The following is a 138,736-nucleotide window of genomic DNA, read 5'->3' as shown; positions in this document are numbered from 1 at the left end:
TGTTCGCTCATAAAATAGTATTGATAGGATGACTTATGCCACAAAATGAAGCTTTATGATACCAACTGTGGAAGTAAACCTTCAATCTCTTGATGAAGAAGCACATTTCATATAGTTTCCGTTCATTTTAATGAACACAATCACACAAATACATTCACAATCACACAGAGACTTTGGTTAGTGTATCAAACACATAATACTGTACATGCACAATTTGCATAGCTGGTGTTCGCTTTGCTTTTAACTCTGCATGATTTGCCACAAATTATTATTTGAAAAGGCAAAGGATTGTGTTTGCATTGTGCATCGCTCTTCTTGGCCTAAACTGGTGTAGTTTCTATGATCTAGTATCTATTACAGGCTACTGACAGGTTGCTCCAGTTGGTCTTCTTTACTCTGCGGGCAGGTATTTGTCCAGGTGGACCTTGATGGTGTCGATGGATTGGCTCAGGGATTCGCCGACGTAGGGGCGGATGTAATGTCCGTACAGACCCAGCAATGATGTACGGGCCCTGTCCACCAAGGGACCCGCCTCCTGGCCCAGACCACTGCACAAATCAGGGAAGACAGATTATTGAAAGAAATCTCCATAATAAAAAGATTCATCCATTGCCTAGAAAAACCTTACATTTTATGTGTAAGTGTATTCTCAATAGAAATTGTGATTTCACAGAAAATGTGTAGTTGATGTGTTCAATAATACAGGACATTTGCAGCAAGGATAGTTCCTCGGTGAACACTCACGTGGCAATCTTGACGATGGCTTGGATCTCAGGCTTGGTCTGCAGTTCCTCAACGTACGCTCTGGCAGCCTGTCCACGCTCACTGGTAGCGGCCCCCTCTACTACAGGAGCAGCAGCGACCTGCAGCTTGCCGAAAGCATTCAGCAGCCTCTTGTAGAACACAGATTTCATTGCATCATACTTTTCAACTAGATCCGCCGCTGGTGCGGGAACCTGACACAGGCTCATGGAGACTGGAATGAAATCAGAAAGGTAGGATTGTTAAGATAGTGTTGTAAAAAAAAACTAAAATACAGATGGGAATCAGTCAAAGAGCATCAAGAGATGTTAATTTGAAAAAACTATTGATGTGAATTATTACTTTGGGAGAATAGTCAAAGAACCAAAGAAAACCTACTTTGCATATCTTTACAATACACCAGCCAGCCATGCACCAGTTTCCATTACATTATTGCAACAAATGCATTAAAAACATGTTAGATTTGATCATTATTCGAAAAAGGGATTGAAGAAAAATAAAAGCATTTACATTTAAAATAAGTTGCTTCAAGTGGCTCTCTGTGTTTTGTATATTTTCTCACGTATAAAGCTGCAGTTAAAAATCAAATCCATAAACTGCAATTGTTCAGAATGCATTGGTATGTTGCCTTACCCTGCAGAGCGAGGATCAGTGCCAAGGCGTATTTTGTATTCATGTCTGCAACAAAAGAAAAGAAGAAAAAAAACTTCAATTTAAATTCTCTGTTGGGTGATTCAATATTCTTTTCCAGTTTTTGACATTTTAACCCACACGATAAACAAGAAGATGAAACTGCAAACACTGAATGCAAAAATCAAATAACTTGTTTTTGTGAAATCTATTCAGAAGTAGCTTCAGAAAAGAAGCAGCGAACGCTGCTGCAGTAAGAAGAGTGATTACCTGCGGTTGAGTTGGATGTAGGGATCCAAGAAGTGACAGTCTGCTCTGAAAGTGAGTTGTCTGTAACTGGGAGCTCACATCTGGACAGGATGATATAGGGGGGGACTGCAAACAAACGTCATCTGATGAGCATACACACACCTACACACACGTGCGTGCACATGCACACTCGCACGCATGCATGTTCACCTAAACAAAGTCCAGTGAACACGATATTCCCTTTAAATATTGTATGTTGAAATAAGACTTATGTAATGTTGCTCAAATGGCAGTTTATCTGTATTCATATGGCGATGCACTTGGAGCCCTACTGATAGTACTGTGCATAGCTGTGTGTTTGCAAAAAAGTCCTATAAGTGCATGCCTGTCAAAATCGTTACGTCACGCTATGGAAAACTAACTTTTAAAGCATCTCATGTGTTGTTACCTGCTGTATTAAAATATATTTTGAGTATATTAACTCATGCTGATAAACATTTATTTGACAGCAAATCAAAATAATTTTATTATGTCTGCTCAGAGATAGATCAGAGTCAAATGGTCAGCAGGTTAACCAACCGGGACATGTCTAGACACACTGCACTTTACCCAGAGCAAGCAATGCATGCTGGGATTTCTGCTTTCACCTCTCACCCTCATAACCTGAAACAGCATCCTTGCAGGGTTGTTGTTTTTTTACAATGATTTAAACGTTTTCCTTTTTCATCTGTGATTTTCTATTATTACTTTTTTCATCTGTCCTATACTTCTAGATTTTGGGAAAGAGTACCACTTCTGCAGCCTCTAAAAATAGAAAGAATGTATTTGTTCAATAGCTAAACTGAATGTAACTCATTCAGTATCACATTCAGTAAAGTGCATGTTTATACTAAGTAACTGTAGATTGATTCTTGTCATATTATACATCAAATCATATCATGTATGTTGATTCAGTTACCTTCTGATCACATACTTGTATTCATTGCTGCCATTAAACATTCCCCCTCTCTCTCTTTGCCTCCCTTGCAGGACATGCTGGACCCATACAGCAACAAATAATATCGATTCTTTCTGTATTTGACATAACCGGCAAAGCCATTAAGACATTATCAGTTCAGCATTGAATGGTAATAATTGCAGATATGCCATGTGGTAAGAATATTCATTTATTTGTCAGCTTTCCTTTAGTTGTGAGGGGGTAGAGCAGTAATATTAGTTGCCTACAGCGGCCTGTAATTGTCAATAGTTATCTGGATCTTCTCCCACACAGAGCTTTTGAGGTTAGAGGCCCATTCAACGTAGCCGTCAGTCACTGGTTGGATGAGGTCTTCATAGTAATCACCAATCATGCTCAGCACTGGTCTCCCCATATCTTGGACTTTAGCTTTGAATTCCCTATGAGATGCACAAGTTCACAAATTAGTAATAAATAACATGGACACACAAACACATCGATGTGCACACAAACAAAATATCTCAACAATTCTGATGACTGGCAATCATTTACAGAGAGATCCAACGAGCTTGCATTAATGATGATACTGATACTGATACCTGGTTTTCTCCGCTAGCCTCTGCAGGTATCCTGGAGAGTCAGGTTGTGTTGGGGCCGGGGTCTGGGCCAAAAGTGGGCCACATGCGGCGGAGGAGGATGTTTGTCAGTCAGGAATAGCAAAGACGCAACAAGCTCAAAAATGAAAGAACTGAGACTGAGGATGTAGAATAATTACTTTTAAAGCCATACCTTGCAATAGTAAGACGAGTCCGAAAACCAGCTCTTTCATATGCATCTGCCATGAGAAACACAACAATCACCAGTTTATTTGTCATATATTTTTATAATGGTAAAATAGCACATTATGTTAGAGAAATTTTTTTTTTTTTCAACTAAGTCCCTTTTTAATAATAAAATCATCACAATATCAAATGAAACCCCTGATTTCAAAGTACGATTTGTTCATTAACATCACCACAAATGCAAAGGATCAAAGGATATTTTTACCTTTTCCTCCAGCTCTTGTCTACAGAAGCTGAATCAAACTGAATCAAAGTGTTATTGAGTCATTTTATTTGTATTAGGTGACCGCAACAGAGTGAACATTGGTCCAGATCGGATGACTATTCATCATGTGGTTTTTCTGAGAGACAGCAAAGCAACAGGTCTTTGACTAAATGGTTACAAACAACACAAAGTAGGGTTCTTCTTTCTCCCTTATTGTCTCTTAGACTGTTGTGACATTCTAACAAATACTAAGAAAACACTCTACACAAGGTTTGGGGATTAGTTTTTCATTTCCTTGTTAAATGTTATCTGTATCACAATTTGAATGGTTGACCTGCAGATCTTGAACCCTTGATATCTTTGCAAGATCAACATTAGCTGAGTTCACTAACTGTCCGAGTGCCCTTCGGATCAGATATCTCAAACCATTTGGCGGGGGCTGATATGTATCCAGGCCAGTCAAAGTCTCTTTTCTGGTCGTAGAACTATGGTTTTTAGAATAGTGTAGGGCAAGGGGGAGGGAGAGGGGGGGTCAAACATTTTCAGCCAAGCGAACATTTCTCTGGGCAGAGTCCACCACAAAATCAATTGAATGTTCTTAGGCTTCAGGCTTGCTGCATGTTCTGAATGGGAATAATGCAACACTTGTGTTGAGATTAGAGTTTATAATGACGACTCACTAACCCGATCTCACAGCTGTCTAAACAGATGGGATCGAGATATTTCCTTGTTTTTAAATAGTGTGTTTGGTTTTACACATCTGCACTGTCCTATAGTAGTGTGTTTAAAATGTGTGTGTGTGTGTGTGTGTGTGTGTGTGTGTCCCTGACATGACTGCAGCCTGCCAGTATGCATCAGAAAAGTTCTATTTATTATAAAACATGTACATTTAATAAATACAAATACAAAATATGAATACAAAATATAGACAATTGTGTTTTGCTTAGAATACAATTGTGTTAAGGGTCAAAATATTGTGTGTAAAGTACGTGTGCATATACTGTATACATTTGAACATGACAGTACCCCTGCTTTGCTGTCAGGGAGGTTGAAAATGAGACAATACTTAACATATTTGATTTTAGTGTCAAGTTGCTTTTAGTTTAGCATCAGGAAGTCAATTTTACACCAAATCCAACAATTGAAGCACAAGCTTCTTTTAACATGTACGATGCACTCTCTAATTAGTTAAATAGCTCAAAAGGATGTACTAAATGACAAACTAATTGAAGTGAAAGTGATTTAAATCTTATTTCAGCGCACACAACTGATGCAATACAATCATAGTCTGTGACCTCTGCACACAAGCTGCCTCTGCCTCCGTCACTCTGTTCTCTTAACAGGAACAGATTTCAATGAACTGGGACAACTGGTGGATTATTAACCCAGCATCAACACTGACTTTAGCCCAAGAGTTGTGAAATGCCAGAAAAGCAGCCATGTTGGCACTTGCCCTTTGGTACCAGCTATTAACACAAATAAACTATTATCCACCAGATGCTGCAGGCTGTTTTTTTGTTAAGTGATCAGCTTTAGTGCTGATTAATATGATAGCGACCCTAGTGTAATATGGTACTTTAAATCCATTAAATTGTGATCAGTCAGTGGTTGGTTGTTTAATGAACTCATCAAGGTAAGCTTCATTTTTTGATGTTCGGGAATGATTGTGTTTTTAGTTTTATATCTTTTTTATTAATGTGTCCCAAGATCCATCCATTTACTATCCACTTATACTGCGCTGGGCTGTAGGGGCAGCAGGCTTAGGAGGCGTCCAGACGTCCCCTCTCCCCAGCAACGCTTTCCAGCTCTTTCTAGGGCCCCCTAGGTGTTCCCAGGCCAGACGAGATGTTTAATCTCAGTGGGTTCTAGATCTACCCTGGGGCCTGTTAACATTTGGACATGCCCAAGAATCCTCTAAAGGGAGACGTCTAGGAGGCTTCCAGATTGGATGCTGGAACCCCCTCAGCTGGCCCCTTTCGATGTGAAGGAACAGCTGCTCTACTCTGAGCTCCCTCCGGATGTCTGAGCTCCTCACCCTATCCCTAAGACTGAGCCCAGCCATCCTACGTAAGAAGCTCATTTTGGCCGTTTGTATCCTCAATCTCGTTCATTCGGTTGCTAACCAAAGGTGATGACCACAGGTGAGGGTTGGAAAATTGATGAACTTGTAAATTGAGAGCTTTGCCCTACAGCGTAGCTCCCTCTTCACCACAGAATTCAGGTAGAACGCCGGCATCACTGCTGTCGCTGCACCAAACCAACTGTCCATCTCACACTACACACAAGACCCCAAGATGCGCCTTGAAATTGTTCTTTTCTTTCCTTTCCTGCACCCTGAAGTAAACTTCCCCAGGGAGGCTGAGCAGTGTGATACCCTGATAGTTGGGGCGACTGTGGCTCAGTGGTAGAGCAGGGTCGTCATTCAACGTCGGAAAATCGAGGGTTCGATCCCCGGCTCCGCTAATCCGTGTCGATGTGTCCTTGGGCAAGATACTTAACCCCAAATTGCTCTCATAGCTCTGCCTACGGTGTGTGAATGGGTATGAATGTTAGTTAGAGTTCTGATGGGCAGGTGGCACCTTGCATGGTAGCCCCTGCTATCAGTGTATGAATGAGTGTGAGTGGGCGATGACATGTAGTGTTAAAGCGCTTTAAGTGGTCAGAAGACTAGGAAAGTGCTTTTCAAGTCCATTTACCATTGATCATTACTCTCCAGTCCCTCTTTATAAAAATGGTCACCACCACCCGGTCTGCACTCCACAGGCACTGTCCCCGACTTCCAGGTGACTCTGAAGGGGGTGTCATCCACCCAGCCCAACAATGTCCAGAGCCATCATTATTTCAGGGTGAATCTCTCCTACGCCTGATTTTTTTTTGTGTTTTGTGTGTGTGTGTTTGTATGTGCGTGCCTGAGCCTTTTCACATAAGAAAGTACATAAATGAGATTTCTTCACATTTCTTCACAGCATAGGTTAGTTTTTCAAAAAGGCCGTTATATCTAACAGGTCTGCTTTTAAGTACTTTTCTCAAGAGGGAAAAATTAAAAGGACTTGATCATGAATAGGTTTTTACTGTAATGAAACACAGATGCACCTCGCTTTAATATCACACTGATTGTGCAGACTTGTTTAAATGACTAACTGCAAGTTTGGAAACTGTTTATGTCTGAGTAGCAAAGGTCTTTTTTAATCTTAGAATATTTAACTTCTGACAGTTTTCATGCTGGCCTTAAATTTAGTTCCCCAATTACCAAGTAAAATCAGGTTTTGCTTGTTATGTATGTTGTAAATATGGATTTATAGATTAAGGTAAATGGGTGTTTAATGTAAACAATGCAAAGAATGGAACCGCTGCAGTGTTCGTCCCTGTAAGTGTACCTTTTCTAAAGAAGTTTAAGAAAATGTATCATCTTATAAGACAACTGACCTTTCTTGTAAAATAATTAAGTGAGATAATTTGAAAATAATCTCAACCCATCAATTAGTGTATTTATCACTTATTGTGAAATGTAACAGTATTTTAGAACTCTGTGAGGGAAAAAATGTTTGCAGGGAAATAAATTGCAATCATTTATGGAGCCATACTTATATACACCACAACTGTTCATTTTTTTTATTTGTTCAGATGTTCTAATCTTCCCTCCATTAACAAATACTGATGCAAACACGGGATGTATATTTAAAAAAGAAAAATTTAATAGCACTTTTTCCACTTTGTTTCTTCAAAAAGATTATCTTCAAATGATATAAAACATCTCTTTACAGAGAGGCAATGTAACTATTTCATCTGGTCAGCATAGCAATGTGTCCTTTGAAGGGGCGGAGGGCGGGTTGTAGGCCGGAGACGTAGACGTGTCTACTGGTTCATTTACGCCAATTTGGCCTTCAAATTATCAATCTGCGTCTGGAACCAGTCCCTGAGGAGGAGAAGTAAAAAAAAACACGTGTTACACAGATTCAAAGGTGTGCATGCTCATTGATATACGTGTGCCTACTTATTTCCCGTGTGCGTGTGCGCGTTTACCGTGAGTCCGTTGCGAACTTGCTGTTTTGTATGTCTTCAAAGGTCGTCTTGGCCTTCTCAGCCAGGTTCTTGCCCGCCTCAGCCATCTGCTCGCCAAAGTTACTGAACCTCTGCTCGATGGTCGGCTCCTCCACCTGATCCTGAGCCTCTGTAGGTGAGAGCGATGGACAGAGACGGACAAAGTTACACAACATGGAAGAAGAACAACAAAAAAGGAGCAGCGAAGATATAGTATTTCATTTTTTATTAACTTGATACGTACCTGTGTATGCGACAAAAGCCAGCATCAGCACGGCAACTGCAAGGTACAGTTTCATCTTTGCTGTGAATCTCTGAGGAGGAAGGAAAAAGACAGGTTGCGGTTTATTTGTGTCGCGCATAAACACGTTTACATGGCACAAGCATCAAAAGAGAGAAGCAATGTTAAGTCTATAAGTAGCGCCCCGTACGTCAGCACCACAGCGACTGGACAGTTCCCTTTACGTTCAGTCCCTTCTTGACAATTTAATGATTAACAACTAAAAGCTTAATATCCAGCAATCTTTGTGGTTGAATTAAGTGTCGCCATGACTAAGAAATAAGTCTCCCCAGGTTAAAGCAAAACGTTTGGATAAATAGGCTACATACAGAATCTACGCGTCAACGTCAGTGCCCTGCGGTTAAGAAAATGAAAAAGATATTTTTTTCAGTTCCAAGAGTGATGTAAATGAAATGTCAAACATACCTGGTGTCCGTTTCAGAGGAGGAAAAAAAAGATTGTGTTTGAGCGTCTAAATGTGTTCCTCTTTATAAACCCACTCGGTTCTAGGAGGGTGTCGTAACACCAGACTTCAGTCATCATGTCCACGTGGAGACCTTGTGGTATCACTGCCCCCTTGATTTGGCCAGCACCGATGGAATTGCATTGAAAGATATTGATTATGATAAAGAGCCACTGAGCAAATAAGTTACATGCTTAATTGTGCCTTATTTAATGCAATACAAGAGACAATACATAAACATAACAACAAGAGGACGACAAGAACAGTGAGATACAAGCCAGCAAACGTGTGTGTGTGTGTGTGTGTCTGTGTGTGTGTGTGTGTGTGCGCGCGCGTCCCTGAGCCTTTTGAAATTAAAGAAATGACCATTAGAAAGTACATAAATGAGAGGGGAAATTACATAAATTACAAAATAATAACGTCCGTAACGTGCCGCAAGGAGCTTTTTGACTACCTCAGCAAACTCGGGGAGGGATATGAGTCTCTGCCTACTTCACAAAGGACATGTTAGGGTTCAGGAGTCCCTCAGAGTGCTCTTTATATTGCTCCACAGTATCCTCAATCAGGGTCCGCAGTTCTCCTCCCCTGCTGAATACAGACTGAGCCAAGCTTTCTCGCTTTCTGAGTATTCCAACGGTTTGCGAGAACTTCCTTGAGGCCATCCGAAAGTCTATAGTCTCCCCAAACTCGCCCCACGCTCTGGTTTTTGCTATAGCAACCACGGCAGCTGCAGCCGCTCTGGCCACCCGGTACCGGTTTGCTGTTTTCAGAGACCCCTGGGCCAACCAATATGCCCCGAGATGTTTCAATGAAATACAGCCTCAACAGAAATTGCAAAGGCAAGGCCTCCGCATTTTTTTTGCATTTCTTCACATTTCTTCTCCGCATAGGTTAGTTTTTCAAAAAGGCCGTTATATCTAACAGGTCTGCTTTTAAGTACTTTTCTCAAGAGGGGAAAAAATCTCATTAAAAGGACTTGATCATGAATAGATTTTTACTATAATGAAACACAGATGCACCTCGCTTTAATATCACACTGATTGTGCAGACTTGTTTAAATGACTAACGGCAAGTCTGGAAACTGTTTATGTCTGAGTAGCAAAGGTCTTTTTTAATCTTAGAATATTTAACTTCTGACAGTTTTCATGCTGGCCTTAAATTTAGTTCCCCAATTACCAAGTAAAATCAGGTTTTGCTTGTTATGTATGTTGTAAATATGGATTTATAGATTAAGGTAAATGGGTGTTTAATGTAAACAATGCAAAGAATGGAACCGCAGCTTTCATGTATTTTTCTGCCTGTAATATTTTAGATAAATAAATAAATCAGTCAATCGCTGCAGTGTTCGTCCCTGTAAGTGTACCTTTTCTAAGGAAGTTTAAGAAAATGTTTCATCTTATAAGAAAACTGACCTTTCTTGTAAGAAAATTAAGTGAGATCATTTGAAAATAATCTCAACCCATCAATTAGTGTATTTATCACTTATTGTGAAATGTAACAGTATTTTAGAACTCTGTGAGTGATTTAAAAAACTGTTTGCAGGGAAATGAATTGCAATCATTTATGTAACATATGGGAGCCGTATACTTATATACACCACAACTCTTCATTTATTTAATTCATTCAGTACATTCAGATGTTCTTTTTTTCCTTCCATTAAGAAATACTGATGCAAACACAGGATGTATATTTAAATAAAAACATTTCTTCCACTTTCTTTCTTCAAAATGATTATCTTCAAATGATATAAAACATCTCTTTACAGAGAGGCAACGTAACTATTTCATCTGGTCAGCATAGCAATGTGTCCTTTGAAGGGGCGGAGGGCGGGTTGTAGGCCGGACACGTAGACGTGTCTACTGGTTCATTTACGCCAATTTGGCCTTCAAATTATCAATCTGCGTCTGGACCCAGTCCCTGAGGAGGAGAAGACAAAAAAAACACGTGTTACACAGATTCAAAGTGTGCATGCTGATTGATATATGTGTGCCTACTTATTTCCCGTGTGCATGTGCACACTTACCGTGAGTTTGTTGCAAATTTGCTGCTTTGTTTGTCTTCAAAGGTCGTCTTGGCCTTCTCAGCCAGGTTCTTGCCCACCTCAGCCACCTGCTCGGCAAAGCTACTGAGCCTCTGCTTGATCAGTCAACATGTCCACGTGGAGACCCTGAGGTATCACTGCCTTCATGATTTGGCCATTACCTATGTAATTGCAGTGAAAGATACTGATTATGATGAAGAGACACTGAGCAAATATGTTACATGCCTAATTGCATAATTTTGTAAGATTTTGGTACATGCAGCACACCGATGAGGTGAATCTCGATAAAGGTCATCATCCACCACAGTGTGCAGTATCTAATCATCGTTTACAAAGAAGAGGGCGTGACTAAAGAGATCCGATGTCTCAATTTACTATCAGACATGTGTCCCTGTTGCACATTTAGTGTAAAATAACGTCACGATATGCTCAGCATCAATGACGTCAATAGATAAGGTGTGATGTGATGCAGGAGGAGCATAGTTCAGCACTGATAGCATTATAACCACTAACCTGACATATTTGGAAGCTCCTTTGGACCTAAGCCAAGCACTCTGTGTGAAACAGCCTTATTGATGACGGCTAACTGAGATTTTTGATATCAAGGAACTGGACTGGACTTGACTGTCAAAATAAAAAATAAAAAAAGTCATGTTTGTCAGAATAATACGCATCATGTAGATTTCTGATGAAATTATAATTTTTCACTTCCATAGTTGCATACTTTATACCTTTGCGGCAGTGTGAGAAATATTCAGATGCTTTACTTATGTTTATGGAGGAAAGCCGCACTAGAAAAGTACTGCAATACAAATAAAAGTACTGCAAGTAATTATCACGCAGAAGTTTCAGTGTTATATTATTATAATATTCAATCTTTATTATTGATGATTCAACATGTAAGGCTAATATTATATTTGGTCGAGGTGGAGCTAATTTTAGCTGCTTTAAATACCTTAACTACTTTAATTTGATCAATAACAATGCATCAAGGCAAGACCAACAGGAGAAAACGTTGTTTTTCATGCACTGATCAATTTTGAGATTTAGTGCTATTTTGCTTCCATAACATCTCTTTAAGATCGAGGTGGAAAAAGAACATTCTAAAGGTGTTTATTTTTCTACACTTTGTCTATTTGCCTGTGTAGAGTTCTCCTGAATTCAACAAACATTAGCATTAGACAATGCCTCATTTGCATTTCAAAATAAAATCTTAGAAAATTTGTAATCCAAAAAAATGTTGTGTTGATGTAAGTCATAACTGGGGAAGTTTCATTTTAACCTATTCACCTGTAGTGTTATACAAAATATATGGAATTTTACAATATATCTTTAAATGCCGTTTAAAAGATATATTTCTTTTCCTCATACTCATACCAGTTTCATTCCTGTCTATATTCAGAAAGTTTACAGAGAGGTTTGTTCATATATCAGTCATAGCCTGATTTATACAACATGCAAAAAATAGTGTAAGTAATCAACTGGGGAGGTTCCATCGTTAAATATGTTAACCTATTCACCTGGGGTGTTTCCCTTTGATGATCACACTTTTGTAAAAATATCCCTTTAAAAAGTAGCTATGTCTTTCAAATAAATTGAGTTAAATGTTCAATATTTAACTTTGATATGTAATTGAATATAAGTACAATAACTTTTTATTTCCATCTTAGTAGCTGATTGAATAGTATCCGAAGACCTACTTTTTTAAAGGTATTTTGTTCATGGGGCAGAAGTCACTAGCTTTCACTCTCAAGCAGACTGCTTTCCTGGAATGTCCTGTTTTGTTTCGGTGTAATTTTCCATTTACTTCTCTATTAAGTACCCTATTGCCTCACTTGATGTCTCTTTTATCCAGACCTTCCCTTTAAAAGGGAAGTGAGTCAGACAAAACCCTATGTGGTCCATCTTGTAAGTTAGCATGCAACAGAACAACAGTAGAGTTGGTTGAACTGCAGTAACCCTGTGACCTGAGTAAGAACCAAGAAGTCTGTGTCTGATAGTTTGATATCTGTTTTCACACCAAGTGGTCTGCTGCAAAGGGCCGAATGCCTATTTGATGCGAACTTGATCTATAAGGTGCTATCGCTATGATGAATAGCCTACAATTGAGTTAAATGAGCCTTCACATGCCTCAACACCCACATATTACCTCTGAAAGACTAAATCGCCACCTCTTTTGTCATGAAGTGGCCAGTGGGTTTAAGTATGAGCCTGTGCTTGCGTGCATTTAAGCTCCTCTTGAATAATTGTAGGAGGCATAGGGCGTGAAAGTGCACGTCCTGCGTGCTCCCAATTGGCAATAACAAGCCTACAAAAAGGCTGTTTTTGTGTTTGGCCAAGGGCTCATGTGGTGACTGATTTTGTGTGCCAGCTCTGAAGGGGAGGGGAAGGATAAAGGGGTTGCATTAAGAGGGAAAATCTCTGTATGGGGTGTTTTTGGAGGGTTACTTGCAGTCATGGGCTAGCTAGCACCTGTTAGTTTGCTAGACGGTTTTTTTGAGTTGCTGGGCAGTACTCACAGCGCAGACACCCTATAGGAACAGACGGAGCAGAAGTGCTGATCTGGCAGGATGCTTGTGGTTTTCCTGTTTTTCCAACCATGACTGATCCGTGCAACAAAGGACAGTTTAAAGTAGGAGTTTCACTTGTCTGTTGTTCGTCAAATAAACACTGGTTCCTGAAAGAAGTGATGTCATCGGGGACAAACACCCACCATGGTGTTAGTCATTCTTTCATTTTACATGCAATGACCTTTAACCCAGATAGAAAAGGGTAAACATGTTTTCTTGTAACAGAATGAGGCTGCTTGTAGAGTAAAGAAGCTTAAATGAACAAATAATTGACTTTCAGAGACATATCAATGTCAATTAACTTTGCATATCTCTACAGAAACATCAAATTCCAAGCCACAAGTCTTTAAGATTATTGTTTTGGGCATTTGCCTTTATTTCTGTTAGCGTACAACGAGTTAAAAAGGAAGTGTGAGGACAAGGGGGGGGGGGTCATGTTCAATCCAAGTGTCCAGTCCGATTCGAACCATGGATGTTGATGTTGCAGTCCCATGCCAACTCAAAATCCCTAATATAGCATAATCCAAGCATTAATTATATTACATTGATTCTCTAATTGTCAGTTCATGTGATCTTTATGAATTAATATTTCATTGTTTTATCTTAATTCAGACACCTCAAAGTGGTTCTTAAGCAGTTACCATCTCCTTGATTTAAATTAATCTCAGAAAAATGTGTGTTCTGCTCTTGAAACTCACAGCATTTGTGTTTCTTTATGAAGCAAATTAGGTTTACTTTATCTTCCAAAACAGAAAACACAGCTGCAACTTTGTGCTGCATGGATTCAAACGGAGGGGTCAGGGGATAGGAGAGGAGATGAACAAGGGACAAATGGTGTCCTCTACTGGCCTCTGCTCTATACTTCAAAGGAAAAATCCTGCTGAGTTTGAGCATAAACTTTTCTTTGTTTTCATTTGAGGAGTGACTGATCTGAGTTTAGGACATTCATCACCATCTCTTCCCCTGAGGCGATCCAGATGTGTAGCAAGCTGAAAATCTCATGAGTTGGGTCCTTTGCAACCGCTATAGGGTCGTAAAGTTATGTTTCTTAATCACCGTATGACCTGTCAGAAAAATGAAAAGTACATTTAGAAAGACCCATACTGAAATTTTTTAATTGATCTTTTCTGGCCATTTTTGCCTTTCTTTAATAGCTGATGGTGAGAGACATGACATGCAACAAATGATCCCCTGCCAGAAACAAACATAGCAGTTCAATGATATGCATCTTAACCGTTAGGAGGATGCACATGCTTCCAAACATATGCTTGCATGTGGGCACACTCTCTACAAACAGCATCTGTGCAAATATGAATACCTCTTATTGACATGTCTGAGCAAAGATGTGTATACAAACGCACTGAGGCATGGCTTATAATGTAATATGGGCCTAGATAAAGGTAGAAATGATAGCGTCAACATAATGCGAATTCAATCGAGGGCACAGTGTGTTCCCAAATTCCTGCTTGGATCAAGAGAAAGGAATCTGGGAACAGATCTTTACAAGTCTGGACTAGCAAAAGTGCAGGCCGAGGGTTGTGGGGTTTGGCTGCGTGAGGAGTGCTAATGGAGAAAGGGGGAGGATTGGGGTGGAGTACAGAGAGCACGAATAGTAAAAAAATAAAAAGTAAGATTCATTACTTCTGTAGGAACGGAAAGACCCAATTCAGCAAGGGGTGTGGTCAAATAGGCCAATAACTTCCTATAAATGCAGTTGATTAGTCCTGTCGCCTTATGCAGCAATTGCTAATGTAATGGGTAAAGATGAAAAAGTTTATTAGAAGTTGCTCAGGATGATATTGTTATTATTTAGTCATTCCGTTTATCTAAGACATCTTTGTGAAGTCTCCAATTGTTAGTGTAACTGAACCTCTTCTTAAATAATAGATTACACTTGTGTTTGATCAGAGACATGAACAGTGGAAACGGAGCATGTTTTCTAAGTTCTTTATTCACTCAGCACTGTTCAGCACACAGACAGTGTGCTGAACAGTGAGCAGCATGGTGGGCATGTGACACACAAGGGACACTAAAGTCAGACTAAAGAACAGACAGGCAGCATTACAATAACTGATGCATCAAGTTTTACATTATTCTTCTGTGTGAAGCACAACAAGAAATGCAGAGAATACAGAAGGACACTTTAGTGGTTCACCTAAACCCCCCCCCCCCCCCCCCCCCCCCCTCCAATCTTTTGATCATAATCATTATTCAGTGCATTTATTGAAAAGAAAGACACTTGTGCTTGGTGCATTTAGGAATGATATACCATGCCTATGAGGACAGCAGTTATGTGTACAACCAAACGCAATGTAGGAAGCTCAATACAAAACGTTGGGTGGTGGGTTGACAGCTATAACGGTTAATTACCAGTAGAAAAGCAAAGCATATTACCAAAAATAGTTTCCTGTTCGTGTATTAAATGCTGTTACTGACTGGGATGCTTGTGTTCAGTGATCAAGGGAGGTGATAAGAGAAGAAAGGGTGACTATGCAGTCCAGAAGCCAAACAGACGTTTATCTGATGGCTGTTCTGTAAAAGACGCACCTCATCCCCCTCCTTCATCTCATCATCCCCTTATCCTGAACAATAGAGCACCCATATGATATCATCAGTAACTCTCAACTCCCACCTTTCCCCCAGGGTATTAAGAAATCAGAGTCTTTCTTTAAGAAGTGGCGGTCTCCTTGACCTTTTCCATGACGTTCTCAATCTGCTCACGGATCTGGGTGGCATAGGGGGAGATCATCTCGGTCAGTTCGTCGATCCTGCCTTCCAGGGAGGTGCGCAGGTCCTGGACGGTGGCCTCCAGCTGGGTCTTGATGCCCTCAGCCTGGCTCTCCAGCTGCTGGCCCAAGCCTTCAGCCTGGGTCTTCAGAATGGTGGAGATGTCGCTCAGCTTCTTGTTGGCGGTGTCACTGGCCTGCTGGACGAAGGGCTCAACATTCTCCTTCACGGTGTCGAAGTTCTGGGAGGTGCGGGACTGGATCTCACCCAGGTAGGTGGCCACGGAGCTTAGGGGGAAAAAGAAGGAGACATTTAGATTTCATGCAAAGAAAAAAAGTTTGATAAAGTGTAAAACCCTTCACCCCCACTTACTTGCGAATCGCCTCAGTGTCCTTGTTCAGGCGTTTCTTCAGCTTGTGGCTATAGGTGCTGATGCGGCCGCGAACATCATCGGTGTTCTGCTCCATCATGGTCTTGAGCTCACCCAGATACTCAGTGCTGCGCTCCTTGGCATCCAGCATGTCTTTCTGGAGTTTGTTGGCCAGAAGCTGCAGGTCCTGAGACAGCTGTCCAGTGGAGGTATCGGTGTAGGGGGTCAGCTTGGTATTGATGTCATCTCTGTATAATGCCAGCTCTGCCATGCTGTCGGTGATCAGAGTGCTGGAAGCAGAGGGACAAGATGGTCAGACATGAGGACAAATTAGGATTGTAACTACAGTTCAAGGTTGTGGGTTAGCAAGATTCAAGGTTTGGAAATGAGACCAAGAGAAAAGTAGGAAAGGGACAACATTGGAACATGTGGAGGTACTGAAACTAAGGATGTAGTGAACAAATCCCTGCCTATTGAAAACAAGATGGCAAGAGAATGATAGAGTGAACTTACTCTAGCTCCCTGGTGAGCTGAGAGGACTTGATCTCCTCCACAACTCCATCAGCCTTTTCGTTCAGGTCAGAGATGTACTGCCAGAAACGATCCACAGATTCCTCCCATCTTATTGTGGTGGCATCAGCCTGGCGCACAACACGGGCATTGCAGCCTGTCATGGGCACATTGGAAAGGTTGGATGAATATACAAATCTGATAAAAGAATTAGTGTTGTCAATCCTAGACCAAGTTAGTGCACTTACCAGTGATGACTGCGAGAGCAAGGATCAGAGCTACGGCCTTCATGGTTGTTGGATAGACAGATACTCCTGTGAATTAAAGAGGGGAAAGATAAGCAACACTGCAAAGGCATGAAGCAGAAATGCTACAGTTTAAGCACAAAATGTTTTTTTTCTTTTTTTCTTTAAGAAAAAGCTCACTGTTTTAAATAAATATAGTATGGTATAACTGAGCAGTATAACGATGTAAAACGAGAAATACTCCAATTCTAACATGGATAGAATAATCAGAAAGACGTTTCTATAAACGGGTATTAAATGAGAACACACTATCTTTGCACGCCGTGCGGTCCTGACACTCACCTGAGAGGTTGAGCTTTCTCAGTGCTCTGTGTACGGTGACCGCCGGTTTTTATACACTGGCAGGAGACTGTTGCGAGGGGGAGGGGGAGGGAGGGAGGGGGCAGGCGGAGGGGGGTGGATGCCCGCGAGCATCCACGTGGTGATGATGATTTGTCGGCACAGATTCCTGTTTTCCCTCCACGCAACCTTTCACCAACACCGCGTCCGAAGTTCTCACAGGTTTATATTGTGTGAGGGGTTGATTAAGCAATCTGGATGTCACAAGAATAACAAGGTGAAAGTTTCACGACCGTCATGAAAAATACGTCTTTTCTTTTCACAGCGTGCAAAGCCTGAACAACAGTGAACCTTACACGTGCTGCTGTTAGAGGTAGAAAGTAGAAAATTACAAGTTACAAGTTTTTTGCTGAGGCTAATTTACTTTTTTCATTATTCTCAGAGGTTGGAATCGTTTGCATCTTTTACTCAAGTAGTAGTCTCACTACAATGTGAAATATTGTAATATACTCCAATACAAGTAAAGGCTGGTGAGATGAAGTATACCAATCATATTTATATACTGTTTTGTTTAAGTTTTAATTATAGAAAAAAAGCATAAAAAATTGTGAACAATTAAATTTGTGCTTAAGTTCAATACTTGAGTAAATGTACTTCGTTAAATTCCACCATTGAAAGCGGAAATAAAAACATTCATCAGATCATTTAGTTACTTAGAAAGAGGAACTATGAAGCATGATGGCATGATTTAATATATTCTGCAACAGTTTATGAAGAATTATATATGTGGCGACATCTCAACAGTCTGTGCCAATAATTGTAATTAAACAAGTGAAATTGGTGCTTCTGATTATTTCCATTATTTTTATGCACCTTTACTTTTATTACATAATGGTATTGCTACTTTTGCTCAAGTACATATTTTAGTAATTCCTCCACCACTGGGTATTGCAGGTTTTGTGCAAAGACCTGCAGAAAAGTTTGCAGGTTTTTCTTTGAACCTTATCACCAAGTGTTCTCATGAATATAAATCCCCCTGGCGCCAGGATGCAAATAAGCCTTTCACACTTGCATTGCAATCTAAATGGTATGCCGTTGCTGACCATTGACACCCCACCTATCTACAACCCCCCCAAGTCAATCCCTCTCAGGTACAGTAAAACAACTCTACAAAAGAAGGATTACAGGTAATAAAGTACAGAGAACATGAACTATTTGTATTACGTGTGAACTGGACAATAGGCCAAAGAAGTAGATTATACAGGAACCATGGAGGAAAAAGATGACATTTGTTTATAGGTTACTATAAATATGCAGAGGACAAGAAATTCACAGGATTTTGTAATTGAAAAGGGGATGTTTGATAGAAGGTGGTTCCCTCAGCTTATTGAGCAACAAATGTTCAGTGGCAGAGCATAACTGTCATGAGTCATCAGTGTGTTTTGCTGCCATTAGTTATGATATTAAAAAAAAGTTTTGCTCTGATTAAATCAATGACTGTGTTTAATGACCCTTGCCCTTTAGGACTTGGGTTCTGTGTTGTCAACAACAATATTGTGTGGTGTGTGTCACTGCAGGAGGTGTGTCACACACAGAAAGATACTGTATGGTCAGCTAGATAACAAGTCCAGTCCAGTTAAACACACAAACAAATCAAGATCAATAATATAATTCCACCTTAAACATTGTCACGCAATGACTTTTTTTGTTTTGTTTTAAGAACATGTTTGATCTCTTGTGAAACATTCACCTACTCTTCTAAGATGCATTTCCAATAATAGACATAAACTACATATTTCGTGCTTGCATTCTGCAGATGCGATGGACCACAGTGACCAAACTACACATAGGTCACAGACCAGACACCACAAACCCAGAATGCCGTGCCTGGCTTTGCTGAACCTCCGGGATAAAGAGTCAGAGGCGTGGAAGTGAAACAGAGAGATTCAAGAAGAAGCATGAGGTAATACAGTAAGATATCTGCCACAGTCATCGAAACTACAGTGGCTTCTCCTTTTGTTCCACAATAACAGAGGCAACGATTGATGTCTACCAAGAACAAATGTGTGAGAGGGCATCTTCATATGAACAAAAGTAACCCCAGCCTGATGATGGTTTCTGTAAGCTGGTTTCAAGAATTAGGTTTTTTGTTAAGTCCGGATGATCTCACCCCTCCAAACAGGCAAACATCTGTAGAAATGAATCAGTGAGGTTACTGCAGTTAAGTCTGTGGGTTAGAAGTTGCTAAACTGGGCGTTCAAATTCAGAATTGAGTGTTTTTTCTGCAGCATATCCCCCGTTTATCTCAGACGTGTGCAGGCTGAGCCAATTGTCTGAGCAGGGCTGCTGTGTTTATAGCACCGTCTCGCTGTAATGAAGGGGTCACAGGTTTGATGCGTAGCAGCTCATGAATGTCCATCAACAAAAGTAACCCTGAGTCACATTGCTGCCTGCTGTCATTCCTTTTTTTAATGCTTAGAGTAAGAGGGTAAGCTGATGTTGTCCTTTTAGACTGAAGAATAAAAAGCCTCATATTCAAGCAGAGCAGAAACTTGGTTGGTTGGCAACATGTTTCTTAATGATCACAAATATTTAATTTGGTTGAGTATTAGTTTAAATCAGCGTGAATTACATCTAATTAAAGGATTAGCGTGACATTTTAGGAAATACGTTTGTTCGCTTTCATGCTGAGAGTTGGATAATAAGCCTAATACCACTCTTAGTTTCTTACTTTGAGAATGCGCATAGCACAACTCCTCAGTCTGCTTTAATCACCAAAAATGATCACCTGTCTTGCCATAGGAAGTAATCGTAAGTGACCTGCAGTCTACATGGATTTGTCTTTCATTTTTCCTATCCATTATCGCCTGTCTGATTGCACAATGCTGGAAAATACCAACTTGTAGTTGCTTTTCAGAATCGATAGGGTTTTTGTTTTTCTTTGTCATTAATTTACTTAAATAATTATGTAATAACTGGGTTCGTAAAGCCTAAATCAACATTTGTCTAGGTGCAAAGTGCAAACTCATATCAAGACAAAATAATTGTAATAGTATAGAACAAGAAACCCATTCGGTATTTGTATTAATAAATCAGGAAAGGTATTACAACTTTTAACATGCAGATTCAAAATATAACCTGAAACCTTCACATAATCAGACATAATAGGAAATCAGAGCTGTGTGTGTGTGTGTGTGTGTGTGTGTGTGTGTGTGTGTGTGTGTGTGTGTGCTTGGAGGGTTAATTGTGAGCATAGTCAGTGACAAATGGGGGCAGAACTGAGGAATGTTGTTTGCCACTGGGTAAGGCAGCGTGGGAGCGATCTGGCAGCAGGGATGGAGGCACAAAAGGAAAACTAAAAAGCAAGGTGAAAGCAGGACTTGTTTATGTGAAATTCCAGACTTGCAAAGGCAAACCTGAACATGCCTTATCCAAGACCCACAACTTAAATCGTACAGGGGCGGGGCAGCGGGGGGCAAGGTTTTGCAACATGAACTGAACAAACAAGAAAGGCTTTATTCCCTACTTATTTTTATGCGGAGCTAAAGTTTATTACTTTCTTACTACTGCCAAAAGTGAGGTATCTGCATTGAAAGTGGCTGGCCGTTATGTAGCCCTCACCTGCACATCAATATACTGTATATATAATGTAGTGACTCTATATGTTCACCAGGTGGCACTAATTCTTATCAAGAATTCTTGTTTCATCCATTCCAGTCCAAAAGTGTTTGTTTTTATGTTCATGTATGAAATGATGAACAAAATATACGTCTTTTAAAGCTGATTAAAATGATCAAACTATTTATTCAAGTACACGAGTAACCACGTTGGAGATATTGTTATTCTATTTCCTGTTACCCATTTAACCACATTGTAATTGCTGTTTTTCTTATGCTTTTGTTTATTTCATTTAATATGAAACATCTGGCATCCTCAGACCTCGCTAACACTCTTTAACATCTCAACAGGTTTTTGTAAATAACCAACAGACTCACAAGTTTTTGTTTTGCCTTTATTTTCATAATATAGAAAGAGAACACATGTGTCTGGTCACAGATAACTCTCAATATTTATAATTTATCTTTTCGTTTAATACTTTAAATATGTATAGTTTAAGACAATTTCAACTTTCAATACTAGTGAATAACATGTTCATATTATTAAAACATGAACATGGTCTTTGGATCTGAGAATTGTGTTCTTTAGATGCCCTTTTTTCTGTTTAACATGGGGTGGAGGTTGACTTGGGGTGGAGGTTGACTTAGTTGGCTTTGGTAAAGGACTCGTAGAGGGTGGTGAGCTGGGCCTGAAGGTCCTGGGCGTAGGGGTCCAGCCTTTCCCTCAGCTCATCAACGTAGGGGGAGGCCAGTTCTTTCACCTGCTGGGCTCTCTGAGTCAGCTCACTTTGGACCTTCTCCGTCGCGGGCGCCACACTCTCCTTGAAGTTCTGCAGGTGCTCGTCCACCTTCAGCTTCAGGTCATCGGTGTAAGGCCCCATCTGAGCCTGCAGATCCTTCACACTCTGCTCCAAGTTGGTCTTAAGCTCCTCACTCTTCTGCATCAGGGTGGTCCTCAGGGCGTCAATGTCCATGGATTCTGCGAAGGGGGCAAGCTCCTGTTTGAGCTGCTCCACTCTCTGCTGGACCTTGGCTTTCATGTCCTCGGTGTAGGGCTCCAGCTTTTCCCTGATACTGCTCAGCTCCTGGTCCACACGCTCTCTCAGCACATCGGCCTCTGTGGTAACTTTGGTGATCAGTTCCTGGGCTGCAGGGGGAAGCTGCTCCTGCAGGGTGACTGCATACCTGCTGGCCACATCGGCACTCTCTGTCAGACGGGCACTAGACAAGAGAGGGAAGAGTGAGATAAAGTTTTACCTTTACTTCATTTTATTGTGAGAAGGAAACGCATGTCTGTTAGCATGTCAACAATGTTCTCAATGGTCTTGTCCGACATACTTGACATCCTGTCCGAGCTGAGATTTCTTGATCATCTGGAGGGTTTCATCAGCTGTCTGGGTGGCCTTGGCAACATAGTCCCAGAAGGCATCAGTCAGCACATCCAGCTGTGGCTTGGGTGCATCAGCATAGAAAACATTGGCATGACAGCCTGTTGGATAGACACACAGACAGTTTGAAGAACAGCTCAAAATATTTCAGCTCGATTTGAATTGAAATCGTTTTTTCATGCTCCAAAAAAAGAATAATGGTAATTTGTTATCATACTCACCACCGAAAACGGCTAGGACGAGCACAGCAAGGACCTTCATGGCTCTTAGACCTTATAACAAGGAGACACAAAGCTGGTTAGCACAGCAACTTAGTCAGCAAGAAGTACTTCTGAAATAAAAAGCTCAGCTGCTACTCCGAGCCAATTCTTCATCCTCTTACCTGAGTTTGCGAGTGTATCTGCAAGTCCTCTTGGCAGTGCTTGTGCTCAACTGATGATGTTCTGCAGCTTATATAGCAGGTCAGATAGTAATGATCCCAAAGTCCAGGCGCTAGTGCCTCGCTGTCACCTTGACTCACTCTGCTGTCCTCACCGAAACTTTGTGCCAGAAAATCCATGAAGCACACAATCACCAGCCCAAACTCTTACATCAATGCAAGGGTTATAATATAAACATAATCAGTTTTCTACAGTGTAATAACATAAATGACAGCATGCCTGATTTTATTTTTTATTTGCTTTACTTAATGTATAAAACCTAAATGTACGTGTAATTCTTCAGTGTTAGAGTCTGACAAAATCCTTAAGTTTAACCAGAAATGAACTTTGTCCTCACAAGCCTGTCTGTTCGTATAGGCCTCTCTGTAATCACTTAGCTGCTTTTCGTATCCACAGATAACTCCCTGCCAAGACCTCTCGCCTTAATTTCTTTGATGTTCAGATTTGATTAGATACACAGTGAATGTTTTATTGTTTCTATTAGCTGTACATGCACCAGCTTACGTCACAGTAGCTCATGGTTCTAGCATGTGTCTATGTGTCAATTTGGCCAAAGGTTCACAGACTCATACACCTGAAGGACAAAGTAGCTGTTGATTCACACCAGACATATCATGGTCCACTTCTCTGACATTTTATTGTCGTTTACTATTCTATGGACAGGAAAATATCTTACACAGTTTCTGAGACTTGAAACTAGAACATTTTACTGAAAATATTTCATAATTTTTGCCCTGAGAGTCTGAAAGACTTTTAAACAAATGTGCTGAACTTGATGTGTATTTTTATCTCCTGCTTATTTGTGTATTCAAATTCAATTTCAAATAGAGTTCTAATATGTAGTTTGGTCAATTTGTTCCAAACTACTTATTCCAGTTATTCCTCTCAGTAATAATTTGTACAGGTTAACGGTTTGAAGGATGATGCAGTTTTCAAAATAGACTTGTACTATTTGATTCACTGCTGCCATGAAACAACCAAAACACTAAGCATGACCAATTAATATGTATATTACCATAACCGAACATATTCTGCCTACTCCTCTGCTTTGACTATGCATTTAGGTACACTAGAGCACTATACTGGGACCTCCAAAGATGGATTGCCATAATCAGTAGTTAGACAGACGGTGTTGTGAAGTTGAATTTGCACACTGAGATTTACAAAATTGAGTTACACTGAGAATCCTGTCAGAAAAGAAATAAACAATCATCAGTTAAAATTGAGGGTAGGTCACCATGAATCACTTGGTAGCGAATCGCTCCAAATATGGAAACACCACAAAAGTAGCTAATTTATACTATTTAAAATGATGTGACTACAAAGATTGCAGTGGGGGTAGCCAGTCATTTCAATAGTGTATAGTTTAAAAAAAGAAATTCTCTGGATGGTAACTTTTTCTTCAGCTCTACAGATCATATATATTTATGCCACCTTCTCAGACAGAGTGACAACCCTGTGTGCTCTTAAAATGTCCTTTCTGATCTCATCTTCCTGTTACTCTGAAAATAACTCTCACCATCCGCCATGAGTTCCAGTATGAAGGCCTGAAATTTAAACCTGTCTGTGAAATACAATCAGCTGGAATATATTGTACTGTACTATATTTGCTGATTACTGATTAAAAGTTGACATTATGTGTGATTAATTTGAGCCTTTTCACTGTAAAAACATTTTGGTGCCTTGTGCTATTTTATACACGTTGTTTAACCCTCATACAAAGTCCACTAGTGTAAGCAGGCCAATGTTATCTGGAGTTATCTGCAGGCTGTTTACACTGGACTGCATGGGTAGTTAATTGCTATTTACTAAATGCTTTCTAGAGAGGGGTCAGACTAACTCGGCAATAATTATTGTGGCGTAAGAGAGGTTTTATTGTTAAAACATTACCAAAAGCCACATAGCCAATTCATACTGTAACGGTTGTGTCGGTGTGTCTGCATTGTCGTTTCGGGGGTCATGTGATAGTAGCCCTGAGAAGCACCAGAAACAGGAAGAGAGCCATTGTGACAACATGGAAGGGACTCCTGGACTTTGGGCTCTTGACTACATGTGGCTTCAGTATATATACAAGGAAGTGCCAGTCTGAGGGAACCACAAACCTGCTTCACTCTGAGAGTCGAACAAGCCAAAAGCAGGTGAGAATCACATTACATTCCAAACTAAATTTGAAGGAACAAATACAATTGTTGCAACGTTTTTTTTAATGCTTCTTGAAAGTTAACTGGATCATACATTTTTTTCAGCAAGACGCAGTCATGAAGGTGTTTGTTGTACTAGTTGTTGCAGCGCTGTCTGGTAAGTTGCAAGCTTTTCTGTTTTTGACTTGTCTTTTCTGTCTCGTCAAAGCTACAATATGGCATTACTTCAGCAACTAAAAGCAGTCAAAATAAACTGAATGGCTGAAAATCTGCACTGTTCTCAAGCTGTGCTTGTGTCCATCCTTCAGGCTGTCACGCCAACCTCTTCTATGCTGATGCACCCAAACCACAGCTGGAAGTGCTAACTGATGCATTCTGGGATTACATTGCCAAGGCCACCCAAACAGCTGATGACACCCTCCACATGATCAGGAAATCACAGTTTGGACAGGAAGTCAAGTAAGTTGTGTGACACACAGGACCATGATGACTTGGCCTGTTAGTGAAATGTGTCACATGGTGATAAGATCAGTATGGTACTGCACAAACTCTGATGGTCTAACCATTACTTTGTCTGTTTTCTAGTGCCCGCCTGGCAGACAGTACTGACATAGCCAGCAAGTATGCATTCACCCTGCAGGAGCAGCTTCCCCCTGCAGCCCAGGACCTGATGACCAAGATCACAGCAGAGGCTGATGTGCTGAGAAATGTGCTGACCCAGGAGCTGAGCACTGTCAGGGAAAAACTGGAGCCCTACACTGAAGACATGAAGACCCAGATCCAGCAGAGAGTGGAGCAGCTCAAACAGGAGCTTGCCCCCTTTGCAGAGTCCATGGACTCTGAGACCCTGAGGACCACCCTGATGCAGAAGAGTGAGGAGCTTAAGACCAACTTGGAGCAGAGTGTGAAGGATCTGCAGGCTCAGCTGGGGCCTTACACCGATGACCTGAAGCTGAAGGTGGACCAGCACCTGCAGGACTTCCAGGATAGCGTGGCCCCCATGACTGAGAAGGTCCAGGTTGAGCTGAGTCAGAGAGCTAATGTGGTGAAACAGATGGTAGCCCCCTATGCTGAGGACCTGAGGGAAAAGCTGGACCCCTACGCTCAGGACCTCCAGGCACAGCTCATGTCCCTCTACGAGTCCTTTGCCAAAGCCAACTAAGTCCACCTCAACACCTGCTCCATCATTTATCAAGAGGCTGGCCTTGTTTGGTCTACCTCTGTTTAAAGCATGACATATCTGAATTGTACTGTAAACAAAATTAAACTCATTACTATTTATTACTAGGTGCGAAGCAAACCTCTGCACTCGTCAAATATGTAAATACTACGTTTTTATTGTGGGTTATGAACTTGGAGACTGTAATGTACTTTTTTGTAATTTCTGTAAATTGACACAAATAAATAGAAAAATCTGGAAAATGTACATTTGTATTTAATAGTCTTTCATAGAATATGTGAATCTGCAAGAAATCTAATCACAAGGAATGTTTTTTTCTACAACATCTGTTTAAGAGCACAGTGTTTTGACAAGCCATCCTGAAAGTACGCAGCACCCACAGAATATGATTATTACATAAAACATACAGAGGGACTAACACGTCTTAACATGTCCTCGCTCTTGTCCCAGTTTCGTCTCCTTCTTACTCCAGATGCAGGCTGTTGTTTTTAATCGGGTACTTGTCAACGCTTGCCATGAAACTGCACCTTGATGGTGTCATCACTAAAATCGAGAAATGTCTGTGAGAAGCGTGGCTGACCATTTGCATGTGAGAGAGGCCCAGACAAGTCAGTTGTGGATTCATCCCATTCGATTTCATATAAAACAAAAAGTGTTTTGCCCTAAAAATCAGATGCATTCTTATTTTATTCTATTTAAAATTACAGATTTGTTTTGATGGAACTTTGAAAACCACACAATTATTTATTTCATAAAAACCGAGAATTGCACAATCTCTTATTGTTGTAAATAGCCTCATCCTCCAACTATTGACAGTGCCAGCATCCAACGTGGAGGGTCAGAGTCCAATGACAATACCACTGCACTGGAAAAAAAACAATGTGTGACTCATTCTTGAGATATCTTGATATCTCTTTGTTATGACAGGGAATAAGATTGAACTTTTTTTCTAATTTACAAGTCCCTAGAATTCAATCTCCCCTTATTGTAATTGCAGCAACTTAAAGGGCTACTTTCAGTGGGACACTGCTTTTCAAACTACTGCAAAGCTCTGTGAGACGTTACAAATGCAAGTCTGATCTCACATTTTCATGCTCCATGCTGTTTTCACACCTAATTAGCATTTGTGTGGGAACCCAGAACAACTATCCACACTGCATTATCAGTCAAAACAGCCAAAAGTCATCGTTAAGGCCAACGGCCACTTTCTAATACAGGAAGCTAGACGCATGTCTGTTCCATTCAAACTAGACCTCACACCACTGAGAAGTGGGAGGTGCTCTGTGACGCACACAAGTTCCTCTGAACAAGACACATCTTGCTTTAATCACTGTGGTGACAAACAGAGGTTTACTGTTGTTTTGATATAGATAAGAGGTTGTTACTATGGTCCTGCTGGTTTGATAAGCAGATCGGATCTTGTCTCCAGATGGCTGTTTTGTGTCCATGGGACATTGTAAATGCACTTAGGCTGTGTTGTCTGCTCCACCTTGTTGTTCCCCATCAGCTGGTCTGATTTTAGAACAGGATTGTTATGTGGAGATGATCTTGGGGAGGTGCACACCTCAGATATTGTCTCGGGGAGGTTTTCTTTTCACTCATTGCCTAAAAATGTCCATTGTATGCTTTATACTCTACTACTACTTTATAATTCTACTACATTTCAAAGGGGAATACTTTTTTATTGTGTCGAATTTATTTAACAGCTTAAATTACTTTTCAGGTTTTACATACTAAATATATGATCAGTTTATAAAATGTGTTACATTGTTTTAGAATAATAATACTATAACTAACAATAACAATAATAATAATACAATTAATAATAGAGGGGGACTTTGCATAGTTTTACTTTAATGTTTGGTACTTTTTTGTTGCTACTATTTAACGTAAGATTTTAAATAGGGGACTGGTACTTGTAACGGATTACATTTACATGGTGGTATTGCTACTTTAACTTAAGTAAAGTATTTAAAACTAGTTCCACCACCTGATTGTAGACACTGAACTCCCATTTTGTGTGTTTGTGTGGGGGAAATGTAAGTTGCCTTTAGACAGATGCTTCTGCCAAATGATTGTTACAGTTCTGTTTTATGCAACGTATGGACGTCAGTGTCCTCTGTGCCAATAGAAGAGGCTAGACTGCCACCCAGTGGTGAAACTGTGACAGCACTTGAGTGCAAATAAGATATTTCAGATTTATTTGTTGTAATTTGTATTCTCTTCATTTGGTCTATAGGCATAATTTATCACTCGCTGTCAGGATTACGAATGGTAACATTTTAAATGTATTGAGTACCAATGACCAGCCCTAAATTTAAACAGATTTTTACCAAAAAAAATAACTTTTAAGTGGGAAAAATGTCTTTGAAGAAAGTCTTACGTAAATCACTCTTACGTTATATCACTTATTGAAATGATTTACCTTATATGTAGATATGACATTTGAAGGTCCATCATAATACAGTTACAACGTTCTAGGTCATGATGCAGGTTACTTCATGCATGCCAGCACAGCATCCGGTCAAGAAGGAGACTCAGCCTGGCTAGAGACCCACAAGGTGAGAAGCAATAGGGAGTGTCATGTCCAGTGTCTCCAGTTCTACTATTACCACAGTGGACACAAGTTAGACCACCTCAACATCTGGATCAGAGAGTTTCAAGATGAATGGGACCTTAACACTCCGCCTCATGGGACAGATCACTGGTAATCTCAAGCTGTATGATTATTTGATATCATCTGCTCTAAATGGTATTTAAGACTGAAATGTTTGAAAGCTATACCTCATACTGCACGTATTAATATTCAAGTAATGTAATTAAGTCATCCCAAAACCTTTCCTCCAGGTCCACCAACATCTTACTGGCAGCTCAAGCATGTTTCCCTGAATGCCACCAAGCACTTCCAGGTGGAGTTTGAGGTTCGTAAAGGAGCAGGAAACTCTTCAGGCGGCTTCTCAATCGACGACATCAATCTGTCCGAGATCGATTGTCCACAAGTTACCATGCAGATCAATGATTTTGAGAATACTAGTTTATATGGAACCACTCGATACAGTCCACGGCAGTACTCCAGTGCCTACAGGGTTGGGATTGTGCTGGCCACGCGATTTTTCGGACTGTTTGTGCAACTCTTGTCTGGTGAATATGATGACACGCTGGAGTGGCCTTGCCCACAAAGGCAGGTGACCTTTAAAATGCTGGATCAGAACCCCAACATCCAGCTGCAGATGTCCAAGCGAAGGAGTATCACCAGTGATCTAAGCACATCCAGTAATAATGGTAAGAAACAAAGAAATCACCACTTTAGCACACTATATGTTACTTTTTTAGACTTGCGACATACATACTGTACCTACACAACATTTGACCAACCCATCCTAAGCATTTGGAGTCGGGGAACAACTTGGGGTTCAGTGTCTCATTCGGGCACACTTGGGCATGCGGAGAGTAGGAGCCAGGGATTGAACTGCCAGACTTTGGGTTAAGAGACGACTCGTTCAAAATGCCACCCCATTTGCCCTTAATGATCTATATGCTTTCTATAAACAGGCAGCTATCAATGGGACAATCCTCGTAACATTGGAACTCCATACGTAGATGAGAATAATGAGACCATTTTTGCCGGACCTCTGCTTGGAAGACGTTTCTTTGCCTATTACGAAGATATGAAATCCAGAGACTTCATCAAGGGAGGAAGTGCAATTTTTGAGTTCAGCTTCCAAGGTAGGTTGATCAAACTGTTTTTACTGCTTAACTTGACTGTATAGCTGCTCTGCAATTCTACAACAAATTAGTTTGAAACATTTCTTTACACCTAAGAGGAAGTTTTGTTGTACATGTTTACTGAAACTTTCTTCTTTTGTTAGATATCTCTCCTCTCCTTAGTGGAAATTCTCTACCATGTCCTAAAGTGGAACCAGTGAAGATTAGACACCCTCCTAGATATCAGGATAATGGCCCATGCCCATCACGGTAGGACATTATGTGATCAATTAAGTACATTTTTAGCACTGAATACAACTATTTATGTGAAACAATAATTAAATAAAGAATTATGGTTTTAATATATCTTTTCTGATATGCATTTCATAGGATCTTACCGACCACCCGTCCACCTCCTAACACAACAGATGACAAAAGGTAATACGATTTATTTGTTAGCTGTAAAAACACTTGGCTCGAAAGTTACATATACAGGTCTGTATATTCATAAATATATAACTGGAAAAATATTTTGCAGCATTTTTGGCTTCTCTGCTGGTTTGGTGTGTTCTCCTGTGCTCACCCTCCTGCTAGCATTGATGATTTTGATACCTTGATGTACATCTCTGCGCACATCTCACCTCAGATATCATCAGTAAAGTGGCCACTGGCTGAGTAATTCAGCAGTTCTTAACTTTATTTTAGATTTGTTTATGTGGTTATATAGTCGACGAATACAAAAAAGGTGTAATAAGTAAATAACTATTGGTGGATACTGTATTTTGGGAATAGTTGTATTGTCACAATTATATCGTCATATGTTACAATTAAGTACATGTCTGTGGTGTGACTGTATATTTTGTTAATTGGATTATCTTATCTGCTTTAATCTTAAAAATGTACTCCTATTTCTTATGGTATTGCAGTCTTTTGACTGCTTTTATAACTGGCTAATGAAAAGGCAAGGATGCTGTGATCCCTTAAATGTTTGTAATAATACTGTAGATTTACAGTATGACGTGGAATTGTACAGCTATCCCTGTACAGTGGTTCTTGATTGACAAAAATAGCATATTTGATTAATAAAGAAAATGTATCCAACAACATGGTTTTGTTTGTGGTCAGACAATGCTTATTGGTATTTTGGAGTGGATTGTACCAGAAGTATATGCAGATACCCTGGATGGAAGGTAGTCTTCTTTGACACATAAAGGTGGGAAATAAGAAACAGGGTGGGTGTTAAATATTGTTTTTAAATGTGACTTACGTCGCAGGATATTTCTCACTCACTGAGTCAGTCCCAGGGATCACGGTTGACCAGCATTAAGGGAACACTACACCCAGCAGATATGGAGGGACATTAGCATTCATTTGGAGTGTCATTCTGATGAATATAAGTCAGATGTGCATTCAACTGTACTCTTAGCTCTGGATTTGGTCCCAACTAAATAAATCCAATAAACTTTTTAGCCACTAAATGCTCCATAATTTTCACCAACTGGTTGCTAACTTTGTTCGTCTGATGTAATGGTCCATGCAACCAGTAAAAGCAAGTCGATTTTTGCAAATGAGACCTTGCAAAAATCTACCGGTTGAATATGTGTCCCAGGTGTGTCTATAGTTAGACCCCCAAAATAATGAGCGTGTGCACCCAGTTCTTCTAGAAACAATCACAACACCCCCTCTTTTACAAAAAGTTATCACATTTATTTTAATCGTCATACATGATCACCATATATTATGTCTATCCACTTACTTGATTTTCACATCACATGGTCTCATGCATCACTGATGCCCTCTGATATACATCTCTCTAGCCTCTGGGTATATCCAATACACCATAAAGGAAAGACATTTGTGCTACAGAATGTAGGCATGGCTCGGCCAGTCCTGGCTCCTTCATAGTTGTCTGTCTGCCCCAGAAATCACAGTTGTGAGAGAGTCTCTGAATCAAATTTCTAAAACTTAGTCCAGGTTCCTGTGTGTCTCTGTGCCGGTCCAAGCTGTGGCCTGCAAGCTGGCTCCAGGCAGCCCCCACACCTCTAGCCAATGGTGACACCAAAGCCACACTGGAACTTGTTCTTGCGGTGGTTGAGGAAAGCCCCAAGGGCCAGTGTGAGAGGCAGAGGCAGCAGTTTCTTTTCAAGGGTCGCCCCAACCACCCAGTTACTGTCAACTGTGCCTAAGGAGGGACAACAATAATATTAAAAAAAATAATATTATTCATTTTGCATTTTTCTATGTGTATATGGGTATTCATACTGTATTTATTTACCTTTAAAGAGCAAGTTAGCTTTGGGAACGTCCAACTGGTAACCAATGGATGTTGTGGTGTCTTGCATCTTTGTGCTGGCTTCAAATTCAACTCCTATCTGCAACTGCATAAGAAGACAGAAGAAACTTTGAAAGGTACCCGCTGGAAATGCCGAAGTCAGACTTCTAGAGCCTCAAATTAGCTTCAGCTGAATTTGTTTTTGCACAGAACGAGGATTGTGGGTTTTGTCCTTATCGCTTATATTTGATTTGCTTTAGGAAAGGACCTCTTAGCGGCCAGTATAGACAGGAGGAACAACTGTGACCAAGAATTGTTTCAATGTACATATAGGGAAGTGAGGATTGTTTTAAGACAGACTCGTTTAAATGTGAACCTATCCTTTAAGCTAATCATCAGATTTTCAACCAAATTGCTGCATTCGAGCAGTATTGGGAGACAAACCATGACTGTTCCACAGAAATATATCCACACACACCATTACTAATTTAATAATACCTGATCATTGGCTTTGTGATAGTATGTAGCATGAGCTCCTGCCCCGCCCACAGTCAATGTAGCAACGTAGTTGTCCCCTGTGGAGAAATAAAGGGATTTGAACATCCATCACACGGGAAACACAAAACCACAAATGACGTTTTTTGGAAATTGGCAACCAAATATTTAATCATAGTCAACAAAGCAAGATTTGAATACACAAATACAAGCATTAGGTAGTCTTGAAGTGTACATTTCAATAAGCACAGAGTGGAGATTTACCTGTGTACCTTCCTAAGAGGGAGGTGACCGCTCCTTCCTCCCCTGGTCTCCTGTGGAACACTACTTCACCACCTAGAGCCAGAGCTGGTGTGATAGACTGGAGATAGTGGCTCACCAAGATGCCTGAGGGAAAGTAGTAAAAGAGTTACCATTATATACACAGTATAGTCCCTTCTCATCCATGGTTTGGAGTTTGGATGTCTTCCAACATGCACTTTGGTGTGGAATAGTGATGAGCAGGTTTAGTAAGCTTACTAAAAAATATCAGGTTCGGGATGGCAACAAGATGACATTTGAACACATGCATTTAACAAAATGTTTACACAATAACTAGCTCTCCTCCTGCCGACTTCTACAGAGATTTGTTTTTCACAATGTAGCATCATCACAGAAATGATAAAGGTGTAAATTACTAGTTGCCACATGTGCAGTACCAATCTTGCAGTGTAACTGTTTAAAAACTATGCATTTATTGTTGTTTGTGACTCCTTATATTTTTCTGTATTTAGACTACAATTTAAAAGGTTTGGCCACATCTGGTTTAGGCTGTTGGAGAATAAATTCTACATCCGGGTCAAGACTGAAGAGAAGTTCCCATGTCTTGCTTGCCTCCTGCGTATTTAAGTGAAGGGGTAAGTGGTAAACAACGGCCCGGCTTAGTTATCGGTGGACCAGCTATTCTCATTTTAGCCGCTCCTCTGAGTTTTGATGGAGCGGCTGTTAGGTCAAGTGTGACATCTAGTGGTAAAATACTGTATAACGCTCCAGTGTTGTGGCTTACTATCAAACTAGTTTAAAAATGTTTACACCAGCCCAACTCTAAAAACATGTATACTTTGGTGCTATTGCTTATGCTGCGTTCACACCAAACGCGTCGCGAATTATTCACGGGAGTAGATTACATACAAAGTCTATGCACAGACGCGATGAGACTGGCGCGGCGCGAATTTGCGATGGCGCTAATTCGCGCCAAACCGCCCCAAACGCGCGAGTTGAAATTTTTCAACTTGTTCGAAATATTCGCGTTACGCCCCGGCGCGATAGCCTATCAGCGTTGAGATGCTCCTCCTGTCATCACTGACGTCCTGCCGTTGTTGAATCAGGAAATAAATACTGTAGCCGTCTGTGTTCACCCAGAGCTCTACGATCAAATCGGCATCATTACGTAGTTATTTCGGAGTCCCTTTTTGTCGGTTTATTGCCGTTAAATCACAGCCAAATCAGTTGATTTTGTGTTCATACAGCTGTAGTAAACAGCGACGTGTGGCTTGCTAGCCACAGTGAATACACCTCGATACTATGTTATGAACCCAGACATGACGGCGTTTAGTTTCCCGGGATATCTGTGACTTCCACAACACGTACTAAGCAGAAATAGGTTATTTTTCCCATGGTTAATGGCGGACAGTTGAACGGCTTTCAGGGCGATAAACCACGCCCCCTCTCCGGCGCTATTCTTTTTTCTGTAAATTGTTTGGTCTATAAATAATGTCAGAAAAGGTTGGAAAATACTGACAAATTCCTGGTGATATATATATATATATATATATATATATATATATATATATTAATAGCCAATTGGGTAGCCAGGAGCTCCAGCATTTGGATCAAGTAGCTTGTGGCAAATTAGTGCGAGATAAAAACCCTCTGTTGAACTTGTTACAAGGCGTTATTAACAAATAAATCATACCAGATCCAACGGTTACATCTGGATTCCCGAGCGTCACAGCGGAGGTAAAGTCTTCACCACGCCACTCCAAGTCACACTGCCAGTTCACAAACTTATGCTGCTGAGTCTGCAACACACAAAAGGTTGAACAACAAATATTCTGAGAGTGGAATGGAACGGTCAGTGACACTTAAAAGCTGAATAAGAGACTCAGCATCTGAAAGGATGTTCCCTCAAAAAGTCCACACACCTGGATGGCTATTTTGGAGCGCACAGCAGATGTGAGCTGGTGGATGATCTGAGCATTCAGACTACCAGTGTTGTCCATATCTCCAACAATGACTGGGAAAGACTGTGGGGAACAACACACACATTCATCAGTTTTCAAACTTAAGTATGTTATTCAGTTTTGAACCCTGATAAAGAAAAAACATGCCATTAAAACGATCTAGCTGAACTGTCAGTAACAAATAAAAAGACGTATAACCCTAACCCCTAACTAAATACATTTTTCATATAAAAATATTGACTTTTTTCAGTCATTGAGCAAAGAAGCAACTAAAGACACACATCAGACTTCTATCATAATAAATGCAAAAATTATTTTAGTGGTTTGTTGAAGAGATGGGAAAACGATCATTACCTCTGCTGGTCCAGTCTGTTTAGTGCCTACGTAGGTGGAACCAAATCGATAACCAGATTCACCAAGTGTGCTCAGGGTAACCGTATGGCTGACCTGGAAGTGGTTACTCAGGCCCTTGTTGACCACTAACCGCACCCCTTCCATTTGCAGAGGGTACACCTCTGAAACAGAGAAAGTGCAAAAAAAAGAAGAAAAAGATGTATGTAACTCATCAGACAATTATTCATGCTAATAGTCATACTGTATTTATAATACAATGCCTGTTACTTAAAGGCTGAACAAATTTGAAGATTAAACTACAGCATTCAGAAATTACCACCACACAACAGCTGATTTTCTAACCTTTACATTTACGGTGGCACTCCTCATAGGTGCCTGGGTGTGGCAGTGGAGGGTCTGCATCTGCCGTCTGCTGGCCGGATCCAGATGTTGGAGGGACGGAAGACATTGAGGGCATACTGAACCCTGGAGGGACGGACACCAGCCCTTGGACCCCTTGACTACCTCCAGCTGCTGCTGGGGCAGGACTGGGGGAGGCGGCAGCCAACACACTGCCCATACTGTAACAGACTAGGAGAGAGAGAGAGAGATGTTCAATTATATCAACGTAATCCAATCACTGCAGGTTACTGTCTGTTAAAATAATCCCTGATAAAATGCAAGACAAAATTGGAAAAGTAACGTTATTAGCTTGAATGACTTGCGAGGTTTGATATGAAGACAGTGATCTGCTTGGCATACAATCACCCACTAACTCACACAGTAGACCCAGTGCACAGTTAGCTCACGTCCATGCTAACATTAACGTGACTAGCTTAGCTCCAGTGAGCGATCTGTCCTGGTGTCCTGGCAGTAACAGTAGCGTTACAGTAGGTCGGTTGGTTATAACTAAGGCCCAGTTTAGTCCGACTCTCCATAACGGTACTAGATTCCAACACAACCTGGTGACCACAAGAAATATTCAGCTGCAACGTGTGGTTTGTTACAACTAGAGATAAGCCAGCCTCCGGTAAGACTATCCGGTATTTAACCTGTGAAGGCTGAAGCAAGCTAGCAGGATTGGCCGGTTGGTTAGCTAGCAGGCTAGGTAACGTTAGCCATGTGGGGTCGACCACGAGACCTATTCGTCTTCATATGGGAATTGCTGTAACTGGGAATACAACATGTAGCCTTTTGACACGCTCAACAATCTTCTTCTTACGAAATCAATCTTTTAATGTAACGTTGTAGATACTCACGCTGAGGGTTTGTGGTCCGGGGGTAGTCCAACACCGGCAAAGTTCACCACAACGTCCGTGACCGTGGTTGACAAAGGGCCCGCCCATTCCACGAAAGTCATCCACCGATTGGCTAATATGTATGTAATGCCAATCGTGATTGGCTGAACACACAGCTGGGACAGGCCCGTCCTGATGACGTCTCACAGAGTTCATTCGCTGAACATTCATTTCATTCAATCTCCTGCTGAATGACATTCCAAGGGTACACCCGTTTCAGGGTTCATGACTACATTTACAAATTATACCTGTACCGCCATATTTTATATAAATAAATTTAAATAAGCATATGCAGTCTGTGGACATTTTTAAGATAACAGTCAGAGAAACACTAAGATTTGACAATATATAAACCAATACAGAAGCAGTAATCAAATAAAAACTGCATGCATCTGTGGTTTCAAACTGGGCCTTTGGTAATTTGGTAGAAAACCGTAACCACACCAAAGTATGTGGTCAAAACAGTATTGATTGTTACCATCTGTGTGAGGTTGTCACGACTGGCTCGAAAGCATGGGTAGAGTTCTCCCTGGTTTGGAGGAAGTGTGGGTTTTACACCAATATCCTGCTTTGTGAGAACGGCTCCTGGCTGGCAGTGTATGAGACTAATTCAATCAACATTTACATACAGCATTTACAAAAATTAAGACAAAAAAGGAGGCGTCAAATCAGTTGGAGTTTAATGCATTTTGGGCGCTGACATTGACATATTTAACAGAAAATTGTTGCCTGTCTGTCTTTCTCGTTGAAGCATCTGGTCATTAAGTCAAAAGGTATTCATTTTTCAAGATTACAGTGATGGACCAAAATAGTCTGAAGTTACAGACCCACTGAGAAGATGGTTGTGTATTGATTGCAGACTGTACCGAGGCTGAAAAAGTGGGGAACCAAAACATAAGGGGGAAAAAAGTGAAAAAAACAAAAAAAAAAACAGAAAGTGGAAATTTCACAGTATTAATATTTTAAATTTGAAATACATAATCTTCTGTGACATTGTGCTTAAGTCAAGAAGTCCAAGGCAGTAATATATTCTGACAACTAGTCATATATACAATTTGTCATGACAAATGAATTAGGAGAAACTGAAATCCTGTGACTTCAACTGTGCTTTTTCAAAACTGAAACCAATGAGGAATTGTTTGGGGGCCATTTTACCTACAACACAAAGTTGGGACAAGAGTCTGGGCAAAGTAAGAAGTTTGACGTTACACTAAGGCACTTTGGAGGAGAGGAGGGACACAGAATCGACATCGACATGACGCAACAAGTTGGCCGGTAACAACATGTAAACTATCGGCCATCTCATCCCGTCATGTTAATTACTGATAACCTCAAGAAAATGCTGCCTGGTGTTATGGCTTTAAAAGGGGATCAAAGTAATTCCACAATTAAATACCGACATTGTCATTATGGGATCTGTGCTTCGACAAAATGCACTACAATGTCACCGACATTACACTGCCATCTTTAAATTCGTATTTCCACAGTTAACACTTCAATATAAAAAAGTAACAATTTCACCATCAGCAGCACTGTTTCAGGTGCTTTACTGGAACACCATAGCAGCCATCTTTTTACCATCGCAAAGAGCAAAGTGGTCATTTTGGTTTCTCAAGCCATCTCTATCCATACTTTTGTAACTCTGTGTCAACTCTTCCAACTTTGGATCCCTTTTAAAGATTGGATACGTGTACAAGCCGCCCTATTTCACAGCTGCATCCCCCAATGTCAGCATGAAAGTTAGTAAGCAAAAGGTTATCTATAACAAACCTGGAATGATGGCAAAAGTTACAAAAATAATTACACCCAGTGGCCACATTATTAGGTACACCTGCTCAATGTCTAAAACAGCTACTAAATAAAAAAAACAATTCCGACCAAGCATCTGAATAGAGAGGAAATTTGACTGTGGAATGATTGTTGGTGCTAGCGTCCTGGGATTGCCATACTAGTCTATCCGGTTTACCGGTAACACAAAAAAAAAATAAAAAAAATAAAAAAACTGCAACAACAAAAGTGCCTTGTTAATGAGGGAGGTGAGAGGAGAATGGTTGGACTGGTTCAAGTTGAAAGGAAGGTGTGCAAATCACTGTCAGAGCAGAGGTATGCAGACGAAGCGCTGAGGCCAGAGGAGACAGGCACAGCAGATGAATGATAGATGTCCCATGGCCATGCAGATGACAGGGTCAGAATTTGGTGTAAACATGAATCGAACGTTTCAGGCTGGTGGCGGCAGTGTAATGAATGAGTTTAAGAATATCATTTTGGCACACTTTTGGCCATTTAATACTAACTGAGCATCATTTAAAAAAGGAATGTTTCCAGCAGCTTTTAAATCCCTGGCATGACAGATTCAGGCTTTCATTCAGGTGCAGCTAATAAAGTAACCACTGAGTGTAGCTTTTTGGACAAAAAAAAAAAAAGGGTGAGTTTCTTTTAAGTAATTTGCTCAAAAGACATGTCAGCAGGATGTGCACACTGCCGTGAGCTGGGCTTTATCCTCTAAGTCTACCTTTGGTTTCACATTTTCATTCCTACAGCAAAGTACAAAGGACGACAAAGTCCATCCATTGTCAAGAGTGGCTGAGTTCAATGACAGACTTAAGCAATAGCCCAAATCACATGTAGTGACCATCTGTGGCAGAAAGTTCAAATGATTGAAGTTGCAATGAGAAGATACCAGTTTACTAATATATGCACAGACAGAACGGGAGACGACTGTAAACTCAAACAGGAAATGAAAAGAAATCAAAATTAGACCATTTGGGCGTCAAACTGGGAAACAAGATTCCAAGGGAGGATTTCTGTCATGCCTTGTCAATACCATGTGACGAATGCCAGGCGCAGTGTTTCTCCTGAAAAACAATACAAAAGCACAATAAGACATCTCTGAAAACCACCATGTGAGTAAGTCACTGCTTAAGCAAACCTGCAGACAGCCGACTTTGTGCCGATCAGCTCTGTGCTAATCTGCTGTTTGACAGCCCTCCACCTTTCAAGCCTGTACAACTTCAGTTAAGAGGATATTCATTAGCAAGATTGCACTCCTCCAAGCAAGAGTAGTGTTTTGAATAGACTTTAAATGTCCACCAAAATGCTCATTCATCTACACACAAACTCAATCTGAACCAGAACGTGGAAATTAAGCTTGGGTTCAAGGCCACCAGTCAATCACTTAGCTGCAGTCGAGTAAATAACTAGAACTTGCCCCGCCTTCATTGGCATTTAAGGCAGCTTTACATCTTCTAGCCACACAGGGCTGAGCATCAAGCCTAAGTACTTGTTTTGCTTTCAGATGGAGAACTTAAAATTATGCTGAAGTGTGACCTGTGTAGACTTTGTACAAGTGTTCAGGAGAGCAGACAACCCTCCTACACTAGATTAGTTGATTTATGCCCAACAAAACTGGCTTAACAGGGCTCATAAAACATTTAATGTTAAGGTTTATTTTCAGTCATGGCAGATTTCTGAGCATTTAAAAAACAACAACTGACCATTCACTCAGATTGCTCCCAGCTCCTTGCTTTTGGCTCCGCCGTCTTCGTCGTCCTCTGCATCTGGGTCAACAGAGTGAAACTCTGCCACGTACAGGCTCTTATCGATGCAACTGGGGATGGGCTTAATGTCAGTGACCAGTTGATCCTCGATATTCTTCAGGTTGTAGCGATCTTCTGAAGTGATCAGATTGATAGCCAGACCCAGATGACCGAAGCGCCCTGCGAGAGGAGAGACATAGTTTAGCTGTTGTACATCATTAGCAGTAGTGTCATGAAGTCATGCTGCCAGCTTTTGTAAAACAAAGCCTATTGTTTAGAGTGTGAGTATTTATATAAAAAGAGGTTAATCTTACCTGATCTTCCAATGCGGTGCAGGTAGGTCTCTGCATTTTTGGGGAAGTCGAAGTTGATGACCACATTTACTGCCTGGATGTCAATTCCCCGAGTGAACAGGTCTACAAGAAAATATACAAGTTGAACTTACTGACCAAAAATACTTGAGATCTACTTTATATTTAAAAACCCAGAACTCCCTTCGCCTACCTGTGCAGACCAGGTTTCTGCACAATCCATTCCTGAAGTCATGGAACACACGGTTCCTGTATTCCTGCATCATCTTTGCATGAATGTAGAAGCACGAATAACCCAGTTGGGTGATTTTCTTGGCCAGAAGCTCGACCCTCTGGGTTGAGTTGCAAAAGATGATGGACTGATTGATCTGAAGCTGAAATAGAAATATACAGATTTATGAAAATTGATGACTGAAGGAATAACAACTCATTTTTATTATACCTGCTGTCTCAGGTAGCATGTGGGCTACAGTTTATTTTAAGGCGGCCAAACTGCAGCTTGCATGCTCCATTAGGATACTTTTTTTTTTATTCCGTTGTCATTACATTTTTAATCAAATTCTATTTATAGGGTATGCAAATCATTGCCCCAATATGAGAGCCAATCCCTTGAATTACAGGAACAAAACTCCACACGTAATAAATTAAAGGACCGTTTAAAAATGTTATCTATAAAGTTTGTTTGTTATATTTATACAATGGATTAAATCCTTGATCACAAAAACAGTTCTATATTGAGATATCAATATACATATATGATAATATTGTACATTTTCTATCAAATCACTTGTAAAACTTGTCTTTAAACTTTCAACCAGAGAAGGCCGAGTACTGCTTTTCTAGCATGACGTTCTCGTTAACTTTTCTAGGCTCTTAGTTTCAAACTGGTACACACTTACCCGAGAGAACAGTGTGTTGAGACAGTGGACCTTTTGTCTTTCAGTCACATAGGCATAGTACTGAGTGATGCCCTTCAAGGTCAGCTCCTCCATCAGGTTGATCTCATAAGGCTTCTTCAGGTGCTTGCTCTGGAAGACATTCACAGCATATTATGAAACCAGATTGTATATTTTTTACCTCTTTTGTGAACATTTTGTCTGTTATGAGTTCTCACCATGAATTTTTGCACACTGATGGGAAACGTGGCAGAGTAAAGCAGAATCTGACGATCCTTCGGCATGAAGCTGATTATATCTTCTATCAGAACCACAAAGTCCTGGGACAGCAGCTTATCTGCCTGAGGAAAGATATTTAAAGAAAGGTTGTTAAAAAACAAAAAAAAGACTATTGAAAGTGAATTTAGAAATTAAAAAGAGACAAACCTACCTCATCCATCACAATCAATTGGGCCTTATCCATTTTTGCCACACCCTTCTTGATAAGGTCCAGTATCCTGCCTGGAGTAGCAATCACTACATGCACTATTAGGAGAGGAGACGACACAAACGACAAAGCATGTCAACTACAAAAAGGATATTTCCTAACCACGGTCAACCGAAGTGGAATTAAGCAGAAATGTTGTGCTGTGGATATATCTTTATAGTAGGTAAAAAAAATAAAAATTAAAAATATAAAAGCTTATAAAATGATCTTTAAACTGAAATTTTCAAAAAGTAAGAGCAGGAATTGGTATTGATCTAATGCGCAAAGATAAGATAATCCTTTATTAGTCCCGCAGTGGGGAAATTTACAGGATCACAGCAGCAAAGTGGACAGTGCACACAAGGTACATGGTAAAGAAAAGAAAAGTCATGACTTCAATGACCAGATAGAAATATCCCATTAGAATTGCTTCAAGGAGAGAATTATCTACAATCTTCTTTTTGGAAAAGTCCTTTTCATTATCTTTAATAACTGCACAAATACCTGTCTCATCAAGACGCATGATGTCATCCCTCAGATTGGTGCCACCCGTGGTCGCCATGACCTTGACACCTCCTAGGTGCTTGCTGAGCTGAATGCTGATCTGGCTCATCTGCAGGGCCAACTCTCTTGTTGGCACCATTACTATGGCTGGATTGAGACAAAAATGGAAAGGATGACCGAATAAATGGTTAGGCATATTACAAAATCTTTAATATAATTTCATAATACTACTACAATCAAAGTCGATGTTGATATATCTGTCAGACGTCTGCAACGGTTTTAAAATGAGCACTTATCAGGCAGTGGTCGCGTTAGACTTTCTTGTTGCGCGTCATTTTGACAGACAGTGTTGTAAAAATTCCGTCATAATTAGTAGCAGTAATTTAAATCATAAGACATGGGCTAAAGGCATATAAAAATGGGGGGCACTCTGATTCTAATCAGATACAATTTTAGTCAAATTTAGCGAATATCTATTCACGGTTCGCTACCTGTCCGTTGTGTGTGTGCAATGGGGAAAAAATGGCTCATACAGTTTTGTAAATGTGAAATAAACAAAGTGAATTGGACTGAGCCACACCGATCAGCAGCTGTACTTAATGTCATTTTTCTACATTGAATGAATGAAGTTTCGAATTTCTTTGAATTTTGGACTGAGCACTTTGACATCGCTCGCAGTACTGTATATGTATTTTTAAATAATTAATTTACCGAAGAATATAGATTGAGAGGGGAAAATATGAACAGACACACAACATTGCGGTCACTTTTCATGTAAACACATTTTTTCCTGTATTTGCCTCGGACAGACAACTTTTATGGCCGTTTTAATTTTGTTCTGAAGCCTGAACCCGCTCTCTGCTGCCGGACTGGACTTACCAGTCTCTCTGAACGTGGGATTTCCCGATTCCTAAAGCACTCGCTTCAACGGGGAAAATTGCACTCCATTGCCGTCATTGTTACAAAAATTCCATCCGTGACAGAAAATATTCGGGTAACGCGGCATCTGCTAATCAGGCAGAGGCAACAGAAACTCACCCTGTATGTGATCCTTCTTCAGGTCTATCCTCTCCAGGAGAGGGATGAGGTAGGCTCCACTTTTTCCTGTGCCATTCTTGGCCCGAGCCAAAATATCTCTGCCTGACAGAGCGATGGGGATGCTTTCCTCCTTTTGGTAGACACACAAGTCCAATCAGTACAATTGGTTCAGGTTCCTTGGACATGACTTATTTGGAAATAAGGCAAACCATAATGAAGAACACCCTTTGGAATCCACAATAGGGCTACGTCGTCATCCCACAATATAACAGTACATACTAGAGGGAAGAGTATCCAAGCTACAGAGTGCCAATGATGTCACACATGCCTACACCTGCTTAAGACCAGGCTACAGGAGGCTGTAAGAGGGGCCCAAAATTCTCCTTCATTGGCATGCACGTACAAGAATACAAGTTTAGGGGTTCGCGTGATCAAATGGCAAGAGGAGGATGTCTAATGAAGATGCCTGAAGTGAATACCCACATCATTTTGGTGAGTGAAATCTGGAACCATCTCAACTTTGAAACATGGACAGAAGTACTGTTCAGGGTTTTAGTTAGTGCAGTTATAAAGTTGTATAATTCTGATTTACAAGAAATGGCTGTGGGTATATTTTATTAAGGCAGCCTGAAGGTGGTCTAGGAAAAAAAAAAACTAGAAAAATTAGAATACATGCACGACATGATGGTTCACACCGTGCACTGAGGCACAGACAGTAACCTGACAATTTGCTACAGCCAAAATGGCTGATCATATTTCCGGGCAGAAGCTATTTTTATTTATTTTTTTACACTTGGGAATGGGACGGGACAGAAGCGAAAATCCACTCCTGTGTCCCCCTCTACTTCACATAAACAAGAGGGCCCTACGTTCTAATTTCTTCACTAACCTGGACAGGGGACGGTTTCTCCCATCCCATTTCAAAGATTCCCATAAGCAGTTCCCGCTTTAGGCAGTAGTCTTCAAATTCATTTCCCTTGGTTGATGTCACATCCTGGGTGAACAGCGCAGAAACATATCAGATTACTGGTCAATAGCATTAAAAGACAACACACTTTCAGCAAGTCTAAAACATGTAAAATTCAAAAAGTGGAGTTATGAACTGTGAATCTGAATAATAATGTCTGCTAATGTAATGTTACCGTACCGAAGTTCTCATCCTGGTGTCTCTTGGAGGAAGCTCCAGGCACTTCTTCCAGTCATCACCAAACCTAATAACACAAACATGGACAAAGGAGGGCTCTGAAATGTATTGAGGGCCCAAAACTATTTTTCAAGGTATATTACTCAAAGACTGGGATGCTGGATGGGAAAAGACTTATTAATTTTCCTTCACAAGTAATAAAAACTTAAAATGTACTGGCCACGGCCAATAACGTGCACAATGGCAAAAGAAATCCGTGATTCGTAGAGACTTCTATTTTTATGTTTGTCAAACCTGTTTGTGGTCAGATTCATTGTACAAGACATACCTATGAGAAGCGTTGTTCTCTGGAAAGAAATTAGATTTACATTTTGCAGATCCTTGTATCAAGCAGTCATGCTACAGAAGTGTTTAACTGAGAGATAAAACTAACTTTTTTTCAATGCAGGATTGGGAAAATTGAACTGAATCTTACTTGATGCCACCACTGCTCTGAGGAATGCTGGTCCTTTTCTGGAGGGCATTGGGCTGTTGGGCAGTTGGAAGGAGTCCCGTCTGTCCTCTGAGCTGCCCATTTGCTGGTTTGTTCAATCCAAGCATTGGTGCGGGGTTTGCTGTCCTTGCAGTAGCCATGGGTTCAACACATTAACCGGCAATTTTCCTCAATGTGTTATGTTTTCCTCGTTTTCACCGATGTTCTGCTTAATGCACCAGTGTGTAAAAAAATAAAAACTTTTTCTTTCTCTATTTTTAAAGAATGTATTTTGTACACAATCTGACGTTCAAACCTCTTGAAAAGAAGAGGTCTGCGTATGAATTCTGTCTATTTACAAGACAACTCTCCAAAAAAGGGAGAAATTAACATTCATATGAATAAATAAATCAAATATGTGACCAAAACAGTCTTTTCTTTCAAAAACGGTTTGAAGGAGTACTCTTATCCTTGCTGTAATTATGATCCAGAATTTTCTTTTTGTGTTCTTTAAGTATTTTGGATTTATAAGTCCAAGTGCTATGTTTACACATTCAAAATGGCCAGTAGTAAAATAACTTCTGCTTGGTCACAACTCAGAATCTTATGATTTGTTCCTTTGACATCAAAAAAAAAATCCACAAAAGGTCTTTGCTGTGGCTCAAAAAGAGTCACTCTGGCAATTTTGCTTTTATAGATGGATAGTCCACTTTAAATGTCTGTGGTTATCTTGTTCCGGTTTCCTTAACTTCTGCAGCAAAAATGGAGATGACAGTCTGCAAAGTGCTTTGGGAATTGCCGATCAACAAAAAAATATCCAGGTTACCTGCCAGGAAATAAGCAAACAATCGTGGGCGGTTATTACAAAGCTTTCAAAAAAACAACAACAGGCCACTTAACAATAACGAACCCAGACTAACGCTACTGGATATCAGTTACATACATTTCAGATCTGTGCGCATTAGCAGCGGCTATCTTTGATACGTTAGACCGCAAACTGTTTTTAAAAGTAAAATGGTAAAAAAAAAAAAAAAAAACGGCATACAAGTACGGTTAGCAAGATTACAGTGCGACACGGTGGAGTCAACAGCATCAGTTTGACATGAAAAACAATTCAAACAACTGAACTGGTGCGGCTTTGTTGTGATACTATGGGTACCAGCTAACCTAATGCTAACTGGAGCTAAAGTAACTATTAGTTAAAAGCTAAGAACTCAAACCCAACTGACGGACCAAGTTGTATTGAAAGTTAGCTCGTTAACGTTAGCCACTGGACTTTTTTGTAACCTCATTGAACAAAACACAAAGTAATGCCAACCACCAAGATGTTGTCCCGTGGGCATCTACTTCCATGAACACTTTATTGCCAACGTCGATAACAAAGTTAGCCTAAAGTAAATTAATTAGTAACGTCAAGTTACGCCTGTAAATGGCGTTAAAACTTTATGCATAGCAACGTGGCTTTGACCGTCCAGCTAGCATGCTAACACCAACGTAAAGTCTAGCTCCCGTGTGTGAAAATGACCGTAATTCAAACTTTTAATCGAGAAACGATGTGCGTAAAGGAAGCCTGTCAGCATCCATTAAGTTCGCAACCGTTATTTAAACACTTTTATTTAACCTGACCAAACGATTGAGTTAGCATGCTAGTGTTAGCTTAGCCAGGCTGTGTTAACACAGGCTACACGGTAAATCAATAAGCATAATAATTGACTCTTAAGCCACACGGAGACAAATGTTACCTTTACTTTGCAACGTCGACCGTTAGTCTTCCCCGCTGTGCCGTTGCTTAACGTTTCATCGGCAATTTAATTGAGTTTGGTAAACACTCGCTGTTTCGAGAAATCCACCGAGTTTTCACTCTTTTGTCTCTTCTTTCGGAATATTGACAATTCAACATGGCCGCGCGCTCGTTTTTGGGCTGGTTGTTTGCTCCAAAGGACCTCCCACTGACCAATCACAACACTGCTTTCAAATTCGCAAACGTTGCTGCGGGATAAACGGACAAAATCCAGACAAAAGTGAATCTGTTGGACACCCTTTTATGTAAAAAATAATATATCAACAACTTTTGACAGTGATAAAATAACACACACGTGCGCACAGGCACTTATGCACACGAACATCTGAAAGGTACTGTGGACTAGATTATTTAAAAAATGGCATAAAGAAGGAAATTAACTGCAATATTAAGCAGGTCAAGTTACATGGCCCAGTCTTATTGTAAGCAGACTGGAATTTTAAAAGACTTAAGGTGTCCAAAATTGTATTTGTTGCCCTTCATTTCCTGCCATCTCTATACAGTCCTCTATACAAAAAGTAAAGGCCAAAATACATTTTTACAAAGGGAGTCAGAGTTCACTGAGCTTAGGCCCATGCCCATCATTTACTGACTTTCCTTTATGTTCAGCCTCGATTGCATGTACAGTAGTGGCACATTTCTGTTGCTTCATAGTTGCATATGGAGAAATCCAGCAGTAGCTTGTCAGTTGCTAGTTTGGTCCCAGTCACAACAGCAGCTGGATGAGCAGGGAAGTAGCAGGCAGGCACTCTGTCCAGGCACCTAAACCCATGGAGGGATGCATGTTTTTGCATGGAATCCAGGAAAAGAAGGCCAGCTTGTAGGGAATTCAGGTGTAGTCTTTTGCTGGTTTGTCATCCCATTAGCTGTACCTTCTTTTGGATGTCCTTGTGGGCATTGAAGTCTCTTTTTTGGTTCGCTGTGTGGAGGTAGTTGCAAATTGCACTCAACAATAACTGTGAGCTAGTAAAATGGAAATACAAGCGTAGATGGAGTCTTTGGAGAATGGGAGGTGCTATGATGAGGGGTGTGTGGTGTAGTCAAAGGTGAACAACCACGACTTTGGTTGGGAGATGGGGACCCTAAAGTGGAAGCAAAGACTACAACTTAGTACAAATGTATTAATCACAACATGTATCTGATTGTACCAGTCTGAGTGTGAACCTGTGTGCATAGGCTTACCATTATCTGTAATCCCATGTGGTGAGATAGATGTACAGTGTTGATCTTGAGCTCTAACCTGATTGGAGCCTCTCCCTCGTAATACATCTGCTATCTGCAAAACATTTACAGTTGAATGTCACAGTGATCTATAAAAAGGTGACTCTTTAGTCAAACAAGAATGTAATATTGGTGGAGAAACAACTGCACCATTTAGGTCTGTCCTCTAGAGGGAAGGATACACACATTTACTTTCCATTTCCAACCATTTCTTCCTACTATTCCAACCAGAGCTGAGTCAAGTAGATTTTGCAATTGTTTGCATTTGTTTGGTGGGAATTTCCACCGTAAAAGTTACAGTGAGTGATTGGAAATTTGGAAAATCACAAGGTACTTGTTCATTCTCAATTTGGCAACCTTTTGGTGTTCACTGTTTTCTCGACACTATCTGAATTGTCCTGAAGCAGCAACTCACAACCATAGAAAATGGCAAAACAAACAATACTGTAAGAATGGAATTTTTGCATGGTCTGTGTTATTATGGATGTTTTTTTTTCTGTCAGCCTTTCGCTCACTTTCTTGTTCTTGGCCACCATCACAGGGGTGTCATTATGGTAGTTCTTGAGGCTGCTGTCAGCTCCACTCTTCAGCAGCAGCCGCGCCGTGTCCACCTGACCTCGGCCACAGGCGCTGTGCAGGGCTGTGTTCCCACTATAAGACTGGCTGTTGACATCACAGCCTCTCTTCAAGAGAAAAACAAGAAGTTGAGACAGATGTGATTCATAAAGAAAGCCAAAGGAGATGCAGCTAAGCATAGAAAGTGAAACAGAAGATAGATCCATTGAGAGGGTGAGTTAGATCAGATCGGAGAGAGGAAGAAGAGACAATGCTTTAAAAGGAGAGATTAAGAAAGGAGAAAAGATAAGTATGTCCATGTACAACACATCAGCTCTGATTATAGAGCTAAACTATGACTATTTTGCTCCAATTCTTTGAAGGTCTTATATTTAAGCTAGAAAAGAATGGGAAACTTAGTATGCAGCTTATGAGCTAGAAAGAGATAACCAGAGTTATCAAATAGAGCCGAGTCACAACCCTTCTCTCCCCTCCTTCCTCCCTGCCCACACACCCTCATTACCTCAATGAGGAAGTGGACCATGTCTGCGTTATTGCTCTCCACTGCGTGCATGAGAGGACTCTGGCCACTCTTGATGTCCTGATTAGAGAGAAAGAAAAGCACCATGGGAAAAGTCAGAGGATGCACTGACGGTAAATGTCAAATTTGTGATGTTGTGAAACTTAGTCAGTGCTGAGTCAGTGCAGCACATGGGACTGACCATAGCATTGATGTCAGCGCCTGCATCCAGCAGCATTCTGGACAAATCTTTCTGGCCACGCAGCACCGCCAGATGGAGAGGGCTCAAACCTGAGAACAGTGACAAAGCAGAACCTGAGTTTCACAGTGAGCATATGCAAATACACATAGACACATACAGTGTGCGCAAATTGTGAATGCATATACACACTCCTGCCTGAAACTTGTACATACACAGTATAAACTCTCAGAGACATAGGCAGTATATGGCACATTTTCCACACAAGTGCAAAGTACCAGTTTATTAACGGATCTCACATGAGAAGTACAGAATAGGAAATTTAAAACAAACATCAAAAGGGTTATACAACTTTAAGGTAATTCAAAAGATGAAATAACTGACAGCGCAGGATGCTAGGGCAAGTAATCTTCTGTACCCAGAAACCCAATAAAAATGTCTCCTGTGCTGTGACATCACAGGCATACGATGGAGATGTGGTAATGTGACTAAACTACACCACAGAGGAAGGACGTGTCCTCTGCTCTTCCCGCCCACACACCCAAAAACAACCAACCCCATCCCTACCTGAACAAGAGATCACATCCCCCAACAAACTAGTAAAGTAGTGGTTGTTCACCTATTTGACCATTTTACTACTTGCAAGTGTATTTTAATAAATTGCTCTACATCTGCAATATCTAGATGGAAATCAAAACTGGGTCACAAACACAAGGAGTAAATGAGAAAAAGGCAGCTGACATTTTTTTTTATTACATAAAAGTCAGCAATGCTGAGACAAAGTCTATTTATGATATTCAGATCAAGCACTCTTAATTTGATAATGGCTTTGCTTGTGTTCACATCCTAAATCTTTCTTTGTCAAGAACAACTTCAATACAATACAGACGAAGGTGCTTCTTCTGTAGACTACAACTTACCCTCATAGTTTCTGATCTCCAAGCATGTGGAGGATTGGGTGAGAGAAAGCACAACGGACAGACAGTCACGCTGGTCATATTCGCAGCAGAGGTGGAGCGCTGTTTGTCCATTACGGTCCAAGGCAGCAGGGTCGGCCCCATCTCTCAACAAAGCCTCCACCATGTTCGCCTGCTGGGTGATCACTGCCAGATGAAGGGGAGTCTGAGGGGGAGGATGAGAGCAAAAGTGACAGTTTAGACAAGCCAGTGTATTCAGGTTCATAACCACAAAAGTCAGTATATTGTCTCTCAAAATAGTTTCACACTGCAGCATGCAGTGTGAAACTATACTCAAAGACATCATCCCTCTGTCTTACAATTTGAGATAAATAGATTTCTTACCCTTTATAGATGCCATTATTTCAAAACAAGTAGCTATTATAGTGTCAATGTTCTGAATGAAAATGCTCATCTAACAGTGAAATCCCAGATCCTGATTTCCACAAAATGTAATGAGGTGGTTGCTACCCCAAGAATCATTGTTGATAATCTCCACATTGCAAATCCAATAAAGGAACTGAGTTAAATAAGAAGATACCACTGATATCTGTATGGTGAACATAAAGCAATGAGCCAGGAGGCAGTTAGCTTAGCTGAAAAGACAGCGAGCCTGGCTCTATCTGAGGATAACCAAATCTGCCTACCAGCCCCTCTAATTAACACGGTATATCTTGTTATACAGTATGCCGGATTATTCCTGGGCTCTGTGCCGATGGGTATGATTTTGTTACCTCTGGACAGAGTCATCACTGTTTCCAATCGTTATGCTAAATTAAACCAGCAGCTGGCTGTAGCTGCATATTTACTATTCAGACATGAGAGTGGTATGATCTCCTCTATCTCTCAGCAAGAAAGCCAAGTTGTTGAGATATTCTGCTGCCAGACAGAGAGACGAAGTAAGAGTTTTAAAATCATAATATCAAAATAATGAATAACAGACAGGAAAAAATGTCAAGCTATGCATTTACAAAATCTTCTCAATCATCACCACATTCTTGCAAGTGAGGTTGGAGGAAGAGCGTTATCATTTCTAGTAAAGGCCTTCTTACATCACTAACCTGTTCTACGGGTTAAAGGTCAGCGACACAATAGGAACTAAGCACGTAAGAACAGGCCAACGCCTTCTATAAATAAACAAGGAACTATGTCTGGTTGGATTATCGCTACTACACGATATCAGGCGATCATGAGGTGCAGGCACATGTGCTCCATGCCTATTCCCACATATACACAAACACACCTAACACGTACGTGCACGTACGCAATGCCGATATTCATAGTTGTCAGCAATCAAATCAAAGTCCAAAAAGTAGCTGACTGGAAAAGACAAACAACAACAACAACAACAACCAAAGCAGGAGACTGTATGATTCATTATAAATTAGGGAGAACCTGTTCTGAGAGACAAACAGCCTGCAAGTACAGGAAAAACAAAAATTACACAGTTCACCAGGAGTTTGCCTGGATGAACCTACTAAGTGCTGAATGAGTTCACTTGAGCAATCTAGGATGTTCCTTTGTGTGAGATCAGCATGTATCATCCTGTTGGTAATTATATCAACTCTGGCCAGGGAGGGCACTGACAACCTTCTATTCAAATCAAGCAATGCAATATTTCAGTCATAAAAGGAAGTTTTTTTAAACTGGACTTTTTAGCTGCTTTTGAGGTTACACAATAAACACAACAATCAGGAACAAGTTGTGGCTCCAAGTTTCTCTTTTGCTATACTGTTACTGTACGTGTGTGTGTGTGTGCTGTATGTGTGTGTGCTGTAGGTGTGTGTGTGCTGTGGGTTTGTTCCAGTAAAGACTATTAAAAAAAAGTAGTCTTGCAGTGTCTTCGTGGAATTCCTAGTGTTTCAATGCCATGTGTTCCTCCCCTCAGCTCCTGTTTCCCTGAATCCTGTGACTCACACACACACATACGGATTAAAAAAAACACACACTAAAGTGAACGAACAAACACACACACACACACACATTCCCATGGAAATGTACGTTTTTTTAACTTCCCATAATCAGTCATTGTGAAAAGCTACACTACAATTTTGACCCCACACAGCACTGAAGAAATGTGTGTGGTAGAATCCTCTTCAATGATTTCCAGAACTAAACAAATTACCTTCCACAGTGAGGCCTTTTAAGGCCTTCAAAATAAACCTCTTAGAGTTGGCAGAGTCTAGCTGTGGCTTCCTGTAAAGGATTTTAGAGTGACTAAAACAAAAATCCAGCAAGATAAGAGGAAGGGAGTGAGGGGGGTGCAGGGCGGAGAGACGGAGGAATGAGGAAGAAACGGAAGCAGCAGAGGGGAGTCCAGGGGAAAGACGGGATAACAGGGGAAAATCCCTTCTCTTTCCCCTGGGTCTGTCCCTGCACACTTGCATTCCTGCAAAATAAGCGGATCAACATGAAGGAGGTAAAAAGATGAGAGGAGAATTCTGGGCACGAAGACCAGCCCCGGGCTGTAGGCTGTGCCAAACACAAAGAAGGGTGCAAGGCAACACTAAGAGACAGAGACTATTCTTCTGTAGTGAACACTAGCAAGCCTTTTGCACAAATAAACATCACACGCTTTTACGTCAGTGTTGTTGACAGTTATACTGACAGCATCAGCCAGTTCGTTAGTTATGGTTACAAACCCTAAATTCTCATAAGGTATGTGCAGCGAGAGATATGAAAAAAGATTGTACAACGAGACAGAGCGAGACAGCACGAGACAGAGAGAGAGAGAGAGAGAGAGACGCACAGTAAGGGAAAGTCCCTGTAAACTACCCTCTGAACCAAGGTATGTTGAGAAACAGCCCAAAGTGGGGGGGGGGGGGGGTCATGTGACTTCTCGGAAATAAAGCACACACAAATACACACACACACAGATGTCTCGCTAGTGCACACACCCTCACACTAAATAAATAAAAAAATGGCATGTCACCAACATGCACGTAAACAAACTGACATGAACTAAATAGTTCAGTGAATGTGTCTTTTAAGAGGTGATTATTGAATTAATGCAGATCACCTGCATTCTGCATTGTAGAAGTTAAATGCATTTTAGTGGATGTCTTTAATCTAAAGCACATGACCATTAGTGCATGTTTTAGTGTGGGTGGCCCCTGGGGATTCAGTCCCCAAGCCCCACTGTCAGTGCCACGCATTGCACCATCAGCTGTGGAGTGAGCAGCAAACAGTTGTCTACTATAGTGTGTGTTTGTGCAGCCACACTGATAGCATGATCAGTGTGGGAGTATCAAACAGCGGTCTCTACCATTACACTAGTTTGTGGAGTGGAAGGCAAATCAACTACAGACACTTGCAGTATTGTTTATGGTACTGATAGTAACACTCTGTCAAAAAGTTCCATATTGAAACCACAGAAACTCAGGATTTGTCATCAATATTGGAAAAGCTATATATATATATATATATTTTTGTCTTTGGGAAGTTGGCCAATGCCAGAAAATATGTTCAGGTCTGTCTCGCAAACTTAATGTTTTGAAAAATAGAAAGTTCCCGTTTGAAGTCTGTTCTATATGCCTGATATTCAGTTAAAACCACCCAATCTGGTAGGCAAATGAGTATGACGGGACCTGTGCCTAAAAATCTCCCTTTTTGGTTATAAATGCATGTGGCATAATATCTGTGAGCGTGTGAAAAGAGTATTTGTGTGTGTGTGTGTGTGTGTGTGTGTGTGTGTGTGTGTGTGTGTGTGTGTGTCGCGTGCATGCATTTTCTTACACAGGGTAGACACAGGATATTAAAAAACCTATACTGTCAAGCCTCAGCGATGAGGAAAGACAACAACTGATGATAGCACCAGCGTTATTTCTGGTAAGCGAGCCTGTGGTGTCCTGTGTGGTGTGAAACCCCAGCCATGAGAACTAAAGCTCTGCACGGCTCAGGTGTTTTCTCTGCTGGAGGATGAAAAAAGAAAGCTCGTAGAATGCAAAGCAGGAGGACGAGGAGGTGGAGACAACAGAGGGAGGAGTGTTGGCTTAAGCCCAGTGCTTGGGACGGCCCTAGATTGGGAAACACTCAAAGACAATTCCTTGTTCACATTCCAGTAAAGTACAATGTAGTTTATCCCTTATAAGAAAGATGAGTCACCTCAATGAAAGTTCATTGAGTACATTTGTCCATTAAAATATGTAGAGTGTAAATAGTAGAAGTTGCCCTGGACAGAGAGTGTAAGTCAGACTCTTAATATGCAAAAAAAAAATCTAAGTTTCTGCTGGAATATGAGTTAAAAGTGACATGTTTGCATCTTATGTCATTTCATTTTTCCAGCCTGTTAATTTGTTTTTAGTTGAGGCAAAATAATGAGATATGAGTGCAGGGTTCAGGAGTGTTCACGGGAGTCACAATTTGCTCAGCTTGAATCTTGGCTGTCTCCTCTGAATTTCACAACATGGTAAACCCAACATGCAAACCCTGAAAATCCCTAACTATAGGGAAACTGAACACCATGTACAAAACAAAACGAAATGTTGGAAAACACATGTAGTCCTTCCCGGCATATGCATTGTTTTGGCTTGTGGCAAGTACAGGTGAAGAAACCAGGAAGGGTGAGTTCCACTGCATAACTATCAGCTGCCATAACTGTAAGAGTATGCAATAACGTAGTGCAAGGCAAGGAGGAAACCAAGGCACTTCCTCTTTCATTCTTTTCCATGTTACTGTTATCAGATGGGTGAGGCAGCAGGGGAATGTGTTTTACATAATGTGGTAGTCGGTGGCAGAAAACCCCATCACCTTTCTATTCTATGTCTATCTTTCATCATGTTATACTGACTGACGCTGAGCCCTCTTTCATTTGTGTTATAAAATGGTCAATGGACTTCTACTTGCATTGCGCTTTTCTAGTCTTCCGACCATTCAATGCGCTTTAACCCTACATGTTGTTTACCCACTCACACTCATTCATACACTGATGGCAGGGGCTACATGCAAGGTACCACCTGCCTATCAGGACTCTAACTAACCATTCATACCCATTCACACACCACAGGCTTGGGGTTAAGTGTCTTGCCCAAGGACACGTCGACACGGACTAGCGGAGCCGGGGATCGAACCGGCGATCCTCTGATTTGAACTGAAACCTCTAAAAAAATCTTTCTGTACGTTGGATGGCTGACACATTTTCCCTCAAATGTCAAACTATTGATTTGAATTCTGCATTTGCAAAAGTAATGATAGCAGCTGTGTGTGCATGCATGTATGTGTGTGTTTAAAGTGCATTTATTTTACCTGACGGAGGTTGTTGTAGACATCAAGGCCTCTGCGAGCCCACAGCAGTAGTTGGATCAGTTTGCGGACGAGGGCCAACTCCTCCTGTACCACAGCTATGTGGAGAGCCCTGTAATGAATGCAACAACAACAAAAACAGTTGAAAGCTAAATGCCGAAGAAGATTACAAAGGGTATTTAACTGGGTCATAGGTTCATGACATTGTGGCCAACTGACACTTAACTTCTTGGCTTAAGTAGAAAAGTCCTGATCTGATAACAAATCAGAACTTACACTTTACGTGTGTGATATAAAGACACTTTATATACGTAAATGCAATAATCTCCACAATGGCATGGCATGTTCATCACTATTTGTTGATTTGTTGTCTGTGCACTGTTAAACTCAGTATTTGTAAATTTAGAGTGAACACCAGGATTAGGATATAAAGGGCTGGATAGAAACCAGTGGATCTGCAACTTTTGTAATTACAATCCCGGGGGAGACAAGTATCATATATTTTTTAATATAAGTATGAAAGCATTATGAATTACAGAGAAAGGGATATGTCAAAGTATTTTTTTTAATCTCCCGTTAATTCAAATATAAATCAATTGTGTTGTTACAGTCAGACAGGCCAAACATTATTTGTGGATTTTTGAAGAATATCCTTTCTTTGTATTAGTGACATTTGTTGTACTTTATCCGTGTGCCATTGTTTTGTAATTGTTGTATGTTTTGTTTATGCTCCATACCATGCGATCATGGTCCTGGGCACAGAAATAAATTAAATTAAACAAAACCCTTTCCCATGTTATACAGCAATAAAATCAGTCAAGAGGTCAACTTAAAACAATAGATCAACATTTTGGGAAATGTTCGTATTTGCTCTCTTGCTGAGAGTTAAATGAGAAGATGAATACCACCCTAAGGTTTGTTAACGTTACAGTCAGCGGCTGGTTAGTTTAGCATAAAGACAGTATAACAAAAGCCACCAATACCTCTAAAGTTCACGTTATATCTGTTTTTTTTATGACTTGTTTATTCTGTACAAAGAAACAAAGTGTTTTACCAAATTATGTACTGGATTATTACTGGACCGGAAGATTGAAGTCTCAACCTTTTTTGTTTTTTTCTAACTTCCAAGGTTTTGTACAGATTTAACTGATGACTAAAGGTGTGTGTATATAAGGTGATCCGTTTTTAAAGGAAGTGAGTTTTTTATGTGATGGTAGGCAGATGTTCTAACCTTCATACAGAGCCAGGCCAGCTTTACCCATTTTACTCATCTTTTTCCTTCTCTAAGATGATCAGCTATTAAACTATTGCTTTAAATAAATATAGTCTTCATTATTCATTTGGGATAACCATTTGGGATGGCCTTTAAATCTAACCTGTGAAGGACGTTTGTCAAAAGTAGCAATTCTACTTTAAAAAAAACAACAACTTTATAACAATTGTCATATACAGGTACATCTCTCTCTGTATTTAACCCATCTGCTATTATGCACCCAGGGAGCAACTTGGTTTAGTGTCTCACTCAAGGACACTTCAACATGGTAATTGGTAAATGGACTTACATTTATAGAGCGCCTTTCTAGTTTTCCAGTCACTCAATGCGTTGCAATACATGTCAACTTTCAGGACACTTCGACATGCGGACTTGAGGAGACAGGGGATCAAACCGCCAACCTTGTATTTAAAGGACGAGCCGCTCTACCCACTAAACTGCCCCTAACTTGAAAAAGAAAACTTGATCTAAATTATCCCAGAAACAGTTGTACCGAGGAGCTTCATGGATAGACTCACACAGGCATGACACACACCACCCTTAACACAGCCTTATCAAGACTTAAGGGAAACCACTATCTGTGGTCTCTACGTGAAGCGAAAGAACAAACGCAGGCCAAAGTTTAGGACAGGGAAAAGCAGAAACCCAAGCAGGGGGAGGGGCATGTTGCAGAAAAACGTAATGCAGCTTTTCACATTTTTCTTTTTCAAGAAAGCAACTTCCAGTAAGAGCCATACTGATTTTATGTCACTTCCTGTTGTCAGCAACAATGGCAGCATTCTTTATCTCGCTCTGTGTGCTGTGAAATCCAGCCTTTAAGCGGTATGGTTTCTGACAGGGACTTTCTGTAGGTTCACTCAGTCAACTTCATCCAAAGGATAGGTCCCATTCAGACATACAGTACAATCATGGTACAGGAAACAGGGGAGCTTCTTGAGAAGCTAAAAGCACCCTTGCATAGAATTTGAGGTCAGAAAATAAGTTCTTACAGTGACAAAATCACTTGCAACACTTCCTCTCAGCAATGTGTCCCACTGACGTGAAGTCATTGACGACACTAATATCCTGCCTGAATAGACATAGATGAAAGACCTCTTTGAGCAAACAACAGACACTCCTCAGCAACTCTTTAACACTTTTCTGCACATTTTATTAAAACTGGTGTGTGTTCAAGGAATCTATCTATCTACCTTATTACAGTATCACATTACTCTAATGATCTCTTCCAACCACATATGAACCAAACAGCTTACATAATCTCTATAGTCACAGTGGAAACATTCAAATAATTTGACAACTTGATGAAGGCAAGTATGAACAGAATAATGCCTTTGATCTGTTAAACTAAAGGATAAACATTTGCCAACAATCACTTGGTGGTTGCAGGAAAAAGCAGTAATGCTCTATGTCCGTGTATATAATTCAACTTTAGATTTTACTCCCAAAAAGTTAATGCAAATCGTGGATAAACTGTGCGTGCATGTGTGCAAACATGCATAATTGCTAACGAATGAGCCAGCATGGACACCGACTCTCAAACTAAATAGTCCTGTGCAAGAGCAGGTTGAAACTGCAACTGCAATAAACAATCAGATGATTTACGAACAGCAGAAAAAGCAGAACTGTATTGGAAAGGGAGTAAGCACAGTGGTTCTTTCCTCAACTGGTCCCTGTTCCTGTAACTGAGCTATGAATAGTGAACAAATCTGTATTAAAAAAGATCTATTTGTAATATTTACTGTACATTAGATGCTATCATCATCTATTATTTGCCTTAAAAATCCCCTGCAGTGTCACAGCAATAAATTCTAGTGATTGGAGAGACCAATCCAGTTACAGCTTATCCACAGTCAGATATAGTTATTCATCTCTCTAAGCATTGAGCTCAACTAATGTGTCAATAGTTGCCTTAATAAAGGTAAAAAGTGACGTTCTCTCTTGTTATACACGACTCTATCTGCATCCATCTCTTTCTCTTTCCTCTCAAGATGAAACTGTACTGTTTCTAGTTCCTGGAAGTGGGGCAGACCACAGCCCCAGATAAACCCAAGGCAAAGCGGCACTGACGCAGACAGGAGTCCTGGGCCTACCGCATCAACACTGACAGTCCCAGTGTAACTGTGTGTGCGTGTGTGCGTGTGTGTGCGTATGATAGAGAGAGAGAGGGAGAGACAGAGAGAAAATAAAGAGGAGGCAGCACCATGTGGTATCCTGTTTGGTGTGGATGGTGAGAACGTAGCCAAACTGAATGATCCGACTGAAGCCGAACATAATCTGTGGTCTGAGGACCAGCTGAGCAATGAGGTGATGTGTCAGTGTGTGTGAATAGTAAACAAAAGAGAAGCAGAGACGTACGACAGTCCAAAAACAAGAAATGATCGTCACGAAGAATGATGCTACATCCATATTTTGTGGGTAGAAGTATTCATGGGGAAACCTGGATGAGCAGGCAATTTGTTGTTTTGTGGGATCTGTTGGTTTTTTTCCCAGAGCATTTCTACATTCGTTATAAGGTTCACATCTAACTGTCAAAAGTCATCACAGTGCAAAAGTCAGTCAAAGAGGTAATGAGTGAGTAAGTGAGTGAGTGAGTGAGTGATGCACCTCTGAAGCTCCTATAAAGTAACTACTTGAGCTCAATGCTTGGATGATATAGAATATTGAACGTTATTCTGTGCAAATATCGTCAACGTCGACAGAAAACGTGGGCTTGCAACGGTAGTCCAAGACACAATCTCACAGATAGCGTGAACTCGCGTTCACTCTCTCATACTACATTCGAGCAGTGTTTGACGACAGTGAAACAGGTCGGAGGACTGTGGACCCAGGTCATATAGCATAGTGACACATTCACACCATAAGCAAACACTGTCTTTTCCTACGTTGTTGCTTCAGTGTGAACAGGGGATAAGTGTCTGGCTGTGGGACAGAAAAATATACAATGCAAAATGAGAGAGAGGAAAAAGAGATACATCTCTGGGGACAAGTTGACGTGTGGATGAATTTAGAGAATATCTTAGCGCAAGCTCAGTTTTTTGCCGGTATAGAGTGTTTCATGCTAGTGGCGTGGCTCTACAGATGCTAATGTAAGTAATTCTATTGGTACACCACTTTGGTCCTGACTGAAATATCACAAGAATTTGACAGGTTGCCATGGAATTTGGCACGGATAGCTACGGTACCCAGAGGATAAATCCTAATGACTTTTGTGATCCCCTGACTTTCCCTTTAGCACATTGAGGTTGACAGAATGAGCTATTATAACCTTTTCGTCCAATTCTTTTCTTTTTGGAAAATACCTAAAAACTACATTTCCATCGACTTCAACGGTTCTTAACATTTAGTGCCAATTAGCAAATATTAGCATGCTAACTCGATGGTTAACATGTTAAACATGTCCTGCTTAACATCAGCATGTTAGCGCTGTAACTGTAAGCATTTTGCCATGCCAACATATGCATTTAATTGAAAGCATGCATCTAGCCTCGCAGTACCCCTGGTGTGACTGTAGACTTTTCTGGAACCAAAAGCTGAATGTTTATATCTGGACCAGGGCATGTGCAGAATCAAAATACTGTAAAAATACAAAAACAAAGTATTGTGTCTACGTGTCATAGTAATTTGAACTGATCTAAGTCTGCAATTACAATATTGACGGAGTAAAGGTGTTTACGTGACAGTTTCAGTGATCAGAGTATTGCCAAACTGCAAGCAGACAATGGTGTTATTGTGCAGGTATATGGACCGACTGACTGGAAGCATGTAGGAATAAATTTGTACGAGCCGTAAGGCAATCAACACATACGCACATTTCACATTATATGTATTCAAATGATAGCGAGGATCAGCAAGTGACACATAACAGAAATGGAGAGAGAGGGAGAGAGAGAGAGAGAGAGCGATGAAGCTGATAAAAGAAAGCGGTAAATGAGGAAGTAAGGAGCGGATGTTTGGGTTTTTTGAGACCATTCATTTAAAAACACAGAGAAGAAAAGAGAGAAAGACAGAAACACCTGAGAAAAACCGCAATCGTGTTTAAAAACTGAGCACTCACTGGTTTTCCCGACACTAAGGGGCTCAGAGGCGCTGAGAACAGACGATGAACAGCCCATTGACGTAAGAGGAGGCGCATGCTCGCTGTCACTTACATTATGCGTACACGCACGCACACACACATGTACATACAGGCAGTGTGAAGGGGGGCTGAGAATGTTTCTTTCTGCAGAATTCACACTAAGTTTCAAACAACCACAAAGTAGGTACACAAGCCAGCCAAGGTCTCGACTGCATTACAAAGGGGTTAGATTTTGTGAAGATTCTCTGCACTGCAGCTATGTTGCATTGAGTCACTATACTAATAAGATAAAGTTCATATCAGTTTTGGTTTTGTGTCTGCACTGCAAGTGAAGGTGAAAAGTAAAAACTGGTATAGGGTGGCAAAAGCCACACTGTCAAATACATGTATATATTCAGACTAAACATTAAAAAAGTACTTTTTATCATGGCTATTGCGAGAGTCACCATACATTGCATTTTTCTTATTCCCTGGCCACTATCTGTTAATAGTGCATGTGTCACAGTGATCATGAGTCTCTGAAGCAGATATGGGACAATAAGCAGCTACATGTCACGGGACTTATGTTTCCGCTACATGTTGGTCATCACGCGTTTGTTTCAATTGGATGCAAATAATGCTGACACTTTTTGAAACAGCAACATCAAAGTAATTGAATTATTGAACATACAGTCATATGACTCTGTGTGTGTGTGTGTGTGTGTGTGTGTGTGTGTGTGTGTGTGTGTGTGTGTGTGTGTGTGTGTGTGCGTGTGTGTGTGTGTGTGTGAGTGTGTGTGTTCTCATATGAGTTTGACATTTCAGTTTGTGTGTGGGCGGGTGGGTGTTAAAACTTTAGACAAAGTAAAGTAACCATGCGTTAAAGTTAAACATTTGCATTAATAGTCTCGAGAACTCATCCAGTGTCCTCTACAGTGTTCTCATTCTCAACCCCCCATCCTACGCCCTGAGATACTTAAAATGAAAGGTTGGTTAAGACACACACTATCTCATCCATGCAATGCCTATTTATTCAAGAAGCTCTGATTCAAGTGCTACAGGTTCCAGGTTGTTGTGTTAGATCAAAGTCTCCATTGCCACTTACGAATCATTCCTGGTTGAACTGAACCAGTTTCCCTTACAGGAAGTGAAACAGCAGTAAAGAATTTAGGTGGATGAAGTGGGGGGCTGACTGTACCTGTTCAATATACAAAACCAGGTGAGTCACAGATTGCACAACAAATAATCTGAGATGATATTACAGGCATCTCACAAACCACTTCCAGGTTGCACAACGCAAAAAGATTTGTTTATGAGGTAAGACCGTTAGACGTTGTCTGGGTCCAGCCCTGTGAATCGTTTTGACGAATTGACTTGTTATTTATGTTACCAATTTCATTGATTTATATTGACTTTTAACGAAAATGGTATTGGTTGCCCTTTGAGAAGAGAGGTCAAGTAGTGAAAGTGTCAGGCCCCCAGAGAGCGGATCTGCATTGACTGGCAAGGAGCTTCCATGCAGACTGAAATGTCACAGGATTTCTTCATTCAGGACATTTTAACATGTCACAGTAGGAAAAGCTGAGGTGTGAATGATAAGAATTAATGATGACGGTTGTTGGGTCCTGATACATTACATTAATTTGGCAGACCCAGTGAGCTGGGTCCGTCTAAAGAAAATGACAATGAATGCTCTAAATCTGATGGAAATCCCAACAAAGTTTATGACTGTAGTAAGTTTTCAGATCTGAGAATTGTGCCAAGTTTCGACTGTCAACACAGCCGTCTGACTAAAATGCACTAATTATAAAAATTCACAAGTTGTAGTTGTATGAATCACAGCAATCTTTTAAGCTTACTGTATGCATACGTGACTTGGATATGTGACATAACTTCCAACCAAAGCCAGTTTAAAGATATTAACATACGTGTCTCCGTCTTCATCTTGACGTGTAGCCAGAGCAATACCAGTCAGCAGGCTTTCGGGTTGGTGGGCCAGAGGGTGGTTCAACTCGGGGACAGGGCGCAAACAGTACAGTGGACCTGCGCAGGAATGACACAGAAAGAGAGAGAGGTGTAAATAAAAGACATAAAAGGTGGAAGAGAGGAAGAGGGAAATGATTAAGATACATATACAAATGAAAAGGCTGCACTGATAAACAAGTCATTTTTTGTAATATGGAAGTGCAACTGTGCATGTAGGTGCGTATGCGTAGTATTCAGTTATGAGTTGACCCAGTGAGCTACTTAATCAGTGCAGGAGAATAGCTGACTGGACATTTTCTCATTGATTCAGCAGCTGCTGCTGCATCTACTCTACTGTATTTTCTTCTACCTGTGACACACTGGTGACCACATGTATTGAAGAAGGGGGGGGGGGGGGGGGTAGTGATACAAACAAATGTATATTTATACCAAAAACAAATCTTTAGAGAGCCCCTACAGGTTGTGCCATGATCTGCCTTTGACAGCTACATGTTGTCTTTAACTTAGTCTCACCATTCAACAGGGTGCAGAGAGACCCTCTATCTATGCACATGTCCCACCCTGATTATTTCGGCCATACATAATAATGACTTTCTTAGAAATCACATAGCCCACTTCAGATCACTTCAGATGAGTACTTTATAGAACTCAAAGCAAAACGTCGCGGTGTAACAAAGATCAAAAACTATTCTTGTTATATAGCCTCTGAGCCTAAAACAAATTCAATAAAATAACAAGTTATTGGGTGCTCGGGTAATAGACTGAATGTTGGTCAGTAACACTTACCGTAATCAAGCGGGCGCAGGAAGCGAATGGGATATCCATCTGGACTCTGCCCTGCCTCTTCTACCCGGCTGAGAGTTACTGGTGCTGCGTCGACCGTGCTTTCATTCGCGGCTCTTTCCAAACGACCGGTATACCTCCCTCGTAATGTCAAGTCCGTATCTACTGCAGGAGAAAGGCGATCTCCGCTTTCTGGTAAAACCGCTGACTGCGTTTGGGTCTCCGGCACGACAATAATCGGGCGTTTCCTAAAAGGTAGCCTGTAGGAAGAATTGTCCGCTGGCCGTTTGCGAGCAGCACCGGCTTCTGGGTCCGGTGCGCTTCTGACCGCGGAGCAGTGTATTTCCAATCTGTCTTTTCCTGTGCACGCTGAAGGTGCAGGTGAGCCCTTAGCGCGACCTTTGCAGTCCGGAGTCCTCGACCCGGGGCTCCCACGCTCTCGGGTAGTGGTGCGCAGATCCAGCGGCGCGGTGGCAACCGACTGGTGGTCACCGTTCATGGTCATGATCCTCGGCATCAACCGGGGACGAGGCGCTCAGGATCTGAAGAAGTGTCAGGTGTGTTGCGCGTGAAGAAAACTTCTCGACGTTCAGTGACAGTTTGGTGATGGGATCAGTCCAATCCAAAGTGGCCAATAGTGCGCTTTTTTTCCATCCCCACGAAATCAAATGGGCAGCGATCAAATCATCAATCTGTTTCCTTTTGTGTCACTGGTGTATTTAAGATAAGCGTTCAAAGTAATTGACTCTTACGCAAATGTATTTTCGAAGAAGAGCCAATAGAAGTTTAGTGTAGATAATGTGTATCCCAGCGCACCTAACAACTGCAGGTAGTGTGCAGCAGCTGCGATAGGGCTGATCTGCTTTTAATGAGTGCGGTGCTTTCCCTCTAAGCGCTATAATCGCTCTGTTTCGATTTGAGGGCAAATTAAACTGAGTGAAGGAGGGCAAAGAGAAAACACTTCGTTGAATTCAAAATAATTTCTGCATTTCCGACCTCTTTCACATCTGTCTGCTTTGCATGCAAGTTGAAAACATCTAATACTGAATTTCTGAAGAAGTTCAAGGATCGATGCTTTTCTCGGTTCGGATGCTTTGGGCTTTTGGGCTTGTAGCCTACAGAAGCAGGCTTGCATGTAATACAGTTGCATGTAACGGAGAAATTCTGCAGGTAATGTTATAAAGTGTATTTCTGTCCCACCTTATACCAGAGCATGCAACATGGAAATACTGACTTCAACAACATGTAATGTGCAGAGTTACATATACTTCTGTTATGAAATTGGGCATATTACCATTTATGTGTTAACGTCAGATCAATAGACAAAGAGTATCAAAAACAGAAAGGCTTTGAAAGGTAAACTTCCTCTCTGAACTTTTCTGTGCCCTCTTAATGATGTCATGGAAAGGATTTTTTTAAATGTTATTTTGTTCATGTCTCAGCCTTCACACCCGTGTTTTTACAGTATAGAACAGATACTGTTACATTACAACTGATTGTACTCTTCTATACATTACAGCTTTCTCATAATATGCTTTACCCACAAATGCTCAATTGTCTGCATTTGTGCAAATTTGTGAACTCATTAGGCTACATTGTAAAGAAACAAGATATGAAAGCTGAAGTAAGCCTTATGCTTAATTCTAGATTGATTAGGACAGAATTTGCAAATTGCACTGCATTGGATGTGCAGTGTGTCAGTCAGCTCATATGTTGCCTCAGGTTGTACATATGCCACCTGGATACAGACTCAGAGCTGAACTTGCACTCCCAAAAGTAGGAATGAGGAGAATTAAACGGGGATAAATGCAGAGAGAAGATGCCCTATCCAAACCGACTGAACAGTTGATGCCATGTCACTGCTGCCCTGCATGTGGCCATGTTACCGGATCACAAACACTTATACAATCCATAAATGTGCATATACTAGCATGCATATGCACCCACACACACACACAAATAACACCTTACCTCCTTGTCTTTAATCTTATCCTACTCCACCCTCAGACCAGGGTCTGATTACCAGGGTCAATTTGGGACTTTCCTCTTCCCACTCAAGTGTGGAGTTGGCAACGGAAAGTCAAACTTGGTGTCTAAAGTCCCTAAAACACCCAGATACTGCACAAACATGCTCTGCAGCTGTCAATGCACTCAACCATTAGGGTCTCCTCTGGCATTAAGTATCATTGTTTATGAAAAACACGGGCCTACCTCTTTAACGGCCAGTCTTACCCTGAACACACACTTGACAGAGGTCATTGAATGAGACACTGACTGAGGTTTGATGAGCTTAAAGAACATTCACATATGCAGTATGTAAACAGAAGTATCCCCTTATCAATATTAATATTTAGTGGCTCAGTTTTCTGAGACACTGCAGCACAATGAATGCAGAGTCATCTCTGGCACAGATGAAGAGGTTGCATGAGGCCCTCTTGTGCCGCGAGAGAAAAGGTGAACCTAGAACAAAACGAAGCATTAAGAAATACTATACTTCTCCAAAGAATGAAACTACATTTCAACAATACAGAGCAAACTATTGTTCTCACTGGCTGCTGCGCAAGTAGCGTTGACATTTGTCTTTTGCAGCCGTTGGCGGGGCTACTGCAACATGAACAACTGGAGAAAATCTAGCAGGAAGCCTATTTTTGTTGAGTTGAGTCATACGATTGTAAAGTATTTTTTAAAGCACATACTGTGCTCTTTAGTTAAGGGGATATAAGCTAGACACTGACATTTAAATGGGTAAAATAATCAGATTTCAGTGACAACACGTCATTAGCTAAATTGTGACTGAGTTAGTGTCTCCCTCTTGTGGATGTTGAAGCAAAGGTTGTCAGTTCTCTCATTCTAATTATTTATTGCTAATTCAAATGTTGGCCTGATATTAGCGCTAAAGGAATTGTTACAGCGACCACGAGGAACTTACATTTTGTGTTGATTTATGCGATCACTGTGGAAAAAAGCGGTAGTGTTGCCGAGCATCAGATTCCCTTTAGAAAACCTCTCATTTTACCACAGAGGGGTCTGTCAGCCTGCCCTGCTCCTGGTTCTGGTTCTGGTTCTCCCATGCCTACTTTCCCTCAGCGGGTCCAGCAACACGGTCTGGGTCTCCAGCAGCATGGTGATGGTGTTGGTTCCCAGTAGGGTCTGGCGGGGTACCGAGGGGAGGCTCTGCTCCTGGCAGGAGGTGAAGCCGCTACTGCCGGGGGCGGATGAGTGTTTAGACAAAAACTAAACATGTAGCTTTTCCAACCTACGACATTGAAACAAAATCTAAAATTATACACAAAATATGAATATTCCTTCAATGAAAATGTTCAATAGCAAAAAAAACAACAACTATTGCTTACAATGCACTATCCATATTAACACACTTTGAAATTGACAATTTTTGTACTTTTATTTACTACATGAAGAATGTGTACATTCTGGTGTTAATACATATGTAGTTTTACTTGATGGTCCAACTACTGCTGAAAAGGATATTAATAAGGTATTTATTTGAGCTGAAGCAGAGTTGATCTAAATCCCCCCTAGAGGAATAAAACAAGAACTAAAATATATTCAAAATGTATTGAATTTGTAAAATTGTTGAATGAAAATATAATCAAAAGATATATGATAAGACTATTTAGGTTAGATTAAAAGTTCTCAATACATTGTTCAGAAAACGAATAGGCCTATAGCCGCAAATAAGTATTTCATATACAGATACAGGGGAGTAATGGCGTCCTGAGCAGAAGAGGAAGTCGCACCTTGGATGTGTAAAGCTTTCTCCGCAACCTAAAGAAGGCAAGAACACCCCCACCCATCATGTGCACTTTTTACCGAGGCACCATTGAGAGCATCCTGACAAACTGTATCACTGTGTGGGTCGGAAGCTGCACTGACTACAACAGGAAAGCCCTGCAGCGCATAGTGAGCACAGCTGGAAGGATCATTGGTGCCTCACTCCCCTCACTGCAGGACATATATGACACCCGCCTCACCCGCAAAGTCACCATGATTGTGCGCGACTCCAGCCACCCCTCACAGTCTCTTCAGCCTTCTGCCCTCTGGGAGAAGATACCGGAGCCTCCGTGCTCGCACCACCAGACTTTCAAACAGCTTCGTCCGCCAGGCTGTTAGGAAGCTGAACTCTCTCCCTCCTCTCTTTTAAGACTCCCTATGTCTGACTGCTGCTAAATACAGAATGATAGTTTTTCTTAATATATATGTTGTCTAAATGTTTTTTTTTAAATCTATTTGCACTTTATTATCTGTATTCACTTTATATGTTGGACTGGAGAGAAACGTTTTTTCAACTCCTCTGTATGTTCGGTACATATTGAGAAATTGACAATAAAGCTGACTTTGACTAAAGAGAACTGGATACAGCGCTGAAGGCATCAATATATACAAAAAGGTTTGCCATAAATACAATGTAGGAAAAGCTGCCTGTAGTTCTATACTCAGGGAAAACATATCTGGCTGGTCATTCTGGATCTACTACTTGGTTTTCAGTGGAGGCTGTCATGCAGGCTAGAAGTGCACCACTGCCGTCTTCTGGTCAATGAACGCGGAGCAGACAACTTTATTTTACCCTTTAAAAAAAAAAGAAATTAAAAACATTTCCCACAAAGCCTGAAAAGAATAACTAAAAAGAAAACTATGTTTAAGTAACATAGTAAAAAACAAACAACAATTGCGTATTTAAACGAGTACAGATTCAGTCATCTGGCCTCGTTTAGATGACCACATTTATTAATGATGAGCCCTACACTGTGAATTCAGATTGATTTATATTTGAAGTGTAGTCCATAGGTGAATATAGAGACACTTTTTTAAACCACCGTACACCATGGTTTACCCATCATTTTCCATGCTAATGCGATAACTAATTTGCATGTAAAAGATAAATATTTATTGTTATATATCAAGGCTCATATAGGTATAATATACAAGTACATTTATTTTGAATATAATAATAATAAAATAAATACAATTCATTTCAAACCACAAATGTCAACCGCGTGGTGGCGTCACCAACGTCACCAGAATTCATTCTCTCGGGACCATAGATGTCTGGACACAATTTCATTGCAATCCATCCAACATTTATTAAAATATTTAAGTATGAACCAAAATTGTGGATGTACTGACAGACTGACTTTGCAGCAAAAATTCTGGTGAAATGCAAACTAAATCCATTTAATCTGCTGATAGGTTAAGATGATGGTTCTTTTTAACATGCCAACTGTTGGAGGTGACCTTTCCTTTGAACACACAGGCATACTGTCAGTTAGTAAGTAGTCTGACTGCTGTCTGGATACCACGTGCTACTTTAGTCACCGCTTTGATTCTAATGTTAAGGTATGAGTTCTCACCTCTCTGTCTTTCCATACTGCTTCTTCTTTGTGTCTCTTTCTTGATGTCACTCTCTCTCTCTCTCTCTCTCTCTCTCTCTCTCTCTCTCTCTCTCTCTCTCTCTCTTGCACTCCAGCAAAGAAAACAGACCTGTTTGGCTGGCTGCAACCAGGAAACCAATCAAAGGGTGCAGAGAGAGCGAGAGAGAGAACGCGAGGGTGACATCAAGAAAGAGAAACAAAGAAGAATCAGAAACATTTTAGCCAATGACAGAGGACATGTTTCCACTGTGATGTAAATAGTTGTCTCTTTTCTGTTGACCCTGACTGTGTGGGACTGGTGTGCTGCCGAGCTGTGCGCATGATGAACATCGGTAAGTGTGCTAGATAGGCTGAATATGTAGGGGTGGAGTGTGTTGGGATGGTAGAAGTTGAAACAGTTTCAGAGTTGAGTATCAGTGTCAGGCCCTCCCTTCCTTTGTTTTCAGTTCACACTTTCTCATGCTTGGCCTCTTGTGTTATATTGTTGATGTTGTGAAAGTCTTTTTAAAAACAGCCTCTGTATATTGTAAACATATTTTTGTATTTTTTTGAAGACCTGACTGAGGAGTAAGAGGCTACAAACGGACCAGAGTGGATCTCTGGGGCCAAAAGGCTAAGCTTCGAATGCATTTTTAGAGATGCCGTAATCAAACGTGCCATCCATTGTTTGATGATGTAATACTGTTGGATTATTATCATATGGATCAAGCATGGATGCTGTATGAGGAGGCTAAGATGTGTGTTTTTCAGATGAAGCTGGGAACTCACAAAAATCACTGTAAAGATAATAAATACCATCTTAAAACCTAAGCCAGTATGAATAGCTGCTCCTATTTTAGCTTATAAACCTTCACATATTCAAAAGAGAGCTTTCACATCTCTCAAAACAGTAGGACCATTATTACTTATTGTCACGCCCCCTTACACGGGGACAGGCTGACTTTTGAAGTTATTTTTGATTCACATCACTTCACAAGAGCGGAATGATGGCGGCAGCAAGTTCAGCAGCCTCCCTGAGCCCAAAATTGAGTTCCCAGCCCCCCACCAGTGGAGACCGGCGGCTGGTGGACAAGGCCCTCAAAAGACTGGACAAGCTCCGCCAGCTGTGCACTAATCCCCGGCTGGGCCTGAGGAACAGTCCACCGTACCTGCCAGAGTTGGTATCGGAGACAACAACACTGCTCACAAAGGTTTGGGAGCCCTACCGAGGCCCCGGGGCGGCAGGCGACCAGGTGCTCCGGGGAGATGAGGCCAAGTACCTGAGGGTCCATGTCAGAAACCTGCTGGATAAGACGGAGAGAGCTTTGCTGCTGTTTAAAGAGGGACGGGACAAAATGTTTGAGGAGACGTCCAGCTACAGGTAAGACGGACCCTGGCTGACATCTTTACACAAGAAAATAAATACTTATATAAATACATATATAAATAAATAAATATTATATATATAATTATCTAATCAAAGGCCTGATTCATTCTGTAATGATTGCGTCCTTTATCCTCTGGCCTTTTGAGCATTGCTCATGATAAAGTAATCATTCATTTTATAAGAGTCATGTTCTGTGCCATGTTGTTTCCAATTTTGGAGTACAAAACATCAATCACGAAACAATTCACTTATTAGTTGCTTGAGAGAACATTAATCAGCAACAATTTTGATTATCAATTCATTGTCTCAGTCATAGATCTGTGCACCGGCGACAGCGTTAACTCAGGAATGCGATATCTCAGGACCTGGACTGGTCATTGTGACCTCACGTCTCTCCAATTCTCGTGAACGCAAAATTTTTCAGTAGCCCCCTCGAGAGAATTATTTAAAATTTGGCTCAAAAGTCCACTTAGACTTAGGGATGAACCGATTAGAATTTGATAGTCAAAGATCAAGGTCACGGTGACTTCACAAAACACATTTTTGGCCAAAACTCAATTTCACACAAATGTCTAATAGGAACAAATTATGACATTTTGGACAGACATGAATTCAAACTGCAACTTGATTGTTTGGCGGAAGCATACGACTGCAAGGCGGTAATTCTAGTTTTGGACTGTTCGGAAAAAACATCGGAAGACATCATCTTTCCGCATTGTCTGACTCTCCTGACACTATCGAGCCATTTTTGTTTTATTTGCTCAGGTTTTGAGATATCTGTCTCTGATTTCTACTGAAGTAAAACTACATTCTTAAACAGCAACATTTATTTCCGGAAACAGTGTTTCCGATAATAATAACTCTGTGGATTACCCAGAATAACGGGGAAACGTTTTCTGTGAAGAGCTTGGAATCTTTGAGCGCAACAAATAAAATCCCATTCAAACAAACGAAATGTCGGAGACCTCGCAACCGGAACAATTAAAACCAAAACTTTCTGCGATCTCTTGGGCTCTTTACGCAGCCAATGCTCTTTAAACAAAAGTAAGAGAATCCAAAAATAGTCCTCTTTATTTGCATAACGTAAAAAGTCATAACCTAATAGTTGACAGTTACGATAGAAACCGCGTCTAACACTAAATTAAATAATTAAATTAACTCAAATAACTATGTTACACTATATATAGAAGCGCTTAATTAAATAATTTCCCCGGTTCCCACAAGTCAAATACTTCACTGTGTGCCAGAGAAGAAGAAAAAATGACAACATTCATTAAATTTGCTGTTTGGCTAAAGTGGATATTTTGGAGCAGCTTAAAAAGAGTGACTTTTTTATTTGGAGTTTGGGCTGCGTCTGCGTCTCTTGTTGGGACTACTAATGACGAAGATGGAAAAAGGGCCAAACCTGCATCTTTGAGATGCTAATTGGGAGGAAACTTGGCAAAAGCAACCTCAGTATGTGAGCAGCTTGGGAGAGAGACTGTCTGGCTTTAAACAGACATCTTTTACTGTATCTTCTAACCTGCATGCGGCCTAAATTCAGGACTATATCTCTTTCTTATATTTTTACATCTATCCGTCCATCCAATTGAGACAATTTTACTCTACTACACACACTGTGTGTAAATTGTTACAGACAAGATCTGCAAATCAGATATGTTTAGATTTATTGCGTCATCTTTCACATAATAGCAGATGGCCTTCCCACCGCAGCCAGGTCTGCATGAGCAGTCATGTGGCACAAATAGTGTTAGGTGTAATGTGGTTAAATGCACGGCAAATTTTGTAAATATCGTCTTTTGTATTTTTTATAACATCTTGCTACAATGTGCTCTTTTCTACTGCTTGTTTTCCCACCGACTCAGGCCACTAAGCTGCAGGCACTTAGTCTATTTCTAAAAACATTGACGGCTGGATGGTGAAAGATATTAGTCTCCCATTAGTAAGTGAATTTTCTATCATGTGAAGTTAAAAACAGAAGTGAGATACATCTGACGCTGGCGACAGAAGCAGTGACAGTGGAAGGTTTAATTAAGTGACACACTGGCTTCGACCTCTTCTGACTGGAATTGATGTAACACATGCAAATGTGCAAACTCCGGTTAAACATGCAACTAGAATTGTGAGCAGAAACAACATAAGAAGGGTGTTGTTTTTAGGGTGTTGTTTTTTAACGTTAATTCAAGTTAAAACATGTTGTCATGTAACGCAAAACAACTTTTTACCAAACAAACACGGATATTAAATCTCAATGGATTTTAGGATGCAGAAATAATTTGAATCTAGAACATATGAGCATTAATGTTAAAAGTGAGGGTCACTCAGAGCTAGCTTTAGGTTCTGCGTCTTGAAATTTCAAAGCTAAAATTTGGAAATGTTGAAAAATGCTTAAGAACAATTGATAGAATGTTAAAATCATATATGTAATGAGCCTAGGAGAGCCTGGAAAGAGAGTACAGTAAATACTGATAAAGACTGGTCTGGCCACTGGAACATTTTGTGGTATTTACAGACAAGCATGCAGCAGAGAGCATCCTGTTTGCTCGCTGGACTACCTGTTGTGTGTGTTTGCGTTTGTCTGTGTGTGTATCTATGGAAAGTATCAGCAATGCTTGTTTCAACTGGAAAGAAGGAGTAGAGTATCAAATGAACAACAGTTAGAGCTATGTTTCTCTAAAGAAAAGGTGATTGTAGAATTGTATCTTAACTTATTTCTTTTAATCTCTACACAATCGATTCATAGCCAATGCGTATAGTTTTTACCACGGTTGTCATTGCTGAACATACTTGCCTGGTTAGACAAACATGACTTCACCTGCACCTACAGTGCAAGTTGGAGTCTTAACTCTAAGATAGTTTATCTCTGCATACAAGTAGAATGCAAGAGATAGACATGAGTTGAAATAAAAAAGACTAAGGATTTTTCTGCAGATACAAATGTACCAGGCCTTTGACACTTGAACTGTAAGAATACTATAAGGAGGTGTGTGAGATGACGTTTATCAGTTTGAAACAAATGAGTTATTGGCCCACAAGATGGTCTTATGTATTTGTATAAGAGATCAAATGTATTTCAACACCACAGGGCCAGAAAAAATGTTGACGTGTCCAAACAAATTATATCATTTCTATTTCTGTATCAGCAACTGAAAGTCTGCTGTGTTTTTCATTCTCAGGAGGAACTTGACCAAACTGTCCTTGCTGTTCAGTCACATGCTCTGGGAGCTGAGGGCCATGTTTCCAGGGGGCGGTTTTCAGGGTGACGCCTACAGGGTGACTAAAACAGAGGCTGCAGAGTTTTGGATGCGTTCATTTGGAAACAAGTGAGTGTGGGTAATTTAATTTTTGCTGCCAAGTTGTGTGTCTACATTTGCTATCTGCTAATATTATGCTCTGACAGGTGTGTAGTGCAGTGGCATAGGTTCAAAGAGCAGCTGCGGAGTGTACACACATTTGAGGAAGGGATGGAGTCCATGGCCCTAAAGTCAACAATAGATCTCACCTGCAATGATCACATCACTGTGTTTGAGTTTGACATCTTCACTAGACTGTTTCAGGTAGGGTGAAATATTCCAATCAAAATTAATATACTGATTTCTTAAAGAAATAGTTTAACATTTTGGTAAATACGCTCAGTGGCTTTCTTGCCAAGAGTTAAGAAGATGGATACATCGCTCATATCTGCACCAAGAAATAGTCCGGCCATCATTTGTTGTACAATTCTAAACAAACAAGCTGTGATGTGTCAATTAGTCAATTTTGGAGGTGCTAGTAGGCAGATTTTGTTACAGAGCCAGGCTAGCTGGTTCCCCTGTTTCCAGTCTTCATGCTAAGCTAAGCTAACTGTAGCTCTACATCTAATGTACAGACATGAGAGAGGTATCTTCTCATCTACAACAACTCTTGGCAAGACAGTGCATAAGCCTTTTTTCCCCACAACAGTGAGCTATTCCTTTAATGATGAAACGTCATGAACATCCTGAGTCTCCTCTCATTTTAGCCCTGGGGGTCACTCATAAGGAACTGGAACCAGCTAGCGGTGACTCATCCCGGCTACATGGCCTTCCTCACCTATGACCAGGTTATAGGTCGTCTGGAACACTACCTGCACAGACCCGGCAGGTGAGGACGAGCACAGCAACAAACTCTGACTGATGCACTTCCTGGAGAAGATGATATATGTCACACATAGCTCAAAACTCAAATAGCACGATGGAGGATGTTGAGTACTCGAGTTCAAATCTGACAGTTGATCTAATTTGTAAGAAATCAGGTCCATGAAGCAACATAGAAACACAGCACTCCATCTTTAACTACCTGGCTATTCATTATGAAAAGTTGGGAAGAGGCTTTTTATTACTGGTAAAAGTACCATGTATTTCTTTTTCTCTTGAGTTTTTGGCATATATTTCATAGCTCATCAAACTCAGCAGCTCATGATAATAATCATCACTAGTATAGCTGTTTTAAGAATGAGAGGAATTGTATTGTAATTCATTTCTGAAATACAGAAAATAACAAAGTAAGTGCAGACCAAAGCCAGTCTTATTGCAAAAGACTAACGGACACCCAAAAACAAAATAATAATCAAGTGACATATCTGTTAACTTTAATGTCTACATGTAAACAAGTGTGATTTACAAGGATCTATTTCTCTCTCTTAGCTATGTATTTCGCCTGAGCTGCACAAGAATGGGCCAGTGGGCTATTGGCCATGTGACCAGTGGAGGTAGCATCGTCCAGACCATCCCCCAGAATACACCTCTCTATCAGGCACTCATTCAGGGCTTCAAGGAAGGCTGGTCAGGACAAACACACACATCTCTCTGCTTCATTTTTTTTCTTTGTTTGTGTTTTTTCTCTAAGTGCTGTGTGCTTCTGTGCCTGCAGCTACTTGTACCCAGATGGCCGTGATGTGAACCCCGACCTGACAAGCTTGTATGAACCGGCCCAGAGGGGCAAAGTCAAAGTTACAGAAGTAAGATGATGCTCTTCATGCCCCTTCATCAATTAATCAAACTGCCAACAGGATCCTGAGGCTTTACCAAGACATAACATAAATCATATCCTGGATTGTTCTCTCATCGTTTTCCGTCTTGTCTCTCTTGTCCATCCACCCACACCGCCACTGTAACATCTAACAGGAGCAGTATGAGCTTTACTGTGACATAGGCAGCACCTTCCAGCTGTGTAAGATCTGTGCAGCGAGGGATAAGGACACTCGTATCCAGCCCTGTGGGCATCTCCTGTGCCAACCCTGCCTTACAGGCTGGCAGGTATGAATCCACATCCACCTACTCATTGTAGCCTAACTGTACAGTATTTCAAAACGCATGCTAGTCTTCAGCCGCTTTCTTCTTATTACTGACATGTTATATAGACTTTTACTTTAACCGTTTTGTGTGTTTAGTGGAGGGAAACAGTCAGGTTGACTAAACTAGATTTATTTCTGTATTTTTATGTGGTTTGGAGTTTATGTCAAAAATATGCAAGTGTTTAACAAAGTGATGTTCACGTTCTTTATAATATATAAGATAACCCTCACAAATCAATGACATGACTGATATATTCATTTCAAACCAATAATGTCAAATTTCTCAGTATCTCCACATAAAATGTTTCACTGAAATGAAGAATTGGAGAGAAATGGTTTTATCTGCGCAAAACGTTCCTCAATTTAAAAAAAATCAAAATGAACATAGTCTTGCTTTAAAAACACTATGAACCACAGCTAATTCTATAAGGTTCTATAATGTCATCCACATCTTTCTATTAAGTTTATGTGGAATTGTTACACTTCCCTTTTCAGGAAATAAGAGCATTTTTTTTTAGATACATTGCATCAGTCAGACAATATTTCAGGAAATATTCACACCTGTGCTTGTGAATTGGGTCATTCAGGCCACAAAAAGAGCTGTGGACTCCACATTTAAACCATCTTAAACCAATTATTTGCATGAGCAAATAGTTTGATAACTTATCGGAAAGACAAGCACAAAGCTCGGTTCAATGGTTAAAAAAAGAAAAGGGCTGTGAAGTGAACCATTACTATGACAGATGCCATGCAGTATGCAAACTGACAACTGTAAAAGTCTAGACGGGGACTGATAACATCTATGTAAATGTAAATGAGTGTTATACGGTTGACCTTCAATGACCTTCAATCACATTTGACCAGTTTAGATGGCAACCAAATCCCAAAAGTCTGTCTGAAAATGTTATCTTCACATGGACAGCATGTCCTGTGTGCACTTTTCTCCCGACTTCCTACTTCCTCTTTTTTAGAATGACATTGAAGACATCCAGTCAGAATTAAAACTGCTGCTACAGCTTCATGTCAGCCAACCACTAGCCTCCAATCTGTTCTGGAGGTGTTTACGTCTTTGCAAAGATGCAGAGCAGCATGTCCTGACATTTGGCTGATGACTTCCTGTGTGAGCACAGGCTCACATCCTCCTCAAACTGCATCGGTCACATTCACTTTGTTCACAAGTGTGTGTGTGTGTGTGTGTGCGTGAGAGAGAGAGAAAGACTGACAGGAAAAGAAAATTAAACATGCTTTGTGGACGTTAGACAATGGAAAAGTTGTAAGTTAGTCTAGATTGTGGTCAACCACACTTCCTCATCAACAGCAAGTTTACAATACAACTCAAAGACCTTCACAAGCACTTAAACTCTGAACTAAATCACAATTTCAAAGCCATCTGCACACATTTGCAGCTGAATCCCAAAAGCTACCAAAAGATTACCAAAGTTATTTTACAAGATTAACAAAGCAGTGTGGGAAAGTAAAAGATTTTTAAATAGACCAAATAATAGTTTATAGTTTAACGTATATCAGTCAGACAAACTGCAAATAGATAAAAGGAGCAATCTGAAAAACCATGTCAACTATATGGACAGAATGTATATAATGTAAAGACGTGGTTACAGGAATAAAAAAAATAAGAAATGTATGAACGCCATAAAACCTGGAGAGACACTAAGCCTGTATGCTTGAGCAATGAAAGTAAAATGTTACGACAATTCATCTTTATCTGGTTTACATTCGGGGGAAACCGCAATCTACAGTCTGTTGAACCTGGTGGTTTCCACCTCCTTCATCTTTTTCGGAAAACTGGTGCCTTTATTCTTTGAAGAGAAGTCCAACATATTCCACTACACTTCAAAGGAGACAAAGCTGCTCTCAAGACAACGGGTGACAATGGGTTTCTACATTCATTTAGTGTTTCCATTACCCTGTCAATGACCTGTCGTTGAAAACTATCTAGCAGAAGTCAGCTGGCCACACCTGCCCATACTGTCGCTGCGACATCAGAGGAACAGAGTCCATCCTCGTCGAGCCCTACCAGCCAGGCAGCGGTCAGTGGGAGGAGGAGGAGGAGGAGGAGGACCATGAGGACATCGAACTGATGGTAAAAGAAATGGCTGCCCTGAGGAAGGTGTGTGAATACATTTCTGTATATGATCATTTGTTTTGTTTAATTCCAGCCGGTCTGTCAGTTAGTACACCACTTCGGTCCAGAACGAAAATGCTCAACACTTACTGTGTGGATTGACTTGACATTTGGTGGAGACATTGGTGATTCTCAGAGGAGGAATTTGTTGATCCCCTGACCTTTTCTCTTGTGCCACAATGAGGTTGACATTTGTATCATTCATGTGCCTCTCATTGTCATAACCATTTTGATTCCTTAACGTTTCATCTAGTTCCATTATCAGGGCAATGTTTTGCAATGTAATGTATCCAATACTTTGGTTTGGGACCAAATACCTGCAAAACTAATGACATTTGCATCAGCCTCATCTGTACTTTGTTTTTAGTGCTAATTGGCAGATGTTAATGTGCTAAACTAACATTGTGAACGTGGTAAACATTACCTGCTAAACATCAGCATGTTATAGTTGTCAATGTGAGCATATTGACATTAGCATTTAGCTCAACGCATTGCTTTGGTACCACTAGCATGGCTGCAGACTCTTTGTATTGTTGTTGGTGTCCGTCTGCAACTCATTCAATTCAGTACATGCTTGAAGTTCAGTTATTTAGAAGGTTTTGTATCAGTTTGCAACATGCACTCCTCCAGAGTCCTTTTTTTTAAAATTCCTCACTGACTGCCTACATTTTCTCTCAACAGTTCTCAAGTTTGGATTACCAGGTTCCCAGGTCCCACCTCAGCGCTCCACCTCTGCTCCCTAAAAAAAGCACAACCCCACACTGTCCATCTCCCTCCAGTCAATCCCCAACATCAGAAACCAAGACTCTGGACCAACACTTCCCCTCCCGTTCAGTAAGTTCCCACAGACACTCAAGCTATATGCCTATTGATGCTGTATTGCCTCTTGGCAGTTCAATGATGATGTGTTAAGTTTCTCCATTCCCCACAGAGAAACTCTGAGGAATGTTAATGCATGCACAGTATGCTCACCAACTACAGTGTGAATATGTGTAGTAGCCAGGGATGAAAGAAACTAATTACATTTAGTCAACTGTTACTGTAACAAAGTGATTTCTTTTTCAGTAAGTAAGTATTGTATTTACCTTCATCCCTCCTAGTGGCTGGTGGCTGCATCTTTGTGACATGTTTTCTCTCGTCAGCAGGCTCAGAGTGGCAATGACGCACGTAGAATAAACAAAAAACAGACAAAAATGAAAAGGTAAGACTCTGTTTAAACTGATTGTGCAGTTTGTTTTGTAGTTATGTGTTTGTAGGTTTCACCTTAAATTGCACGTGTCTTTATGCATATTTCTCCTTTAATTTGTTTATCTATACAATAAAAGCATAGTAATAAAAAGAACATTGTAAACAAGGGATATTTAGTATATATATATATTATAGTGGACTGTTTTACTAAACTAGATTCACACACAAATATGACAATTATTATTATGTTTGCAGTGTTACTAATCATCAGTAAAGAGTATCATGCTAAAGACATATATTGGAGTTGATTAAATGATTAACCAATGTTTCCATTTCATGTTGTTCTGTTTTAAGCAGCGCTGAATTAATCACAGAAGCAAAGTTTTCGTCTTCTGCTCAGAAGAGTGTCGACAGTAAGTCACGGCATTTTATAACCTATAATCCTGAACTGTGCACTGTGTTGAAATATAAATATAATTGAGATTATTCTACACTATGCAGATAATGTAATCTGAAAAATGTAAAATGGTTATAAGCTGGTAGCTCCAAAATTGTTTTAAAAAAAGAAGTTAAATCCTCCCCATATTCAGAAATTGATAGCATACGGGGAACACTCGTAACAAAAGAAGCCCACATTTTTATTGAAATAATATTACCATGATTAGGAACTGCATGTTTCTTTTCATGGATGTTTCTCATTTGGTTCTTTTATGCAAATGAATCTTTTCTTTCCTCACAGAAGTCTGTTTCCGAATGAATCTTGCTAACCCGACTCCTCCATCTAGTTATTTTATTGTTCCTAAATGAAATCTATTCATAGACCCTTTCACATCAGACATTTTGACAATGAATGCTGCCTCCGTTCCAGCAATTATTGCAATGCAATGCAGCAATTAATACTGCGATTAGTGACGCTTTTGTTTGGCAGGTCCAAATGTTTGCTGTGGAGATAAGTAGATTCTACTTTAGTTTCACTCCCAGTGTTTTACCCTCATGTCATGCCCACCATGCAATGGCTTTGAGACCATTTATGTAAGCATTCAGTCTTCTCAATTCCAGTAAAAAGTTACTACTCAAAACTTCATTGGTAACTCATAATCTAATACAAGTCTCAGCTAGAATTGTTTCATTCATCTAGAAAGCGGATACATAAAATGAAACATGAATATTTCACAGCTAAGCCATTTGAGTATGATCTCTTTTTGTGTTCATGTGTAGGTGGAGCAGCATTGCTCGTACCTTCCAGTCCAGTCAAACAGAGACGAAGACATGAAGAGAGGGAGGTGTGGAGAGCAGGGCTCAGAGAAGACAAATGTGACCTGGGAGAGATGACGAGAAGAATGTCGTCCTGATAGAAAAGCAACCTCCACAAAATACAGACTCTTTTATTAAAATGAGAAATACTTGAGGACTAACACATCTCCAATCCGGAAATCCGTCCTCATTGAATGTAAGAATAGTTGCTGGTGTCATGTCTAACTGTAAATGACCGTGTGTCAACCACACTGCTGAAGTTGTGATGAGTGCGTGGGACTGACAGGAAACCTGCTAACAGAGGCCTCCTACTGTTCAATAATCACACTCATTACCTCCACAGTAGGTTCACTGATTCTTTCAAATTAAATTGTTTTCTGAGCCTCCATGAAATAATATAAATTAATGAAAGACTTGATATTTGAAAATGTAATATATTATGAACAAACGAAGGGGGGCAATCACATATAGTGAATATATGAAACATTAGAAACATGCTACCTCGTCATTTAACCCATTCCTTAAGTTTGTTCTTATGAATAAGTTATGTGAATAATTAAATGTTTCTATGTAAGTACACCAAACAGTCTTTCATGGTATTAAAATCAAACAAATAAAACTGTAACTGCCATATACTTAAGCTCCGATAGTTTCATTTGGTGGTTTTGTTTTCTCTCATTATGGATGTGAACAGACAAATGAAAATTGAATATATACCAAGTGGTTTTATTTAGTTTTCTACGTTATAGCACGTGTGTTGATTTTGGATATTTGAGCAAGAAAACTTCATAGGAGACAAGGCATCAGAGAAAGACAGAAAAGTAAAGTCAGGGCTGTTAAAGAAAATAGGACTGAGGGGAACCAGTCGAAACAGTAAAGAAAAGTAAAGTGAAAATTGGTCATTTCTTCAGGGATTGGCTGCGAAGGTTTCGTCAATCCAGCCGAGGAACTGACACACTTTGACGTAGACGCCGGGGTAGTTAGGCACGGCACATCCCTGACCCCATGACACCAGGCCTTGGAGCTCTCCGGCACACACCAAAGGGCTGCCAGAGTCACCCTGACAAAGTAAGCGTGAGCATGCAATTAATTCTTAATTAATTAATACCAGTTAGTGTTTGGAAGTTATTGTAAAACTCACATTGCATGCGTCTCTGCCTCCATCCATGTATCCGGCACACACCATCCTGGGAGAGATCATGTCAGGATAGGCGTTCTTACAGTCCCGGTTATCCACTATGGGCACATCCAAACACTGCAGAAGGGTGGGCATGTACACTGTAACAGACAGAACAGAAATAGTCATGAAAAACCAATAATGTTATCGTCCGTTTGACCAGCTTGTCTGTGACTCCCACTCCCAAGCCCATTTGTTCCTACTAAATCTAAAATCAGTGAATCTATATGTAACCTATGAAAACATACAACAAATATATACATACATTTTGTAAAAAGAAAACAGCTGGACACTGTTTTCTGTGCAAAAGTCACTCAAACAAGATTACGTTTGTTGGGGACTATTCTCATCTGCGGATTAATAAACATCTGGTGCCCTAGTGAGTATTTTAGGCAGCTGAAAGGTTTAAGTGGAGTGAGCTACATGTCAAACTACATTATAATCAACCCACCCTCGCCATCGCTGGCAGTGTTGCCCCAGCCAGACACAGAGCAGGGGAGCCCCGCCATTGGGCACCCTGTGGGCAATGGGATGGGTGCGACTGCTGCGGTCACCTCCACTGGTTGGAAGAGCTTGATCAACATTATGTCAAAATCCAGAGTCTGGTAGTCATAACTGCACACACAGAAAAATGAAATAAGCTTTAGACTGTAGCTGTTTCTCTGCACTGAATAAATGAATCAGACAAAAATGAAATCATGCAATGGTTTCTTCAATTTTTACTCACCTAGGGTGCCAGATGATGTTTTCGGTCTTCATGAGCTGCTCTGTACGCTCAAACACTCGAATATCATGTTCTCCCAGCATGATCTGCATGGCATAGGGACTGAGAGAGGAAGTGAAATATTCCAATTAGAATGTGGGAGCAGAACAAGCTTTCACATATTATATATATACATATTACATTATGTTTCATATATATTTCTCTACATCTCAAAGGGAAAAAATGCATAAAAATCAAGCAAGACACATGACAAAAACAACCTGGCAACGAGAGGATAATGCTTATAAGATTAGAAAATAATCTTTTCTCCATTGATGCATACTTACTTGTACCAACAGTGAGCAACGGAGAGCACCCACTGCTTGTTGATAAGCACCCCACCACAGAAGTGGTAACCATAGTTGAGGGAGGCCATGAACGGACGAGAGTGAGGATCACACTCATGCCCGCCAATGATTCTGCCATCTTCTCGGGGAACTGCCGCTGCTACACGCACACACAGAGAAAGAGACACATCTGTGTTAAAGTTATCTTCAACTACAACTTTGCATCACATTTATGAAATTGCTGACATTACAGTACGGCTTTGTGTGTGTGTGTGTGTGTGTGTGTGTGTGTGTGTGTGTGTGTGTGTGTGAGTGTGTGTCTTTACCAGCAGCTCCGATCATCAGCAGCAGAGCCAGCAGTCTCATGGTGTCAGGTGAAAGATCAGAAGATACCTGGACACACCTTGGCTCATATTTATATCCCACCAGCCTCGCTCTGCTCGCCCCCCCCCCCCCTGCCTCCCTGCCCCCTTACCCCCGTCCTCATCTCCTCCCTCTCTCTCTGTTGACCCCATTCGTGTCCTAACAGTCTTGGCACTAAGTTCCCATTTTTGTGTGTGGGCACTTCTGCCCTATCGTAGCACACCCCCTGTGGTTATGTCATCTGTGCACCTCATTTACAAATATGGACCAAGGTCTTCACACATTTAACACCTGTTTAAGGTTCTCTCATGGGTCACTTATTGTTGGCAAGCTGCAACATCAAACATTGAAAACAGTTATATAACCTTCTTTTAGCTTCAGGGCCAATTTAAGGTAAAAAGGAGAAAATTACAGCAATAACTGTTGTTTTTAACCAAGAGACTCCATGGCAAATATATTATGAATAATAATTTGGTTGAAGAAAAAAAAAAGTCCTGTTTTCTGGCTCCGCTTTGGGTTCCACTTGAACAAAAGCCAAGAGAGGTGAGAAAGAGATCATCTGTCGTCTGAAGCAGAAAACTAAAATGTTGTCTTTTTCTGTTTCTGTGTCAGACTTTAAGCTCTAATGAGTGCAGAATAAGTTATTGTCTTCTATTGTATTCAACCTATATGTAATAACATGTTATGGCTGGAAACAATACTTTTGTGTGGTGTCTGCTAAAAATGTGTGTCCCATACAAAGAATAGGCACATTTATTTATTTAGGTGAAAGGTGCAGAAAATGATCCGTCTAAAACAGAGTACAGAAAACACTCTCCAAGGCCAAACATATGTAAGATGTGGCTCACTTATTAACTGAAAGGATGAACGTGGCACATGAAAAGATAAGGTTATTTTTCAGGGCAGTGATAAGGGAGGTAGGAAATTCGGGGGTGGGTGTGTATTGGGTGGAGGTATGGAGGTGTGGAGGAGGAGGGAGAGCATGGAAAGACACAGAGTAGTTCAGGTATAAATGCAGTGGATGACAGATCATTCACATCCAGTCTGGTGTATAGACTCGAGTCAGCCACAAGATGATTGGCCTGATTGTTGTCATGCTCCTGGGCGCTGCAGGTAAAGTATATCTGCAGCATGCGCAACAATTGTAGGGTAAAGAAGAACTGTAACTATTGTAAATATGACAAATTTTGTTTTTCTTTTACACCACAGCTGCAGCACCTACGGATGATAGGATTGTGGGTGGCTACCAGTGTGAAGTCCATTCTCAACCCTGGCAGGTGTCTCTCAACATCGGCTACCACTTCTGCGGCGGCTCCCTCATCAACGACCAGTGGATCGCCTCTGCTGCCCACTGCTGGCAAAAGTGTGTATACGATTGAATGTTTTTGTATGAATTAATTTATGAGGATTATGAAAATGTTGTCGTTTGTCTCCACTTCAGCCCCTTTGCGCAGATTGCCGTCTTGGGTGACAACCACATCTGGATGAACGAGGGCACGGAGCAGTTCATGTCAGTGGATGCCATCTACTGGCATCAGAGTTACGACTACCAGACCATGGACTACGACATCATGCTGATGAAGCTGGCGCACCCCGTCACCGTGAACCAGTACGTCAAGCCTGTCGCCCTGCCCAAAGCCTGCCCCACACCTGGGGACATGTGCACAGTGTCTGGATGGGGCAACATCTACACTGATCAAGGTGAGGAAGCAAATCTTCACATTAAAAGGTCATCAACAAAATGTTGTTCATGACACTCTGGTCTTCTATAGATTTACAACACATTATAACAAACGCCTCTAATAAAAGTTCCCCCATTGTGTTTTAGTAGAAGTGGACCACCTCACCTTGAACAGAGACAGTCTTAGCTGCTATCACAAAAATTATCAATTGAACTTTTATGAAATAAAACATTAACCAGGCAGGCAGAAAATGTCATATATTTAAAGACTATTGATATTTATATATATATTAATATGTAACAGTGATTTTAACAATCAAGATATATTAAATCATTTTCTAAAAACATACACAAGACAAACAAAACCAGTTATCTTATTTCTAGCCGATGACTAGATGGATCTGCTAACATGAGGATTGATTCCTGCTAACCAGCGGAATTGTATCAGCTGTTGCTAAGCTAATATATCACAAGCTAATGCTAACAGCTCTGTGACTTGCTTGAAAACTTTGTCTCCAGCAGACTTCTTTATGTTTTTTAATCTAGTTTTTTGAAACCAAAGTGAAACCAGGTTCTAAATATAAATAAGCACTTGGTGGATACATACTGGATAAAATGCTGAATCAAAAATCTAAAGATTGACAGGCTTGTCATAGCCTATCTAGTTATGGTTGCTAAAGTACGACAGGAAACCTTCACTATTCAAGGGTGGTGGATCATTTATTACTCTTGGCAGATAAATTAAAACCAAATTGCTGCACTTTCTAAGCTTCATAAAAGTCGACATTTTGGAGATAGCCACAGTGGTTTGATATAATATGGTCATGTTGAATCTTTTTTTCTTGCTCTTATCTGCAGTGTTCAACCCGTTTTACCTGCAGTGTGTGGACGTCCCCATTGTGTCTAACAAGGACTGCGATGGTTCCTACCCCGGCATGATCACTGGCCGCATGGTGTGCGCTGGATACCTGGAGGGAGGCAAGGATGCTTGTCAGGTATTTCCACACAATTACACAGAAAAGAAAAACATGTTTAATGGGATGCATTGCTGGAAGGAATAAACTTTTCTCTCTTACCTGCTCAGGGTGACTCTGGTGGTCCTCTGGTGTGTAATGGAGAGCTGCAAGGTATTGTCTCCTGGGGCCAGGGCTGCGCTCAACCCAACTACCCGGGCGTTTACACCAAAGTCTGTTCTCTGATGCCCTGGATCAACGATATTCTCTCCAGATACACCTAGGCTGTGAGCTCCCATCACAGAGCTACGTGGGAGAGGGGAAACCAGAGGGAGATTTAAACTGAGAGAGTCAGGAGGCGGTGGTGGGTAGTGTCAAAAAGAAAAGCAGTGGGAGAGCAACTGGGAGCCATGATGACAAACAGTGGGGGGGGGGGGAGAGAGAGAGAGAGAGAGAGAGAGAGAGAGAGAGAGAGAGAGAGAGAGAGAGAGAGAGAGAGAGATGTGACATGTGTTTAGTCAGGGCACAATCAATAAAATCTACAATTTTGTGATGCATCACTGTGTACATTATTGTTGACATTAGTATCTGCTCCCAATGCGGCAATACTGTTTTCTGGGTTTGTTTCAAGTCAGTGGTGACATTTCCACCAAAAAACATATAAACCACAATCAAACAGTTACAGTTAATGTCAGTACACTGTAAAAAGTCACAACATTGCATCAGCTTGTGAGCAAATCTAACATATTGTGTGTGAATTGGCCTTTTCTTGACCCACATCAACAATCAATCCATGAGTTTCTCATCAAAATAAGACACACAAAGTGTTGCGTTCACCTGTTAACAAGTGTATTGAGCATTGGTGTTTAGCATTCAAAAGCTGCATGAATAGTGGTAAAAAGGTTTTGTTAGTCTTTTCCTCTTTTTTTTGTCGCAGCACTTGAATAGGCTTCTGCTCTCATTTTGATTTTCTGTCTCCTGAGTGCAGAAGGCTTTATAAACCTGGAAAGGAAGGGTGCAGATGCTGCAACACCCCATTTATCAATGTCAGAATCCGACAAGAATCTGAAGAGGAGTTAGACTTCCATTGAAATGTGTTCAATGATTTCCATTTACAACCGAGAACTTGGTCTCTACCAAAAATCTGGTGGCAGAGAAATCAAATAAAACAGACAGTATGTTTCCTCAGCAGGTCCTTTTTTTGGACTCATACTCTCCTTCCTTTAGTTTAAAAGGATGATGCTAAAGAAATTCATTCTGTGAGGTTTCTAATAATGTGGTGCTCTACTGTTCTTCAAGAGAATGAAAGAAAAAGTTTCTTTATTTTTTTAAATAAGCTTTTGAAGTCACTTTAGGCTGAGCAAAAAAAAAAACAGATAGGACCTGATGCAACACAAGCTTGAAGTCACACATTTTCAATTGATCATCTGTTACTAAAAAAAGAAAATCATCACATTAAACTATCACCATCATTCAGGTAAACAACGTGATGCCCCAAAACACTGCAATTACTTTGACCCTTCAACAAGAATAGAAATGCCCTTCTTACCATAATTGCCTTATTTTCTTGCCCATGAAAGGTTAGTTGAAGCTGTTGGTTGTAAAGCAGCAGTCAGTCATGTTGAAAGTGATGGCACACATCTTGTTTAACACTTTTGCAGCAAGCAATAGATTGTCGGAAAAATCAATGGGAAGTTGCACAGAAATGTCTCCCATCTGCTCTTCACAGACAGCAATGTGGATTATCCCTCATCATCATCACCATCACCATCACCATCATCACAGTGAAACAAGACACAGAAAGAGATGAGGTGATGAAATGGAATATGACAGATTAGTAAATCAATTACTAAATGTAAAACATTAAAGTCCCTTTTAAAAATCGTTTTATATATCCATGTATAATAAATGTATTCCTATTCTAAATGCTGGGAAATTAAGTTGAATTATTAATTGAAAACAACCGCCACAGACATCTCTACTCTAATGAGTCGTGAGACTTCGAGTACTATGCAGAAGTACCTGTCGTCCCCAGCTGCTTTATAAAAACACTGTCAAAGAGGGTTCAATTTGAGGGGATATCCTAATGTGGAAGAGCCCAGAAGGGCAAGAATATTTGTTGTATTGTATTAGGAAACCATTTTGTGGTATATAAACATAATATAAACGTTGATTTGAAACCCGTTGCTGCAATGGAAGAAGCATTTTCCACAAAGATGCATAAAAATAACCCAAAAATGATGTTGATTCAAACATCATCAGTTCAATCAAAATAAAATGTGAAAGTATCAAATTCAATGCAACATTTTAGAGCTAGGTATATCACAACATCAACTTCGGAGCGTGAGTCTGAAGGCAACAGCAATCACAATTATGTCAGAGAAATAAACAATGCGTTGACATTTGTTTTGTCATTTGTTTGTAAGCAATGGATGTGACACCTACTTTTCTTTGTTTGTGTTTTTTTTTACCTGTTAATCAAGTATCTTATCCTCTTGATAATATCACTTGCTCAATAGGTTTTTATTATTGTAAGGTAAACTGCCAATTCATAACACACCATGCAAGGAAATATGTGAGCAACAATTAATGACAAGTGAATTCCGTGTACATTTATAACTATAGCAGCTATAAGGAATCTGTATTTATCATAACAATTCAAACCTGGCAGCATAGTGCAATGCACACACACACAAAAGCGCCATCTCTGTGAATTTTTTTGCTTTATATTTTTTATTAGCCATATTGTTCAGTACAACAGATGGGACATTAGAAACAAATGATTGTGAGCTTCTTGACTGAACTTGCTTGTTTGGATCACTTAGTAGCTGGCCATGGTGTTCTCCAGCCACTCGTTGAAGAGGCAGACCTACAAATGAAGAGAACCACAGTTAGAACAGTGAATCAGCACAGCATTGCAGAAGAAACCGGACACAGTGTGTTGATTGAATTTTCATTGTAGAACGTTACCTTGGCGTAGACACCAGGGTGGTCTCTCTCAGCACACCCGTAGCCCCAGGACACAACACCCTGCAGCTCACCGTTGCACACGACGGGGCCACCGGAGTCACCCTGAGAAAAGGTTTGATAGAAGCCAACAAGTCACACCAAGTATTCCATACAGTCACTGCTGTATTTCTGCGTGAACATCTAATTACATACCTGGCAAGAGTCCTTGCCTCCCTCCAGGTATCCAGCGCAGAACATGGAGTCGGTGATCATGCCGGGGTAGGAGTTATCACAGTCCCTGTCAGACAGGATGGGGATGTTCAGGCACTGCAGCTTGTTCTTGTCAGCAGCTGGAGATCAAAAGAGAAAGACGAAGATGAAACTGGAGCTGCACTGCTGTAAAAGCATACATGGTGAGGGCAAAACGCAGGAGGTATTACTCACAGGAGCTCATGGTGTTACCCCAGCCAGTGACTCTGCACATGGTGCCAGCGGGCGCACAGCTGGTGGGCAGAGCCACGGCCTGCACGAACTTGTTGAGGGTGGCGGGCTTGCTCAGCTTAACCAGCATGATGTCGTTGTCGATGTTGTAGGAGCTGTAGTTGGGGTGGCGGATGACACGAGAGGACTGGATGAACTGCTCGTTGCCCTCGGTGACCCTGATGTTGTGCTCTCCAAGACGCACCTCCACACGGCTATAAACAATTGAAATACGGGGCATTAGTGACGAAACACACAAAAATTATCATCATGCATTAATCTGAATACCCCTAAGATAAATAAATCAAACCTTGAACCCTGGAAAAAAAATTTGAAATGTGCTTACGACTTGTAGCAGTGAGCAGCAGACACCACCCAGTTCTCGCTGACCAGGGAGCCACCACAGAAGTGGTAGCCGATGTTCAGGGACACCGTGTAGGCATGGGTGTGAGGCGTGCACTCATACCCTCCGACGATCTTGTCGTCCTCCGTGGCGACTGAAAACACACACATCAGCAACAAGTTCGTTGTTAGCTAATTGCCAAAAAAAAGGTTTAAAAAACAACAAAAAAAGACATCTCTTTGAATGCAGAATATCCTTTCGTGTATTTTTTGTCAAACCCCAAAGTGTGTACTGATGATAGTTAGAGATCAATCCGCTGTTCTCTAATTAAAAACCCTCCTATTAGGGAGATGCTCTGGTTATTCTGGACTAAATTCTGGGATAAAGGCCAACAGACTGTTAGCAGAGAGGAAAGCAATCAGCTCGATAGGAACTTCACACTTACATGCAGCTCCGATGAGCAGAACGAAGACAAGAGACCTCATGGTTGATGTGTGATCCTGATGATTTTACTCCACCTGAAGCCCTGGTTTATATACACAGAGAGGAGAGCTGCCCTCCACTCCGTCTGTCCTCATTGGTCAGCGAGGGGCCAATCTCTGTTGCGGGATGTTAGACTTCGGTGATTAATTTACAGAATTACATGAAAAAAAAAAAAAAAATTATTATTGTAGAAGTCGGGATGACTTTCTTGTCAGTGAATTTGGAAAAGCATGAGGGAGAGTATGAATATGGATCATATTAGCTCCTGTGTTATGTATTTATTAATTTACACTAAAAGTAAAAATAATGATTCTATAATCTCTAATATCTAGTAAATCTGTTTGCTTGAATCATAGGGTTGATCCTATTATTGTTATGTTGTCACTGTTTTTAATGTTATGATAAAAAAGAGCATTTGTGTCAAATGAAACAAAACAAAATCATTACTACACATTCAGCCAAATAGATTGTTTTATTAATACTAGGAGTGGCTTTTATCTTGACTAGCATGATGAGGTTAAAGATTTCAGTTTAGTACACCTATGTGCAGTTTTGAGGTGCAGGCACTGTGCTGCAATACAGCGATAGTCTATATACCAGTCTAGTTTTATACTTTATATTACTCAATTACATGTCAGGGAACACGTGTTTTAATCCGCTTCGTTTATCTATCACGTGGAGTTACTCAGCAGAATTGTGATTTATTGCGATTTAGTACATGGAGTTTGGCTCAGCACCACTTTGTCTAACTCATTTCTATATAAAAACTTCAATAAGTAAACTGCATGTCTGTAAGGGGACAATTGTTCACAGTGCGTAGTCCTACTACTTACTGAAAGATTTGAATGCAGGGTTTTTTTCAGGGGATATTCAATATTGTTGCTTCCATTTTAGTAAATGTTTCAAGCCACCACCTGAAAGTTGGCCCGTGTTTCTCAGGTCAGGTTGTACATGTAAACAAGTCACCTTTATATTTAGATGTGTGTGAACACAGTATCTCACAGCTGTGTTTTTCTCAGTACCTGTTACCTAAAAACTAAAATCAGATATGAGGGGTGAGGCTGCCTTGAAAAGCAAATGATAATCTTTGTAATATTTTTTATAAGGCAGGTTTCAATAAATAGGTAGAGAGCAGTGTTGGAGGAAGTACTCAGATCCTCTACTTAAAGTAACAATACCACAATAAAAAAATAAAAAAACTCTCTTGCAAGTAAAAGTTAAATTTCTGCATTTTAAATACTATTTGAGTAAAAGTAGCGAAGTATTAACAGAAAAAAGTACTTAAAGTAAAAGTACTCTTTATGCAGAATGGCCCATTACAGAGTATTACATTACAGACCCACCAATATCTGTAAATATGGCACTTCTTTAGTCTTTTGTGAACAAGTTAGTTGTTGTAAGACAAGTTACAACTTTATCCTTCTTGTTAGCACAACGTGACCTCATGTGAATCCCAGCGTTGCTTAGCACAACTCCAACCTGTATACGTCTAATCTGCCAATACATATATAAGATTTATTCTATAATAATGCATCATGATTCATAAGATATTTTTGTGTTAAATAAAAGTAACTATTTGTAAAATAAATGTATTCATTAAAAAAGGTAATATTTGCCTCTGAAACGTAGTAGAGTAGAAGTATAATGACACGTACATGGAAAATACCCAAATTAAGCACATGTACATCAACATTGTACTTAAGTACAGTACTTGAGTAAAAATACTTTAGTTACATTCCACCACTGGAAGAAAGCACTTTGCAGCAATATGTAATATCTTCTAGTGCGTGTATGAAAACAAACAGAAGTAGGTAGAAAAGTTAATGGCACAGAGTAGTGCCATTAACTTTACAACATGAATAAATATTGGAAATAAGAGGCAAGGCAACAAAAGAATTATTATGAAGATGCCTAATGACACAAATGTGTTTTGAAGAGTGAGTTTAAACGTTGATATGGACTCTGCCAGCCTGAGATCCTCAGGCAAGTCGTTTCACAGAACAGATATCATTCAGAGTAAAGTTAACTAGTTTTTTTCCCTCAGTGCACATTGGACATTTAAAGTACCCAACTGAAGAAAAAAACATATATACTTTTAACCACTACTGATAGTCTCACTTGTATAAAGTTCTATTGCACCACCTCTGGTCTCAGAGTGAAAAAATAACATCTGTCTTCAGAGGCCGAGAGATGGTGAAGTGATGATTTAGAAATAATAATAGTTTACAAACACCTTTTTGATGTATGTGTCTTTAATATAGACTCATTGGATAAAAAAAAACAATATATATATATATATCGCACTTTATTTACTTTCCCGTTCACTTAAGAGCAAATTCTTATCTCTGTAATTTGCTGAAAAACCTCTTTAGATTTTTTAGATAAGACATTGATGTTACAGTTGCATTAATTATAAAAATATTTTGTAATAGAAAGGAAATAATAATTGGACAGAAGAGCAAACAATTAATTTCAAACACTTTATTTGTTTTACTTCAACTGCTGCAAAAACAAAGTGACCATTTGGACAGTCAATATTGTGGGTGTGATGTGAAGGTTGAATGGTGGCGTTAATAGCTGGCCATTGTGTCGTGCAGCCACTCAGTCTGCACACACGCCTGAAAATGAAGAGATATTAGTTTGTTTGTTTTAGCGTAACATAAAATACATTAAGGAGGGTGATAGTTATATTTTCAGCTGTTGCAGTGAAATGTTACCTTGGCATAGACACCTGGGTGGTTCTTCTCTGCACACCCGTAGCCCCAGGACACAACACCCTGCAGCTCACCGTTACACACAACAGGACCACCAGAGTCACCCTGAGAGAGAGAGAGAATTATTATACTTACAATGTGAACCTTTGCAATATTGTAACGAATTATGGCATGTCATGGCAATAAAGCAAATTTGAATTAGAGAGGAGTGAAAAACTATGTTGAAAATTCAGAGATGCGCACCTGGCAGGAGTCCTTGCCTCCTTCCAGGTATCCGGCACAGAACATGGTGTGGTCAACCATGCCGGGGTAGGAACCGTGACAGTCCTCATCAGACAGGATAGGGATGTCCAGACACTGCAGCCTTTGGCTGTCAGCAGCTGGAGCAAGACAACAAAAGAGGGAAAAGTGCAGTAGGGATGAATTGTTGGAGATTGTAGGCAGATTTTTATTTTTTAGACACAGTTTCAGAAAGTTTGCCTGCGATAACTGCTTTCTACTCACTGGAGCTCATGGTGTTGCCCCAGCCAGTGACTTTGCACATGGTGCCAGCTGGTGGGCAGAGACAGAGGCTGCACGTAATGGTTGAGGGTGGCGGGCTCGCTCAGCTTGAGCAGCATGATGTCATTCTCAAGGGTGTAAGGGTTGAAGAAGGGGTGTTGGATGATACGGGAAGCACTAATGAACTGCTCGGTGCCCTCAGTCACTCCGATGTGGTGCTCTCCAATATGCACCTCAATACGACTGGCAGAGATAAAAGATGGCAGAAGACGGTAATTAGGTGGATGCTTGTTTTTTTTATGTTTGCATGTTTATTCCCTCTGCATATGAATATGCGAGTCATGCTTACGACTTGGAGCAGTGAGCAGCAGACACAACCCAGTTCTCGTTGACCAGGGAGCCACCACAGAAGTGGTAGCCAGCATTCAGAGACACCTGATGAGGTGAGGCGTGCACTCATAGCCACCGACGATCTTGCCGTCCTCTGTCGCAACTGAAAACACGCAGGAGGCCAAATAGTCAGCAACCAAGTGGTGCTTCTTTTTTTATTTAGTAATTAGACCACAAGCAGAAAGATAAACTGAAAACCAAAGTAAGACAACCAGAAAAAAATAGTTATCAGTTTGCTGCAATATGGTAAATAGCACAAAATGTGTGCAATGCACAAAAGTACTGTGTCACACTCACAAGCAGCTCCAATGAGCAGAACAAAGAGCAGGGACCTCATGGCTGCAGCGTGTGGTGCCGTCAGTGTTAAATCCATGTTTTGTATCTACTCCAAGCTGCCTGATTGGTCCAATAATTGTCAAAATAAAAACTTGATGGTGAGGTACTGACAACTAGATGTAAGTGGTTCATTTCAGGTGACTGAGTGATATAATAATATTCAACCCATTATGGCTGGAACAGCTGGATTATTCACAGAAGGCCTTCACTCAAGGCCGACTCGCAGTACAGAGTACTCAGTACTAAAGCAGTCAGCCAAGATATAATCAAGAGCACATGACACCTTACTTACAAGCATAACATAGTACAATATTTCATAATAACTTTAATCAATTCACAGCCCTCAATTTTCATGTTCACTCAGAATAATTTAGACATTTGTCCGTCAATGTTGACGAATATTGTGCAATTAAAATAGGGCTGAAACAGTGTCATATAAAAGTGCGGGAAAATCCTGGAACAAATGTCATCGTTTACTAAGAAAATATACTCTACATAGTGGATTCTGAATCCTTCGAAACACTGTATGGGTTTTCAATCTTCAGACTGCACCTGTTCTGGTTAATCTTCCACAGATATTTATATGCATCATGTATATTTATCATGTGAAATGACAGCTGCTCCTCCACTAAACATCCAAATTTACAAGGTTGACTCAAACTTCACCGATAGCAGAGATGCACTCAATTTTTACCCAGATATCGAGGTACTTAGTCAGTTATTCGTTAATATCCATTTTCACTACAACAATGCTATAAAAACATCAGATTACGTGAAAGACAATGACACTGAAACCTAAAAATGCAATCCCATTTAAATGTATTCAGTGTGAGGTGTCCTTACTGCTGATTTTATATAGTAATTGTGCGCTTAAGTGGTTTTCACTTCCATAAATCTACTTTCTTTGAGGCGTGCTATCTAAAGACACGTGGGTTGGTTTTCCTGTGAAAGCCACATTCAACAACTGTGGTTGTGAACCCGGCCATCTGCAGAGCTGCAACCATGTCTTCACAGCTCAAATCCTTCCATGTCAACGTTAGCGATTACAAAATACATCCTGTGCTGAACACAGATGCAATTCCACACATGTGTTCTACAAACAATGTCACAAGGAATGTTTAGTCTAGAAATATGCCTCATGTGTAGTTTTACTAGATACTAATTTAAGGGACATGCATGCGTTATGCACACATCAAACATTTTTTATATGAATAATGCTTTTTCATATGAATACACACATTTGTTGTATTGTATTTTAAAATGCATTTATATGCTTGTGTCCCCAATGTGCCTCCTTTACAACTACATTGAACATGCTTCTTAAAATATGTACTAATAACACAATTTTCAGCCATGCAGTATGCAAATACAGAGTTTTCCATAGCCAAAAAAATATGTGGATTTCCAATACCCATAATCATTTTTCCACGTTTGACCCGATTGGTCAAAAATAACCTTGGGGGTGTGGTCAACAAGGAAACAGGAGAGTAACCGATGCATATAAACCAGGACTCCAGGCTAAGTCTCTCATCGACAACATCACACAGCAACCATGATGTATCTGGTCTTCGTTCTGCTCATCGGAGCTGCTTGTAAGCATGTCTTTCTGCTTTTGTTCTGATTACTAAATAGAAGGGAAAAAAAGTATCACTTGGTTGCTGACCATTTGGCCTCCGGTGTGTTTTCAGTTGCCACGGAGGACGACAAGATTGTCGGAGGGTATGAGTGCACGCCTCACACCCATGCCTACACGGTGTCCCTGAACACCGGCTACCACTTCTGTGGTGGCTCCCTGGTCAGCGAGAACTGGGTGGTGTCTGCCGCTCACTGCTACAAATCGTATGTCTAACGCCAAATTATGGAGGACAAATAATCAATCTGCTTTTCACACGAATCGTGAACCTCAGCTGCCACTAAACCTCTCTTTCCTCTCCAGCCGTGTGGAGGTGCGTCTTGGAGAGCACAACATCAGGGTCACCGAGGGCAACGAGCAGTTCATCCAGTCCTCTCGTGTCATCCGCCACCCCAACTACAGCTCCTACAACATCAACAACGACATCATGCTGGTCAAGCTGAGCAAGCCCGCCACCCTCAACAAGTTCGTGCAGGCCGTGGCTCTGCCCACCAGCTGTGCGCCCGCTGGCACCATGTGCAGAGTCACTGGCTGGGGTAACACCATGAGCTCCTGTGAGTAATACCTCCTGCGTTTTGCCCTCACCATGTATGCTTTTACAGCAGTGCAGCTCCAGTTTCATCTTCGTCTTTCTCTTTTGATCTCCAGCTGCTGACGGGAACAAGCTGCAGTGCCTGAACATCCCCATCCTGTCTGAGAGGGACTGTGATAGCTCCTACCCCGGCATGATCACCGACGCCATGTTCTGCGCTGGATACCTGGAGGGAGGCAAGGACTCTTGCCAGGTATGTAATTAGATGTTCACGCAGAAATACAGCAGTGACTGTATGGAATACTTGGTGTGACTTGTTGGCTTCTATCAAACCTTTTCTCAGGGTGACTCCGGTGGCCCCGTCGTGTGCAACGGTGAGCTGCAGGGTGTTGTGTCCTGGGGCTACGGGTGTGCTGAGAGAGACCACCCTGGTGTCTACGCCAAGGTAAACCTAAAATATCTCTATGAAATGTAAATTTCACATGCCCAGTTCAAATGAAACATATTTGCTACTGGCTGTCCATGCTAACAAACCTCCTTCTGTCTCCACTCACAGGTCTGCCTCTTCAACGAGTGGCTGGAGAACACCATGGCCAGCTATTAAGTCTGATCCTGCGACCACCATCTTACTCTGTTGCCTTTCTTCTATCATTTTAACTGCATTGTTTTTGAGTTTTGAACATTGTGCAGTCAATTTCCATCTGAGTCAATAAAGTCTTTGGTCTTAACTTTTAAATAACGTTTCTCTCAAATTTTGTCCATGTTGTCCTACATTATGATGTTTTCATCATTATACTTGAAACAATACTTGAAACATTTAAACTTCATTTCACCTGTTTACTGCTCTTCAGGACAGTATAAACAAGGCAATTAGTTCTTAATGTATATCCACTAAAAATACTGTATTTAGACAAAATAAGACAAACTTGCTATGTTTAATGATGGTTATGTACATTACATTACATGCAGTAATTGTGGCTAAATGTTAGCACTACTTCTGTGCTAACCATTCGTTTCACTATAATAATAAAATGTATCTTTCTAATCTATATAATCAGCTCTCCAAACAGACCATGACTGTGAGAGAGTCATGTCAAGTTAAGCTAATATATATTCAGGCTATTAAGCAAACAACACCCCGCAGAGGAATTATATAGATGAACAAATAAACAAATGCAATAGTAAATATGACAGCAGTGTAATAATGTTTAAGTAGAAGTATTAGTAGTAGTATGTTTCATTTTCAGAGAGTGTGAAGTAGCAGGAAATCATTTCACTGATAAATATAAAAAGCTGAGATGGAGCTGATGAAAATACAGACTGAGAATTTATTTATTTTAAAATGTGACAAACGTAATCGTATCAGAGTATCTACTAGATTTGATTTGGTAATATGTGACTGTATGTAATAAACTGGGTCAAAGTAAGTAAGAACATCCCACAGAATGTGAAAATATTACTGTCTCACTGTGCTGTATTTTAGTCATTACTGTAGTTTTTAGCCAATATCGTTTTTTAAGTTAATGCCACATTTATTCAACAGTATTTTACTCAGTCTTTTTCCAAGTATTGTTACCCATCTGTTTGATTCATCTGAATGCATATTTGTATTGTTTTACTAGCTAATGTATTAAAGTATAATGTATTAACTTCCCTTTGACCACATTGTTCTTACAACGTGACACATAATCGTGCCATTAAAATTGCTGTACTGAAAAAAATTCAGAGAAAGTTTTTTTTTTAAATTATTATTATTTTTTAATCATATACATTTTTAAATAGTTCTGTTTAGGACTGCTTTTGTGGCAGTTGCCTTTGTGAAGGCCAGAGCCACTCGGTGAGTGTGAGAGAAGCTCCACCTGGCACTGCTTCTGGGGCCGAATCAAGGTCAGAATGCTGATAACATACAAAACATACTGCACTGTACTCAAACCAGGCCAGAGAAACAACAGATCTAATTAAAATAATGCACACAGTGTCAATGGGGTTTTTTTTGTAACAGAATTGAGCAAAATCATCAAACCAGAGTCACGTTAAAACTGTGCAGCCCCGTTTTGGCAGAGTTTTAGTATGGATAGCAACGTTTTCCCATCAGCACTATTTGAAGGTTTTGATTGGTCAGCAGCAACAGGGGTGTTTCTTTACAGTCGGCATAAGTTCAGGCGCTCAATAAAAAAAGCTGGCATGGGTCAAGGAACATCTGTGCATCTTCATGTGGCATCAAGCAATCATGAGGTCTCTGGTCTTTGCTCTGCTCCTTGGAGCTGTGTGTAAGTACGGACCAAATTTAGAAACAAGCGCAGAAAAACTATTCCTTTCGGATAGTGGATTAGTTGTTTGCCAAAGAAAATCTATGACTCAGAAAAACACCAGGGGCTGTTGCATTGTAGCCTGACAGTATTGTACAGAGACTATTCATTCTTAGAAGAGATGTTATTCATTTTCTTTGCAGTTGCCACAGAGGAGGACAAGATTGTTGGAGGGCATGAGTGCACACCTAATTCTCAGCCCCATCAGGTGTCTCTGAACTCCGGCTACCACTTCTGTGGTGGCTCCCTGGTCAACGAGAACTGGGTGGTGTCTGCCGCTCACTGCTACAAATCGTACGTAGGTGCTCCTCGAACATCATATCCAAAATTACAAAAACAACAAAGGCACTAGTTTCTGACAAGTCATCCCTCTCGTTCTCCATTCTCTCTGTCTCACTCACAACTTGTTTCCCTCTTTCAGCAAAATGGACATTGTCCTCGGTGATCACAACCGTTGGTTCATGGACGGCAATGAACAGATCATTTCTGCAGCCCGCGTGATCCCTCATCCAAACTACGAGTCCTGGCTGGTTAACAACGACATCATGCTGATCGAGCTTAGCAAACCTGCAATCATCAACCAGTATGTGAAGCCTGTGGCTCTGCCCACTAGTTGTGCTCCTGCCGGGATCGCATGCACAGTCTCTGGGTGGGGTGTGTGACCATGAGTTCCTGTGAGTATCAAACACCGCCTCCACACAGGGGTTCTGTTATTCACTATACATTTGTCCATCAATGTCATTGGGTCTCTGGTTCTGCGTTTGCACAGCTGCTGATAGTAACAGGCTGCAGTGCCTGGATATCCCCATCCTGTCTGATGAGGACTGTGACAACTCCTACCCCGGCATGATCACCGAGTCAATGTTCTGTGCTGGATACCTGGAGAGAGGCAAGGACTCCTGCCAGGTATGCATCTCTGCTGGTGTACAGAGTATTATGACCTGTTCAGCAGCACTGAGTTGAGACTTAACACTTTCGTATTGTTAAACTGCTTTGCTCCCCCACTATCAGGGTGACTCCGGTGGTCCTGTTGTGTGTGACGGTGAGCTGCAGGGTGTTGTGTCCTGGGGCTTTGGGTGTGCAGAGAAGAACCACCCAGGTGTCTATGCAAAGGTAAAAATAAAAAAGCTTCCCACAGCAATCATTGATTTGACTTTCATGACTCAGAACTATTCTCAAAGCCCTTTTGTGATATAACGTTTTCAATATTCCTTTTTTCCCCTCTCGCTTGCATCAGACATGCATTTTCACAGACTGGCTGCAGAGCACCATGGCATCTTACTAAAGTCAGTCCAATCACACCTGCTACAGCTGTTTCTACACTGAAAAATCCTGTTTCAATGAAACTGCCTGTTGAAAAAAAAGAAAGAAAAAAAAGAGTATACCTACATTTTTAGTGTATGTCTCCCTTTCTCTGGTCCTCTGATCTGCCTGGCAAACCCACATGAACGAATAAAGAATGAACTGAGGAGAATATGAACTTAATAATAACAAAAATCCCGGTGGAAAAAAATGGTGGGGCAAAAACTAATTGCAAACCAGTAAAAACACAATTTCCACGTTACACACACACGATAATCCAGCTGAGCACATACCTGTTCTCCACGTGATGTTACAGGTTACTGCTCGGTTCCACCTTTGTATGAGCTGTCAGTCTTCTTTGACGAGCTACAGTAGCTCACGTTAACCATTTTCGTTCAATGACTAATTTTGACCCGGAGGGTTTGGTTTATAACAATATCGCAGCAGTGTTTATTCTCGAGTTCTTCTTCAAAAGGCAGACTTTTCAAGTTACATACGCGATCATCTACATTGTTCATGCGTCTTTATTGTCTTCTGCCAACTACCAACCAACTCACCATTTAAATTGCAGCGGGGCAACAGGTAATCAGCCCCACGTGACATCAATTTGTGCTATCCCCATTGGTTTAGGGTTGTTTTCACACACTCGGGGCATTTAACATTACTGCACTTACGATTTTTTTTAAATATATCCATCCACCGACCTTAAATTGCAGCAATCGAAGATGGGTTTTTTTCATGCATTAATCCAAAATTGTATTGTATATTACTCAGTACCACTAAAATCACACTATGTTCCTGCTGCCAGCAGGTGGGGCTTTCCACATGCCCCAAATGACCAGTCATCTCAATATATTATAATAAATTAAGGTCGTGCAGTATTAACAGTAAATGTATAGATCAAACAGAGGTATGAAGAAATAACATTACAAATAATCTAGAAATAAGTAAGGTATACTGAAGGAAACACTGAAATAAATAAATAAAACAATGAGCTTGATTCCCCCATTACCAGAAACATTGTAAAGATTTGTATAGAATAATAATCCAAACAATCAACGTTACAAAAATATACAGTCACCCAAACTGTCCTCTTTCGCTTCTATTTTTAAAGAATCTGAATAATAATATCTTGATTTTTTTTTTTCGGTAGTTCTTGGTTTTCATCGTTTGTGGTTGCAGCCATAGAACGAATGTTTGCAGAGATTAGTGGAACTGTCGCTCACCAGTTCTGTGATCAAGTCGGACATATTTGACGACGCACCACCAATGTCAAAGAACTTCGCGTTGACTTGACTGACCTCAGGGCTTGTTATTACATTGAGGTAACTGCTTTTTAAGATAGACAGAGGGTGGTTTGAAGATATTATTGTACGCTTACCACATATATATTTACCTTGTTTCCCCCCCCGTTTGTCTGTCGCTGACTCGTGCAGGCGAATCTAACCGGACAAGATGCGCCTCACGTTGCAAATGTTGATCTCCCATGGCCGGATGGCCCGGAGGATAGGTCTAGGTCCGGAGTCCCGAATCAACATTCTGCGGAACATTTTGACAGGACTGGTCCGACACGAGAGGATCGAAACCACGGCGGGCCGAGCAGATGAAGTCCGCTTCTACGCCGAAAAGGTAACGACGACCCGGTTATGCTAGCTAGCATAGCTAACATAGCTGTCCGTTCATTTATTTCGTCCCTAATGTTGATGACGTGAAGGATCAATATCATGCACAAGTCCTAAGGGAAGGGTTGTCCATAACATTTTAGAGTGGAAAGAAGAAAAGTCAACAATGCAACAGAAATATGGTAAACAGTCAGTGATGAAGAATATGTCACTGTTATACTTTCTATTAAACTGTGGCATGATTTACTGTTAAAATTATGAAAAGAAAAGCGTAAAATACGGTCCTTTAGATACATTATCAAAAGTCAATAGTTAGTCATGACACAATATTGATAGATGAATACTTGCAGTTAAATAACATTTCAATATTTATATACAAATATCTAAAAAAGAGAAGTGCAGCATTAAAATAAACACAAACTGTTTTCTGTTTGATTTGTGTGAATGTAATCAGTGTTGTCCTTATAATCAAAACTTTGCCTTTTTTAAGTCCAATAAAGTTTGCGAGCTTTAATCCAGAGCTGTGGTGCTCACCACTTTTTCTTTGTTGCACCGTGAATAAATATTGAACTGAAATATTATATTGTCCATAAATGTTGATCCAACAATGTCTAACCTTAATGTCAACAAGATTATTTTATATTGAGACAATCTGAAATGCTGTTCACTCCTCCACACGCAATGGGTCCGACTGTATGTGTTTTTGTTTTTGCCAGCTGATTGACTACGCCAAAAAAGGAGACACTGACGAGAAGGCGATGAAAATGGCCAGTTTTTGGCTGACGGTACGTGTCTGCAGCTCTCCATAACTTGTGACAAGCTGTGTCACTCTGAATGTAAAACAGTTCTTGTGAAGTCGTTGTTTAGTTTGAGCGTGCTTCTTCTCTTCAGGAAAAGGATCTGGTCCCAAAGCTCTTCAAGGTCCTTGCTCCACGGTTTGAGACTCAGTCAAATGGCTACACACGGATGGCACGCATTCCCAACAGACTGAACCTGGACAGAGCTCAGATGGCCGTCCTGGAGTACAAAGGCAACCCCTTCCCGCCTCTTTATCCTGTGAAAAAAGAGAACGAACTGACACTCCTCAACCAGCTGCTCAAAGGCTACAGAGAGGAGAGGGCACAGGAGTTACCCACAAAAGCTTAAGTAAGCACATCCTGGTGTTGGATCCGTGATGTGGTCGCTGAAGGATGGTGGTTAGGTGATGAAATGCCTCCGAAGAGCCACCTGCAGATTGTGGCTTATAGACACTGATCCATTTCTTCAACGAAAAACTGTTCAAAAGCTCCAGTGTCCACAAAAGACATTCATGGTTATGTATTAATAAATATGTTTAATAAATATAAGTTTGGCCAAAACAAATGAGGGAACATGTTTGTCTGTTACACAGGAAAGATACTGAAGCAATTTAGTATTGCACTTCCGTTAAATAAGGGGACATGAGACCGATTAAAGAGTCTAAGCAGCAGATGAAGATATATTCTGACTTCTAGTCTTTAGTTTGGGTCAAGCTCCAAAACCACTGGATCCAACATTCCCCATAATGCAGCTGCATAGCATCTATTAAAGCCCACCTGCTTCTTATATTCCACTTCATTCAGGAAAAAGTCCTCAATTTAATTTGGTGGATTATGCAGAAACAAGTGTCTGCAGTGAAACATGTCTATAATGCTGTACTATACTATATTGTTATATTGACAATACAATGCTTTGCTTTTCTCTTTTAAACAGAAGCACAAATAAAGACATTTACATAATGTTGGGCTATTGTATTTGGTTGCATTAGATTTGATGAGCACATCTAAACTCACTTGATGAACATCGCAAATTGTTGCAGACTAATGGATTTTTCCTCTAAAGACTGTCAGTGATTAGCCTGGAAGTAATTTACAAATGTATACCATTACTGGAGCACAGACGGGTGCAGTGTGTTATAGATCTGCACTTCAGCAGTCACAGAGTGGGATACTGGCAGGGACTGAAATAATTAGGCTAGCCTACATCAAATTGTGCCCAGCCTGGAGTCTGTCCCTCTGGTGTTTTACTTTAATGGAGTCTTGTAATGAGAACAGTTTCTAAATATGATTTACGGATATCAGATTGACTCCTTTGGACACATGCCCTTGTCCTAACTGGAACACAGACGCTGTTGCTTATCAACTCCGTAGCCAAATAATACACACAGCGAGATGAGCCCTCTAATAAAAACATATTTTTTTTTATTATTTTGGCAAAAAGTGTATATATATATACAGCGTATTTAGAATTGTCATTTGACACCATTAAAATGCATTTAAACAGTGCTTCAGTGATGTGCTCTTAACCAGATCGCTCTGAGTAGCCTAAAAGCTGTGCTGTTTTCTGTCATGCATACACAATCTCTTATCGTCAAGTTCTCTCCACTTAGTGTCTCGGTCCTGTAATTGTACGTCATAATACACAATGTTGAAGCAGTGATACAGTATCAGTAAGCCCGTCTGTTAGTCGAGTCAAACAGTGTCTATTAAGTCAAGTCATGGCAACCATAACAACAGGCAACGGCAGACGAAATGGCAGACATGCCGAATATAAACCGGACACAATCAGAAATAACGACTAGTACTCTAGTTCATGTATCATTAAGTTACACCTCTGACTACACTCTCACAAGTTACACACCACAGTCCTAACACCCTACAGTACTCCATTACAGCAAGATTGCCATTGATACATCTGTGGACTATAAGCAGAGTTGCACCATTTTTACGAATTAGAAATTAAATAAATGCCATCGAGATACAAATGAAATAGTTAGTGTCCTTTTCCCCCCGTTTGCAGGAAGTTAGTGGTAAACTGAGCATGATGTGTTCCCTATAATGTCCGGACCGTCAATGACATTTTCAGACTGTATTTACAGGTGTATGCATTTGAATTACTACTCCCAAGTGGTGTGAACACAGGTTTCAAAGCAGTCTTATAAGGTGACATCACGAATAAACAGACTAAGACCAGGAACATTAAAGTGCTCCATGCAGGACGGACAAAATGTACAGTTGCGTTGCCGTGTTCACAGTTCATCTACAAGGCTTTTTTTGTTGTTGTCATAGCTCAATGTTAGGGATATAAAACTAGTATTATTCATTCAGCTTTTCGCACGGTTTGAATGTTAATGTGAGATAAAGCCAACAAATATTCATGTTTCAGGTACGAGACAGGGGTGAGGATGAAGTTACTTGTATTTTTATTTTTTTTTAAAGGTAGCCGCCTACTCTTAAATCATGGATGTTGTAGTTGAAAGCCAAAGAGAGATAGGAACATTTGACAAAAGTTGTTTTGTAGTACTCCAGTAACTTGAGAATCACCCCTGTCCTTGTGCTGTATTGCATCAGTACATTCACCAACGTCTACTCTACATACACAGAAATGACATTTTGACCAGGCATATTCTGCACTCCAGTCAAAATTCAACTAAAACCGACATTGTGTAATACTGGTTTCATGTTTCACACAGCGCAAAGTTTTGATTGGAACAACAACTAACAGAATTTATCCATTCAAAAATATACTAAAGCCTATTGTATGCATTTATAAAAGTATAGATTTCAATACACACAATACGCAAATATTGTATGGTCACATGGAGTTACATATACCAGCTTTTTGACAGGAAATACGATACAAACATGCGTGTTTTACGAGTACCTAGAAGTGCCCACAGTAAATGTGACATTTTACATTACACATCAGCATATCAATCCAGAATAACCAGCTGCAATGAAGGCATATAAGAATATAAACAAACCCAACAAACTCCATATAATATCTATACTTTATCAAAATGTGTCAAACATAAAAAAGGTCTTGTTTTTGATTTTTTTTTTTAAACATAACTTGGATAAATCTAATGGCATCAGATTTTTTTCAGATGGTCACAGCACCAACTGGAATTTAACAATATGGGGGAAAAAAAACATAAAAACGAATTTCCTTTTTTGAAATAAAACTATATAGAGTGGTAGCTCTCTCCAGTTTAACTATTTACAAACTCCTCCAGACCATCAATGCCTCGTGAATTTTTGAATAGGAGAATTTCAAGAATTTTGTTCATTTCCACACCGTGCACAGCTATCATCCTATTGCTCTGGCTACATCCACTTTGTCATCTTTCTCCCCGTGTGCCTGCTACTGGTCAGCATCAAATATTTATTGCTTCTTTATTCTTTAACAAGCTCAGCACTCCTATCTCACAGCCATTTCCCCTCACTCTTCTCGTCAGGTTATTTCCATTCACAGGTGAAAAGGGACCGTTTAGGGATTCACTTCTCTGCTTCGTCCATCCAAATCTGTTTTTCGCGGCGTCAGTATGACCTTCATTTCCACTCTGCCTTTTTCTTCAAGTTGTATTGTCATTCTGTCCATTCTCTCCATGCCTTCCTCCAAACTCCCTCTGTCCTTTCTCATGCCTTCGTTCCGAACCCTCCTCCTCCTCCGCCGCCGCTTCCTCCGCTCTGCATACTGAAATACTCTGTGAAGGAAGGGAGTCGGGGCGGCAGTGGGGGCGAGCGTGTGGCCGGGCGTGGGGGTATCGGTGGCGGAGGTGGGGGCAAAATCGCCGTCAAGTCGGCAGCAGTGGTGATGATCTTCTGCTCGCTGTTCCTCGGCACCTCGGGGCCTTTACGGGCCACCGTCTCCTCCACCGTCTTCACCGGGTCCTGGAAGCAAGAAGTCGATGGTTTTACACCTTTGACCTGTTCTGATCCTCTGGATGTAGGTTACTTTGTAATGTGGACCTTGCAGACACAATGTCATTAACACCATACATCACATTTTGACAGCTTCCTCTGGGGCTCAATGATGCTGCTGTGGTGGTGATATAGGTCGGAGTAAGTTACACATGTTTACTGACCTACAGTTCAGTTATGTGACTCTCCACAAGCTGACTCTATTAGTGTCTACTGTATGATAGAGCCTTCATGAAGGAAATGTAGAAATCATTAACATATCATGAAAAACCTTTTTATATCAATACACACATCACAATATGGCAAATGTATGCAACATCCAGGGCTGCAAGCAATGATCATTTCCAAATTTACTCAAACCTGCCCTCCATACTAAAAAATTGATATGAATAAATAATAAATAGTTTAAAGTAGTTCCTACTTTTGGAAAAAGAATGGCACATTTGTTGTATCTGTAAATCGTTTTTTAGACAATTTCCAATCTGGTTTCTGACCACATTATATAGCACAGACACACAATTCCCCCCTCAGGCCATGTTTAAAGTGACGGAGACAACACTCAGATTGACTTTGCTCTTTCACCAAATGACTGTGGTCCAATAGACACTCTGTGTCAATGCAAGTAATCACCTGCACTTACATTTCCTTCACCTAAATTAAAACAAGAATGAGTGCATTTTATTCGACAAAAAGAGGAGAGATTTTTACTACCCACATCAATAAAACGGTTTTAAACACTAAAGGCTAAGTTGAAAATCGTAGTGTTTTATCGTACTTTTTAGCAGCCACACTCTTGCTTGGTCTTCACAGTGTCTTCCAATTAAATGTCTGCTAGGTTTGTATAAAGAGAACCAGGAGAAGAAAGCACATTAAGCTTCTTTGCACCAGCCTCCAGGAAGTCAATTAATGTCTAATTGGTAGTACTAGTTTACACGTTCAAATGTAAATTAAAGAGTTGATCGTTTTCTCTACTGCACATTTATTATATTTTGGGCTATTAATTACTGCTAAACTATCTAAGTTTTCAAGCCTTTTTATACAATGCACACTTGAAACTTGTCATGACTTTGTGTCCCTTGTCATGCATTGTGTCAACTTTGGGTTGCTCCTTTGTGTTGTATTATTCCTACTAGTGTCTGCAGATTGTGTAGCTGAAGATTCACAGTTCTTCTTCTGTCACTTATTTCTGTGCGCTAAGAAAAAAACAACGTCAACAAATTTGAAAGTTCCCCGAGCTAGACAATTCATCACAGCAAACACGACGCCTTAATTTGATCTTGTCAAAGTTTCCATTTAATCATTATTTCCTTGTGCCCAAGTGTTTTCATATCAGCGCGTGTGCTATGTCAGGCTGTGCTTACTGTCAGTCACCACAGGAAGAAACGGCAGTTTCCGCCAAGAAATAATCCCTAAACAAACTGCATTGTTACACTGATACCTTCTAATTTGAGGCCTCTTTGTTAGATGAGACAGCAATTTCAAGCTAGGTTTGTCACAGTGATGTTTACATTTTAAAAGCGTCAAAAAAATGTGTACCACTTAGATGAATCTAACTGCATATTGCAAGAACTGCAAAATGTGGGGAAACGTTTAAACTGGATATAAACACACATACAGGACAATTCTCCCTCTGATGCTTGTTAACCTGTTTCTGCGCCATCATTTTCTTCACAGCACTTAGTCCTCCGTGTCTAGGATATCAAGCATGCATCCAAGAACATGTAAAGTTAGACTCACTGATTGGATGGAGAAGAGTTCAGTGAAGTTGGGTTGAGAGTCTCCCAGGAAGGAGCCATTTCCATAGGCATGATGAGGGAAACTCTCCGCCCCCTCGCCTGCTTTCGGACTGGACAGCAGGATCCCGATCTGTGACGTCCGAACATGATATGGGAAGTTCTTATTGGCTGCTGAGGGTCGTGTGATAACCTAAGGCACAAGAGGATAAAAAGATGTGATGATCTCTGCTAGTTCTTACATATATAATCCGTGTATAAAATATGTGTAGTAACGCATTGCCAGGGCATTTACGGTCCAAGCGAGAAATGCATAGAGTGAGCAGGAACATAAAAGGAAATGTGCGTGAGCAGTACGGCCCATTAGTAAAGGACAATGTGTCGTAGGTGAGAAAGAGGTAGATAATGATGTGTGGGAGAGACAATCAGCATGAGCTAGTATGACTCAGGGACAGTGAATAATGTATGACTGACAATAATGACTCTCGAATAATGTGAACTGTGTTGCAGTCCAAGGGGCTGCATGAGCGTGTGTGTGTGTGTGTGTGTGTGTGTTACGAACGAGGAAGACGATGTGGGCGTAGAGGTGGATGCCGAGCTGAATGCCGTTGACGATCTTCTCCCGGGCCCAACGAGGAATCCCAAAGTTGGCGATCAAAGCCATGACAGGCACGGCGAAAAACCTGAGGAAGACAAGCGAGTGGATTTAGGATAACGAAAAACGCATTAAAAGAAAAGATGAGAACAGAGTTTGATGACGAGAGAAAGACAGGCAGGGAGAGTAGAAACGGATGTAAAACACACAGAAAGATAATAATGGAAGGAGAGGAGAGACGTAGATAACTAGGCGGGAGATAGTGGCAGCAATGAGAGGGAAATACAGAGATAATATTAGTCTTTGTAGTCCACGCTTCATTTGAAGCTCATGCTATTACACCCAGTGAGTGAAGGGCAGAGAGGCTGATGTATGCAGAAGAGGTTCTCAGGGTTGTTTAAAAGGAAAAACACTTTCCAGTATAAAGCTTTAAACTATCTAGCACACATATATGGGAGCATGAATTATTCTAATAGAAGAGACCTCATCAGCTGAGTAAAAATTGATGTTTTCCTCCAGCAATCATTCACTCAAGTACAATTATCTTATCTGTTAGCAGAGCACAGAGGTTGGGCTCACAATGTCATTGAAGGGTAGTGTGAAATAAACAACTTTTCATTCCCGGACCGCTAAAGCATCACCTATCTCATAGACATTTTTACCGAGCGGCATAAATTATTCAAATTGAAGACACCTCAAACAGAGAAATGTGTATTTTTCTACTCCTGCAATCTCGCTCAGGTGCTATTATCCTCAGCGAGGGCAGGGTGGGGGAAGCGGCGCCGGTCTCACCATAGTGTGTACGTGGTGAAGAACGGGATGTAGAAGGGCTGTTTCTCAGGGTAGTGTTTCAGAGAGACCAGCACGGCGTAGCAGAACCACACGTAGGCCAGCAGCTGCAGGCCCATCAGTCCGTAGCCTGCGGGGCTGTCGTAGGCGTACAGCACTTCACCTGGGTCAAAGAACTGGCACAGGAGCATGAGAAGTTATGCCAAAATGAAGACGTGGATGTTAAACAAGCCTAAACCTTTACACAAAGTAGAAAAGAAGCATCTTTTGGCATGGCTACACATTGCAGGCTGTACCCTAATTACTAAGATGGATTGATGCACTGCGATGACTGAGCCAAAAGTTCGGCTTGTTGCATTCTGGGCGAGTCTTTGACATTGACACTTCTTCTCAACAACTGGGTCATCGGTATGTGTGTGCACAGGTTTTGTGTGTGTGTGTGTGTGTGGGGGGCACCTGTCCTTGCATCTGCGGACACTAGATAGCATTCACAGGCCAGTGACTGGATAGTGTTGGCCATACAGTGTTACCCCTTGATACATAATGCATTAGTCTGATGACTCGGTGTTAAGCTTATTGGGATCCAACCAGAAAACCTGAGCCTGGCAGATTCCCCGACTGCAGGCCCAGGAACACTCTTTAACTCTTTATATCAGTTCCAAGTGTAACCTAGTTTGGTGTATTTTTAGCAGGAGCTCCCCTGAGTTTTGCGCTCTTTAATAGAAGGGACCGTGTAGGGAGGCAGGCAGCAGATAAATTACACTGCTTCAGATCCACATATTGCAGTGTGAAAAATGGCTATAGGCTCCAGCGTTAAATATAGCATGGATACCTTCACTGCAATATTCCCACTGTGTCATTAATATGCTGTGTTCAAAGACTGTAATCCCCTGTACCTAAATGTACCATCATTACGGCCGACTGTGCTGAAGCCTCTGCAGCACGCACAGACGTATAACTGTAACACTCCAGAGTGTCTAATTAATTCATAAGCTCATATGCTTACATGCTATAACATCATAGCTGTTTCCTTCTTCACATAGAGAGAGGATGATTCATTTAATGAGAGTGGAAATCTCTCAGTATACCGATTAGTAAGTCTGACTTTCAAATCAGGAAACCTTAAAGAAACGGTCATTGATCGAAGATTTATTATCTCAGGTACAGTCGTGAGCACTGCAATTCTGTTTAGCTGCCTTTGTAGTCTGGAGCTGCCTCGTTGTTCTTATTAATATGAATCTCATCAAGGAGTTTCTTCTTTTTTTTTTTGTTTTTTACAATCAACTTGTTGCATTTTCAGAATTAGCAATGTATCAATGTAATTAAGTGACAGAAAAAGCCATTACAGCCCACGTTGATGTGTGGGCTCGACTCAGCCATGAATATTTATGAGATTATTCAAATAAAGCCAAAGGGAGCAATAATACGAGTGCAGAACTGTTTCAAGTCATGTCAGAAACATCAGCAGTCATCCTAGGCGTAATTCAGACGCTGCTTTCAAGTCACATCTGAAGTGATGTGTTGGAAGTGTTTTAAGGAATCTGAATTTAAAAGAAAATGACTGCAGTTTGATTTTTAGTAGTTTTAAACTCAAAATGAACAAGTGATGAAGCAGGAATGTGGATTTGCAACTTTTCTCTGTTTTACATTACTGTAAATTAAATAGATTTGGGTTTGAATGAGTCACCTTAGGCTTTGGGAATTTGTGATGAAAAGTAATCAAAATGAAAAATCCACTGATTAATCAGAAATTAAAATAACCTCAGTACCCCTAGTGTTGTGTGTGTGTGTGTGTGTGTGTGTGTGTGTGTGTGTGTGTGTGTGTGTGCGCATTACCTCTGCCTCGTAGATGAAGAGGATGACGTAGGTGATTGTGTAGACTGTCATGTAGATGCTTAACTTAACCGACCCACTGTGACTGATCCTCGCCCTGACACACACAGGGTCAGAGGTCACACACAAGTGGAAGATAAGAAACAAATACAGACACCCTCAAAGATACACAGACAGAGGGAGTGACATGGAAACACACACAAAAGCACACATTTGGTGCTTTACACACAAAGCAAAGACAGCTTAATCTAAAACGCAGCTATTCAACACCACACACTACAAAAGCACTGGTGTGCTCAGCTTTATAAATATCAAATGGTTGTAGACTTTTTCACTCTGAAAATAGCTGTCCACACTCACAAAAGCAGAAATGAATGCTTCCTTATTTGCAGTCAACAAATATCAGAAGCAATTTCAAACATCCTTTTTTGCTCAGGCTAATTCAACAACGCACACCAGAGAAAACATATCAAAATTGTTGGATTATTTCCAAACTGCCAACCTCTCAGTTACTGCACATAAACAGCCACGGTTCTAGCTGGATGGGGATGCAGTTTAAGTTTATTCACCGGGGTTTTAAGAGGGTTTAATAAGTCTAAAAGATCAGAGAATCTCCTGAGCTCAGAGCAGGATGTAATCCCAGAGTCAAAAAAAAAAACAGCTTAAATCTTGCAAGCTCAGTTTTTACTACAAGAGTTCGGTCTAGAAAATATCCAGAGAGATTCAACTGAGCCCTAAGCAGGGCCAATCTTCAAACTGTGACCACTGGTTTAGAAGATGACTCGCCATGAATCAAAGCTCAAAACCTTGTGAACTGCCATTTACTGTAGCGGTTTCTCGCGCTATCTGGGGATAGCTTGGAAGAAATCTAACGTTTCAAGATCAGCTGACATGTTTGATGACTGTTCTTTCAAATTGGAATTGGAAAACTTGAGATCACTCGTAAATCATCTCTCGTGGAAGCTAACGGAAATAATTCCCGCCCCGAAGAAATCTCCACTGAGCCTTGACAGAAAACAGCGAGTGAACCTAAGAATTGTCAGCGGGCTTTGCAGGGCAACAAGGTAAACCTGCCGCTGACACAGAAACACAAAAACAACATAAAGTTCACAGCAAAGCAGCATCTGTCTATCACATTCCCCCGACACATCAGGTGTTCATCCGCACCACCGAGCGAACTAACTGACTATTTGACTGACACCTAACATTGTCATGACATACTGTACTGAATGTGACAGTGAGGCCTGGCAGTGAGAGGCAGCAGCAGCAGCATAAACACACCTGGAGAAGGTGACAGGCTTGTATTACAAGAGACATGCATAGGCTTGAAGAAACACACACACACACACAAGCTGCAAAAAAAGTGCAAACCCCCACCTGGTGACAGTGAAACCTTTGCCCAACAATATGAGCATCAGGAGGAACACCAAGAAACTGACTGAGAAGAGTAATTTCCCTGGAGACGGACAGAGAGGAGGATTGAGACAGAAAGTGAGAAAGAGAAGACAGAGGGGGTAATTAGGTTGTGGTTTCCGAATCTGTAATATCAGAGGAGAAAGATTAAAATCAGGTTGACACACACACACACACACACACACACACACACACACACACACACACACACACACACACACACACACACACACACACACACACACACACACACACACACACACACACACACACACACACACACACACACACACACACACACACACACACACACACACACACACACACACACACACACACACACACACAGAGTGATTTTCCAGTGCAGAGGCAGTGTCAGTCAGTCAGTGGCTGATGCAGGAGAAAAACTCACCAAGTAGTTTCAGGCTGCCGTTGCCAACTCCATCTCGAGCATACAGGCCCCAGTAGACACAATGGAACAACAGGCTGAGCACTGCCAAGTAGAAAAGATACAGAGAAATGGAGAACGAGGGAGAAAGGGAGAACGAGGGAGAAGAGGAGGAGAAAAGGGAGAAAAGAAGGAGATGTCAGAAACAAGAAGTAAAGACGAGGAGACAGGGAGATGATAATGAGGAAAGAGAAAGGGCAGAGGTAGGAGAAGAGGAGACAAATGGGAAGTAGAGAAGCGAGACAGAAAAGAAGAGGAAGTGATGAAAGGAGATGAAAAGGGAGCAAAAGGCTTGAGAGACGTGGGAGTAGAGGGAGGAAGGGAATGCAGGGGTGACAGGACAATTGAGGAGAGTGATGGGGTGTTCGTCACTAACAGCATGCTCCACTGAAGACTGCGCCGCATGGCTGTTTGCAAAAGTTCCTATTCAGAGTTCCTAAGGACGATAATATCTCGGCTCTTGATGTGGGGATTAAGGTATAAGATGCTGCAGCCATGCGAGAAGCTCATTGTTTTCTTGAGCATGTGTACGTGTGTGTTATGGCATAAAGTGTGTGTGTGTGTGTGTGTGTGTGTGTGTGTGTGTGTGTGTGTGTTCGGGACAGAAGCGCTCACCCTCCACACCTGCCGCCATCATAAACATTTTGTAGGTTGTGTGAAGAAGCTGTCTTCCCTTCAGATTGTCTGCAGAGGAGAGAAAAACAAACAAGAATGAGGTGTGTGTGTGTGTGTGTGTGCGCGTGTGGATAGAGATAAAAAGGATGGAGATATGCTAACAGATGGCAAAGGAGAGCGAGAGAGGCACAGATAGTGAGAGACAGAGGATAAAAAGAGAAGACCGCCTTGTGGTTGTATGCCTCTGCCAACCATTAAAGTTGCAGTTTATATCCATGTCTGTCCACAATGTCACCACTTAATAATTGTATCCTATTACATTACATACATTACATTTGTGTGGAATTGTGATAATTAGCACATGAATTCTGTCATTAGGAAACATGTTTTTTCGAGGTCACAGGGACCTTTAACCACCACATTCTAATCAGTTCATCCTTGTATCTATGTGGACGTTTGTGCAACATTTGAAGAGATTACCCTCAAGGCGCTGCTGAGATATCACGTTCGAGAGAATGAGCCAGATGTGAGGTTGCAGTGACCTTGAAGTTTGACCACCAAAATTGAATCCGTACTGCTGAGGTGCCTTAAACTTGCATTATTTCTAATAGCCAGGAGGGGCCGACTCCTCTGGTAGCAAAAAGAAGTCAGACTGAAGTCTATGAGAAAATTACTTCTCACTTGATATATTACCTCCGTAAACACGAGTTTATAACCTCAATCGCTAGTTACCAGACTTCTTCAGAACAGCATGAAGTTCATTTAGTAAATTATCTCATTCAGAGTAAGACAGACGATGAAGCAGGGTTTCGCTTTAGGGCGTGGCTACCTTCATCCAGTCTGGTACAGCGAGTATTCTGTTCATGAGAGTTAATACTAACATTTTGGTTGCCTAAAAATGTCTTATTCAGCGTGTGGTTGTACTTAGCTCAACCCTCTTGTGTCACTTAGAGCTCCAAAAACCAAGATGGCGATGGCCAAAATGCCGAACTCAAGGCTTCGAAACTATAGTCCATGAACGAATGGGCTACGTCACGGTGACTACGTCCACTTCTTACGTACAATGTATAGTTCATCCTTTAGTCCTAGAGAACATTTATGCCAAATTTGAAGACATTCCCTCCTGGCGTTCCTGAGATATTGGGTTCACAAGAATGGGACAGACAACCCAAAAACATAATGCCTCCAGCCACGGTTATTGCCGGCGTGGAGGCATAAAAACAGAACAAAGGAGAAGGTCAGATAAAAAGGGGGGGCGCGACCATTAGCATGCATCCATCTAGTGATGCCCGTCTCTACATGAGGCCTTATACATCTTCTCCACTCTCTCCGCCAAGATTGTGAGGAAATATTTTTAATGCGTATTTAACAAGACAATTTTATTACCTATACACTTCTGTGAACAGAAGTGGCCCTGGGGAAAATTTACAGGGGGAGGAAGGGTCATAAACGTTCACACACACACTCATAACAGCCTGTTTAACCACAGGCTTGGCCAGCCAGACGCTGCTGGATCCTCCTGCGACTTCCTCCAAAGGTACACCAATGATGGCTGTCAAAGGAACATTTTTCCCCCAAAACGAAAATTCTGTCCCCTTCAATGTTTTATAACCTTTTAAACATTTTACATCTTTAATAATCTGCATATCCTATGGCATTGTGAATATTGTTTTCATTTTGGTGGAAGTAATGAAATAAAAGTCCCTTTAGGCCTGATTCCCTCTATTTGTGCAACACTCTACATCGTAATTTACATGTGCTTTGTTTGACTTTAAAAGGTTAGAGATCTAACGGTGTTTACCTGAGGAGGAACCGGAGGGCGAGCGCTACGCTACTGTGACAAACAGCTGCAACCGCCGTATGAGAGCAGTGCAGAGCGGCAGCCACTAGCTAGCCAGTGGGGCACGCTCATATGCACTAACATGCACTAAAAAAAACATGCGTGTTCGGTGTTGTAAACAAAGCAAGGAGAGGCTTGGATTACAACACACACTGCCCTATGCCTGTATTTTCCCTTATCTTCTTATTTTGGCCGGGGCTCTTCTAAGGGTCAGCTAAGAGCATTTGGGCCCAACGTGGGCATCTAACCCCCAGCCAATAAGGGTGTGCAGCCCTTTCTCATTCCGAGGTCAAATACCCCCGCTTTGTCACGCCCCTCTCTGTCATCAAGGCTCAAGGAATATGGCACTCATTAGCATCTGTTACAAAGCGGCGGAGAAGGGGATGTTACATCGCAGTGTGTTTTTATGTGTTTTTATGCGTTTCCCCTGTCAGTCTCTCAGCTGTGTGGTGATATATCAGACCGTGTCAGTGAGCGAGCACAAAGAGAGCAGACAGGCCACAACAGGATGAACCGATAAAACGTACAATTAGATGAGTCGACCACCCATACAGCTACTGTTGCTGTAAGGTTGAGGCATGCGGCTAATTTAATCGTAGGGTAGCCCAGTGCTGTTATCCTTCGGGGTCGTTTGGTCACCCGTACGTTTGGGCTTTATGGAGGACAGCTCCGTCAATAGAACGAGCATAAACGGCAACGAATAATAGCAATAAATCGAGTGGCTCGCAGACTTCCTTCCTCACTCATATGGTGCTTAACGCGTTTCCACAGAAGTTAGAGCAACTAGAAAAGGACAAACGAATAGAATGCACCGTTAACTTTAATAAAATTACAGATTTCTCCATTGTTGGAAATATTTGGGATAATGTAAAATACACAACTCAACAAAATATATATATATCGTACTACTTGGTTTAGTCGTGTGTAACATTTTAATGTGGGAATTGTACATATATCTTTAACACTGCACTACGGTTAAATGAGAAAATATGTTTATTTTGTAATTTAAGTGAGTCAATCCTTAGGAAAGGTAAGGAATCCTGACAGTACATGAAGAAAGCAAGGAATGACAGATCCTTCACTGAGAAGTAAGGCATTTCGTGGGGCTCTTGCTCTCAGCTGCTTCGGGTTATTTGAGCTGTGACCTTCATGTGACAAACTCGCTTCACTAACCTTAAGGCTACCACTACCTTCTCCATTCAACCGTTCGACTTTACACAAAAAACAAACCCCACTCTCGCCATCCTCCCGCTCCTGCTTTCTAGATTGCTCTTGCTTTGTTCTGAAAACTCCCTGCTCCGAGGAAAAAGTAGGCACATGCTCCCCCCTTTACGTATCAGAGGAAACATGAGAACTTACTCCTATCCCATCAAGAAAGCATGTAGATTTTTATAATAGATCTGAAGAAAAGGGGCATTAAATGACTGCTGGGGCTCTGAAAGTCAGAATAAATTGGCTCATAGAAGAAGAGGGAGGAAGAGAGATACGGTTAAGTGGAAAAGGCGGTACTTACAGGCAAAGTAGCAGGAGAGGAGGAACACCAGGGAGAAGATGACCAGGAAGGTGATGTCCGTCTCCAAGATGCCTGTGAATAGGGGATGGTGGAAGTAGAGGAAAGATAGAGAATAATTGATGAGAAAGAAAAAATGAAGGTGGAAAGGAATAAAGGAAGGCACGAGAGAGAGGAGGTGGAATCAAAATGAGGTTCAGAGGATATCAAGGCGAGGAAGAGAGGGGCAGTAGAAGTAGAAAAAAGGAAATGGTGAAAGATTCAGAGAGGCAGGTACATGATGAGGATATTGGATTAGTTAAGAAGCAGAGAGAGAGTTACAGTAGGAGAGTGGGGGAGACAGAGAACATTGGAGATGTAGGAATAATTCATTTGGAAGCTACTTGGGCCTCTTCTTCTTTTCATCCATTCCTCTCAGTTCATCTATCACCATTAATTCATCCAGCCGTCCCTTCATTATTGTAATTTGTTCAGTTCTGTGTGCTTTATTGGCCGTGCTAAGTGGTGTTGGCTTGTGCCATCAGCGATTCCTTCCATAATCGCTCTTTTTCTGTCCAATCACTCTTACCGAACTCATCTGCAGAGAAATGCTGCGTCCAGAAAGACTGGCCGTTGGACAGTTTCATCTCGTACTCCAGCATCAGGCCATCGCCCTGCGAGAGAGGAGAGGAAACGGAGAGAGAGAGAGAGAGAGAGAGAGAGAGAGAGAGAGAGAGGGAGGAGGCAGGTGAAATAAAAAATACATTCAGGCTTTGTGAGCTGAACAAAATATACATTAAATCTACGTTTTTTTAAACATTATTCCTATGACATTTTGAGGTGTCATAAATCTGATGATGGGAGAGAACAAAGATGTTAGCTGGACTTAAAACCAGCATTGTCATGTTAATATGAGTGCTAGGTCACCAAGACGTTTTTTTCCACAAAAGTGTTATTTGTTATCAAAAGAAGCCAAAGTTCTCAAAGTAAAATGTTGTATAAACAGCCTAACAAGAACATTGCTAAAAAAAAAAAGAAAGAAGAAAAAGTAAAAACTGTGATTTAGATGAGGAAAATATCTAATAGAAATACTCGCTGCTCTTCTGGGACCAAAAAACATTTGAAGATCAACACCCAGCCTTATTAATAATGCTGATGTGATGACTCCAGGAAAACCACAATCTAAACTACGCCACCAAATCAGGAAAATGACGATCCCAGAGGACGTCTAACCTCATATCACAATGTCAACACATCGCCCTGCTTTCACTTGCAACCATATCCGCAAACTGACGAAAAACATCTGACGTTGCTCGCTTGCCAATCATGAGACAGTTTTGCTGATTTTCAAAGATGGTTGATTCATCATTTTCTGCTGCAGCAATTGACCGCTGACGTCCATTCTTCACACCAGCATGTCATGTGAGGGAAAAAGGCGAATGTACCGCACGTGAATTTGTGATTTTGTTTGATGAGATATATTTTTAAATGAAATCTCTGCCTTCCACAGCTTTAAGCTTAAAAAAAAAAATCAAAAAACCTTTCCTGTTACAAGAGGAGGAAATTATCCAAATCCTCCTTGGGGAGAGACACACTGTTGGTCGAGCTGCTCAGTGTAATTGTGCCGTATAGTCAGTCGGTCCCCCAGCTGGCCTGGAAGTGCCTCGGGATCCCCCAGGTGCGCGGAGGAAGTTAGTGGAGGAATAAAAAAAAAAAGGAATCTAGGCTGCTAATGTGCTGCCAATGAGAATATGACCCAGATTAACAGGAAGGAAGGAAGGATCATATCCAGAGCAACAGTTTTCTCTGCTTCAATGCAGCGCACTCTTTTTCTTTAAATCAAAACTTAAATGTCGATCGATATACATGTTCTACATTGCAATGTTGTGAAAGAGCACAAAAAGAGAATATTCGGGTGTGTGAACATGCAGCAAAGGAGAAATACCGTGAAGTGAATGAACACACCGGTGTGTTGAACCCATATTGGAATGATATGTTCATTTTTGGCAGTTGCACAAATAAAAAAGTGTCAAACTGAAAGTGAATTTTGGGAGGTGAAAAAAGTGGTATGGGGAGAGCAGAGAACGAGATAGAAGGGGGGCAGAGATCGGTTGACAATCAGAGCACAGTGAGCTCATTTCACACACAAGTTCAAAGCCGATGGAGTTCGCGCTTGTGGAGCGAGTAAAAAAAAAAAAAAAAAAGACTTTGATTTCGTTTGGCAGCCCGCGACTTCCATCTCACTCCCTCTATCAAAAAGGTCGAGAGGCAGAGAGCGTGCACTGCCACAAAATCAATACAGACACAAAGAGCAAGGAGACGGAGATACAGAGAGTGATAGATGTAGAGAGAGAGAAAGTAAAAAAAACAAAAAAACACGATAGAAGACCAAGTAGAGAGAAAGCCAGAACGAACAGAAAGGAGCACATGCAAAGACGGGAAGAGAGACGTATGCAGGGGAGATGAGGGAAGAAGTAGCACTTCACACAGCAGATTATCTCTTGTTGGGACTGACAGGGAGTCACAGGATGATTTTGGGGTTGCTTGTTGGTTTCAGGTGTAAAAGGCATCCACTTCTGATATATCACACACTGACTGTGCTCTAACCCAAACACCTGTGCAGTCTTGAGCATCTTGTGCTCCCCCTGGGCTGCTGATAACTGCATTTAGAGTTGCATGGAGAGAGTGGATCTTTTTCTCTACCACATGTGGACGGCTGAACATTATGCTCATATCTGGTTGTTGGACATGTCATTCCAAAACCATGAGGCATTAAAAAGGATACTCCAGCAATTTAATACTGCACTTCCACAACGCTGGGGGACTCGCAGTCGCAAGAGGTAGATTTTAAAACGGAATGGTCAAATATATTTTGATATACAGTATATCCTATTTGTCCCTAGCATGAGTTTACTCTATTCTACATCTATAAGGAAACTTGACGATGCATTTTCATTAGATCCTCTCTGCCTGGCAGACGCCAACGTCTTTCACACTCCACACTTTTAGATTGAAATGCAGGCTCTCTTTCTCAGACTTCACAAAGCTCCTCCAAAGCCAAATGTCCCTTTGATATTCTGCTATAACAGCCTCCACTCCTCTGGGAAGGCTTTCCAAAAGATTTTTTGGAACCTGGCTGCAAGGATTTGCACCCATTCAGCCACAAAAGCATTAATTGCGGCACTGATGCCTGACTAGGGGTTGGCAGTAGAGGTTTTGACATTTCGGAATTCTAAAATGCAGTGGGATGCGTACGTGGACAGCTCTGACTCAATGCAGTGACAGAACATACTCGGGAGTGTGCTTTCACTTGAGCTCAGTGTGAAGCTTTACTGCATTTCTGCTGTCATTCGCAGAGGGCGGAGCTTGATACACTCCTACACGAACACTCCCACAGAGATGGCAGTCTGCTAGCTTGTTGCTGTCGCCACAAGTATTAGCTGCTCCGTTTCAACAATGTTGGGCTGAAAAAAAAAACCTGCATTCAGGCTAAAATTTAACTCCAGTGTTGTGTCGGGAGGCACAATGACTTAAACCAGGTAAGAGTAGAAGAGCTATGACTACGGAAAACTAACTAAAGTCCACAAGCCGCTAGGCTCATTCATGCCATAGTCATTTATTGAGACGCATCATCGACAGGAATCATGAGGGCAGAAGAAGGGCCAGTGACGTTCTTCATCAACAAACCTGTTGCTTTATGGACTTTGCTTTGTGCATGGAGGCATTCACGTGTTGAAACAGGAAAGGGCCTTCCCCAAATCAATACGATTTAGCGATACAATTCCCCTTAAATAATCAATTAATCCAGAAAATAATCCCCGGATTAATAACAACTGTTGATAATGAAAAAACATTTTAGTTGCAGCTCTGACAAAGTGTATTTTGACATAATACACTAGCAGAATCACACTCTTCAGCACTGCACTTTGTTTTCACAATGTGAGCAACACAATCTACAAATCATTGGGTTTTGTTCATTTCCTATAAAAGTGAGTACATCTCCCAAAAGACTCCGAACACTGTCAGAGACTCGTGTTATTGTCTCTCTTATTTATCACATTAAAGAAGTAAAATGCGTCAATTCCAAACGGGCTTCCCATCTTTCACAGAGTGATATGATAAGGATCCTTCCTCTGTATGCGACTGTGCTCAAGTCTTTACAACAGACAGTTTACATTTCTGAAGAAAACACAGTAGACGTAGGCGTTTTTCTAAACTTCTTCTATAAAGATGAGTCACCTGGCGAGGCCAATTTCATAGTTTCATTAACAGCAGTTCTGCTCAGCATAATACAATAGCGGCTGATTACAACCATTCAAAGCTTTCCATTTCTCCACTTCTGTTTGAAAGACCCCAAGGATAAACGCCTCATAAACTAACTCTCACACTCTCGGAGCAGGGAAGCCATTTTGTTGTTCTGTTATCTTCATACTGTCAATGAATGGCATAATTAGCCCCAACTAATGAGTTATATTATTGTGACTTATCGAAATAGTTTAATGTAAGGCAATAACAAAGAAATAAGTGTTGCCTTGTGAAAACTTACACCGCCCCACGGACGTAATTACAGCTGGACAGTAGAGTATGTTGTTGATGCAAGTTTTTGAGACTAAATTATCAAGAGAAATACTATTCATGCAAATACATCTGCAGGAGAAAAGGGCCAGAGGTCCTCTGCTCTGTAATTTGTGATGACCTGAATTGTATTTATAATGATTATTTGCAGCCTTGAGGTTTCCTGTTATAATTCAAGAAGTGAAATTTCCTGGAAATGTTAAATAACGATCCACCTCACATTTTACCATTTCATGCAGGCGAGTCTACATCTGGGTATTGAGCGAAGACACCCTATGGTTTCAAGGGGCTTATGAGCTGATATAGATTTAGATCCACTTCAGCACAGGTAAAGACTGAGATGGAAAGAACATGAAATGAGAGGCGGATAACAGGGACAAAGAGAGAGGAGAATAAGTAGCAGCACATAAAAGTGAGGGGGCACGGAATAATGCATTAAATGAACAAGAAGAAGAAATGAGTCCAGTGAGAGGGCATGATGGAAAGCACAATTAGAGACAGGCTGATGGAGAGGAGCGGGAGACGGAGAGGTAAATGGATATGAAAAGGCGTGGAGTCGCGTCTCAGCTTGGTGACAGAGTTGAAAGAGAGCAGGACGCAGCCGGTAAATGTGAGCGACAAACGAAGAAAGACGAAGAGGTGTGAAAGCATAAGGGAAGCGAGAGGCGAGGGGTGTAAATTGGCTGCGGGGCGCGGCGTGCACATGTCCCCGGGAGTGGAGACGAGCTCTTACACTTTAGTCCAACAGCATTAGGCAGGGCGTATATCAGCGGATGCTGGCATGACACTAAACCACACTCCGTGGGAAGCATCTGTTCTGATCATATCCCTCTTCAACCGACAGCAGAAAAACAAATCCACCACAAAAAACAACAAAAACCTCACACACTTATGACCAGGAGCACGACACTGACGCAACCCAGATTGTGACACTGATAGGCAGGCAGGCATAGTGACAACTTCAGCAGAAGTCTTACATATGCACCCGCTTTCACAAACACAAAAACATCGACAGATAAAAAAAACAACACACACATCTATTCCTGGGATTCTTCCCTGACTGAAGCCCTCGGTGTAGGAGGCTGTATCATCACTGAGCAGAGCCATCATTATACAAGCTCCTGATTTCTTCACCGAGTGCCCCAGTCCAAACTCGCATCAACAAACAACACACCGCAGCTAACTGTGTTTTTTTCCCCCTCCCAGCGCACCATTAGCACCATACTGAGCCCCATTATAAAATAACACAATGCTTAAAAAGTCCCTGAAGGTAGCAAATCAATAGCAGTGGACACCCTTGTAGGGACTGTTTAGCACAGTTAAAGCAGAGAGTCAGCTATGTTACATTTGGGATAGGGTCTAATGGGTGTGCAGCATGCATCAGCATTCATAATCCTAGCTAGAATACAATCTTTTTAAGTTGCAATCTTTATAAAATTATCTGTCTGTCTTTCTGTCTATCTCATTTGGATAACAACTGTAAATGAAAGGGTTATATTTCCTTGCAGTTTTTGCTGATTTAGATTACTTCATTTCAAGAATTTAAAATGTGGCCTGGTGCTAAATGCTCAAATGGGAAAGCACATACTGGAACAGAAATTATGCTGAATCATAGTTGATTTAAAATGTATAGCAAGAGACGGCACAATAAAAGTAGCCTCAACACATCCAGGGTTTCACGGAGCCTTCCTCCGGGTATGCTGGGTATATTTTTCCCTGAGCCTTCCCATTTTCTGAAATCTGTTCATTGAGTTGTTTGGCTTAAATGCAAAAACCTGAAAACTGTGATTGAAAATATTAAAAAAGCTCTTTATCCGGCATTTAAATAACACATTAAATGTATGGATATCTGAGATATCTATATTATTGTTATCAATAAGAATAAAGGAGCAATCTGATCATTGATGGATAGATGATGCTGACGATGACGACAGTGATGAAGTTTGTTTGTCTGAAGAGCAGCAGAAAACAAACAGTGACTGCACCGTTATATTTGCATGTGAGGCACCCAAAGCGGCTAGCCTGATCAAGGTGGTCCTGGTGGTACACCTGCCTCTGTAGAGAGGAAAGGCGGGAGTAGTCGGTGCTTACCCCACACTTGCTGAGAGCAATGTACCACCATCTTTCCCTCACTGAGCGGAAACTACGACCGCCCACGCAGCTCAGAACCTCCTCATTTCCGTCTCCCTCCACCTGAGAGAGAGAGAGAGAGATAAAGGAAATGCATGAATGGGAGGGGGGGGGGGGTCTGCACAGAGGATGTTGTTTTACCTCAAAGACGCATTGAACTATCACAGTAGAGTGGGAGCCTGATATATCAAGATACAAAGGAATTTCACACCCAGATATAGCCTGAAATGTGTCAACAAGATCCACTAACCGCCCCAACAACAGAGTCACGCTGGCAATCACACTTCCTAATGTGATAAACAAACATGTTGTGTTACTTATTGAAAAAGAAACAAAAGGAATATATTATTTTAAAAGAAAAAGGTGTTACAGAGGAGAGAAAAATCTTTTGGAATATTTCTGGTTGACTAGGATGCAGCAACACAGTAAATATGTGAATCAGTAAAATGTTACAAAAACACATTACAGGCCATTAGCTTTCACTGCCTCTCCGTGGACTTGTTTACCTTTTTATACATATTTATGGTCCTTTTTTTGCATCACAAAAGAATACGCAACAGGACAGATGAAAATAACTGTGTGGTGATAAAATGGAATAATGTGACAGTCTCTAGTAAAAGCATAGAGAGGGGTCAGAGGTAAACTTTTACATTATATTCTGTTTATTACATTATAGTGTGTGTACATCCTTGTATATTGATTTATGTGTGTGTGTGTGAGTGAGCTCTTACCACACAGCCTGACCAGGTGTAGCGCGTTGTGAGGTTGATGACCTGGTTGTTCTCGGGCCTCAGCACCGCTTCCTTCTGGTAGCAGTTCTGACGGGAGACAACACATAATCTAAATATAGGAACAACGTTTAAAACCAATCAAAAATGCCCTAAATGGTAAATAGTCTTGTATAGCGCTTTTCTAGTCTTCTGACCACTCAAAGCTCTTTAACACTACATGTCATCATTCACCCATTCATACACTGATGGCATTGGCTACCATGCAAGGTGCCACCTGCCCATCAGGATCTATTTCAGCATTCACACACCGATGGCACAGCCCAATTTGGGGTTCAGTGCCTTGCCCAAGGACACATCGACACGGACTAGAGGAGTCGGTCTTCTGATTGAGGGACGACCCGCTCTACCTTCTGAGCCACAGTCGCCCCCTAACAAATTTCAGTTGCATCTACTCAGCATTTTACTTCTATTTCTACACGTTTCAAAAGATATTTTTCAATAAAACTCAGAAAATGTGCCATAACCTGTTGCATGCTGCTCTGGGTTTACCCACATACAGCCTACGGTCTACACCTATGTTCAGCTGTATGCATATCAAGGAAAAACAGACCGGCATTGAAAGCATAAGAGACCGTTTTCCCAGTCCAGAATATACAGTGTTTAATTAAAATGTAATTGAAATTGTGGCAGCATTGCCTTCTGGTCTACTGAAGCTGCTCTATGTGGAATTAAAATGGATTTTTTTTTTGTCCCTCCTGTGGTACATTTCTCCCTGCGTGACAGCTGAATATTACTGCAAAAATGATGTGTAGCATGAAGGTCGTACTTTTTGATTTTGGGAAAATGACACCAAAAATCTGTCTGAGAGCAGCGGAATGGTGTGCTGTTTGCAGCTGTGTTGGAAATATCTCAAGATGGAGTCGCATCTGTGTGTCGAAAGAAAAGTACACCAGCAAATGACTTCCTGCGCCGAGCAATGCGAGGTATTCGGTCAATGTTATTCTTTTTCCCCAACGGGGACTAGACCATTTTAAAAGAGATTTTTCCACACGGTACACAAAATGCCCGATAACCTTAATAACAGTCTTTACTCGGAAGCTCACCTTACTTTAATAACACAAGAAACCATCTGATGCCGAGTGCTGATAAAATAACACTGGGCTGGTTACACACGGAAGAGCGGCGGGTACCGACGTCTACTTACAATAAATGGTCACATTATACATTATTCATTGGTTGTGAAAGCAATGTAATGTCAATTTTATAGACTGTATTATGTTATATCTCATAGTACCAGCTAGCTGTGGCATACAGGCGAATACAACACAGATTAAGGATTCACGCATGCTTCTCCTATACCTGAGGCCCATATCACATGAAGCCACTCTCTGTAAAAGCCAAAGATCTCAAACCTAAGGTTTAGAAAAAATCATGGTGTTGAATGTACACTGTAAAGACACGTGCATGGTAGAAGAAGTTTGAGAAGCCACTAAATGCACACAGTGCAGTCTGTTAAGTACATGGAAAGAGATGCATTTTCTATTGTTTTGGGTCTGTACTCCGGCTGATTGGATTTGAAATACAATGACTGTGAGGCTAAAGTGCTGACTTTTAGTTTTAAGGGTAAACATCAACTCCCTTCATTTTGAACAGAGCAGTGGCACAAGACCGGGTTGTAAGTCCTAAAATGTGGATATAAATATCCTCAAATCACGGTTGATAGTAAGCACTTAACCCCTTTCATCACGGTTTTATTAACATTTAGGATGTGTTTGAGTACTCGACCAAAGTCTCTGAAGTCTCAGAAGTCTCTGGCGTCTCACTTTGAGTTCACAAATATGGATTGTACCATCCTTGATCACGGCATGTATCATCAATTATATATCATTGGCTGTGAGTGAAAAGCCTTTCAACAACTGAGAAAGACAGCTCTGTTTTATTCGGAGCAGCATGACCAGCGTGTGTTCCTTTAGTTCAAGTTTAAATGTGGAACTCAGCGAAACTGGAGTCACAGAGCTTTTTCAGTACAATGACGTACGAATTAGTAAACAGAGGTGTATTTCTCTTTAATGACGTCTTGTCAAAAGACATGATGCAGAGGGTGTCAGTGTCTCACCTTTTCGTGCCTCTTGTACACAGCTGGCCACTGAGAACTGTCATCAAAGTAGAGCAATATGTTCTGACAGCAGCGAGACTGCACAGATGCGAGGGACGGAGGGAGAGAGCATAGATCAGAGAGGAGGCAGTCAGACGGTTTGAGATTTATATGACAAAAACTGTTTCCAAAGTCTGCAGGCTACAGCAGTAAAGCAAGGCATGAGTAAAAGAAGACAGAGCGAAAGAACAAAACAGACGAGTAGAAAGATGGAGCGGGGGAGGGCAAAAGGGAGGAGGAGAGGATAGAGAAAGAGGACGAGGCGGGTAAAGCAGGAACAGCCGGAGGATTAGGTTTAGATGAAGTAAGAGCAAAGAAAGAGAGAAAGAGAGAGGACTAGATGCTAAAGTGGAGAAAGAAAGGATGAAGAAAGAAGAAAAGTAGAACTCTTATGTTGCAGACAAGAAAGCGTGGGCAAGCTGGGAAAACTGGAATAAATGCACGATACAGACAAAACACACACACAGCCACAGGAAGTCGTCCTACCTTTGGATAGCGGAACCGGAAGTCCAGACGTCCAAAGTCGGTGAGGAAGCAGAAGCGAGTGAGGAAAACCCAGTCCTGGAGTCAAGGAACAGAGGAGGGAGGGGGGGGGGGGGGGGTCAAACAGAGAAGAAGAAAAAATGTTAGCATGAATGAAACAAGATTAAGAGTCTACAGCCATGCTAGCAGCTCTGTGCTCACACGGCTAACTGTGAACTAAGTCACAGTAACCGAATTCTCCCAGTAAAGTTTTCTGGTGGATTGAAGCTGGTCAGTCAGCCATGTTTTTTTTTTTTTAATTCTTAATTTACCCAGAATTCATGGCAAACTAGTCCTACTTAAGATAGTCAAGAACTAAATCGCTTTGTGCATGGGATGAATTGCCACGTCTATTAGCTTGATGGAAGTCCATCTTTGCGAAACCGACCCCTGAGGATTGTGGTATGAGGTGAAAAGTCAACAGAAAGCTAAAGTTACTCCGGCTCATCCTCAGAGGAAAATGTCTGAACCAAATGTCATGGCAATCCATCCAACAGTTGTCGAGACATTTCACTCAAAACCTCAAATGTCATGCCTGTCGGGGGACTACCAAAGTCAGCAGCAGTTATTGTTTGAGGGCCATAAATGTCTGTGCAAACGTTTGTGCCGATCCATCTTTTAGATGTAGAGATATTGTTCGGGATAAGTGAAAACTTTGACCTACTTTTAGCGCTAGAGAAAAAAAGTCAGTTCTCTGAGCACAATGTTTATCTGTATGAATGGATTCATCTCACATGAATCCATCCATACAGATGCTGAGATATTTCAGCCTAACTGTCATCATTGCATGTTGCGCGGGAGTATTACCGAGCGAGAGCAAACCCGATCTTTCAAAGTGGAGAGCAACAGCCAAGTTGTTAAGTCAGTGGCGGACTGAGATGGTTTTCGTTTTTTCCAATGCTGGAGCATTGCTTTCTTCACAGGTATGAGGCCACAGGCAATGAGTTGTCTTCGAGGCTCGAAAGAAATATAGAAGTCGGGGAAGACATTAACTGGGCAATAAAGAGAAAGAGAGCAGAGGGGAGCCAAAACAGAAGGAGAGTTTCAGAAAAGTTAAATCAAAAAAAGGATGGAGGAGTAAACGAAGAGGTTTCGGTGTAAGAGAAAAAGAAGACAAGTGGAGATGAGGGAGCTGGTGCCAAGAGGGTAAACTTCTAAAGCGGGTAAACACAGAGGGCATCAAGGGGCTGCTGAGCACATTAAAAAGGGAGAGAGGTGGAGAAGAGGAAAAAATAAAACATTTTTAATATTATTCAGCCATAAGCTTGGCAGCATGAGACCAGATAATAGTGCTGATGGTGTACTTCACCGAGCTTACATAAGGCACTGCAGCAGCATGGTGTGTGTATATATATATATATACATATACACACACACACACACACACACACTGTATATTCTATACAGCTGTGGCTAGACACATTCTGTAGATATGGATCATAGAGCTGAACACAGCACTGACACTATATCACTTGTATGATGTTTACACACATTTTTCATTATCTGGAGGACTGCCCAGAGGCCGCCAAAATGAATGAAGACTTTTTAACCAAAATGAGATGTCAAGGCTTTAAGGAAAAAGTAATAGCTAGCCTTACAAAATTAGTGCAACAAATGGGAGAGGTTTTATTTAGACAAATGACACCAGAGAGAGACCAATCTAATCTACAGATTTGTGGTAAATGCCTTTTAATCAATAAGGTGTCCCACTATGTTAACCAAGTGCTTGGTTAGCATAGTGGGACACCCTCACCCTCCCCTCTCGAAGTGTGTCGGAGAGCGACGGGTGGCCTCCAACGTAAAGACGCTAGAGGCCCTCGCTGGGGCCAGTGCTTTGGTTTGTCCGTTCTGGGCTACTGTAGAAACATGGCGGTGCAACATGGAGGACTCCATGAAGAGAACCCGCTCCGTATCTAGATATAAACGTCTCTTTCTAAGTGTAAGGTCAGTTTCAGGGGATTATACACTAAAGAAAACATAGTTATGAATATCTTTGCCAATAAATCTCCCTTAAGGCAACAAATGGGCCGATGTTGAATAGTTTAATATCACCGTATTTTATCATCTTTATGTTCTCTTACAGATGCAAATGCATTAAATTAGTTTTGGTTCCAACACCAATATTGTTTTTCAATATGTTTATAAAAGTTAAAGTATGAAGTGTTAGAGACTCTAAATGTGTTTTTCTACCTTTTTAGTCAGAAACAACTTTGCTCATTTTGATTAATTGTTTGAGTTGTATGTTTGCTGTTGTGTTGTTTGATAGTGGACTGAACATATGTTGGACTGTTGGTCACACAAAATACGCAATATGTCAACTTGAGCTCTAAGAAATTATGTTGGACACTTTTTGGCCAGTTAATCGAGTAATAATAAACAGCGGATTAAGCTATAATGAAACAATTTATTAGTTGCAGACACAACTAAATAAGATATACCAAACTTCTAAAGTTAATGCGTCACTTTATTGTTATCAACACGAACAGACCTACACAAACGTACCTAAAAATATATATATTTAAATTGAATGAGGAAATATCATAGATTAAGTAAACAGGACTGAGAAGCTGATCAAGTATTCAATGCAAACTTTTAATACTCAACTATTTTGTATGCTGCAGTCACAATTCTGTCGGTATTCAACAAGTATTGAGGTATCCTTTCTTTCAATATAGGTGACAACAGCTAAGTTTTTGTGCCGTCACAAAACCTTTCATTGAACAAAAGTGCCTTAGTGTTATCCTAACACAAGCAGCCATACAAAAACTCTGGTTCCAGCTTCACAAATGTAATCATTTGCTGCCTTTTCTTGTCTTAAATTATAGTAAACTGAATATCTTTGTGTTTTAGGCTGTTAATTGGGAAAAAAATACTTTTCTTTGGGCTTTTGGAAATGGTGGTGGCCATTTCTCATAATTTTCTTACATTTTACAGACCAAACAATTAATCAACAAAATGCCATGCCAACTCTCAAAATGATTTTTAATAGTCAATGCTACAAACTCAGTTTGGTCAGTACTTCAATGTCCGGCCCTGCTCCAAGCTGTAGTAATGACTTGGTTTATGACTACTTTCGCTTTCCTGGAGAGGCAGAGTGTGTGTTTCAGGCACAACTTCACCTCCTCCAAAGGTGTCTGGAGAAGGGAGAAAGTCTAACGAGGTCAAAACTCCAGCAACACTTGCAGTACACAGAACAAGGGTCAGTACTTATGCTTTCCTACAACACCTAATCCTAACTGGAGATCTATACGTTATCTGGAAATGATAAAACAGCAAGTATTAAATTATCATAGAACACAACAGTGAACTGACTTATCCATCTGCAGTGTAGCTTTTATTACCAGGAAACCACAGCCACATAGCATAAAAATAACAAAATCCAGGTGATAAAGTCTCTCATATCAGGAAATTACATTATATTGACACATCTCCAAGTTCTACTTCAGGTTATGATTATTTTTGCTAAAATCAATCTTTCTGTTCAAATGTTAAAAACAAACAACTGCATTCACACACACACAACGCTTCGACACACACACACAAGAATCTGTTGCACATTTCAGCTTCTTCAGGGACTAGCGCACAGTCCTCTTCTTTATTAAAACTGGCCTCAAGATTGCTTGTTATGAACTCTTGATCTCCACCCAACCAGGAAAACTCCCCGTGTACCATTATACTGTAATTACCTCTGCCCGGCTTTCTCCCTACATAAACAAGCACGGTAATTTCTGTGCTAAGAAACAAAGTGCAACTAGAGCAGCGTAGCGTGGCCGGCCCCGCTGCCTCCATATATCACAGCAAACAAAACCCGCAGCCATATTTCAGCCGCTGCCAGGCAGCTTCATCCCCCGGAGCCACTGGGTTATAATTCATGGCAAACTCCAAAAGTCACTGAAGCCTGAGACTCACTCCCACCTCCGAGGCTGAGACCATGACAACAGGGGCAGCAGAGGGGAGCGCTGACCCAGAGATGAATCCCTGGAGAGAGGAGAGGAGGGTGGTCTGGTTGTGATGGGGGGTGGGGGGGGGGGGGGGGGGGGGATCGTTTAACTCACCACAGGCTAGGACTGTGAAAGACCCCCTTGTTGGACGCAACCACAGAATCCCCCACAAACATCTGTCACACACTTACTTACAGCATAGACACACACACACACACACACTTCAGTGCCTGCAGCATACCTTAGTTTGCAGCTGCCATAGAAACATCAAAAGGCCAAGCTGTTCTTTCAAACACACACAAACACTTTCACTTAGTCACACTCCCGGACCCTCGTCCTTCAAATTTCCTCCTCAAAAGCACAGCAGAAATATAACTCGGCTCCGACCGAACTAAGGTGTTCAAAGCAGATCAGTTGTTTCTTAACCAACTTCCTACTTGCTACATGAGCCAGTTCCTTGAGCTTCACACACACACACACACACACACACACACACACACACACACACACACACACACACACACACACACACACACACACACACACACACACACACACACACACACACACACACACACACACACACACACACACACACACACACACACACTAAAATACCAGAAGTACTAACGAACTAACCACACATTCAACCAACCAATAAACCAACAGTATATCTTTAACTGGTTGTACAGTACTGTGATTAAACAGCTCTATCATATGAAAAGTGAGCAAACATGAGAAAGCACACACACTGACATCCAAACACTGCACCCAGGGGATTATGGGACATTTTCCTTCAAAGCCGATGGACGTCCATATGTCTCCACACTTCAAAGCAGGCTTTCTAAGATTTTGGAACCTGGCTGCAGGGATTTTCTCCCTTTCAGCCACAAGAGCATCAGTGAGGTCAGGCACAGATGTTGGCTGTGATAAGTTCAGGCTCGCAGTCGGATATCCAGTTCATCCCAAAGGTGTTTGATGGGGTTGAGCTCAGGGCTCTGTGCAGGCCAGTCATGTCTCTCCTCAACAAACCCAGAGAAACACTATTTCTTTAACCTGGCTCTGTTGATGGAGGCATTGTAAAGATGAAACGGGAGAATTTTACCCAAAGTTGAAAGCACAATGTCTAAAACATAAGTGTATGCAGTAACAATTTCCCTTTAAATAGATCTACACTTGAGCTGAAAAATAATATAATAAACTATTTTGATGATTGATTCGTCATTTTTCCAGCACAAATTCTTTGGTTCCAGCTTCTCAAGTGTGGCTTTAAGATCAAACTGACAATGTGATCGGCATTTTTAACTACTGTATGACATTAAAGTACATCATTCAAGCGATCAATCTGCAGATTAATCAATAATGAAAATAATCACAACAATACAATACAAGCACAATAGACTTAAAGTCAGTAGCGTGTTTGGATAAAAAAAAGAACTCCACCGATGCAGCAAAGCCATAGATATCATCTTTATTAATCCATCTATTTGTTCTTTGCTGTAAAAACCTGGCGCCTCCGTTACCCACAATGCAACTTGACCGTCAACTGTTTGGTCAAAAATGTACGTGTGTTATGCTGATAGGGACTAATGTAGCCTCAGGCCTCAAGCAGAGATGAGGAACGGGCTACAGAAGAATCTTTTTCATTTCTAAACTTGTAGTCTTTTACCCCAAACCAAGGCCGACTGAAGGGACATCGCTTCAGTCAATTTCTTAGATTTCACACAGCTCCACAAAGGGCTTCATACTACTTTTTTTCACGGATGAAGTAGCACTCCTTGAGATTAAACAGACTTTGAAATGTAAAAATCGTTGAACTTCCCCTTTAAAAGGAAGACCACCAAGTGGAACAAAGCCAAGATGGTATCAACAAGCCAGCATGCCGCTCAAATAGCTATTAGCACAAATCACCCCCAGGACCGAGCTATCCCACCAACGTCAACAACTAAACCCAGCGGCCGCTAGTTAGTCTAGTATGGCTTGGTGTGTGTGTGTGTGTGTGTGTGTTACAGAGAGTCAGTGGAGAGCAGAACAGAAACCGAGCCCTGGAGAACAGCAACAGCGGATGAGGTGTCTACCTTAATCCCCTTTTAGTCTTCTTATTTCCCCACGGCCACTGCATTGTGATGCAGAATCACTCAGCCACCTCCCCGAGTGCGTGTGCGTGCCTGCACATGTGCGTGTGTGTGTGTGTGTGTGTGTGTGTGTGTGTGTACACACCATTAATCAAGTGCTGGGCCTTGATGCAGTATCCGGTCAATTCAGCATCTCCCCGTCTCTCTCTTTCTGTCTTTCCTCCCTCACAGCTTCTGTGCTTTCATCTCTGTAGCTTTCGGTCTTTTTCTCTCTTTCTCCTCCAGATCACTGTTTGCTTTCTAAGCCTCATTAACAATTAATTACCAATCAGCTAGTCGAGTCACCCCTGGACCGCTGGGCTTCTCAATGATTCATTAGTCAGGGTTACACAACGCTGCGACGCATAAACACACTCACGCACCGACAAACACAAACACGCTGGAGCTCGGTCTCTCTCCGTCTCTCTGGGTGTTTCACATGAGCACACACAGACTCTGTGGACACACACACATTCACATTAAAGCAAGCATATGGACCCATGAGAAACACTCGCCCCCACATGCACACACCTGCACACACCTGCACACACGCACGGTGCCTGCCTGTATCTAATCACGTCCTCATTAAAAAGAGAGGCGGGAAAACTGATTGAGTTGGAAGTTCTACACATGCATGGCTCCCAAAAACTTACTTCAACGTCAACTTGAAGGATTCTTCAGTGACTTTCAAAGCCATGTTTGCAGAAATTCAAGAATTTGGAAGTGGCATATTTGAAGATAAGACATGGCATTAATTAAAACAAGACATCATATACTCGGTCTCTTTCTTTCATGATCCTATTAAGTCCAGAAATCCTGGTGAAATCCTTCATTTCAAAACAGCTGCTATCTCAACCCCAACATCCATCACAGTGTCTTTACTCGGGGTGCGATGTTGATTTTAGGATGGAGAGAAGCCCGGCGAGCTGATGAATATGGCCGCCAGATTTTTAAATTAGAAAAAGAACTTTCAAGGGCATCTGTTCGTTTTCATTAATTTTCAAAAGACAAAAGTTGAAAGACCTTTCTGGTATAATTCACATACTTTCATTAACCGTGGAAACCAAAGACATTTGAACCTGTCTGAAGACTCATTCTTTACAGAATAAGTCTCTAAAACCTCCATTTCCAAGAGAATACCGAAAACTGGGGCTGAATGATTGATCGTCTTGTTTATTAAAGCTGCAGTCGTTTTCATAACGCAAGAACTGCAATTTTAAATATATTAGTTATTTTCTCAAAAGCATCTTTAAAAAAAAAAAAAGCAGGAGCAACCAAGTGTTAGTGTTGTCTGGGCTACTTTTAATCATACTTTCATTTTGTTAGATCAACGTTAATTGTTGGGTTGGCCAAACAAAAGAAAGGAAAGTCCCATCTGATGGCTGGTTAATTAACTCTCAGCATGCTGGTGTCTTTCATACGTGGACTAAATGTTACTGATGCACTCATCAGACTGTTTTCAGTCTCGATCGATTACTGGACTTTGGGTATCGGCCAATAAAGAGTGCCGATCCGGTACCAGTGTTTCCTTAATAAGCCGTATGCCTCACCGCGTAGAGAGGTGACTCTTTCATGTGTCAGGCAACATCAGGCTCCACTTCAACATCACTTTACGAACTTTGTAAAAAAAAAAAAGAGTCAAATAAAGAGAAATTACAATTTGTCTTCATTTTATTAAAGACTCACAAAAAATGTCGCAATTAAATCCGTCTGCTCGTTCAGCAACACGGTTACTGCTATTTCACAGCAATGGTCGAGGCCATACATTCTTACTTGCAGAAACCTCAGTCAGATGAAGCATCAGTGAGTCAGACAACCTCTCTGACCCTGCACTCTGTGTTACTGGGGGTCGGAGAGAGGGCAGGTTAACAAAAGCAGATGCATTCTGGTCATTTTGCTAACAAGGGGGATGGCAACTCCCCCCCCCCCCCCCCCAAGAAGTCAGATTGTATAGAAGTCTATGAGACAGTGGCCCTGCATTGTAAACATGAGTTCATGGTCTCAATCGCTAGTTTCAAGTCCTCTTCAACACAGCGTGATGTGCATTTTGTAAATGATGGTCCCATTTGAAATAGACGATAAAGCAGAGTATGCTTTAGGGTGTGGCTACCTTGTGATTGACAGGTCGCTGCCACGGCGTTGTCCGTTCTGGGAGTTGTAAGTGTTGTCGTCTTAAAACTTTAAACCTTTCCCAGTGTGTTTTCAGTTCGTGAAAGTAAATCGGAACATTTTGGTCATCTAAAAGTATCTTGTTTAGCATTCGGTTGTACTTCTGGTTGCATAAAAACAAAACGTCAGCCAAGAAACAAGATGGCGACGGCACAAACCAGTGGTTGACATGGCAGTGACTATACATCCACTTCTTATTTACAGTTTCAGCCTCTTTGAAAGCTGAGGTTTGACCCCTGCTAACAGCAAGTCCATCCCGTGAAAATGTAACTGAGCAAAACAAGTTCAACATCTCTATGGAAACAAGAGGAAACGGGCTGCTGAAGGAGTGCAACGCGTTTATTCCTTTCCCAGATTGTCCCAGCTGGATTCAAAACGCCAACCTTCCCCTGACCTTAAAGCCACTGCTGCCTCTCAAAGGGACACTTTATCAGCGCCTCCACACTCCACGAGCCAAAGCTAATTCTAAACATCGACCAGCCCGAATAAAGCTGTTGACCAGTCGGCCGCACCGGTGCCGTGGGATTACTTTGTTTATGTTTCTCTATATTTCTGCAGCCGCTCCACAGTTTCCAACAGTTCATCTCTCCCAGGACGGTAGATTACATTCGTCAATTTGCAGCTCTGCAAAAATAAAAAATAAATCTGCCTTCAGCTCTGCATACGTTGACAGAACTACGGTGTTTAGTGGTTTTCGTGCGAGTGCTCGAGTTTATTATGTGCGTTAGTGCGTTTGTGTCAATCTGAGAGGAAGGGGATTTCTGTGGAGTTAGTTGTTCACCTTGGGACAAGAATGCACGAGCAAGACTGATGTGTTGAACTACAAAAAAACACACACACACACACACACACACACACTATCAATATGTCAAAGCAGATGTTTCCTGATGTCATTCGGGCTCTGGTGTTTTGCTGAGGTTGTTAAATGATCATTGACGGGTTCACAAGAGTAAGACGATGAAAGAAATAAAGTGCACGTCTCCATTTTTTAAACATTTTTTTGACTCTTAACTAATTTCTTCATTTAAATTTGGCAAACAATGGAGGGAAGCTAAAATAATCACTTGTTAACTTGTTTAATCGATTAGACCCTCAACAGATAACCCATCAGCTATTTTGATATTCATCTTTTAAGCAAAAATGACAAAAATCCAGATTTATTTCTAATTATCATTATTAATACATTTTTGCCTTTTGATAGTAAAGTAACCATCTTTGGATTTTTGAGTGTTGACTGGACAAAAACAATTCATCACCTTTGGCTCTAAGAAACTGTGACCTTTTTTCCGAACAATTAATCAATAAAATCAGATTGTTCCATAATGAAAATATTTGTTAGTTACAGCCTACAATGCAGTTTAAGGGCACAATTTACTTTTAGGTAAAACTTATTATATTTGTGGCCTTACGAGACAAGCTGACTAAATCTATATTCTTATTTACTGCAGAGGCCTCGGAAAGTCCTTGTCACAAGCTGGAGAGTCTCTCTCACACACACACACACACACACACACACACACACACACACACTTGGAAGTTGCCCAGTGAAACCTATTGCTCACCACTGAGCAGCTTCACTGGAGCAGGTGCAGATTCAGCGCTTCGTTCAAGGGCATCGCATCAGCAGTGATGGACGGATGAGTGCCTCTTGTTCAATTTATCCATCCAAATCCCCGTCGTCCTCCCAGAGTTTTAAACTGGCGACTTTAATCTCTCACTTCAAGGCGTATTTTTTTTTTTATTTAATGTAGTCAAGGTTCAGGGAATGTGAGCTACACCACCAACAAGTCAGCATGCTCGAAAGAGAATTACAGCTTGTTGGCTCAAACTGGTGTCTGATAGATTCTGTTTACTTTTTTGGGGGGAGCCAAGTCAGGCGATATACAGTACACACACGTAAGGTGATATGCTGGTGCTTGGTGGCAAAGCATGAAAATCTGTGGTACATTAAACACCCGAGTGGTTGGAACACAATATTGATACCGTGTGTCAGTGGAGGGATATTTCTGAACATGCATGCTGTATTATAACAACAGCACATCCCATCACAGGCTGAACAGTGCAACAAAATAGTCCCCCCCCCCCCCACCCACCCACCCTTCTTTTATGGTTTATATATCATTTTAAACTGGATTGCCAGGCGAAAAATGTGCACACATCACCTTAAGATCTGGTAAATTGTTTTTGTATAAATTGTTTTCGTTTTCCCCTGGTCTCGAATCTCAGCTGACCTCCACAGCACAGTTTGTGCAACACAATTACCATAATCTTCTAAACAACCATGAATCATCGGAATTAAGGCGTATCAGACAGTCCTGTCATTAAAACAGTGCTACTCATGCGTGTCAAACTTGATCCACAAACTCGTGAAAATACGAAGCAGAGATGTGGAACAGCAGGTGGTAGCCTCGTGAATCACACTCACACACACACACACACACACACACACACACACACACGGCCCAGTGCTACAGACTCTGCTCAGCTGCACAGTTAACATGTTAACTCTGAGATCTTGTCAGGGCAGCGATGATGTCGATCTCTCTGAAAACAGACTCCAAAAATAATAAAATCTGACCGGCGGGGCTGGACAGAGCCCAGTTTCTCGTGGATCAAACAGCAATCCATCGCCGCGCGTCAGCAGCCATATGACGCACACCTGTAACGGGTCCACTAATCACAAACAGGAATACCACTGCTGATTTACATTTAAGAACAACAAATTATAATAATGCGCGTTAAACTGGAATTGGCTTAATTGGCTGAAGGGGCGAGTGGTCGCTATACAGGAGGCTCGATCGGCAGCAGTGGTTCTGATGGGATGCCGCTTATACTGGAGCTATGATGCCAAAGACCATCACAATGGGCACAATATACGCCACAGATGACGCACGCAGACGGCGCGCAATTGCAATGGCAGAATAGTAGTAATTGTGTTTCATATAGGCGACAATAAAACACACGCCAAGATGTCCGGAGCAACTTAACGGTGCATCCACCACAGAAACACCTGCGTGCGGAGACGCAGTCCCTTCCCCAGCTGCCTCTCTGTGGCGCTGTCATTGACGCAAAGTGCCAACTAATTCAAGACGTAAAATACCTCCAAAAAAAGCGCTCACCTCTTTGGTGTTGATGATGCCTTTGACGTATTTCCCGAGGACGGAATCCACGAAGAAGACGCTGGACAGCACAGCCAGGCACAGGAGTCTCTCCCCGACCCTCACCTCCATCTTTCTCTCTCCTCGCTGTCGCGACTCTGCTCTCCGGGCTCCCCGAAAAAAAGCCTGTCTCTGAGCGGGAGCGCGCACTGAGGAACGGCTCGAGCACAAGCGAGAGAGAGAGACGCGTTCACGCTAGTCCCTTCAATGCATGTGGCCCCCCTACAGTGGTTGAAGCTGGATGGTGTGTGTGTGTGTGTGTGTATGTGCGCGCTCCCGGTTCCGCTCGTGCTTTGAGAATGCGACACGTCCGCACATAAAAAATGCTTTGGCTGATTAAAATCATGTTTTCATTATAGGTCACAAACCTGTAATGAAGTATCACGGACAGATGAGTTACTATATCACTAAGCAGCAGCATGCATCAACAGGATCTAATAGGCTGCATTACTGCTGACTTTACATTTTTACTCAAAGTATAGTCTTAAATAGTCTTAAACTGATGGTATATATTGGAGCCTATTTATTTTTGGATTTGCACCTTATTGATATTTTAAACTTTTATATTTGCACTATTACAAGTGTGCAACTTTGTATTGCAACGGCTGCGCAGCAATTCCCCTCGTGAGAGATAGTTTTAACACAATGTAAAATACTGTTACAAGTAGCCTGTAATCACTGCATTAAAAAATGTCCAAAGTAACAGCAATGTTAGGCTACATTAAATATCAAAAGTTATACCGAATTCCACTTTATCACATATACAGTAAGTATATTATTACATATATTATTGATTCTAGTTATCTTAATGTTGCAGCCAATTGATATGTTGGGTAGTTAAACCCATACATCACAGGTTTATTAAATCTTTATCTGCAAAGTATCAGTCGGCCATATTTTCCTCAGCAGTGAAGAAGAAGTATAAAGTAGCATCAAATACTGACAGTTCTTGGTTACTTGCCATCTGTGTAGAAAAATGATAAATGAAAAAGCTCTCTACATTGTGTTTTTTTATT

General features: G+C 41.1%; 15 protein-coding genes and 3 pseudogenes across 23 annotated transcripts; 7 read left to right on the top strand and 11 right to left on the bottom strand.

The window, feature by feature from the left end:
- Positions 1 to 391: 391 nt before the first annotated feature.
- On the bottom strand, positions 392 to 1,720 carry apoa2 (apolipoprotein A-II). Its single transcript, XM_076109526.1, has 4 exons — positions 1,663 to 1,720; positions 1,396 to 1,440; positions 745 to 976; positions 392 to 548 (listed from the first exon to the last, which is right to left on the bottom strand). The coding sequence occupies exons 2-4, from the start codon at positions 1,436 to 1,438 to the stop codon at positions 392 to 394; spliced, it is 432 nt and encodes a 143-aa protein (XP_075965641.1). The 5' UTR covers positions 1,439 to 1,440; positions 1,663 to 1,720.
- A 5,669-nt stretch (positions 1,721 to 7,389) lies between these two features.
- On the bottom strand, positions 7,390 to 7,983 carry apoc1 (apolipoprotein C-I). Its single transcript, XM_076109634.1, has 3 exons — positions 7,929 to 7,983; positions 7,667 to 7,814; positions 7,390 to 7,559 (listed from the first exon to the last, which is right to left on the bottom strand). Exons 1-3 carry the CDS (start codon positions 7,981 to 7,983, stop codon positions 7,511 to 7,513), a joined length of 252 nt encoding a protein of 83 aa, XP_075965749.1. The 3' UTR covers positions 7,390 to 7,510.
- Positions 7,984 to 15,228: 7,245 nt separating this feature from the next.
- On the bottom strand, positions 15,229 to 17,240 carry apoeb (apolipoprotein Eb). Its single transcript, XM_076109158.1, has 5 exons — positions 17,233 to 17,240; positions 16,894 to 16,959; positions 16,649 to 16,802; positions 16,138 to 16,425; positions 15,229 to 16,052 (listed from the first exon to the last, which is right to left on the bottom strand). Exons 2-5 carry the CDS (start codon positions 16,934 to 16,936, stop codon positions 15,707 to 15,709), a joined length of 831 nt encoding a protein of 276 aa, XP_075965273.1. The 5' UTR covers positions 16,937 to 16,959; positions 17,233 to 17,240; the 3' UTR covers positions 15,229 to 15,706.
- A 4,250-nt stretch (positions 17,241 to 21,490) lies between these two features.
- On the bottom strand, positions 21,491 to 22,495 carry LOC142969549 (uncharacterized). Its single transcript, XM_076109508.1, has 3 exons — positions 22,456 to 22,495; positions 22,185 to 22,335; positions 21,491 to 22,067 (listed from the first exon to the last, which is right to left on the bottom strand). The coding sequence occupies exons 1-3, from the start codon at positions 22,493 to 22,495 to the stop codon at positions 21,491 to 21,493; spliced, it is 768 nt and encodes a 255-aa protein (XP_075965623.1).
- A 2,437-nt stretch (positions 22,496 to 24,932) lies between these two features.
- Positions 24,933 to 26,010, top strand: LOC142969538 (uncharacterized). The gene is made up of 3 exons (XM_076109489.1): positions 24,933 to 24,972; positions 25,124 to 25,274; positions 25,401 to 26,010. Exons 1-3 carry the CDS (start codon positions 24,933 to 24,935, stop codon positions 25,975 to 25,977), a joined length of 768 nt encoding a protein of 255 aa, XP_075965604.1. The 3' UTR covers positions 25,978 to 26,010.
- Positions 26,011 to 28,356: 2,346 nt separating this feature from the next.
- LOC142969700 (meprin A subunit beta-like) lies at positions 28,357 to 29,974 on the top strand (annotated as a pseudogene).
- Positions 29,975 to 31,385: 1,411 nt separating this feature from the next.
- On the bottom strand, positions 31,386 to 36,536 carry tomm40 (translocase of outer mitochondrial membrane 40 homolog (yeast)). 2 transcript variants are annotated; one of them, XM_076109056.1, is made up of 9 exons: positions 36,278 to 36,536; positions 35,386 to 35,613; positions 35,044 to 35,204; positions 34,651 to 34,752; positions 34,422 to 34,527; positions 32,732 to 32,854; positions 32,471 to 32,547; positions 31,976 to 32,078; positions 31,386 to 31,882 (listed from the first exon to the last, which is right to left on the bottom strand). In XM_076109056.1, exons 1-9 carry the CDS (start codon positions 36,516 to 36,518, stop codon positions 31,743 to 31,745), a joined length of 1,281 nt encoding a protein of 426 aa, XP_075965171.1. In that variant the 5' UTR covers positions 36,519 to 36,536; the 3' UTR covers positions 31,386 to 31,742. The 2 variants fall into 2 exon arrangements, with proteins under 2 accessions (XP_075965171.1, XP_075965170.1); XM_076109055.1 differs by having other exon boundaries at positions 36,282 to 36,396.
- Positions 36,537 to 36,983: 447 nt separating this feature from the next.
- On the bottom strand, positions 36,984 to 46,580 carry ddx61 (DEAD (Asp-Glu-Ala-Asp) box helicase 61). Its single transcript, XM_076108996.1, has 13 exons — positions 46,430 to 46,580; positions 44,691 to 45,513; positions 44,219 to 44,282; positions 43,961 to 44,065; positions 43,072 to 43,201; positions 42,034 to 42,180; positions 41,494 to 41,588; positions 41,282 to 41,404; positions 41,067 to 41,195; positions 40,361 to 40,541; positions 40,171 to 40,272; positions 39,815 to 40,036; positions 36,984 to 39,175 (listed from the first exon to the last, which is right to left on the bottom strand). The coding sequence occupies exons 2-12, from the start codon at positions 44,846 to 44,848 to the stop codon at positions 39,822 to 39,824; spliced, it is 1,449 nt and encodes a 482-aa protein (XP_075965111.1). The 5' UTR covers positions 44,849 to 45,513; positions 46,430 to 46,580; the 3' UTR covers positions 36,984 to 39,175; positions 39,815 to 39,821.
- A 133-nt stretch (positions 46,581 to 46,713) lies between these two features.
- On the bottom strand, positions 46,714 to 65,732 carry bcl3 (BCL3 transcription coactivator). The gene is made up of 9 exons (XM_076108995.1): positions 63,280 to 65,732; positions 62,436 to 62,550; positions 55,184 to 55,292; positions 49,904 to 50,105; positions 48,987 to 49,075; positions 48,788 to 48,865; positions 48,225 to 48,392; positions 47,671 to 47,764; positions 46,714 to 47,570 (listed from the first exon to the last, which is right to left on the bottom strand). Exons 1-9 carry the CDS (start codon positions 63,791 to 63,793, stop codon positions 47,452 to 47,454), a joined length of 1,488 nt encoding a protein of 495 aa, XP_075965110.1. The 5' UTR covers positions 63,794 to 65,732; the 3' UTR covers positions 46,714 to 47,451.
- Positions 65,733 to 68,774: 3,042 nt separating this feature from the next.
- Positions 68,775 to 80,571, top strand: cblc (Cbl proto-oncogene C, E3 ubiquitin protein ligase). Of its 6 annotated transcripts, none has more exons than XM_076109710.1 (13): positions 68,775 to 68,998; positions 69,221 to 70,026; positions 73,209 to 73,355; positions 73,433 to 73,589; positions 74,033 to 74,154; positions 74,697 to 74,834; positions 74,923 to 75,010; positions 75,177 to 75,308; positions 77,304 to 77,474; positions 78,171 to 78,323; positions 78,632 to 78,690; positions 79,032 to 79,090; positions 79,896 to 80,092. In XM_076109710.1, the coding sequence occupies exons 2-13, from the start codon at positions 69,650 to 69,652 to the stop codon at positions 80,027 to 80,029; spliced, it is 1,737 nt and encodes a 578-aa protein (XP_075965825.1). In that variant the 5' UTR covers positions 68,775 to 68,998; positions 69,221 to 69,649; the 3' UTR covers positions 80,030 to 80,092. The 6 variants fall into 6 exon arrangements, with proteins under 6 accessions (XP_075965825.1, XP_075965826.1, XP_075965829.1 ...); XM_076109711.1 differs by having other exon boundaries at positions 68,776 to 68,998; positions 69,644 to 70,026; positions 79,896 to 80,571; XM_076109714.1 differs by having other exon boundaries at positions 68,776 to 68,998; positions 69,644 to 70,026; positions 78,635 to 78,690.
- A 267-nt stretch (positions 80,572 to 80,838) lies between these two features.
- Positions 80,839 to 82,578, bottom strand: LOC142969699 (trypsin-like; the record flags this gene model as incomplete). The annotated part of the gene is made up of 6 exons (XM_076109707.1): positions 80,839 to 80,991; positions 81,073 to 81,209; positions 81,560 to 81,723; positions 81,836 to 81,934; positions 82,159 to 82,315; positions 82,485 to 82,578. Coding segments are annotated over 6 exons (804 nt in total), but the record flags the coding sequence as incomplete, so codon positions are not given.
- An 8-nt stretch (positions 82,579 to 82,586) lies between these two features.
- Positions 82,587 to 85,675, top strand: LOC142969705 (trypsin-2-like). The gene is made up of 5 exons (XM_076109716.1): positions 82,587 to 83,634; positions 83,731 to 83,884; positions 83,963 to 84,222; positions 85,061 to 85,197; positions 85,287 to 85,675. Exons 1-5 carry the CDS (start codon positions 83,595 to 83,597, stop codon positions 85,437 to 85,439), a joined length of 744 nt encoding a protein of 247 aa, XP_075965831.1. The 5' UTR covers positions 82,587 to 83,594; the 3' UTR covers positions 85,440 to 85,675.
- A 2,301-nt stretch (positions 85,676 to 87,976) lies between these two features.
- Positions 87,977 to 89,753, bottom strand: LOC142969707 (trypsin-1). 2 transcript variants are annotated; one of them, XM_076109718.1, is made up of 6 exons: positions 89,373 to 89,753; positions 88,931 to 89,081; positions 88,549 to 88,799; positions 88,318 to 88,454; positions 88,126 to 88,227; positions 87,977 to 88,024 (listed from the first exon to the last, which is right to left on the bottom strand). In XM_076109718.1, exons 1-6 carry the CDS (start codon positions 89,410 to 89,412, stop codon positions 87,977 to 87,979), a joined length of 729 nt encoding a protein of 242 aa, XP_075965833.1. In that variant the 5' UTR covers positions 89,413 to 89,753. The 2 variants fall into 2 exon arrangements, with proteins under 2 accessions (XP_075965833.1, XP_075965834.1); XM_076109719.1 differs by having other exon boundaries at positions 88,934 to 89,753.
- A 2,157-nt stretch (positions 89,754 to 91,910) lies between these two features.
- Positions 91,911 to 93,352, bottom strand: LOC142969706 (trypsin-1-like; annotated as a pseudogene).
- Positions 93,353 to 94,903: 1,551 nt separating this feature from the next.
- LOC142969708 (trypsin-1-like) lies at positions 94,904 to 96,120 on the top strand. 2 transcript variants are annotated; one of them, XM_076109720.1, is made up of 6 exons: positions 94,904 to 94,943; positions 95,040 to 95,190; positions 95,288 to 95,538; positions 95,633 to 95,769; positions 95,860 to 95,961; positions 96,073 to 96,120. In XM_076109720.1, the coding sequence occupies exons 1-6, from the start codon at positions 94,904 to 94,906 to the stop codon at positions 96,118 to 96,120; spliced, it is 729 nt and encodes a 242-aa protein (XP_075965835.1). The 2 variants fall into 2 exon arrangements, with proteins under 2 accessions (XP_075965835.1, XP_075965836.1); XM_076109721.1 differs by having other exon boundaries at positions 94,904 to 94,951; positions 95,051 to 95,190.
- Positions 96,121 to 97,746: 1,626 nt separating this feature from the next.
- LOC142969709 (trypsin-1-like) lies at positions 97,747 to 99,110 on the top strand (annotated as a pseudogene).
- Positions 99,111 to 100,354: 1,244 nt separating this feature from the next.
- On the top strand, positions 100,355 to 102,506 carry mrpl17 (mitochondrial ribosomal protein L17). Its single transcript, XM_076109722.1, has 4 exons — positions 100,355 to 100,452; positions 100,564 to 100,756; positions 101,466 to 101,534; positions 101,641 to 102,506. Exons 2-4 carry the CDS (start codon positions 100,583 to 100,585, stop codon positions 101,893 to 101,895), a joined length of 498 nt encoding a protein of 165 aa, XP_075965837.1. The 5' UTR covers positions 100,355 to 100,452; positions 100,564 to 100,582; the 3' UTR covers positions 101,896 to 102,506.
- A 478-nt stretch (positions 102,507 to 102,984) lies between these two features.
- tmem145 (transmembrane protein 145) lies at positions 102,985 to 137,792 on the bottom strand. Its single transcript, XM_076109690.1, has 15 exons — positions 137,682 to 137,792; positions 126,303 to 126,377; positions 125,778 to 125,855; positions 123,662 to 123,748; positions 122,892 to 122,993; positions 116,815 to 116,899; positions 116,250 to 116,321; positions 112,897 to 112,965; positions 112,246 to 112,326; positions 111,798 to 111,876; positions 110,424 to 110,517; positions 108,591 to 108,763; positions 107,766 to 107,886; positions 107,208 to 107,396; positions 102,985 to 105,440 (listed from the first exon to the last, which is right to left on the bottom strand). The coding sequence occupies exons 1-15, from the start codon at positions 137,790 to 137,792 to the stop codon at positions 105,186 to 105,188; spliced, it is 1,671 nt and encodes a 556-aa protein (XP_075965805.1). The 3' UTR covers positions 102,985 to 105,185.
- Between the last annotated feature and the right edge of the window lie 944 nt (positions 137,793 to 138,736).

The sequence above is a fragment of the Anarhichas minor genome, unplaced genomic scaffold (assembly GCF_050575085.1).
Source record: "Anarhichas minor isolate MPS153535 unplaced genomic scaffold, ASM5057508v1 ptg000041l, whole genome shotgun sequence".
NCBI lineage: Eukaryota > Metazoa > Chordata > Actinopteri > Perciformes > Anarhichadidae > Anarhichas > Anarhichas minor.
The sequence above is the reverse complement of the archived record's forward strand: the minus strand, read 5'-3'. Positions and strand labels throughout refer to the sequence as shown.

What these genes read in the sequence shown, in the direction of transcription:
- LOC142969549 (XM_076109508.1), bottom strand. Translation starts at nt 22,495, where the DNA reads ATGAAGGTCCTTGCTGTGCTCGTCCTAGCCGTTTTCGGTG. An exon ending in CGTCCTAGCCGTTTTCGGTG is followed by an intron (nt 22,336 to 22,455) that starts GTGAGTATGATA and finishes TCTATCCAACAG; the next exon opens with GCTGTCATGCCAATGTTTTC. An exon ending in CAGCTCGGACAGGATGTCAA is followed by an intron (nt 22,068 to 22,184) that starts GTATGTCGGACA and finishes TCTCTTGTCTAG; the next exon opens with TGCCCGTCTGACAGAGAGTG.
- LOC142969538 (XM_076109489.1), top strand. Translation starts at nt 24,933, where the DNA reads ATGAAGGTGTTTGTTGTACTAGTTGTTGCAGCGCTGTCTG. An exon ending in AGTTGTTGCAGCGCTGTCTG is followed by an intron (nt 24,973 to 25,123) that starts GTAAGTTGCAAG and finishes TCCATCCTTCAG; the next exon opens with GCTGTCACGCCAACCTCTTC. An exon ending in CAGTTTGGACAGGAAGTCAA is followed by an intron (nt 25,275 to 25,400) that starts GTAAGTTGTGTG and finishes TCTGTTTTCTAG; the next exon opens with TGCCCGCCTGGCAGACAGTA.
- apoa2 (XM_076109526.1), bottom strand. Translation starts at nt 1,438, where the DNA reads ATGAATACAAAATACGCCTTGGCACTGATCCTCGCTCTGCAGG. An exon ending in ACTGATCCTCGCTCTGCAGG is followed by an intron (nt 977 to 1,395) that starts GTAAGGCAACAT and finishes ATTTCATTCCAG; the next exon opens with TCTCCATGAGCCTGTGTCAG. An exon ending in GCCATCGTCAAGATTGCCAC is followed by an intron (nt 549 to 744) that starts GTGAGTGTTCAC and finishes TGATTTGTGCAG; the next exon opens with TGGTCTGGGCCAGGAGGCGG.
- LOC142969708 (XM_076109720.1), top strand. Translation starts at nt 94,904, where the DNA reads ATGATGTATCTGGTCTTCGTTCTGCTCATCGGAGCTGCTT. An exon ending in TCTGCTCATCGGAGCTGCTT is followed by an intron (nt 94,944 to 95,039) that starts GTAAGCATGTCT and finishes GTGTGTTTTCAG; the next exon opens with TTGCCACGGAGGACGACAAG. An exon ending in ACCCTGGTGTCTACGCCAAG is followed by an intron (nt 95,962 to 96,072) that starts GTAAACCTAAAA and finishes CTCCACTCACAG; the next exon opens with GTCTGCCTCTTCAACGAGTG.
- tmem145 (XM_076109690.1), bottom strand. Translation starts at nt 137,792, where the DNA reads ATGGAGGTGAGGGTCGGGGAGAGACTCCTGTGCCTGGCTGTGCTGTCC. An exon ending in ACACCTGGTCAGGCTGTGTG is followed by an intron (nt 122,994 to 123,661) that starts GTAAGAGCTCAC and finishes TCTCTCTCTCAG; the next exon opens with GTGGAGGGAGACGGAAATGA. An exon ending in TTCACCACGTACACACTATG is followed by an intron (nt 107,887 to 108,590) that starts GTGAGACCGGCG and finishes TGTCTTCCTCAG; the next exon opens with GTTTTTCGCCGTGCCTGTCA.
- ddx61 (XM_076108996.1), bottom strand. Translation starts at nt 44,848, where the DNA reads ATGGCTACTGCAAGGACAGCAAACCCCGCACCAATGCTTGGATTGAAC. An exon ending in ACACCAGGATGAGAACTTCG is followed by an intron (nt 44,066 to 44,218) that starts GTACGGTAACAT and finishes CTGTTCACCCAG; the next exon opens with GATGTGACATCAACCAAGGG. An exon ending in CATGCGTCTTGATGAGACAG is followed by an intron (nt 41,589 to 42,033) that starts GTATTTGTGCAG and finishes CTCTCCTAATAG; the next exon opens with TGCATGTAGTGATTGCTACT.
- cblc (XM_076109711.1), top strand. Translation starts at nt 69,650, where the DNA reads ATGATGGCGGCAGCAAGTTCAGCAGCCTCCCTGAGCCCAAAATTGAGT. An exon ending in TACCTGCACAGACCCGGCAG is followed by an intron (nt 74,155 to 74,696) that starts GTGAGGACGAGC and finishes TCTCTCTCTTAG; the next exon opens with CTATGTATTTCGCCTGAGCT. An exon ending in CCTGCCTTACAGGCTGGCAG is followed by an intron (nt 75,309 to 77,303) that starts GTATGAATCCAC and finishes AAAACTATCTAG; the next exon opens with CAGAAGTCAGCTGGCCACAC.
- LOC142969705 (XM_076109716.1), top strand. Translation starts at nt 83,595, where the DNA reads ATGATTGGCCTGATTGTTGTCATGCTCCTGGGCGCTGCAG. An exon ending in CATGCTCCTGGGCGCTGCAG is followed by an intron (nt 83,635 to 83,730) that starts GTAAAGTATATC and finishes TTTACACCACAG; the next exon opens with CTGCAGCACCTACGGATGAT. An exon ending in CAACATCTACACTGATCAAG is followed by an intron (nt 84,223 to 85,060) that starts GTGAGGAAGCAA and finishes TCTTATCTGCAG; the next exon opens with TGTTCAACCCGTTTTACCTG.
- bcl3 (XM_076108995.1), bottom strand. Translation starts at nt 63,793, where the DNA reads ATGCCGAGGATCATGACCATGAACGGTGACCACCAGTCGGTTGCCACC. An exon ending in GCGCTGACATCAATGCTATG is followed by an intron (nt 48,866 to 48,986) that starts GTCAGTCCCATG and finishes CTCTCTAATCAG; the next exon opens with GACATCAAGAGTGGCCAGAG. An exon ending in TGGTGGCCAAGAACAAGAAA is followed by an intron (nt 47,765 to 48,224) that starts GTGAGCGAAAGG and finishes AATGTTTTGCAG; the next exon opens with ATAGCAGATGTATTACGAGG.
- apoeb (XM_076109158.1), bottom strand. Translation starts at nt 16,936, where the DNA reads ATGAAGGCCGTAGCTCTGATCCTTGCTCTCGCAGTCATCACTG. An exon ending in TGCTCTCGCAGTCATCACTG is followed by an intron (nt 16,803 to 16,893) that starts GTAAGTGCACTA and finishes TGCCCATGACAG; the next exon opens with GCTGCAATGCCCGTGTTGTG. An exon ending in GACACTGAGGCGATTCGCAA is followed by an intron (nt 16,053 to 16,137) that starts GTAAGTGGGGGT and finishes TTTCCCCCTAAG; the next exon opens with CTCCGTGGCCACCTACCTGG.
- tomm40 (XM_076109056.1), bottom strand. Translation starts at nt 36,518, where the DNA reads ATGTCATTCAGCAGGAGATTGAATGAAATGAATGTTCAGCGAATGAAC. An exon ending in GTGCCACCGTAAATGTAAAG is followed by an intron (nt 35,205 to 35,385) that starts GTTAGAAAATCA and finishes TCTCTGTTTCAG; the next exon opens with AGGTGTACCCTCTGCAAATG. An exon ending in ATCACAAAGCCAATGATCAG is followed by an intron (nt 32,079 to 32,470) that starts GTATTATTAAAT and finishes CTTCTTATGCAG; the next exon opens with TTGCAGATAGGAGTTGAATT.
- apoc1 (XM_076109634.1), bottom strand. Translation starts at nt 7,983, where the DNA reads ATGAAACTGTACCTTGCAGTTGCCGTGCTGATGCTGGCTTTTGTCGCA. An exon ending in GGCTTTTGTCGCATACACAG is followed by an intron (nt 7,815 to 7,928) that starts GTACGTATCAAG and finishes TCTCACCTACAG; the next exon opens with AGGCTCAGGATCAGGTGGAG. An exon ending in AAGTTCGCAACGGACTCACG is followed by an intron (nt 7,560 to 7,666) that starts GTAAACGCGCAC and finishes TCTCCTCCTCAG; the next exon opens with GGACTGGTTCCAGACGCAGA.
- mrpl17 (XM_076109722.1), top strand. Translation starts at nt 100,583, where the DNA reads ATGCGCCTCACGTTGCAAATGTTGATCTCCCATGGCCGGATGGCCCGG. An exon ending in TCCGCTTCTACGCCGAAAAG is followed by an intron (nt 100,757 to 101,465) that starts GTAACGACGACC and finishes TGTTTTTGCCAG; the next exon opens with CTGATTGACTACGCCAAAAA. An exon ending in TGGCCAGTTTTTGGCTGACG is followed by an intron (nt 101,535 to 101,640) that starts GTACGTGTCTGC and finishes TCTTCTCTTCAG; the next exon opens with GAAAAGGATCTGGTCCCAAA.
- LOC142969707 (XM_076109718.1), bottom strand. Translation starts at nt 89,412, where the DNA reads ATGAGGTCTCTTGTCTTCGTTCTGCTCATCGGAGCTGCAT. An exon ending in TCTGCTCATCGGAGCTGCAT is followed by an intron (nt 89,082 to 89,372) that starts GTAAGTGTGAAG and finishes GTGTGTTTTCAG; the next exon opens with TCGCCACGGAGGACGACAAG. An exon ending in ACCCTGGTGTCTACGCCAAG is followed by an intron (nt 88,025 to 88,125) that starts GTAACGTTCTAC and finishes CTTCATTTGTAG; the next exon opens with GTCTGCCTCTTCAACGAGTG.